The sequence below is a fragment of the Epinephelus lanceolatus genome, chromosome 16, assembly GCF_041903045.1.
Source record: "Epinephelus lanceolatus isolate andai-2023 chromosome 16, ASM4190304v1, whole genome shotgun sequence".
Lineage (NCBI taxonomy): Eukaryota > Metazoa > Chordata > Actinopteri > Perciformes > Serranidae > Epinephelus > Epinephelus lanceolatus.
Window position 1 is genome coordinate 1931012 of NC_135749.1, and position 128222 is coordinate 2059233.

The 128222-nt window shown below is 43.9% G+C and overlaps 3 protein-coding genes across 6 annotated transcripts; 1 reads left to right on the plus strand and 2 right to left on the minus strand.

The window, feature by feature from the left end:
- Positions 1-9917: 9917 nt before the first annotated feature.
- Positions 9918-66835, plus strand: nhsl3 (NHS like 3). 3 transcript variants are annotated; one of them, XM_033637496.2, is made up of 10 exons: positions 9918-10486; positions 11058-11459; positions 56422-56580; positions 58494-58537; positions 58672-58810; positions 59429-59536; positions 59621-59781; positions 59998-60189; positions 61959-65349; positions 66645-66835. In XM_033637496.2, exons 2-10 carry the CDS (start codon positions 11228-11230, stop codon positions 66683-66685), a joined length of 4467 nt encoding a protein of 1488 aa, XP_033493387.2. In that variant the 5' UTR covers positions 9918-10486; positions 11058-11227; the 3' UTR covers positions 66686-66835. The 3 variants fall into 3 exon arrangements, with proteins under 3 accessions (XP_033493387.2, XP_033493388.2, XP_033493390.2); XM_033637497.2 differs by lacking the exons at positions 9918-10486; positions 11058-11459 and adding an exon at positions 27681-27950; XM_033637499.2 differs by lacking the exons at positions 9918-10486; positions 11058-11459 and adding an exon at positions 53819-53970.
- Positions 66836-69109: 2274 nt separating this feature from the next.
- On the minus strand, positions 69110-78914 carry yars1 (tyrosyl-tRNA synthetase 1). Of its 2 annotated transcripts, none has more exons than XM_033636326.2 (14): positions 78787-78914; positions 77239-77308; positions 77003-77149; positions 76741-76916; positions 76503-76632; positions 75401-75481; positions 74533-74625; positions 74317-74452; positions 74137-74222; positions 71347-71482; positions 71093-71211; positions 70788-70981; positions 70561-70702; positions 69110-69836 (listed from the first exon to the last, which is right to left on the minus strand). In XM_033636326.2, the coding sequence occupies exons 2-14, from the start codon at positions 77293-77295 to the stop codon at positions 69726-69728; spliced, it is 1608 nt and encodes a 535-aa protein (XP_033492217.1). In that variant the 5' UTR covers positions 77296-77308; positions 78787-78914; the 3' UTR covers positions 69110-69725. The 2 variants fall into 2 exon arrangements, with proteins under 2 accessions (XP_033492217.1, XP_033492218.1); XM_033636327.2 differs by having other exon boundaries at positions 77239-77305; positions 78787-78883.
- Positions 78915-80793: 1879 nt separating this feature from the next.
- Positions 80794-99485, minus strand: mfsd2ab (MFSD2 lysolipid transporter A, lysophospholipid b). The gene is made up of 14 exons (XM_033636938.2): positions 99260-99485; positions 95618-95743; positions 94303-94427; positions 89999-90122; positions 89508-89586; positions 89250-89425; positions 89011-89101; positions 88218-88336; positions 87259-87342; positions 84770-84853; positions 84492-84604; positions 84248-84391; positions 83224-83400; positions 80794-83138 (listed from the first exon to the last, which is right to left on the minus strand). Exons 1-14 carry the CDS (start codon positions 99347-99349, stop codon positions 83084-83086), a joined length of 1587 nt encoding a protein of 528 aa, XP_033492829.1. The 5' UTR covers positions 99350-99485; the 3' UTR covers positions 80794-83083.
- Between the last annotated feature and the right edge of the window lie 28737 nt (positions 99486-128222).

The following is a 128222-nucleotide window of genomic DNA, read 5'->3' on the forward strand; positions in this document are numbered from 1 at the left end:
GTGGGTCCACAGGGCGGCGGCTCAACGTCATTCATTCGGGCTGAGCCTGACAGGGCCCCATGGACCAAGGCTCGGCCACCAGACGCTCGCTGATGAGCTCCCCCCAGATCTAGCTTGAACTCTGGTGCGGTTGGTTTGTGGTGAGAAGGTGTTCCGACCTGGATGTGAAGCAACTGCAGTCACATGACACATTGTTTGGGTTAAACATGAGCATGTTACAGTCCTGGAGGATTATTAATGTGCACCTCCTCCTGTACTGCCTTAATATGCACATTCAGCACATCCAATGCATCAAAACATTGTTTTCTAGTTGGAGCCACGCCTCGTTTTCAAACTGTATGGTTTGACTAAAATGAACAATGACAGCAATATAGTCCACGATGAGCAGCGCTAAAATCAACCTGCGTAGTTGTCCCTCCATTGTGACATTAGAAAGTGTCACATTTATCTTGCAAGTGTACTCTTCTTCAACGTTTGCTTTACTTCCTGGATTTTTCCCACATGGAAATTCTGACCAATCAAGAGCAGCTTTCTCACACAAGGCATTTGATCTGGTCCTCTTGTAAATGCTGCCGTGAGAACACCAACCAACTCTAGGCAATTATACAACTTTGGAACAACATGAGTCCCTGATTCAGACCAAAGGAGAGTTTAGTCAGTTACAGTTTGATTTAGTCATTGAAGAAAAAACATAACAACTGAAGGTCACAAAGAAAATAGCTCAAAATAAAAAACATCAGACTGAAGGCGACACAAAAACAAAGTTGTTCTTAACCTAAAGTAACTCAATATTTCTGCATGGTTTCTATTTGAGTAAATAGTGTGTATCAGTCTGTGTGTATCTTCATGTGGGTATGCCAGATGGCTCCGTACACAGTCAGTGTGTTTTGGCTCTCAACAGTTGTGGATTCTGAGAAATACTTTACCGTCCACTGTGCAGACAGTTTCACTGTGACCATCGGACACATGTAGCTCTGTGTGTTTGTTCTGACTCCTTTTTATTATTTCATCTTTTAGTACAAACACAAGATGGCGGAGCTGCTCATGGACCATTAACAACATTTATTACCCCCTTTACCTCCTTTGTGTCTGTGTATGTGTGTCCAGGAGGGGTTGTGTCAACTTAAAGCAAGAACCACCAGCAGACCAGCTTCAACATGTCACAACAGAGGCAAACAACGATTGGCTAATAAAATTTGATGGACGGCTGAAGGGTCACAGAGCTGATCTGTGTCGGGGTCACACACACACACACACACACATGGAGATCCCACCCAGCTCCTCCTCTGTAGATGGTATCAAACGGATCCAGGGTCAGCGTTACGTTTCAGTTTCTCCATTAGCTTTAAAGTTAAAAGATCCACAGTTGATAAAAATGTGTTTTGATGCAGTTTCAACGAAGCTGTTGTTCAAGAAGGAATCATTAGTGACAGCAGTGATCACAGTTAACAGCACGACAATGTGTGCTGCATCAGGGCCGCACAGTGTATCCTTAGAGAACAGTTCATACAATATCCTACAAATTTGTGTCTCATGAATGACGTACAGTTACATAATAAACGTAAAGTTACTGTGGTTAGGTTTACAAAAAGAAAGAGTTTCCATCTTGAAACTGTGCTGATTGTATAGATCTGTGTGTGAAGCGTTATGTTTTCACTGACATGGATGGAGACTGTCAGAGACACTGGACTGGTGTGAGTGCTGTAACATAAAGACTCACAGGTCGCAGTGTTTCAGGGATGTTGCTTTGCTTTAGGGTCGAACTAAAGACCAGTCAGGAGATGACCCCTCTTCAGCCTTATTGTCTCTGTCGTCTGGCTGTCAGACACAATTGCTCCCCAGAGGCTCCATAAACAGACGACAGCCGAGTCTTACAGCTTCATCTTCACTGGGTTCAACCCACACTTTCTGTTTCCGGTCCTCCTCATCTCAAACTTACAAAAGAGGATTAGGGACATGTTAAAGAAAAAGGAAATCTTATATTTCGAGACTAAAGTCGTAAATCTACGAGAATAAAGTTGAAATATTACAAGATTAATCTTGTCATTTTCAGGGGAAAAAAGTCATAGATTAAGACCGGAAAGACGGGAACATGTCCCCTGTCCGCTAACCTTCAGGGGATTTATTCTCCGGGGTTGCACTGGCAGAAATGGATCAGTGTGGATGAATGAAAAATTTAAACAATAAACAGTTTTCAGCTGTTGACAGTTATAGTTACATGACCTTGTAATAATATCACTTGAAATCTTGTTGCTAATACACCATATTACTTCGCTTTTTATACCATGTTACCTTCTGGTCTCAATCTGTGACTTTTCTTCTGCTAAAAGTACGAGTTTAATCTCGTAAAATTTCGACTTTATTCTTATAATATTACGACTTTATTTTTTGTAGACTTATGACTTTATTGTCGTAGATTAAAGACTTTATTTTTGTAAAATTACAACTTAATTCCAGCAATATTGTGACTTTATTCTCGTAAATTTACGAGTTTATTCTCATAAATTTAGGACTTTATTCTTGTAATAATACGACTTAATTCTTGTAGATTTACAACTTTATTCTTGTAAACTTAAAACTTTATTCTCATAAATTTACAACTTCATTTCCGTAATATTATGATTTTATTCTTGTAAAATTATAACTTTATTGGTGTAGATTTACAACTTAATTCTCGTAGATATATAACTTTATTTTTATAATATTTATGGCTTTATTCTTGTAATATTATGATTTTATTGTAGTAGATTTACAAGTGTATTCTGGTGGATTTATGACTTTATTCCAGTAAATTTACAATTTTATTCTCATAAAATTATGACTGTGTTCTCACATATTTACAACGTTATTCTCATAATCTAAGATGTTTTTTGTTTTTCTTTAACGTGGCCCTAATCCTCTCTCGTACAAACTGACTAGAGATGACTCGACAGTATTTCCTCTACTTTCTAACGGAGGCAGTGAAACGCCTCCCTGCTGCTCCTACAACTTTATAACCTGGTATTTTTGTGTCTCCATTGATGCAGGTCAGAGGAATGTGGTCGGACACTGAGTGGCTGTTTCACTGAGGGCAGCAACATGTCTGGACAGGGAGAAGTGGAGTCAGTGGGGTCAGAGGATTGTTGTTACCTCCTCCCTTTTCTCTTTCTCTGCACTTTTTTAAACTCTTGAACTACTTTGGTTTATCTTCTTGTTCATTCCCCGTCTTTAAACCAGAGCTCTCTGCCAGCAGAGACTGTGACATCTATTCTCGTCAGAGGCTGCTGAGACAAAGCTGCCTCTGTTGCACACAGGAATCCCCTCTGTGTGTTTCACAGCTGAGTATCAACCTGAAGCCTCTCCCTCTTCTCTCTCAAACTATTATTACATGCCTTGATTCTCTGTCTGTCCTTGTTTCTCTTCCTCTCACCTCTCTTTCCACCCCTCCCATCCTCGCCGTTATAAATAGTCGACTGTGGAATGTAACTTTGGAGAGATTTGTTCTTTTTCAGAGCTTTCACTGACTCTTGGTTCTCACAGATTTATTTCTAGAGCAGAAACATGCGCACACTTGTTAGAGGTAACTGAACAAAACAACAGAGACGTGTGTTTGGGACCCGTTTCTGTGTTTTATTGATGAAGTTTCAGGATTGTGTGCCGTCGTTAGAGAAATGCACAGAGAGAAGCAGTTGGTGCAGAAAGAATGTGTCTGTGGCCGGACAAAGGCCGGTCGGGAATGATAATGCTGGTCCGAGAGAGCTTATCCCAACCGGCAGTATGGATTTCCTGACGGCAGCTCCCTTTCAGTCGCATCCAACACAGTCACAGTCACACACACACACACACACACACACACACACTCAGGTCATTGACAGAAAGTTCATGTTGCTGTCATGATGATGTCTGTTTACTGTGTGATTTTCAGTCTCAAGTCCTCAGAAGTCCCTCAGTGAGGTGCCGACCTGCTCCTGTACACCAAGCTTTAGAGGTTTTATATATTCTCCTTTATGTTTGTTGCAAATATTAAGATGTTACATTGAAAATCTCTTTAACAGGGTCAAGTGGACTTTAGATGGGAACAGCTTTTAGTGCTGACTTTACAACATTATGCGCAACGTCTTTGTCCCTTTGTACCATAAATTAATTACTGCTTACAGTGTGGTGATGTGAGGATACAAATTTGTCAGACCATCTATACTGAAGTTGTTATTCCTGTATTTCAGGTGGTATTAGACCTTGTGAACAGTGTCCCTAAATGTCATCATGTTCATTGATTTTTATCCACAGTAGCAGTGTGACTTAACGTCAGTCGGTTCGTCCAATACTTTGGTCCAAACTAAAATATCTCACGACATCAGATGGGTTGTCTTTACATTTTGTAGAGATGTTCATGGTCCCCAGAGGATGATGTCTACTGACTGTAATGATGCCTCGACTTCTAGTGTCACCATGAGGTTCATGTGGTCTTAAAAAGATAGTTAGGCACAGAGTCCTGCACCAGGTCAGGTAGCCCGCAAAAAGCTGTGTAAAAATATGTATATATTAGAGTTTAGATCGGGCCCGAAAAATCCAGCCCAACCCCACCCGAGCCCGTGCATGTTCTGTCCGAGCCCGGCCCATCCCCGCCCCGACATTTAAGGATACGAACGTGGACATAGACAGCTGACTCTCGTCTTTCTTTCCATGGCTAGCCTTCATCATGTGCCTCTTAAGGTGCGGACACACCAAACCGACATCAACGAACTAGCGGTGATGAAAGCCAACTGTTGCGTCGTCTACGTCACCTCACGTCGCCCTGTGTCAGTTGCATTTGAACACACTACACGGACTACATCCGACGGCCAAGTAGCACGTACGTTCTGCGCCTGCGTGAGAGAGAGCGGAGTGAGAGAGTGGTACATCCTGTCAGCCGAGGGGTTTCCTATCTGTGCAGCCGAGCACCGCAGCACCTCCACGGACTATTACATCCAGACGGTCCCGGTGTTTCCTCCGCAGGCTCCACTTCACTCAGCTGCCCGATAAACCCGCTGCTTCTTCCCACTTTAACCTGAATAACAAACCAGGGCTCGGTGCTCCGGTTGGATCCAAACGGAGAGCCGGGCCTAGCTCAGAGACTAGCGGAGGCTAACTGGCTGTGCTTCCCTCCGGTCATGCTGCGGCTAACGCTCCGCTAGCCGCTCCCAGCTAGCTCCGGTTTGTTATTCAGGTTAAAGTGTGAAGAAGCAGCGGATCTGTGGGGCAGCTGAGTGAAGTGGAGCCTGAGGAGGAAGCACCGGTTAGCCCCGGTTTCACTACAGGCAGATTCACTCGCTACAGGGGCGAGGAAATAAAACCTGAACAGCCAATCAGAGTGATCTCTCTCACCGACAAGCTCCGCCGCTGATTCAACATGCTCAATCGGCCGAAAAGCCGCCGACGCCGAAGTGCCGACAGTGCGGGACACACTGCAAAAACTAGGGCACCAACAGCCGACTGTCGGCTTGGTGTGTCAGGGCCTTTAAGTGTCGAGGTCCCTGTCCCCCACCATCAACAACTCACATGTGCACGGCCAGTGGCACCGTTAAGGGGGGTAGATTTGATTTAGTTGAACTATTAATATTGTAACAGAATCTGAATCTCACTCTGAGTTACTTTTGTTGTTCACAAACTAAAGAAATGAGATTATTTTATTTAGTTTTTACTGAATATTTGAAGCAAACTGTAAAACTAGATCACCCCTATTTCTGAGTCACATTTCAGCCAATGCGTCACACCTCTCTGCACGGACTGTTTACCTGATGTTCAAATGTAATTGGTCAATACTTCTCTGACTACAAACGTAAACCAGCACACTTTTAATAACGGCAACTTTTCCTGTCGCCTACAGATCCTGCACACATATGCAGATATCTGTTTATAGAGATTAAGTTTGATGCACAGAGAAATGCAGGATCACAAGTATTTGCAGTCGTTTTGTTGCCTGAAAACTTATTCCACAACTATTTTAATTGTTTGCATGACCATCTGTCCTCCAAACATAAGCACAACCATGTTCACGATAGATTCAGTTTCATCTTGTGTCTGGCAGCAGTACGTCCTGGAGAGAAACATGGGCGTGCATGTGAGCGCAGCCAGCGAATGAAGCTAACGGTTGATCTAGAGAAGTGTAGATGTTAGAGAAAGGAAACAGAGGAGGGGAGGACTGGTGATACATTCCCCAGTAGGCTCAAAGTGTTCTGGTGGTTAATGGTTTTGAACCTCTCGCTCCAAATGTACAGACGCTCTGCAGCTCCCTCACAGACATACAGAGGGCGGCTGTTTTCCATTGTATCGCCATGGAAACGTTAAAACATTTCAATCTGTTAGGCATGAGTGAACTAAACTATGAGTCATTTTGACCCCTCCCATCACAGCAGAGCACACACACTATGGATTCACCCAGCACACACACACACACACACACACACACACACACAACAGAACCTACACAGAAACATCTTGAATCATCACTGACTGAAAACTGAGCAACAGGTCAGAAGTTTTTTGGGAAATGAAATTATTTTTTACTTATTTTTAACAACATGAATCAGCCACACAATCTTAACTTCCTCTGTATAGTTCTCCATAATGTTTGCAGGAGCTACAGCGAGTGGACGCTGAGCAGCACTGAGAGTGTGTGATCTAGTTGAGGAATGAAGGCCATTAAAGTTGCAGCATATGATACTGACAGTGATCTCCTTCATTCGTGTGCCAGAATTAGCCCAGCGATCCCAGCGGACAGGTAATTTAGCTGCCTCATCACAGAGACTAAATGAAGACAGTGAACCACAGCTCACTGATAACGGATGAAACACGCCTGCAGCTCATTTATCTCACATTATAGAAACACTTGTAGTTGTTTCATGATGGACTCCATGACAACTGAGTCTGGATGCAAATGAAAGTCTTGATGGAAACTATTTCTAACCCATCAATAATCAGTAGTAGACAGTGGCATGAGCGGAGAGGATAGAGAAGCAAACATCTGGAGCAGCTGGGAAACTGATGTGAGCGTAAGAAGTCTTAACCAGCTGCTGCAGGTGTTGTTGAACCAGATGCTCTCTCAGGTATTTATGGCTTTTTATGGTAGCCATGAAACTAAAGAAAGGACAAAGCAGTTTTATGACATTAGTGGATAAATATATATTTACACGGATATATATCAGTGTTGTCAGTTTTGAAATTTTGTCTATGAAAACATGTGGGAGCCCTGTTTAATTAAGTTTTAGTTTGCTTCTCTAATTAAATGTCTGTAGTTAAGTTTCCTCCGTCATGTTGGTTGTTTGTTTCAGCTTCAGGGGACAGGAGATGTCAGGTGGGGTCAGCTGTCATATGCTCTACTGATATATCCATACAAGTGAACATAAGACAGGTATGCTATATCTTGACGTGTCCAGTCTCCTCTTAAAATATTTATATAGCATATTTGAAACAGTTTCAATGCTCATATCCTGCAGTATCCATACACAGCTACCAGCTGGGCCTCCTCACTCTCTCCTCTTAATGTGTACTGCAGTCATTTTGCTGTTCTCTGCTACTGACCCAACCTGGTCTCACTCCTAAGTTATCCGACGCTTGGGCAGTGACATCCGGCGTCAGACTCCGACAAAAAAAGCCGTCCTAAAGTGCCTCTGCTGATTCACACCATCATCTTCTCTTTTTCACGCTGTGTGGTGACGTCCCTACAGGAAATATCAAACAGGCAGGTTGTCGTACACATTGTTCTGTTTCTATTCGTCAAAGTGACGGCTGTGACGGGAAGCCCAGTCTCATTCAGCAGACGTCAAAATGCGCCGCTTGGTCAGTGACTTCCAGCGTCAGACGCCAACTAATTGACCTATGGCTAAGCCACACCCCCTCCACTCACTCGACAAACTATCAACGTTCAGTGAGCGGCGCTATGGCAGGTGTCACAGTACACGGCATTTCACAGGAGGCAACTGATGATTTTTGGAGACATAACGATCAGATGTCATTGAGAAGTAACCAAAAGGGCCTAAACTACGCATTGGAGGGATATATTCATCATTTTATTGTTGAGAAGGTCGATGAAAAGCTTAAATTACAAGCCAAAATTTACAGGTCACAGTGTACGCTTGTGAACCGCATCTGGTTGCCGTCACCATCAAAGACAACAAGTTAAAGTGCCACTGAAGTTAAGGTTTTTGGCTCAGAATATGAGAAAAGGATAACGGCCTTTTTACCATCTTTACCAAGAGTGTCTCTCCGTTAGTTTGGTGCTACAGTATTTACACTGAATCATTCAGCATAACGTTTGCCAACCTTTGTTATCTCTGCCATTACAGATAAGTTAATGAAGCTAAGCTCCAGAAGTTAACGTTAGCTTAACTAGAGCCCTTTGGACAACAGCTAACAATGATGTACGATCACCAAAGTACAAAACTAGAACAAAATAGGCTAATGAACTCCCAGCAAACAAGGTGACATGATGAACAACGCAGCTAGGAGCTAACGTTAGGCTAACTTTAGCTAACGTTAGCTAGAGATGTTAAAGATAACTTTATATTTCTTTCCAGCAAAGTGACAATATGTTGCCTCAAACACAATGTTGACTTACCTTAGAACAGATGTAGACATCATTGTTAATCTTATTCACGTTGAGTTGATGTTGTGGTCTAACGTTACCACACAACTTTATCCAAAGGAGACACTTTTCTCGGTTGAGATGTGGTTTAAAGTGTAAAAATACACCTGGTCGCCCAGCCTCTCAGGATACCTTATGTCAGAGTTGCATGTACCCCATGCACACCGTTTGACCACTGTTTGCGGGGGGTCCAACAACCACTGACTGTCACCCAGGAGGCCGGTGTTTGTGTCCCGTAAGATTCTAAAGCCAAACCCTGTTCTTTATTTCGTAACCACATGCACCTGTTCTTAAAGGAACAAAAACATCAATTTGCAGTGTTGTACCGACGTAGTGCTTTTATTTTGAAAGAGACTGTATGCAAACTGTACATTTCCTGTGAAAACAGAAGTGTATTTTGAAAACAGACAATGCATGTAACAGGCTGAAGTTGACACAGCGTCCCAGAACGTCAACAACCAACACACCCAGGGTACCTTGGACGTCATATGTGGACGTGGAAAGTCCATGACCAAACGTGGACATGTGACGAGGTCTCAGTGAGGATGTGACAATTAACCAAGAGATGAAAAGTGGTCGTTGTTGTCATGTTATAGCCTTGTTATATTTAACTTTTATAAACAATTTTATATTGTATGCCCTAAATGCCAATTTCCTCGTTGTATCGAAAATGAATTCGAGTTTCAATATTTTTCAAGGTATTTTATCAAAGTTAGAAATTTCTTTTCATCAGGGTAGATTAAACCATACGTCGACTGACAGCTCTTGTTGCTACCTGACAGATATGTTGTCGTCTGTCGTCACAGTCTGTGACACCTCCTCCTCCTCCTCCTCCTCCTGCCTCCCCTTCCTCACCCAAGTGGGTTTCCTCCGCATTCAAACCAGATGAGCCAGTCCCATGACACATACACACACATGCACTCCACCCACTTCTGACAAGTGTCAACCCCCCACCCACACACACACACACACACACACACACACACACACACACACAGTGATGTCAGCCTGTCTTGTCCCACCACAGTGCAATCTGAAACTCTTTGAATCCAGTGGCAGAGCTTGTATGTTCAGGTTGAGTAACTGGAGGTTTACAGGTAACTGCCCCCCTCCCCATGACTCGCCTCACCTGTCTGTCTGATTGTGTGTGTCATGCTTAACAGGAGGTGTTGGGTTTCCACCTGGCTGCACGCTGACAGGAAGAAGCCACTCCCTCTTAACTGCAGAAAACCTGCTGAACCTCCTCACCTCCGCCAGGCCACCTCCAACACTGGACTGCTCAGTAGTTCCTCAGTGACCTCTGTCATCAGATCGCCTTTTTAAATATCTTTTTTTTTTTTTTTTTTTTTTTTGCTTCAACAGATCTCATGTTGTCTCTGTGAACGCTACACAAGAGTCACACCAGGGTCTCTGTTTTATATTGTGGTCTATAGAGTGATCTCTCCATGGATACACTGGTTCAAGGTGTGTACTTTTCCTCCTTAGCTGCAGTGATGCTTCCCGACCCAGGGGTCCCCCTCCTGAGGGAGACTGGGCTGACTGCACCTGATCCCCGGAAAGGAGGCTAGGAGGACAGACAGCCAGCAGCAGAGCATGAAACAACCTGACCCGACCTGTGCAGCTGAAACGTCGGACTCTGCTGAAGCTAGAATGCTAAACGTCAGCTGTTTGGAACATGAAGAGACGCAGAGCTGCAGACTCCTCACAGCACTGTGAGAGGTGGGAGGAGAGGCTGGCTCTCACATAGAGGGAGGGACTCAGAGAGCATGGAGCTTCATTCACTCTGCTGAACACACACACACACACACACACACATGCTCCGCAGAGCTGTTCTCAGGCTGAGAGAAACGAGGGGAGCAGAGGAGAGGACTGCACGCTCGCTCAGTAAGTTGTACACACTTATGTTCTGACTGTTTTACAGCACGTATTTTACAGCTTGCTAACGTGACAGCATGAACATGAAGTGCATGTGCTCATGTGTGTTCTATTGGTGTGTATTTATGAAGTTAAAAGTGTCACTGTGTGTTTTTCCACTTCTAGTTTAACTGAACTGAACTTCTTTCTCTTCTCTAACTCACCCATACACACTTTTCTGCTGATGTGAACCACATGTCACACATGCATGCTCACACACACACACACACACACACACACACACGCACGTACGTAGACTGTGCAGAGGTCCAGCTCTGCTCCCTGGGGCTCCTCGTCTACATACACAAAATGAGAGAATAGAAAAATAGGGAGTGGGGGCGGGAGAGTGGAGGGAAAACTTTAGTAGGACAATGTGGGAATGTTCTCGATCCACTGTGAACAGTTCGGCTGCTTCTGGTTTATCTTCTGCTTTTATTTCGTAATAGTCTGTCCCATGTCTCTCTGTCCTCAGTCTGGGTTTTATTTCTACCCTGTTTTTCACCCTCTCCGTCTCATCCTGCTGATCTCACTGTTGTCCCAGGTGGTGACAGACAGGACAAACAGAAACACTGTGAGCGAGGCCAAAGAGGGACGCAGGGGTTCATCTAACCCTGGAGAGCAGGGAGGATTCAGACTTGTTCCCATACAGAGGACACACTGATCTGGGTGGAGGTATCTGGGTGGGCTTAGCTCCCAGGACCAACCTCCAGGATGTCCCGGAGGAGGTCTACAGGCGACCTGGTGCCCAGGGACATCACTGAGATCTTAGCCCGGGAGGCGAGGGCTCAGCGTGGGCAGAAGAAGCCGGGGAGCTCCCTGGGACAGGCCTTCAGCTGGTTGAAGGGGAGCCGGAGGAAGAAGAACCTCGGCAATGGGATGAACCGAACTGGTACTGGTGTGACGGATGCCAAACTGGGACTTCAGAACCATGACCCTGCAAAAGGTGAGTGGACCAAGACGTTCTGTGATTAAATGTGTTCAGTGACGTCCTGGCAAACACAGAGCCTGTTGACATCTGGTGTTACACAGTGACCTGAACAGATGTGACTATCAGTCGTTTCCAGCTTGTCTTCAGATTTCGTTACTACCTGCAGTTATTACGTCCACACTCTCGCTAGCCGCTCGCTAAGTGCTCACTAGCGTGTTAGCAATTCTGTCAGTACAGCTGGAGACATTAATGTCAGCAGAATTTCTGGTCAGTTTCCTTCCAAACTTCATCCAACTGTTGTAAAATAAGTAAGTTATAAAGCGTTAGCCCACTGTCGCCGAAATAACGTCCGACATTGATAATGTAGTCCTTGTCGGGGACGCATCAGAACATTAGCATTTACGCTACAAAAGATAGAGGTTGGTTTTTTAAAACTTGCACCTGCCCAAACATTTTATCAACATTTTTTGACATTTTATTAACTTTTTTGTTGTTGTTGTTTTTGAGATATTTTATCAACATTTTTTCTGACATTTTGTAGATTGTTTTTTGAACATTTATCATTTTTTTCTGACATTTTATAACTAATTTTTGGACATTTTATTAGCGTTTTCTTTTTGGACATTTTTTAAATATATTTCAGACATTTTGGTGCCACTTTTTTCACCACCATCAACCTCCAAGGGATCCTCCTTGGGTGTCTTGAACTCCATATATGCTGCCACCAGTGACCAATGTGACCACAGGGTCAAAGGTTACACTTGTGTCACTGACTTTCAAAATAAAAGGAACTGTCAAAGTATTACACATATACTGCACATCTTTTTACTTTGTTTTATTCTGAAAAATGAAAGAGATTTTTGTTCTCACTTGCTGCCCGCCCGTGTGGAGTTTATTTTTACCTGTGAATTTATATTTTTAACCATTAATCAGCAGCTACCCGATGGGTGTCCGACTGTGCAGGATTCTGATCTGACTCTAAGACTGTAGTCGTGCCCTCCTTTAAATATGCAAAACCTAATGCAAAAATGTAAACGGGTGAGTTATAAAAAAATTCAGCCGCTGTACAGTCGTCATAAATGTTGAAATTAGCTGTCGAGGCCAAACTGTTTTTTGTACCAGGCTGTTTATTTCTACAATGTAACATGGAGGTCTACGTGAACTGACTCGCTCTTGGAGCCAGCCTCTAGTGGACATTAGAGGAACTGCAGTTTTTGGCACTTTGCACATTTGCTTCATTTTTTAGCTTCAGAGGTTGCTGCTTGAAAGAAACTTTAAAAAGCAATTTCATGTAACTGCCAGCAGTTTACAAAGCACAGAATATATTTAGTTTATTAATGAAATAGTCGAGGTTTTTGTTTCTCTGTCAGCTCCGCTGCTCTCACATGGATAGAGACAGATCATCTGCAGAAAATCGGTCTGATATGAGTGAGAATCTTCTGCCTCTAATAAGAGATGCATAGACGTCTCTGTCGGGATGGATCTTACTGGTCAAGGTTGAGTTCAGGTGAGGATCGTTGTTTGGAGCCAGTTTGTCTTGTTTTGTCTGTCCTGGTCCCAGACTGTGTGGTCACAATGTTTCGGGGAAACGTGTTGACGTTTGGATTAAGATGGAGAGGTGTTTGTTATCATCAGGACATCAGTCTGAACATTTATAACTTGGCCAAAGTGACACACACACACACACACACACGCAGACTGACACAGTCTAATCCCCCTCTCTGTTTACTGATGCGTTTGCTTGGTCGGCAGCACAGAGATTACCCACAGTCCCCATTTCCTGTTTTTGTTCCACCTCCAAAGCCATCCCTTTCTCTTCTGTCATTGTGAGTGTGTGTGTGTGTGTGTGTTACTGTAGTAACTATCCAACAACTCGTAGAAATCCTGATTCACGGTCTTCCTGACCTTGTTTGGTCTTTTGTGGTTTCTGAGCTCGTTGTGCCTAAAAAGATCTTCCATGATCCCTCATTACGCCTCACATTGTGGCTGTGTAAGGTCTATGGAGAACCATGGAGCTGGATGGGTAACAGACAGTGACTCCATCCGAAACCAAAGATTAACTAGTTGTAGGGCTAATGATTCCTCAGCAGAGGATGTGGTCAAAGGCTGATGGTAAGAATGTGTGGGAACCGTATTTCTGGCTCGCTGTCTCAGTGATTCTTTGAAGACTTAAAGGGACCAGTGTTGAACATGTCCAAGAAACAGATCGCACATAATCATGAACACGCAGTCAGCCACGAGTTTTCAATAAAGATAGTGTGACTGAGGTTTTTACTTGTTTACTGTGTTCCCTCATTGTTTTACAGCATTTAGGCAGTGTTTACTGCAGAATAATCATTTTAATTATTTAATAACTCTGCTTTACTGTTTCAGTCTCTGATTGTTTATTTTGGAATCAGTAAAAGCAGGAAGCTGAAGGTGTTTTATGTGAGTAGTTGACAGGCAGTCTGAAGCCATTTAACAGACAGATCTGTTCCTTTCTTTAGTGGAACGAACAGCTGGTGCTTCTGTCTCACCTGTGTGTGGGAACTAATTGTCAGGTTTGGATTGTCTTGTTCTGTTTGGTGCTTTGTCTCCTGCACAGAGACTGTTTTCCCACCAGTAAGTAATTGGTGTCACTCTATAGCCCCGTTTTCACTAAGCAGTCTGGTACGGTACGGTTCAGTACGGTTCACTTTTTTTCTGTCTCCACAGTAAAAGTTGTGGATGGTACCAACAGAACCGTTCCTCACTGTCCCCATGTTTGGTCCCCCCTCTGTTGGGGTACCTAGCACACAGATCTGGTACTAAAAGGCATGATGCGGGACGACAAACGCTAAAACTGTCCAATCTGCGAGTTACCTGTCAGTGGGTAGAGCTTCTTGATTACTTCTCTTGGTTCGTTTGCAAAAGTCATTGTGAACAGGAACCAAACCAAAATTCAACAATGCATCATTTTTTCCCTCTGGTGCGACTAAATGAACCAAACTACAGGTGTGACAGGTCAACCTCAGGCTGCTGTCAGCCCTAGAGTCGTCTCCTCTGGTCTGAATCAGGGACTCATGTTGTTCCAAAGTTGTATAATTGCCTAGAGTTGGTTCGTGTTCTCACGGCAGCATTTACAAGAGGACCAGATCAAATGCCTTGTGTGAGAAAGCTGCTCTTGATTGGTCAGAATTTCCATGTGGGAAAAATCCAGGAAGTAAAGCAAACGTTGAAGAAGAGTACACTTGCAAGATAAATGTGACACTTTCTAATGTCACAATGGAGGGACAACTACGCAGGTTGATTTTAGCGCTGCTCATCGTGGACTATATTGCTGTCATTGTTCATTTTAGTCAAACCATACAGTTTGAAAACGAGGCGCGGCTCCAACTAGAAAACAATGTTTTGATGCATTGGATGTGCTGAATGTGCATATTAAGGCAGTACAGGAGGAGGTGCACATTAATAATCCTCCAGGACTGTAACATGCTCATGTTTAACCCAAACAATGTGTCATGTGACTGCAGTTGCTTCACATCCAGGTCGGAACACCTTCTCACCACAAACCAACTGCACCAGAGTTCCTTTGGAACCGGACTGAGACCACCTCTTCAAGAAGGTCTCGGTCCGGTTGTTTTGTTGTGTTCACACCTGCACAAATGAACCGCACTGAGGGGGCAAACACACCTGAGTTTGACTGAACCGAACCAAACAGGGCAGGTGTGACAGCACTAGGGTTGGGTACCGAAACTCGGTACTTTTTGTACTTGGTACCGATTCACTTAAAATGAATCGGTGCCAAATTTCGGTACCAGTGGTGGAGGCGGAGCGAGAGCGCATGACTTGCACCTCAGACTCAGCAACAATGGCGACAAAAAATGTGCAGACAAAAGTTAACGTGCAGCACTGTTCCTAAATGTTCTCAATAAAATATTGAAACTGAGAAGAACGACGCATAGTGCGTCACACCCGTTCTTCTCTGTGGATTTTCTCTGTGACCATGCGTCATAGCAAGAAGCCACACATATCACATGAAAGCGCAGGAGCAGAGCTTTCCAGTGATACCACACACATCATTGTGCTGTCATCCCATCACGCTATAAATCCAGATCAAGTGTCTACAAAATAAAAACCTGACGAATTTCTTTACAACCCATTATACAGATCTTGTTATCAGTCACTTCATATAGTGAGGAATATCGTATCTTACCACGTCTTAGGCTTGCGTGTGTTTCTCCCTGTCTATCCACATTTGTAGTCCGGCTTTCAAGATGCAAATATCTCCATATTGTCCAGTTGACACTCCATCAAACTTTGTATCACAAGACAAGCGCACTTCACCTTTGCGCACCCAGACAACTGCAGCCTAATTATGCATGCTGACAGGGCCGTAGTCACCATATACATTGAGGGGGACATTCAATTCAATTCAATTTTATTTATAAAGCCCAATATCACAAATCACAATTTGCCTCACAGGGCTTTACAGCATACGACATCCCTCTGTCCTTATGACCCTCACAGCTGATCAGGAAAAACTCCCCAAAAAAACCCTTTAACGGGGAAAAAAAAACGTTAGAAACCTCAGTAAGAGCAACTGAGGAGGGATCCCTCTTCCAGGACGGACAGACGTGCAATAGATGTCGTACAGAACAGATCAGCATAATAAATTAACAGTAATCCATATGACACAATGAGAGAGAGAGAGAGAGAGAGAGAGAGAGAGAGAGATGCAGGTAATGACAGTAGCTTACAACAACATTATTGAAAGTAATAATATTATAGTTATAGTTCTGGCTACTGTGGTACAATATGTTGAAAGTATGTATTAATATCTGGCAGTATACATGTGTGACAATAATCATATGTGTATAATAACAGTAGAAGTATGACTAATGACTAATGATGGCAGCAGCAGCAGGAGGCATCTGGCAGGACCACGGCAGCAGCACAACCACACACGTCACGCTGTCCAGGCACCGCTGTGATATGAGTTAATCTGAGAGACAGTGGAGCACAAAGGCTCCGGAGAAGAAGCCGAGTTAGTGACATCCAGAATGGCCGAGTTAGCAAGATGCAGTAATAGGATGAGAGTGAGAGAGAGAGAGAGAGAGAGAGAGAGAGAGAGGGAGCCCGGTGTATTATAGGGGGGTCCTCCGGCAGACTAGGCCTAAGTCAGCCTAACTAGGGGCTGGTACAGGGCAAGCCTGAGCCAGCCCTAACTATAAGCTTTATCAAAGAGGAAAGTCTTAAGTCTAGTCTTAAATGTGGAGACGGTGTCTGCCTCCCGGACCGTAACAGGAAGATGATTCCACAGGAGAGGAGCCTGCTTGCCCCCCCCCCCTTGGAGGACATCATTGCATTGGTTGACTGTTTTTCTATGATCTTAGATGTAAATATTGCATGTTTCTTTCAGATAAAACACATTTTTGACTTGTGAATGAGTCAATGGAATTTCTTGCAATAATGAAAAAATACTGGCAATCATGTCCGCCTGGCACAAACCACATGTTTTGGACAACTGTGAAGTGGCAGAATGTCCCAGCATCATGGTTCTTATATTGCCAGATTCCAGAGAGTCTCCCCTCTTCATATATGGCAGAATATGTCAACTTCCAACTTGCTATGGTGAGATACATGTAAAAATGTAAGAATTTAGTAACACAGATTTGTTTTTTTCATTGATATAAAAATTAATATAAAATACAGGCACATAGAAGGACATGAAATGATGGTTAGCCCACATTGTCCTGAAAAAAACAAGATATAGCATGTGTATGTAGCCTTTATAATGACTGTGATATGAGCTTAAAAGTAAAGGCAGTAAAAATACCCCAAAAACGCCTAGGGCCCATAGGGTTAAAAAGTACCGAAATAAGGTACCATTTGGTACCGGTACCGAATTCCAGATACCGGTACCGGTACCATATCGGTTCAATTATGAACGGTACCCAACCCTAGAAAGCACCCTAACGACTAATGGAGGCAACAGTTTTTTTAAATTGGTCTGATATTGAGAGAGAACGCTGCAGCTGCAGAAGCCAAACAGGTTGTAATCTCTACAGGCAATTGAGCAATTTACGTTGACTAAAGTGTTCCCCTCTATCTCTCTCAATATGAAAGCAATTTCAAAAATTGGCCACTTGGACTCAAAAACACTGGAAAAAAGCGTCCAGGTTAAAAAATAGTGAAGCTTCCCTTTCACTGCTTCTTTCTGTTTCCACCATTTCATCTGAGCGTGTTTCTGTTTGATGTAGTGGCCTCAGTAATTCCCACATGGAGCAAAAGAAATCTATATTTCTTTCGCTCATATAACAGATGTTAATCACAGTGATGCAAACTGATTCATAAGTGTGTCACAGAGGAAGTGTTGCACGTACGAGGAAACTACATGTCAGACACAGAAGATTCATATTTGTTGTAGTGTCCAGACGTTTGACGTGATGTTCCAAACACAGTGACCCTACTCTCTCTCTTGTCTCTGTCGCAGTGACATGTAGCTGTCACCATAATGTGTCTTTGTTGGTGTGTTTCCATTGGCTGTGTCACCCCTGCATGACTGCTCCGATCTGCTCGTCTGTGATCTGCAGCTCTGCAGCCCAGCGCTGACTGCCGGCTATATTTTACAGAGATTCCTCTCCTATAAAAAAAATAACAGTCTTTGATGTGCTGAATTCCTGAGAGCCGTGCATCAGAGCCGCGTGTGTGTGTGTGTGTGTGTGTGTGTGTGTGTGGAGGTCTCTTAGCGTGTATGTGTGGCAGCCTGGATGCCAGATTGGACCTGGAGTTATGCGATGGAGAGGAGAGATTACAAGGAATCACAAAGCCCCATTCAGCCTTGAGAGGACTCTTAGGGAACAGACTCTCAATGCTTTTTTAATTAGAGCGACTTCTCAGCACACACACACACACACACACACACACACACACACACACCTATGTCTCTTTGCCTTTTCATTACAGCATATTACTGTTTTTGATTTGCTTCTGTGATTGGCTAACACCCTCTGCTCAGCGCCGCTGAGGGTGTGTCCGTCTTCACTGCTCCTTATTGTGTAATCAGTGTGTGTTTAAAGTTGTGTGTGGACATCTACAGCGCTGTGTGACGGTGTGTATCAGAGGGTGTCTCTGGGTTTGTGTGTCAGCAGCATATTGCTGGGCTTAGGGCGGCGCCAACCCAGCGCCAGCGCTCATTACATCACCTCCACACACACACACACACACACACACACACAAGCCCCCGCAACTACCTGCTTTGTCCAGCGCGGCCCGTCTTCGGCTGCTGGCTGTTTGAGCAGTGAGGTCATCCTGTCATTGTTTTCTACATGTGTGAAGCTGTGTGTTTGTGTGAGAATAGTTTTTATTGTGTCACAGATGCAGGCTTTGTAAATCTGTTTGTAATGGATCCCATTCTTTTCTTGATGTCCTCGATCTGTGTGTGTGTGTGTGTGTGTGTGTGTGTGTGTGTGTGTGTGGCTGCCACATCACAAAACACAGTCAGGGTGTGTAGATTCACAAACTGTAATGCAGATTACAGAGCTCGCAGAGTAATTGAGGAGCCAACAGCTCATTACACAGAGAAGGTTGTACACAGCCTGAGCTCTATTACAGGCCACAACTCAGGGCCACTTTAATACAGGGTGACAGGATGAAGGCGGCGAGCAGAGGGTAAAGAAAGGCACGCCGCACACAGGGAGCAGTGTGAAAGTTTAATGCAACCTCACAGTGTTCCCTGCGAACATCATTCACCGCTCACACACACACACACACACTTTGATGAGCGAGGTAATTTTACCTGGCTAAGCAGATACCTCCGACCCTCATCCATCACCGCGGACCTAAAGCCGTGCCGGTGAGGTAAACGTCACCCAGGCAACGGCACTGTGTGGCAGCAGGAGGCTCGGTGTTGGAGTGAAACTGCGTTTAATGTGAGAACGTACAGTAGAGCAGCCTGCAGAGACGTGCTGCAGCAGAGTGGGAGAATGAAAAGACGATCATAGAGAGAATGAGAAAGCATGATAAGAATTGAGGTCACACACACACAGCCACCCCCCCCCCCCCCCCCCCAACACACACACACACACACACACACACACACACACTGTTCATGTGTCTGCGTTAATCAGATTTAATTTCAGCCTCATGATGTTACGGCCTATCCGCACAGGCGCAGCAGAGAACACAATTTATAATACAAACCCAATTCCAAAAAAAATGGGGCCACTGTAAATACAAACATGAAGTAATGTGCAAATTCATTTTGACCTATATTCAATTAAATACACACCAAAGACAAAATATTCAATGTTCACACTGATAAACTGTTTTGTCAAAGATTATATTCTGGGCTCTTTTTATTAGATCGGAAAGTGTAGCGTGAAATGTGCAAAGAAAGAGGAGGGATGACATGCAGCAAAGGGCTGGAGTTGGAATCGAACCTGCGGCCACTGGGGCAAGGACACAGCCTTTGTGTATGTGGCACCTGCTCTATTATTATTTTATTTTATTCTATTTTATGTTCTAAAACTGTTGGGACAGGAGCAACAAAAGACTGAGAAAGTTGTGGTGTGTTCAGAAAACACCTGTTTGGAACATTCCTCAGGTGAACAGGATAATTGGTGACAGCTGATCATGACCGGGTATAAATTAGGGACATCCTCGAAAGGCTTTACAGGCGAGGACGGCCTGAGGGTCACCTCTGTGTGAAAAACTGCTTCTGCAAACAGTCCAACAGTTTAAGAAAGTTTCTCAAAGCACCACAGCAAGAAATTTACAGTCGGAGAATCTGGAGAAATCTCTGCCTGTAAGGAACAAGGCTGAAAACAAGTATTAAATGTCTGTGACCTTTGACCCCTCAGACTGCACTGCATTAAAACCAACATGAGTGTATAAAGGATTTTACTACACTTTGGAAAACCGCTGTCAGTAAACGCATCGCTGCATCAACCAATGACAGTTCAGACTCTACCATGCTCCGCCCTGAGCTCATCTGAGACGGACTGACACAAAGTGGTCTGACGAGTCCATCATGGACGTCGTGTCCTCCGGGACCATCCAGACTGTTACCAGCTCAACGTTCAAAGCATCTGTGATGGGATGGAGGTGCATCATGGGTAACTCCACATCTGTGAAGGCTCCATCCATCATCATCCTCACTGTGACCTTGTCACATGTCCACGTTTGGTCATGGACTTTCCACGTCCACATATGACGTCCAAGGTACCCTGGGTGTGTTGGTTGTTGACGTTCTGGGACGCCGTGTCAACTTCAGCCTGTTACATGCATTGTCTGTTTTCAAAATACACTTCTGTTTTCACAGGAAATGTACAGTTTGATACAGTCTCTTTCAAAATAAAAGCACTTCATCAGTACAACACTGCCAACTGACATTTTTTTTCTAACGCACATGGTTAGGTTTATGAGAAAAGAACAGGGTTTGGCTTTTCAATCTTGTGTGAGGCAAACACTGCTCTCTCAGGCGAAAGATGGTGTTTGTTGGACCTGCCCACCCCACTCGGACTTTCGTCGCCTTAACTCTTGTCCTTGTCCCGCCACATTTCCCCCGTCGCCACTGGGGGACGTTAAAATATAACGGCAAGCAGCCGCGTATCATGCCGACGTTAACGGACACCTTTTTTTGTTGGTTTCTGACGCTGCAGGTCACTGTCCAAGCGCTGGATTTCGAAGACTTTGGAGTGAGACCTGGCTCCACCATGAATGCTGAACGGCACATACAGGTTTTGGAGCAACATATGCTGCCATCCAGACGACGTCTTTTTCAGGGATGTCCCGTCTTATTCCAGCGAGACAGTGAGACACGTTGTGACGTGTTCCAACAGCGTGGCTTCGTAGTGACAGAGTGCAGGTACCAGACTGACCTGCCTGCAGTCCACACCTGTCTCCCACTGAACACACGTGGAACATTATGAAACGTCGACCCCTGGAAAAAAAATGTCACTTTCAAAACTTCAACAATTATTGTCCTCAGTTCCCAAAAACTGCCTGAGTGTTGTTAAAAGAAAAGGTGGGAAACGCTCCTGTCCCAACTTTTTCCACAGCGTGTTGCAGCATCAAGGAGAAATAATGAAGTTTATCAGTTTGAACATTTGATACCTTTGTACTGTATTCAGTTGGATAGAGGTCAAACAGGATTTACAGATTATTTCTTTAGAGACTCGTGCACACACACTCCCTGTGACACCTCATGCAGATAACACACTGATACACCACAGGAAGAGGTTTCTAAAACGTACCTATGATCAGCTCCAGAGCTCCTCTGCAGAGGTACAGTGTGTTTATGGAATAAGAGCTAATGGGTTGTTTTATAGGACAGAGAGTGTGTTTGATGTGGCGGAGAGGCAGCTGGAAGACATCAGCGTGGGACAGAGGGAGTGGGAGTGTGTATACACAGGGATATACAACTGATTTACCCTGAAGACTGTGTGTGTGGCTGCTGTTACATAACGTGCTGTAACAGATACACCTGCTGAGCGCTGTTTACCTGATCCAGCTGCAGAGGAGAACAGAGCAGATGATGACAAAGCAGCTGAGGAATCCAGTTGGTCCTGAGTGAAGTGACATCAGCGACCATATACAGTGTGTTCTGAAACATCACCAGGAAGTGACTTTATCACTAACGTGTTTTTTTCTGCTTTAAGCTGCGACGCCACACTTTGATGTATCACCTGACCGGCCTCTTCCCTCTCAAGCCCAAACTCACAGATCTATATTTAGCAACCCGCAGAGAGCTGTTCATTGATTTTAGTCAAGTTCTTCACATACTGTCCCACCAGTAGGTGAGGACAGTAACATCAGCAGGTTAGACCTGCAGGAGACATCTGTACAGACATAACTGCTGCAATATAAAGTTGCTCCACCTGCAAGCAACAAGTATTCCACCTTCTTTCTACCAAAGGTAGTATGTTAGCATGTGAAAACCTGCTAAAATAGACTCCTTCCCCAGGACCAGTGGACCAGAACCATGTACAGGGCTCTGCCGCAGACCAGTACGCCTTTCTGTGTGCGTGATTCTGTATGGTGTGTCACGTTTGACGTCACAGACAGGCCAGACAACAGGTTAGAGGCTGTTGAGCACACAACAATGGGACGACACTTTCAGTGAAGTACTGTGGAGAAAAAGTCAAAATGACATGTTTCCAAATATAGTCGGGTCTAAATTATATTTGAATAGGATCCTGTATTTCTTATGACTAAGCAGAAGGTCTGAGAACTCACAGTGACATTAAGAGTCAAGCATGACGGACACAAACTTTAACGGACCTGGGATTTGTTCCGTGATCTGATTGGAACTGATAAAAAATATATTTACCCAACCCACTTTTACCCGAGACATTACAGACCCAACCTGGTCCATGTCCAAGAGCAGAGAGACCCAAACCCTGTTCTAGGTCTGTTGACCTGTCAAACTTGTAATTAAAACTGACACTAAAAATGCCGTTCTACAGGTAAAAACATTTTTTGTGTTAGATACAACATACGCTGTACGTGACAGTAGAGAAAATTGATTTATTGTGTCAGTTCAACTTATAACAAACTTTAAAAATACATGTAGACATTAATCTGACTGAAATCGTACTAAATCAGATTTCTCAAAGTCAGACGAACACACCCAGATAAAGTGATTGTGAAATTACTCCAGCAGGTCAGGTCTCTGGTCCGATGGTCTGGGTCTACCTATGAAGACTTCCTGATTTAGAGCAGTGTACATTTTGTACTTTTTCCAATCTTCAGCAGAAAATATGCTGCAAGTAACAAAACTCTTTCCATTTTGCAAGTTATTGCCTGAAAAACAAACAGCAGCTGCAACAAAGGAAAAACTGTAGTTGTACCACCCGTTACTCTCCATGCCTGTCCTGCACGGATCCATTTTGAAAACCTGCACCCGCCCATACCCATAAAGCTCAGTACAACATTTTATGAACATTTTTTCAGAAATTTTCATAATATTTTTCGGACATTTATTTTAATATTTTTTTGGGATATTTTCATAATATTTTTCAAACACTTCATTAACTTTATTACATTTTATTAACTATTCAGAAATTTTCATAACATTTTTTAGAAATTTTATTATTATTTTTCAGACAATTCTTTTAATTTTTTTTGGAAATTTTCATATTTTTCAAATATTTCATTAACTTTATTACATTTTATTAACATTTTTTTCAGAAATTTTCATAACATTTTTCGGACATTTCTTTTAGCATTTTTTTCAGAAATTTTCATAATATTTTTCAAACATTTGATCAACTTTTTTACATTTTATTAACTATTCAGAAATTTTCATAACATTTTTTAGAAATTTTATTATTATTTTTCAGACAATTCTTTTAATTTTTTTAGTTAATATTTTTCAAATATTTCATTACCTTTTTTACATTTTATTAACATTTTTTCCAAAAATTTTTATAACATTTTTCGGACATTTTATTTATTTTTTTCCCAACATTTCTTTTCTTTTTTTTTTTTTTTTTGAAATTTGCATAATACTTTTCAAACATTTCATTAACTTTTTTACATTTTATTAACTTTTTTTCCCCCAGAAATTTTCATAACATTTTTCGGACATTTTATTATTTTTCCGACATTTCTTTTAATATTTTTTTCAGAAATTTTCATAATATTTTTCAAACATTTCATTAACTTTTTTTTTTTTTTTTTTTCCCACATTTTATTTTATTTTATTTTTTCGGACATTTCATCAACATTTCGTCAGACGTTTTGTCAAGATGTTTTTGGACATTTTATTCACATTTTTTCCAACATTTATTATAATATTTTTCAAACACTTTATCAGCATTTTTTTCTGACATTTAAATACTATTTTTTACCTTTTTTTGATTAGATGTCAAAATATCAAACATACACTGCACATCTTTTGACTTTATTCTGAAAAATTAAAAATATATCTTTGTTCTCACCTGCTGCCCACCTGCGTATAGTTCTTTTTTTGTGTGTGTGAATTTATACATGTTTTTACCTGTTACACAACTTTCTGAGGGTTACCCATCAGGCACCTGACCTGATGCAGGACTGGCACAGGTTAGACTGAACCTGCAGCTGGATGTTATTGAGTGCTTTGCATCAGTGACTGTGACCTCAGGCGTCTTATTGTGGTGGCAGAGCTTTGCCACTAGATGGGAGTGCTGGGCTGATTCACTGGATGTAGAAATGAAACTGTAAAGAGCTGCATTAAGGAGAATAGATGGCATCAATGTCATATAGGTCAGCCTGTGATGACTGCTCGTATTTTATTTTGCAACGTCTTTTTGAACAAACATTCTACTCCAGGCCCCCCCCCCCCCCTCTCAGCCGGCCCTGCTCTCAGTCACACACTCTCCAATGAAACAGAGTTCACACAGAAACATTTACAAAGGTGCATTTTCTCATCCCGTCTCAAGGCCCTGGTGATGGTCACCCTGACAACCACTGCTCCTGACGACTAGTCCCTAACAAACACATTCCTCCACACAAACGTCCTTTAATGTGAACATGCCTACGTGCACACTCACATGCACTCGGCCTGGCTCGCTGCGCTCTCCTTTGAGTTCCCTGCAGCTGTCGAAGCTGAAGATCTGTGCTGACAATGACACACACTTTGATCACACTCATATTTAAATGTATCTGGGGCATGTTTGGCACGTTGTAGGTGAAGGCAGGGTGCGCACACACACACACACACACACACACACACTCTGAGTGCACTCCCACAGCTCACAGTACTCCACCAGCACAAATGCACTGGGTGTGGTTCTGGTGGAGCTACATTAAGAGGCTGCATCTCTCCTTTATTGCAGATCATTTTACACTCTGCGATGAAGAGCGAGTGATGTCATCCTTTAATCTTTCATCTCTCTGTCACACAGATACATTCGAACACAAGCGTTCATGTTTGGAAATTCACAGAAACTCCTCCTGCTCTTCAGACACCAAATCAATTCTTGTTCCAGATAAACGAGGGATAGTAAATTTTTTGCTCAGTAGTGCGGCACATCTCCTCTTCCTCACGGCTCCCCCACTCAGTAAATCTGCTTTTTATTGGAGGCTTTTTATCTTCCACACAGCAGAGGCGGGGGGGTGGAGAGGAAACGTGATCAGGGTGGCCGTGATGAGGAGGAGGAGTGTGGTTTCACTTTATTCCTCTTCATCATCGTCTTCCCTTCCTCTTGCTCCGTTTCGTTCACGTGATGTGAGCAGCGTGCTACATGCTGAGGGTGTCCGTGTCACTCCTCTTTCTCCATGTTTCTCTCTGACCTCAATCTGGTTGGATGACTGTTATTGATCCTCCAGCTCTGTGAGAGGTGTCACCGGCCTTTATTGATGGTAAAGGTCATGACATCATCACTGTGGGACGTACCCTGCCAAGTCATCATGGTATTCAGGGACTGTTCAACACTGTTAGAGACAGAGAGGCAACAGAATGTAAGGAATGAGGAAGATGATGATGTATTACTGCTGTCTTACGTCCTCCAGACTAGCGGGACATTATCTGACAGAGGACAGGAGACGCTGTCTCACGTTCTCTGAACTAGAGCGGGACATTATCTGACAGAGGACAGGAGACACTGTCTCACGTCCTCCAGACTAGAGCGGGACATTATCTGACAGAGGACAGGAGACACTGTCTCACGTTCTCTGAACTAGAGCGGGACATTATCTGACAGAGGACAGGAGACCCTGTCTCACGTTCTCTGAACTAGAGCGGGACATTATCTGACAGAGGACAGGAGACACTGTCTCACGTTCTCTGAACTAGAGCGGGACATTATCTGACAGAGGACAGGAGACACTGTCTCACGTCCTCTGAACTAGAGCGGGACACCAAAGTCACACTGGAGCAAACACTGCAGACCTCCTGCAGTGTACCTGTAGGTGAAGTTAGGGAATCTGTCCTCTATAGGGCGTTAAATCTGCCCACAGTTCAGTCTGCAGGTGTCTGACAGGTGTTAGGACGGTGTTGGTCAGTCTGTCTGCTCTGTGTCACATTTTGCTGCAATAAAAATGATTAAAGTCGAAGAAAAGACTGAAAACTTTATCGTAAGAGGTCAAACTGAAGTTAATTTGCAGTTGGAAATATCACAGTCATATGGTATCGTGGGTCTTCAGGTGATTCCCTCCCCTAAGTGCTTCCTGTCTATATTTGCTGCCTCATGTTTGCTAAACGTTGCCTCACATCACATCTCACGTGTCGTTGCTCTGTTAAACTGAAGTAACGTTGCTTCTCTGGAATCCATCATCATCATCATCATCATCATCATCATCTCTGTTCCTGTTTCTCACCCGTCTGGCTCAGCATCTGTGTTTCCTCTGAGCAGGAATGTTCTCATCTCAACACAAGCTTTCATCTGTCCGACCGGTTGACTGGCACATATCCTGTTCTCTTTAGTTTTGATCCAACTCTGTGTGTGTGTGTGTGTGTGTGTGTGTGTGTGTTGTGAGGAATTTCAAAAGGTGCCAGACAGCAGAGCAGCACCTGTGAAGATCGCTTGAATTATTGAGCATCCCTGCTCTGTTTTTAGTTTCACTCTTCCCTTTATCTCAGTATTTATTACCTGCTTTTGTCGCTCATTGGTACATAAACACCACTGATCTGTGTGTGTGTGTGTGTGTGTGTGTGTGTGTGTGTGTGTGTGTGTGGAGGACTCTGTGTTTTCTCCATCTCCACGTTGTGTTGACAGAATCTGTTAGCGTTGCTTATAATGGTTTAAAATAAAGACGACTGCTCACTCACAGAGGAGATCACACACACACACACACACACACACACACACACGCTGAGAGGAAGGTGTGTGTGTGTGTGTGTGTGTGTGTGTGAATCATTACAGGATCTATGTTACACAGATCAGTGTGTGTATGTGTGTGTTTGTGTTTTCTCCTCCTCTCCTCCAACACTGAAACCGCTCAGCTCGGCAGCTCAGCGATCACAGAGGCAGAGTGGGAGGGGCACTTACACACTAACACAGCTACACACACAGTCACACACACACTTGGTGGATGCTGCCGTAGCTTCAGCAGCTGGATGTTCAGGCTGGGAGTGTGTCGGCTCAGAGAACACGACTGATTTGAGTGTTTTTGCGTGCTGGATCTGTGTGACATCATCAGAGCTGTTTGTTTTACAGGAATGGTGTCAGTGGGTCTGTAGCACACGTACACTACACCGAGTGTGTGTGTGTGTGTGTGTGTGTGTGTGTGTGTGTAGCAGGACTGAATCAGCAGGAATTACTTGACCAGAGGGATCGAGGAGCGCATTACTGACTCTGACTCAGGGTGTGTTTCCACGCAGAGGAGCGAGGGGCTGCAGGGACGTAAGAGAAGGAGTACAGATGTAATGTCACAGGACGGCAGGATGACAGACCCTCTGTAGGGGCTGCAGACGCCCCACCATGGGGAACAGCCTCCAGAAGAAGAAGAAGGTCCAGGCAGAGGGAAACTTCTCTGCACCTCCGTCTCCGTCCCCGAGCCTCAGCAGGGACAAGCCGAAAGGTTTCTGGCTGTTTGGACACAGAGACAAAGTGAAGACAGGTAAGACGAGCGCAGGACGTCTCGTTGACTGACTTCACTTGGATTTTTAAATTCAGTCATGTTTGGAATGTGAGCGGTCGGAGAAGTGCTGCTGGGTGTGTGCGTGCTCGAGTGCATGTGAAGTCCTCCACAGTGCTTTTCAGATGCAGATCGACACTATTCCCGTGCTGACTTCACCTTCGTCAGCGTCAAGGCTTCCTGCTTATTGCACAGTGTGCAGAGGAGGGGTGTGTGTGGGCACGAGTGTGTGTTTGTCTCTCTGTTTGTTCCGGTGGATTGTTTGTCCTGCTGACAGATGAGGAGTCACTGAGGGTTTTAATTGAGGACAGACTCTGAGTTTGCCCCAACCTCCACAGTACCACAGTGTGTGTGTGTGTGTGTGTGTGTGTGTGTGTGTGTGTGTGTGTGTGTGTGACCCTGAGCCTGAGAGTGTGTATTATTGTATGATCCTGTGACTTGTTATTGCCAGACCATAATACCTGCAGAGGGAAACAGCTGATCCTGTCCCACGCTGATCTCTGTCTCTGTTAACAGTCCTCAAAGCAACAGAAACTCCAGACAAACAGGTTTCACACACACACATGTCACACTGGCACACACTGATTGTCAGATTAATCTTCAGAGGATGACGCTGACATTCTGTGTCTCAGGTGTTGCTTTCTGTTTCAGGTTTTCTGTGTCTCAGGACTATTTTTAGTTGACCTGCATTTCTCACATAGTTCTGTTTGTCTCTCTTCTGCCTCTTTTATTACTGACAAAATGAGCTTTTGGACACAAAACACTTGTAGCAACGTTACAGCTGTAATAATAATAATACTAAGGATGCATTTTATTTATAGGCGCCTTTCAAAGCACTCAAGGACACCTTAAAAGACACAGTTTAAAAAAAACAGCAGTAATGTATCCACAGATCATAAAGTCAAATAATTCAGTAATATTCAAAAACAAGTTAATAAAACATCTAGACAAGAAATCAGGTTAAACATGGCAGCTTGACAGTTTCAGACAGGATTTGAAAGAGACGTATTTCAGCCACCCAGAGGAAGTCCCACTCAGGAAGGTGCACTTCATCATCAGTATTTTCATTGCCTCAATAATCCATATTTTATTTTTAACAATGGATCCAATTATTATGTGTAACTTGAAAGCGGTTGCTCATTATGACAAACCCACAGAGAATTATCACTGGACCCAACAACTCTGCTCTGCTCTCACCAACCTCATTTCCACTCTCAGCAGGCAGCTGTTTTCAGTAATAAAACCAACTGTACGCTACCTGCTCGGCACCAATCAGCAGATAAATTTAAGGACTAGCTGGTTAACAAAGTGGAGCATTTAGCAACTACAGAGAGCGATGTTTCTCCTTGCGCAGTTAAGCTGGATTTCCACTGGATGTGTGTCCGTTGCGGAACGGCAGCGCTGGTTATCCGCTGCGTGCTCTGCCGGACAGCAGGAGTCACGAGGACCCACGAGATCTCACGAATTCACGCATAATCACGTGATGTAACAAGATGTAGTTTCTATAAACAGAACCACAAAACCAGAGGAGTAGTAGGAAGACATCTGGGTGCACCTCCATGATTAACATCTCCTCGTCCATGGTGTTCACGGAGTGAAATGACGTCTGAAAACCTCTGACCTGTTGACTTCAGGCCTGCCTCTGCCCATTATGACGTTTTCAAGGTGTAGTGCAGGGAAATATGATCCACCGTGAACACTGTGTATTTTATTTTGAAAATTAGTCGGATTTTTTATTGTGTTTCTGTGCACGACTTCCTGCCCCGCACGATCTGCTCTGTGCTGAATTGCTGCGTTGTGCTCCGGCGTCCGGCAAAAATAGAAGTCCTGTGTATCTGTTGCGGAGGGCTCCGGAGCGCCGACACAACCAACACGCATCTGGTGGAATTTGGGGGTTAGAATTTATCAGTTTTTAGGTTGTACAATCATTTTGATTAGTGTTCGGCTTGTTACTCTAAAAATGTAATATTACTCATTACTTGTTCTCAAAAGTAATAACACCACTTTACTTATTATGCCCTGCCAACATATGTCATATGTGTCTCTGTGTGAATGTCAGGCTGATCACCGCTAAGTGTAGCTAAGGTTTGATAGCTTCTATTTACCTGGAGGTCTTCTGTTACCTGTGAGCGGTATCTTCCCAACGCTCTGCCCAAAAGACGGAGAGTCACTCATGCAGCAACATTTCATCCACCACATATCCAACCACAAGCTCCATCACCTCTCTGTGTCTGCAGCTGTCCACCATCAAAATCCAGTTTTGGTTGTTCAGCCAGTGCAGAGCTGCAGCTGAGGAGGACTCACCTTTGGTGGGGTGTATTTCTTGGAGCTTCATGTTGTTGTGCTGACGGTCATATAGTAGCTGAGGTGTTTCAGACTGGAGGTTTGAGGACGTGTTTTTGGCAGCAATGGAAAGAGTTTTAGTCTGACTACGTGCAGCAGCAGAGTTCCTGTCATCTTTCCTCTGACAAGTGATGAGAATATTTCATTTAAAGATGCCCAGATGTTTCTGTCTCTTTTATTTCTACAGTTGCTTTGGTGCGTTCTCCATCACCTTGGCAAAGACTGTCACCTGTGTCACCAGCATACACCTGTGACTAACCATCTTTAAGGCATAAATGAAGCTGACGTTGGCCTACACACAATTTCATTTCATTTTCTAACAGTCAGCTTGGCTCTAGGCGAGCTAAACCATGTGGCAAAGTTTTAAGAAAACACGTCCACTGTTGCAGCACTGTTTGCATCAAGCTGACATTTTAAGTCACTTGTGATAAAGTGTTGATGGACAGATGCTGATGGAGCACTTTGTCCACCACAAACTCTCCACACATCTGTGTTGCCTCTTTCATTAGACAGCTGTCATAGTTATCTGGCCATTTGTTGGACGTGTCCATCTGATTGTGTCATTAGACAGCATGAAATATGACGACATTAGCTGGAACCAAACAGCAATAACAATCAGAGCGAGACTCATCAGTCCATTTTTCTTGTGGGTGTGTTTTCTGTTGCAGTTTGATTTCCAGATTAGAGAAACACAACAGTTTGATGCTGCAGCCTGTTGTTGAAGGCGCAGATGTTTCCAGTCAGTTCTGTCAGCTCAGACAAAGTTGTGCTAAAGTTTTGGACAGTGATGGCGTATGGCTAAAACCTGACCACATGAACAAGCAGGACCATCTCTGTGTCCATCTCTATATCGGAGGAGGCGTTGGGGGAAGCATGGAGAAATGAAACATCGGTTGTGATCCCAGCAGCTAGCAGGATCTTCTTTGCAGAGCATCTTGCCAGCTATTTTACATTTGTTAGATAATAAACTTGACGACCTCCATGCCCACATCAGTTTCGCTATATCAGGAACTGTAATGTCCTTTGTTTCACCTAAACCTGGCTAAATGCTGGAATACCGAACAGCGCCAATCAACCAGGTGACTCTTTTTCCATATACAGATCTGACAGAGCAGGAATATTGAGACACTGTCCCATTCCTGCTCATCCACTCGAAAACGGCTACAGTGGGGAGTTGCTGCCTGCGTGAGCCTGGATGAGCGACCATGCAGCCAGTGATGTCATGGATGGAGCCGGTCAGAAGCTGCACCACAGTCCTGCATGGGTCCATTTCTGAAAACCTGCACCTGCCCATACCAACCTGTTACCTGTCATTATGTCTCAGTCAAAGCCACACCCCTGATCAAACCCCCCCAGGCTCCAGTCCCTCACATGAAGCTGGTTCTCCATCTCTTTGACTGGATGGTGAAAACATTCAATCACTGCCAGGTTAGGAAACATGTTAGCATGCTCCTTCCACCACCATCAAACCTCCAAAGGATCCCAACTCCATGTAGGCTGCCACCTCATCCTCGGGCTGCAAAGTTTCATGGCTGGAGTCCTCCACGTCGGTGACCAATGTGACCACGGGGTCAAAGGTCACACAGTGATGCTCTGCCTTGTTTTAATTCATGTGGCAAATGGTTGATGTTGCAACAGCAGGTTCATTTATAATGGTCTTGACGGTTCAGTTCAGCCTTCGGTGCATCTTGTGTTTCACCAACATGGCTGAGATGGCTCCATGATGCTGCTGGTTTCCATGGTAACAGCTGACCCTACTGAACCCTGCGTGTTAATGGTATGAAGATGTGTCGACTTTCAATAAAACAAGACTGAGCATTCAAAGTCTCTCCAAACATAAAGACTGTGAGTGTGTGTGCAGAGAGACAGATTTCATTCCCTGTCAGGGTGGTCGATGTCTGTGTTTGTGTGTGTGTGTGTGTGTGTGTGTGTGCTTCTGTTCCCCAGTAGTGGCCGCCTCATTCACCAGCAGTTTATTCAGAAACTTGGGGTGTGAATGCATTCCTACATTCCAGCCCGTTTTCATACGCATGAGCGCCCATCCAGCACACAAACACACGACATCTTGAAACGAGGCTCGGCTCCAGTTTTTTTAGGTGATTGCAGCTGCTTTTTGTTACACAATACCCCAAAATGAAGGCAGATTGAGCAAGAGGAAGAGGAAGGAGTGGATTGTGTTACATGTCAGTGCTCACATGTTCATGTGCAGCTGTGTTGATGTGATTCTCTTCGGGCTGGGTGATAAAACAATAACGATAATTACCTTGATCAAATTTTCCTCCAGTGAAATAAAATACATGTTCAAGAAATCCTCCATGTTATTAAACCAGCCATTCGCCCATACAGGGGGTGGTGATGTACTTAAAACACCAGTTTCCATGAAGGGTGGGAATCACGATACGATATCATCATGATACTGAAGTCAGGACGTAGTGTTAAGAAGGCCGACTTTTTGTCCCAGTCCCCCGCTGGATGTTGAGCTCACACTGTTTGAGGTTTGAGGTCAAATCTCTTTTGTTTCAAAGAGGATTTTTACACATCCCAGATTTGGACACATTGACACCTCCCTTTAAGATGAGCCTGTCAGTGACTGAGGAAAAGCCAGCTGGAAACATGAGAAAACAAAACCACCTTGGATGACCTTGACCAAACATACAGTCAGAGTCAGGCGTTCAACGTGTGACGTCCAGTCGTTTGCCAGCCTGTGAAGTGTTGTGATCTCCGACATAAACAACCTCTCAGGTGTGTGAAGGACACAGGCGGGGCGTCTGCTTTGGATCATGACCAAAACCACAGACGTGACATATTTTGGGAGCACATGGTGAGGATCTATCCACTGACAGCATCTTATGCATGTTCATGAGCCTGCTGCACCCTGAGCTGAGTGACTGCAGCACAGAGACCGTGTAGTGTGAAGCTGCTGCGTCTGCTGCACCTTTATTTGTTGCATGTATTATTGTATGAAAGGTTTAGTCACGTTACCTTTGGTCACGTTATGTCTTATTGCTCTGTTGAATGTTAGTCACGTTAACTGAAAGTCGAACTTCTATATTCGGCACATTGGTAGCTGTGTTGAAATTCTGACTGAACATTAACTCCGGAGTGAAGAAAAATGAGCCTGATGAGATTTATGTTTGAGGCACTTTTATGGACAAAAAAAACAAATTCCAGGTCTGCCGTTAATATCTGTTTCATCTAATAAGATATATATCATGATATATATATATATACAGTACAGGCCAAAAGTTTGGACACACCTCATTCAATGCGTTTTCTTTATTTTCATGACTATTTACATTGTAGATTCTCACTGAAGGCATCAAAACTATGAATGAACACATGTGGAGTTATGTACTTAACAAAAAAAGGTGAAATAACTGAAAACATGTTTTATATTCTAGTTTCTTCAAAATAGCCACCCTTTGCTCTGATTACTGCTTTGCACACTCTTGGCATTCTCTCCATGAGCTTCAAGAGGTAGTCACCTGAAATGGTTTCCACTTCACAGGTGTGCCTTATCAGGGTTAATTAGTGGAATTTCTTGCTTTATCAATGGGGTTGGGACCATCAGTTGTGTTGTGCAGAAGTCAGGTTAATACACAGCCGACAGCCCTATTGGACAACTGTTAAAATTCATATTATGGCAAGAACCAATCAGCTAACTAAAGAAAAACCAGTGGCCATCATTACTTTAAGAAATGAAGCTCAGTCAGTCCGGAAAATTGCAAAAACTTTAAATGCGTCCCCAAGTGGAGTCGCAAAAACCATCAAGCGCTACAACGAAACTGGCACACATGAGGACCGACCCAGGAAAGGAAGACCAAGAGTCACCTCTGCTTCTGAGGATAAGTTCATCCGAGTCACCAGCCTCAGAAATGGCAAGTTAACAGCAGCTCAGATCAGAGACCAGATGAATGCCACACAGAGTTCTAGCAGCAGACCCATCTCTAGAACAACTGTTAAGAGGAGACTGCGCCAATCAGGCCTTCATGGTCAAATAGCTGCTAGGAAACCACTGCTAAGGAGAGGCAACAAGCAGAAGAGATTTGTTTGGGCCAAGAAACACAAGGAATGGACATTAGACCAGTGGAAATCTGTGCTTTGGTCTGATGAGTCCAAATTTGAGATCTTTGGTTCCAACCGCCGTGTCTTTGTGAGACGCAGAAAAGGTGAACGGATGGATTCCACATGCCTGGTTCCCACTGTGAAGCATGGAGGAGGAGGTGTGATGGTGTGGGGGTGTTTTGCTGGTGACACTGTTGGGGATTTATTCAAAATTGAAGGCACACTGAACCAGCATGGCTACCACAGCATCCTGCAGCGACATGCCATCCCATCCGGTTTGCGTTTAGTTGGACGATCATTTATTTTTCAACAGGACAATGACCCCAAACACACCTCCAGGCTGTGTAAGGGCTATTTGACCAAGAAGGAGAGTGATGGAGTGCTGCGGCAGATGACCTGGCCTCCACAGTCACCGGACCTGAACCCAATCCAGATGGTTTGGGGTGAGCTGGACCGCAGAGTGAAGGCAAAGGGGCCAACAAGTGCTAAACACCTCTGGGAACTCCTTCAAGACTGTTGGAAAACCATTTCAGGTGACTACCTCTTGAAGCTCATGGAGAGAATGCCAAGAGTGTGCAAAGCAGTAATCAGAGCAAAGGGTGGCTATTTTGAAGAAACTAGAATATAAAACATGTTTTCAGTTATTTCACCTTTTTTTGTTAAGTACATAACTCCACATGTGTTCATTCATAGTTTTGATGCCTTCAGTGAGAATCTACAATGTAAATAGTCATGAAAATAAAGAAAACGCATTGAATGAGAAGGTGTGTCCAAACTTTTGGCCTGTACTGTATATGTATATATATATATATATATATATATGTATATCCCACACCACCACACTTTAAGCAGGATTTATACTTGTGCAGCAGACCCTACGCCATTGTGAGCATTTATACTTGTGTGGTGGTGTGTCTGTGTCACTCTGCAGTTACACCTCCAAAACACTAGTTGGCGGTGGAGGTTTCTGTGAAGTGCTGTAAAGTTTAGTTGATTCAAAACACATTAAACACACATAAACACATTAAACACACATTAAACACACATTAAACACAAATTAAACACACATAAACACATTAAACACACATTAAACACACATTAAACACAAATTAAACACATTAAACACAAATTAAACACACATAAACACATTAAACACACATTAAACACACATTAAACACAAATTAAACACATTAAACACAAATTAAACACACATTAAACACACATTAAACACAAATTAAACACACATTAAACACACATTAAACACAAATTAAACACAAATTAAACACACATTAAACACAAATTAAACACACATTAAACACACATTAAACACACAGTAAACACACATTAAACACATTAAACACACATTAAACACACATTAAACACACATTAAACATGGCTTAATAGAGACAATTTCAAACACAAATCAGCTTCACTATAACTCGCAGCATTCACAGACAAACACTTGTCTTTATCTGGACACATTTTCCCCACAAATACAACCTGCTAACGTTATTAGCACAAGTCTATGGCATTTTACATTGTATAAATTAGCCTCAACAATCATAAAGAGACAAAAGGAGGAGACAAAGTGACAAAACCACAGAGGGAAGGCTACAAGAACAGCAAACCAAAGAGGCTAAATAACTATAAAGTCTGTGTGTCTTGCTTCTGTAGGAGAGGTGGAGGCGTCTTTTGATTACCCGTGCCCGGGGGCCACTGTCTCATAACCCGCCCCTGACTTTATAAATCGTCTCTGAAAAAAGGGAAAATGTTTTTCTAGTTGACAAAGACAAAATTAGGACTTTTTAAACTGGACTCTGCACAGTTCCACTATCAGCTCATCAATACAAGCTTTAGTAATCAATGACTGTGTGTGTGTGTGTGTGTGTGTGTGTGTGTGTGTGTGTCAGCACACAAAGTGTTAAACAGTGTTGGGAGTGGAGACGTTGCCAGCTGAGCTCCAGAGTCACAAAGACGCCCGTTCATGTGGTGATGTGAGTGTGAGGACGGAGGCTGCAGCCGATAAGATTAGCTCACTGTGAGCTCACTCTGCTGCATCCACAGGTGCTCAGTGACACAGAGGGAGACACACACACACACACACACATCTGTACAGACACACTGACTCTCTCTGCACTGTCATCCTTTCATTCTGCTGATGGGTCTCCAGATGTTTTATATTACCTTTTCATGACTGTCCACTGTGGAGGGAGAACCTCAGCTGGCTTTCATCAGACTGTCTCAATGATCCATCTAATAAACTGCCGTCACTGACCACGTTTACACGCACAAAATATTCTGTTTTATTCCCTTATTCTGAAAGAGACAATATTTAAAAAAAAAAAAATTAAAAAAAAGCTATTCACAAGCCTCGTCTCCACCAAACCCTTTCAGTCCAGTCCCTTTGGAACCAGCAGTAAGCCTTCAGACATGGTACCTAGACCCTCGGTGTGTTCAGACAGTCCTCTTAAATGTGGGCGGGGTTGTTGTCACTCACTGCTCCGTCCAGCACTCGCTGTATTTCCTCATCAGCGGTGACACAGATGGAAGTCTGCACCTGGTTTATCGTCCACAGAACGAGGCTGCACGCCCACATTTTCACAACAAAATAGAACAGGCTGCAGTGAGAGTCTCTCTCCATGGGATATTTAAAAATAGCAGCTTTGTGCATTTAGTCCTTCTCAGGCAAGCTCAGGGGTTTAGTGTTGCTGTAGCCCACAGGAAGTGAGGATTAGAATATATGACCTTCACATAATCCGCTCCAAATTCATCTATATTTTTAAAGTCATTACTAAAAGTGTGTGTCATATAAAAACTAAAGTGATGGTCAAAGTTGTCACAGTGAAATTTAAGGTGTGCTGATGGATTCACGTCATCAACTCATGCATTGAGTAACATTACAAGTTAACGTTCCACCTTAAAAGTTGCCGGCAGTCGGCCCAGTGAATGAAGTGATTTTTTCTCAGACTCCAGCTGCTGTGAGAGGCAGCAAAACATCCATCCTGCCCCATTCTGACATTTGCTGCCTTAACTTTCATCTTTGTCCCGTCATGTTTCCTCCTGACGCCACCGAGCACTGTTAAACTATAACGGCAACTCAGCCACATATCATGCCGACATTAAAGCACACCTTATTTCATTGGTTTCTGACGCCCCAAGTGCAGAAGTGCTCTTTACATGACCTGTCAGAAATTCAGAATATTGTCATGTTCAGATTAATAATGGTGTACCAGTGTGCATGTAAACGTTGTCACTGTAAACTGAAGTATTGTGACATATTGTTAAAATCACAGACCTTCACACTCCCCTCTGCTTCCTCTCCTTCCTTCTTGACCTTGGATCGCCAGCTGGTTATTTATCTTTCTATCTGCACATATACACAGTCACATTCACACTGACCTGATGCCTTTGACTCTGCACAAAGCAAAGACTGTAACTTTAGGGACGATGAAGGACTGAGAGGTGAAGTAAAGTGATGACAGAATGAGGGAGTGAGAGCAGAGAGAAGGTGACTCTGGTCTAGAGAATATAAAGGGGATGTAGAATCAGAGGGGAACACGTTGTATAGGACTGTGTGTAATTCGAGAACAAAGCCAGCAGCAGATCTCCCCACCATGTTCATTACGACTGTCTTGCGCGGGTTGTGATATTCCATATTCCTTTATCCTGCTGCCGGGTAAGGCTCGCCCTAAGCCTTTTGATTTCTGTAAGCTGGGCTAAGACGCTCTCCTCTTGGTCCTCCTTTGAAGATCCCATTTACTGTGAGCCACTGTCAGAGCCATGGACTCCCTGCAGAGGGCTTAGGCAACACACAGTTGGATAAAGGGAGGATGACTTTTTGTCTGCGCTATCTGTCCCTCCTATGCCTCGCCCCATCTCGTCTTCCAGCCCTCATCTTTCATGTTCTGTCGCTGTTTCTCTCCGTGCATCTCGCCGCTCTGCTCTGCTTGTCATGTGGGTGAGAAATACCTGCACACACAGGTGTGTCTCGACTGCATTTAACCTGCATTCCCCTCATTTCTTTTCTACTCTTTTTAAAGCTTTATTTCTGAGAGGAGACAAAACAATAGGAGGAATGACGGAGTTGTTCTTTAACCAACCTCTGTCTTCTCCACACAGCTCCCTGATCTGTCTGTGCTTTAACTGAAAACCTCTCAGTTCTGTTTCTGTTTTGTCGTCATTAATTCTCCACCTGTACCATCAAGTTGTTGCCCGTTGCACCAACGTGTTGCCAGAGTGTTCTTTAGAGATGAAGGGTGATGGTTACCTCCGTCCTCTGTCCTGTCCTCTCGTGCCCTTTAGCTGCAGGAACTTTTGTTTTCTTCCTCTAAATGAAAGGACACTTTGTGCAGCATGCAATTGTGGTTCGTCTGCATACTCTGGTCCTAAATGTAGCATGGGAATTTTTTAGCTATTGGATGGCATCTCTGGGTCTCTTTACACTTTAGTAAGGTTAACCCTTTAACAGGATCCACAACTCGTTAGTTAGTTTCATGCATGCAACGAGAAAGTGTACGTGGAGTAACCCTGAGTTTACTATGTGAAGACTGGAGCCCACAGACTGAATAAAATAATGGACGTAGCTACAGTCATTGGTTTGTGGACTGTCACCATCTTGTATGTTTGGAGCCAGAATTAATCCTATTTTAATGAGAGGGTGGAGTTGTGGTGCAGTGAGTCCAGCCTGTTCTCATTCTCAGCTTGTCAAATACCACCGCTTTGTCAGTGATTTCGGTTTCAGACATCAACGCAAAAAGGCACCTTTCACTGCAGTATGATACGCCGCACGCAGCAATGTGATATAAGCCCTGTTTCCACCGAGCAGTTCAGTTCAAATTGTTTCTGTTCCCACAGTGAAAAGTTGTGGATGGTACCAACAGAACTGTTCCGTACTGTCCCCGTGTTTGGTCCCACCTCTGTTGGGGTACCTAGCACACAGATCTGGTACTAAAAGGTGGAGCTGTGAACACTGCAGTCTGATTTATTTTGTTGTGAAAATGTGGGCGTGCAGCCTCGTTCTGTGGACGATAAACCAGGTGCAGACTTCCATCTGTGTCACCGCTGATGAGGAAATACAGCGAGTGCTGGACGGAGCAGTGAGTGACAACAACCCCGCCCACATTTAAGAGGACTGTCTGAACACACCGAGGGTCTAGGTACCATGTCTGAAGGCTTACTGCTGGTTCCAAAGGGACTGGACTGAAAGGGTTTGGTGGAGACGGGGCTTTAAAATGACCCAAAGTTCACACGGGTTCGAACACACTACTCCAGGTGAGTGTCAGTTTTTTGTGACCCAACCTGCCTCCTTCCAAGTGCTCGGGACTGCTTCCTTGTTCACTGCCTTCTGCACGCTGGTCACATGATCGCAGCCTTTCAAAATACGTGGGATATGTACGAATGTGGGAACAGTTCAGTCAATTAACGCAACTTTAAGTTTAACAAATAAAATGATATGTAGATGATGTGACAGAAAAAACATCGACTACATTTTTCTTTGTTGAAGATGTGAGTTTGTATTTGAGTTACACTTGTGACCATGTGTGAGCCATGTTGCTGCTGAAGTTGCTACTCTTGTTGCTGCTCAAGTTGCTGCTCATGTTGCTGCTTATGTTGCTGTTGAAGCTGCAGTGAATCAGAGACATCTCTCTGTCTCCAGTATAAAAGGACTCAGTGTTGGGAATGCTCTGTAATGGGGCTCAGTCCAGTGGCTTCCAGCATCAGCACCTAAATTGAATTAAAGCATCAGACCTTACCATTAAACAGTGCACACACACACACACACACACACACACAGTGACCTGTGTGTGACCTCTCCATTCAGAGGTCATTATTTGAACTCTGGCCATGTCTTTGATTTGATGGTTGTCATCCTGAAACGGGAACAAACTCGCCTTTTATTGCTGACGTTAGCTTCAGTTTCCAACATCACTGTGTCCAATCTGTAATCTGAAACTTGTGACTGTGTCTGCTGAGAATGTCCCGCCCTGCTGAAGGAAGAAAAAGCGGCATCAAACCTAAGATTAGACCTCGCTGAAATTAAGTTATCCATCAATTAGGACGGCTTTCACTGCTCAAAGTGCTTATTTACGCTTCTGACTGTGATCAGAATCAGTCTGATTTTCTACGCTGAGCTGAGCGGATCACATCAGTTCAGGATGAGGTTAAAACCAACACTCAAAACACCAAAACTCAGCCAGCTGTTCAGGTACACCACAAACATGTCACTTTTATCAGCATGATAGTTTTCGTAGATGACCTTTTTCCACAATGCAAAACGAGACGATGACGAGCTAAAATAGATCTTGATGACAAAAACTGAAACTAAAATCTGTGTTTCATTTTCATCAACGAGACGTGACGAACATGTTGGTGGTGGACTGTCGGACATTGAAAGCAGAGAACAGCCGTGCTTGTAATTGTCTTCAAACACTGCATGAGTGACAGGCTGTAAACTCCAGTAAAGTTTAGTTGATTCAAAACACACATTAAACACACATTGAACACACATTAAACATGGCTTCATAGAGACAGTTTCAAACACAAATCAGCTTCACTATAACTCGCAGCATTCACAGACAAACACTCGTCTTTATCTGGACACATTTTCCCCACAAATACAACATGCTAACGTTATTAGCACAAGCCTATGGCATTTTACATTGTATAAATTAGCCTAGCAGCTAGCAGAGATTTCCTCTGCTCATATGAAGCCAGGATAAATCACACACAAGACTTAAAATGCTATTTTAGTGGAGGCTTTATTGTCTTCACAATTTATTGTTTCTTATCTGTGAAATTAAAGTAAATCAAAGCTTTGTTTCCACTGAGGGAAATGGTTTCAGCTCACAGAGACAGACAGGAGGTCTGCGTCACTGTGACACTGTGGGGTTACATTTCTGGGGAGGTGCACGTCAGGCTGCAGTGTCAATTCAATGCAGAAGTATTAATCCTGCATTAGAGTAAGTGTTGGAGTTAGGCATTTTGTTGTGATGGTTAAGGTTAGGGTAAGGGGCTAGGGAACGTGTGTGTGTGTGTGTGTGTGTGAGAAGAGAGACTATAGTTAACTGTAACCAAGCTCTTCATTTTTTAAAAATAATGCAAAAAAGGCAACTATTTTTGAAATTTCATTGCAAAAAGAAAACCATCTAAAAACGTCACGACATGCATCACGATTTTTAGGAAAAGCTGCTGTGAAATCAGACATTTTAGGCCGCAGTAATTCAAAACCAGCCGGTGAGATCCTGCAGTGACGGATGGTTTTATTTAATACACTGTTTATATGCTGTGTCAATCGACAGCAGCTTTAATTAACCTCAACAACTTCAGTTATGTCATCTTACTGGTGTCAGGAGACCCTGTTGGCACAGAGCTCCCACTGGGGAGTTGTGTGTGTGTGTGTGTGTGTGTGTGCCAAGCAGATGGTGTGCAGCCAGCGCCAACCTCGACCACTCCAACACTTGGCAGCAGGTTTCCTCAAACACACGATCGTCTTTTCACTTCACGCAGATTTACAAGTGTTTTCAGAGCGATTCAGTCAAAATGGTTTCGACTTGTTTACCAAAGAGAGCTCAGCTCATTGGCCGTGGGTAATGGGATTTCTCTGAGGAAGAGTGAGGAGGAGGAGGAGTGTGTTTCTGCGACTTTAATGAAGGCTCAGAATGAGATGTTGTTTTCTGTGGGCAGGAGAAACACACACACACACGTTCTCTGCATATCTGACACACACACACACACACACACACACATACACACACACACGGTGGCACTTATGTTGCTGATGAACACACTGGTACTTTCTCTGCATTTATGTGTGTTAGACGTGTGCGGCGCTGAAAACAGGCGGCGTCTGTTCAAGCCTAATGTGTCGAGTGTGATTCAAATAATCTGAAAGTCACTTGTACGTCGCAGCTCAGCGATGAGGACGTCAGCAGATGTTTTTCCATCCAAACTCTGCTCCTCACTCATTAGCTCACTGATACTGATGTAAAGCATCAACATGTGGTGACAGAGGAAGCTCATAGTTTTATATTTTCCATCGTTAAACAGTGTCTATAATCCACTCCTCCGAGTTTCAGCAGCTGAATCACATGAGACTAATCCGTGATGGACGGAGCACATGTACAGGAAACAACAAAAGATGATTGTCTCAGAAATGTCCTTGTCTGTGAATCTTTACAGTCTCAGTGACCTCCACAGGAGCACGAGAACATGAGATGCTGTAAATGACATTTTGGTTAAAAGTCAAATGCAGACATACGTTCTGATTCACTAATGAGACGAAGCAGACTGTGACATTTGGATTTTGTATCATTACAGTGATTAAGAAAAGGTCAAGGAGGTGGGGAGTTTGAACAGCTGCTAAATGTGCAACAACCTCTCCCTGTAAGATGCAAATCTTTATCTCTGTGGATGTTTCATGGTGATAATTCAGGCGAGATACACTATCGTTTGGTTTGGCTTCCATCAGAGTGAGTCTCCTGTCAGTCCTCTAAAATAGATTTTTTGATAACAGGAGAGATGAGTCAATCTATGAAACCTCTGACTGTACAGTAAGTTTGAGTAAGTGTTGTAAATGATGGCATGGTTGAACTCAGGTGAAGAAAGATGACAGAGTGGAAGAGTTTTTGAAAAGCCCCACAAAAAATTAACGACACGCTTAGACAACAATTGTGTCTGAGGTCATGTTTACATGAAAACGAAAACGGAAACATTTTTCTGATTTTTGTTGTAGAAAAAGTTTTGCGTTCAGACCACAACGTTTTTATAGCCATTGCTGTGCACACTGATCCACAAAAATGACCCAAACTGCTGCAGTATACATGCCAGGCCAGTAGTTGGCGGTGTGACTTTGTAATGAAACAACACGCGCCTGCACACATGCGCCTCCTTCTGCAGAGCGGCGATGTATAAACAATCAAAATAGCAACCGCACAAACATTTGTCTGGACAGACGACGAGGTGGAGTTGCTACAGTAAATCTACACTTTGCTGGAGAAGCGTTTTCAGAGGAACTGTGTATTGTAAGTTTACATGACAACAGAGACGGTGCTGTTTCCAAAACCCGTTTTCAAAACGCCGCTGTCGTGTAAACAATCAGCCAAAACGCATCTAAAGTTTACCGTTTTCGGTTAAAATCCTTGTCATATAAACAGAACCTAAAAATCTTTGTTTTGCCAAATTTAAAGCGCAGGTCTGCCAGCGAGGTCACTCGATACTCAAAAAAACATATTCCTGACTTACCGAAAGGGATTTAAAGGTCTACTTAATGTTCCACCTCAACAAGAAAGGAGCAACCGGCGAATTAAACATTATGAGCGATAGCGCCAGGCTACAGTTCCAGCCCCTTCCACACACATCTGGGCGTGAAGCTCGACAGAACACTGTCATTTAAACATCACCTGGTCAGTGTCCAGGCAAAGACAACCACACGTGCCACTCTGATACGCCGTCTAGCTGGTACCACATGCAGAGCCCCGATGAAGACATGGAGGCCTTGGTGTCTTCAGAAGCCGAGTGCGGTGCTCCAGCCTGGTGCCGTAGCCCCCATGTCAGGAAGCTGGACACTGCACTCAACAGGCCTTACGGACTGCAGTCTGCTTCAGTTGACAGCAGCCGATCGCGTCCTCACACTTCACTGAAGAGGGATTTTAGGTCCAACAAAGGAGTCAGACTTGAAAGCATCGGGCTCGTCCTGTCTTGTCCGGCTCGGAGATGAGTCTCTGCGGAAGCTAAAGGTCTCTCATTAACTCATCAATCATGCTAAATGAGTCCATTCACCATCAGGGAGGCAGCCCTCCAATAACCTGCAGCACCTGTGCTGTTGTTCTCTCTCTGTGCCTGGGTGGTTTATTAAACTGACTGTTTATGCAAGTTCATTTAGAGGTGGAGTTTTCACAGGTTCTTGCTTTGTGTCGAGGGAACATCTGTCTCCGTAGACACTTTTACGCAGACTTCTCAAGGTGGTAATTTCACTCTGTGATGACGTGTCATTGTTCTGTGTGAAAGGCACAATGGTGGAATGAAGGGACAGAGTTGTCTCGCCTTTAGGTAGCAACAGCCCTGAAAAAAAGGTCTGTATAAAAGGGCCAGCCAGGAAGATGGAATCATGGGCCACACAGACGTGACGTTCTGACGATATGTTGTGTGTGTGACCCACCATGGGAGATTTAAAATGTAGCTGTTAGCAGTTAGCGGCTAACTCAAAGAAGAACAGCAGCTGAAAATGTCCACAAACTGGGAAAACAGTGAGGTCGAGGAGCTCCTTACCCTCTGAGCCGCCATATAACAGGGACAATAAATGATTGTTATTGATATGTGATGCTGTTGTTACTGTTGATTAAGCGCTGCCGATGCGTATGTTTTGTGTCACACTAGAGGCTGACACTGTTGTGTTACATGTTTCACCCATCGTACCTCTTTTCACTTCAGTTCAATCCAATATCACAAACCACATTTAGCCTCAGAGGCTTTACAGCACAGTTTTTTTCCAACAGTGTCTGACATCAGAAGTCACTGACCAAACACGGTTTGTTGATGACTTCAGAGTGAGACCAGGTTAATTATACACTAATTAAAACATAGTTATGAATATTTTATTCCCTGTCTCCCCATATTTGCTCCTAAACCCTACAGACTGGACCTTTAGGACAGAGTCTCTGTCAGTTGTCTCTGTGGGTGGTTTGTCTTGAGGCCTTTGTGTCTCTGTACCCTCTAATTTCCCAGGGTCGGCCTGAGGACTCGTACGCTCACTCCCACAGCAGCTGGCAACAAACTGATTTATTATCTGGTTGTAAGACTGTAGATGAACGTGGAGAACACTGGATCAACTGTGTCTCTGCTGTGAGGCGTCGGTATCTGTGTTTACAGAGCTCTCAGTTCGGCCCGAAAAAAACCTTTTAAGTTGGAACGACAAGAAGCAAAAACAGCTCATCCTCCACGAGGGAAAATACCCACAATCCCCTTATCAGGAGGACGGAGGAAGAAGAGGAGGGAGAGGATGAGAGAGGAGTAATTGCACAAAGAGAGACAGTTACTATTTTAAAGCTCAGTGATGCTGCAGCGTCGTAGTTTGGCTCCGTGTTTGTGTCCTGAGGTGAAATCAGTCACCTCAACACAGGTGTTAACTGCTACAGGTCGGGATTAAAACCTGATGTAGCTCCATTAATGCTGAGACGTGTCTGATGTGTGGTTTGGTTTTTGTATGCTGCTTGATTTATCCAAAGCTGGAAGCTGAGGAGGAATCTGTGAAATGTTAAATGACACCCAGCAAAAATAGATAAACAATATTCTTATTTAGACGTGTGCTCATCTTAGGCTGTGAGTGAAATATAGTTTTTTAGGGACTTTATTAAAACTGAAGGAATTATTATTTTTCTCCGAATCATTCACACTGAGGGGCTTAAGGAGCCGAAAACTCATGGAACTTTGCACACACATCAGAACTGGTGAAAATTTACATCTGATATTAAAGTCATGATCAGGTGTGAAGAAATGTCAGCCCCCGAAGCTAGTTTCAGGCCATGCTCTAAACCCAACAGGAAGTCAGCCATTTTATGTGGAATTGTTGTACCTTTTTGACCATTTACAGAGGTCATAGTTTAACAAACTCCTTGTAGAGCTTTCACTTGATTGACTTCAAATTTGGGCTGTACCATCTAAAGACCTTAGACATGAAAAGTTACTCAAAGCTTGAGCTTTTGTCGAACCGTGTCTCCGTGGCGAGGCGTCAAATTTCCATGTTTCTTCATTAAACAGGAAGTGGTTTGTAGCTCCACTGTACATGGCTCAATGTGCCCCTAAATTCACATGTTTGATGACAGCCCCGCCCTGAACACATCTACATGCCAATAATCAGTTGTAGCGCCACCTAATGGCAACAGGAAATGACATGTTTTATGCTTTGAAATACTCCTCCCAACAGGTCGCCCAGAGCCACGTCACATTTGCTTAGAAATGTCTCAAGACCTTGACGATGCCATCTAATGAAAATTGTGAGTTTTCATCAAATTGTGTTACCGTAGCATGGCAGCCATTTTGTACGTTTCCTCGTACATAAGGAAAGTGTAACTTGAGCAGGCATGGTCCAAACTGCCCAAAATTTGGCATGCTTTAGAAGCGCCTCGTGACATGTACATGCCAAAATTAAGATATAGCCATGGCACCACCTACTGGCAACAGGAAATGACATGTTTCATACTATGGCATACTCCTCCCAGATGAATGACCAGATCCACCTAAAATTTGCTCAGCGTACTTGCAAGACCTTGATGATGCTTACTTTTACGCCTTATTCGCCATGAACCAGGAAGTTGCTGTAACTTACAGGTACCTCGTCCATTTTGCCCCAAATTTCACTTGTTTCATTAGACTGAAGATATCGACGTGCAGATTAGGTGTCTTGGTGACTGGGCCACCTACTGGCAACAGGAAGTGAGACTTGTCAGACAATTATCTCTTGATTTACATGTTGCTGTCAACAACTGGTTTACAGCAACATGACACATAATTAGAGTGTTCTCCAGCACCACATAGTGGACACAGGAAGTAAGGGTAAAACAGGTCATTTCAGTGCTCACGCTCTAGAAGGATATACCATCTCACTCCTGCATACAGGGTCTGACTTTAACAGAAATTAAAAGCTGCAACAGCCAGCGTCCTGCCAGCGTCCCTGACGGGCACGAAGGTGCAAAGGCCTGACCATCGCCGCTCACAGCTTTAATCTAACAGTGTTTCTTCACCATAACCAAATTCTTGTTCAGATCAGAGCTCATGTTTTGCTCTAATTCAACAGTAACTCGTTTTCCTCTCCTTCTTCCTTTGCCCTCTTCGTCCTCCTCACCATTTCTATTCAACCCACTCTTCCTCTCTTGTTCCCTCTTTATCTCACTCCCTCCGTGACCCACCCACAGGAAATCAGAAATGCAGAGCCTCATGCGTAGTGACAGTTACTGTACTCACTGATTTATGTCCTCCCTCTCCCCCGTACCTTCCCTCCTTCCTCATCTCTCAGCCCTTCTGTCCTCCCGTCATCTCACATTCCTGTTTTACAAGTTTTACATTGTGTATGTTGTGTTTTAACGCCCCCCTCTACCGCTGTTAGCTTTCATCAGATAGATACCGTCAGGTATGAGTCGAATCTCACGGTTCATATTTCAGACGGTGTCGGATATTATTATAAGAAGATACATGAAATATTCCACGGTATGTGTGTATGAAGGAAGAAGAAGAAGGTTGGCTGCCTCTGTCTCGTCCTGGTTAATACTACACCACTCAGTGGAGGAGAGCTCATAACTCAAGTCGACCACAACGGCCATAGAATACAAATCAGCTGAATAGTGACACCTGTGTGTGTGTGTGTGTGTGTGTGTGTGTGTGTTGGGGCGAGGTTTATTGCTGGTCACATTTTAACCCTGTGCTCTGACAGTTTCATTACCTCTGTCTAAAGGGAGGGAGGGAGCGACTGGGAGAGAAAGTCAGGCGGTGTGCTGATCACTGTGGTCAGCTGACAGAGGGCCTGTTTACACCTGCTGTTGACAGGTCTCATGTAGTCAGACCTGTATCTCTGAGGTGCTGTGTCAGCGCTGGAGAAAGATCTGGAGTCACAGATTATCTTTCTGCTGTAAGGGAAAGCAACGCTGTGGCTTGTTTTTGTTTCTTTGAACCAGTCACAGTCGTATTTGGCGGCACTACAGCGAGGATACAGCGACGGTGCTTTTGCAAAATAGTGTCAGAGGTGAACCTGTGATGGAAGAGAGAACACTGTGGCCCTGCAAAACAAAATGGCAGAAACAGTCACACACCAGTGTGTGATTAAACTTTTAGTGATAAAAAAGAAAGTATGATTTTTTTAATCAGTGATGACAGACACTTTTAGTAATGAGTGGATCTTCAAGCATTGAAAAATATAGATTTATTTCACCCGGGTGAACTGCATATATCCTAATCCTAAAAAAAGCCTGGCTTGTAAGTACAGGTTTGAACACACACATGGCGGCTGTTTTCAGGCCCAGTGTGAGATGTGATCGCTCAGCCCACATTCAGAGATAGTCTGGGCCACAGTCTTTCAGCACTGTGTGCACTAATGTGTCCTGGGCCACATTAAAGGAGCCTACTCAGCTGACGTCCTCGCTTATCCGACTGTTGTTGCCATCACCATCACACAGGTTAGACACAGTGCTGACAGACTGTCCCGCTGTCATTCCAACAAATGTTCAGTTTAACATCCGCCTGGTTAGAACGAGCTAACACAGCAGCAGCTGCTAAACAATCCCCACAAACTCACGCTGACACATAAACGACTCAACTCTGTCGTTAAACCTGTTAATAACCATTAAGTACAGTTAGCTGTGTGATGCTAACAGTTAGCCCTGTCACTGTGCGCTTGTGGGCAGACTCTCACCAACTGTTCCTGACACGGAGCTCACGGAGCTCTTGTGACAGTCGTCTCCTGATGAAATGATATCTGTAATTATAGTTTTTTTGTCAGTCCTACAGACACCATGCTGCTGCTGTCATTACTCACTGGAGCACAAAATCTGTATCCATACGCAGCTGGAAATAGTCCCCAACAAATGCATTTAATTTAGTTGAGTTGAGTTACATTTGCTAAAAGTTATTGTCCAGCTGTTTTAGTCTGTTGTCTTCTTTATTTTTTTTTAAAGTTTAAGTTAAGTTAACAAGAGCCTGTTGTCCTCCTGCGTTCCCCAGCTGTGACACTGGCTCTGCAGGTGTGATGGTGGCTCTGCAGGTGTGATGGTGGCTCTGCAGGTGTGACACTGGCTCTGCAGGTGTGACACTGGCTCTGCAGGTGTGACGGTGGCTCTGCAGGTGTGATGGTGGCTCTGCAGGTGTGATGGTGGCTCTGCAGGTGTGACACTGGCTCTGCAGGTGTGATGGTGGCTCTGCAGGTGTGATGGTGGCTCTGCAGCTGTGACACTGGCTCTGCAGGTGTGATGGTGGCTCTGCAGGTGTGATGGTGGCTCTGCAGGTGTGACACTGGCTCTGCAGGTGTGACGGTGGCTCTGCAGGTGTGATGGTGGCTCTGCAGGTGTGATGGTGGCTCTGCAGGTGTGATGGTGGCTCTGCAGGTGTGACACTGGCTCTGCAGGTGTGATGGTGGCTCTGCAGGTGTGATGGTGGCTCTGCAGGTGTGATGGTGGCTCTGCAGGTGTGATGGTGGCTCTGCAGGTGTGATGGTGGCTCTGCAGGTGTGATGGTGGCTCTGCAGGTGTGACACTGGCTCTGCAGGTGTGACACTGGCTCTGCAGGTGTGATGGTGGCTCTGCAGGTGTGATGGTGGCTCTGCAGGTGTGATGGTGGCTCTGCAGGTGTGACACTGGCTCTGCAGGTGTGATGGTGGCTCTGCAGGTGTGATGGTGGCTCTGCAGGTGTGACACTGGCTCTGCAGGTGTGATGGTGGCTCTGCAGGTGTGATGGTGGCTCTGCAGCTGTGACACTGGCTCTGCAGGTGTGATGGTGGCTCTGCAGGTGTGATGGTGGCTCTGCAGGTGTGACACTGGCTCTGCAGGTGTGACGGTGGCTCTGCAGGTGTGATGGTGGCTCTGCAGGTGTGACACTGGCTCTGCAGGTGTGACGGTGGCTCTGCAGGTGTGACGGTGGCTCTGCAGGTGTGACGGTGGCTCTGCAGGTGTGATGGTGGCTCTGCAGGTGTGACACCGGCTCTGCAGGTGTGACACCGGCTCTGCAGGTGCGCCTCAGACCTGCTCTAAAACACTGATGATCACTGTGTTAGCTGTGTCGTTCACTGTCATATTTGTCTTCACATCTCTGTCCCTGCTTTCACCCACTTTTATTCTAATGAACCCTGCAGGTGCTGAGGCACTGAACCACAGTCCACTTAACACACACACACACACACACACACACACACACATGGCGGCTGTTTTCAGGCCCAGTCGGGCATGAAGTGGAAAGCCTGCTGCTCCTCATGGCCCAGCGGCCTGAACGCTCACCTGATACTGACGCCGAGTTTATGACAAAACAAGAAGAGCTTTCTCTCTCTGTGCGTCTCTGTTTACATCCTCCCTCCTGTGTGCAGCCAATGAGAGGTTGAGCTGAGGACATGAGGTGAGCTAATGCTCACCATGTGGTCACGGCATTACATTTTCCAAAAAGTGTGTGTGTGTGTGTGTGTTAGCGTCAGAGTTTGGGCTTGGTCAGTCCACTGGGACTCATATTTTACATTTAGCTGCGTGTTCATCAGCACTAACAGGCCCTGTGTATCTCCACTAAATGTTGTCATCACAGGAGTCTCATACTCTCAGAGACAGAGTTGAGCTCTCTCTAGTGGACGAAGACGTTACTCCAGTTAGTTCCAGCTGAACTGGTTGTGATATAAATCAGAAGAAGAGAATGACCTGTCAAATCATGATCCTGGTTTTGAGTGTATTAATGAGGTGTGTGTCTTTTAACCTTTGACATTTTAACACGCCTGTTTTGTCGGCTGACCTCCTCCGACAGGAAGTTTGACCTGCTGACAGGTCCAGCAGTTGATTTATAGTATTATCTGTACAGCAGTGTGTGAGCAGCCTTTAAAAAGAAACAGCACTTGATTTAAAATTGTTGAAAAGTATTTGGCAGTCCAGAGTTAGATATTTTTTCTAATCTGAAATGTGAAGGGTCAGGAGCTCTTCATCAGCGTGACGTCAGCAGTAACTTTCCTCTCTTGTTCCCTCTGCAGAGGAACGCTGTGTTGTGTGTGTGTGTGTGTGTGTGTGTGTGTGAGCTGAATCAGAGGCATTTGAAGCCCCTCTCTCCCCCAAAGACCAGATGGTGTCTCTTTAGGCCCTCTAATGAATATTGATATGAGGGGTCTCAGTTAACAACAGGGGGGTACGCAGGCTGGGCCAGAGACCCCCAGAACTGGCACTTAGTAAAGGTCTGCGTTGAGGGGACGGGGTGTGGAGGGGATTTATTCCTCAAGAAAAGGAGTGTTTGGAACATCACTGCAAAACAAAGCGGTTTTCTTGTGCACATAAGCTCCCACATGTCGCACACTGCTGAACTGTCTGCACAAATTAATATGGATTAGAAGCTAATGAGCGTCAACAAGACGCCCGAGTGACATCATCACTGAGGACACGCCGGCTAAAAGTAAAACAAAAGGAGTGAAAATGTGAAATGATAGAGAGAGTTTTCTGAAGGCTGTGAAGTGCTGACAGACAAACAAATGTCAGGAGTGAGGTGAGGCGAGGAGATGGACAGGTTAAGTCTGTGGCAGAGTTAATCCTCTGGCATGGCTCCCGTGTCTAAAGCTGCTCTCCTGAAGGCCGCAGCTTATTCCAGCCCGAGGTTGAGCCACCGCCAGCACCCCAGGCTGGCCAGTCTGACCCTGGACTCTGGGCTGCAGGTTTCTCCACTATCCCCAGCCCAGCATGAGGAGGCTGGTGGGTGTATGGACGAAGGTAATTGTGTTAGGAGGACCCTCCAGCTGGCGCGGGTGTATGGGCCAGCTGTAGCCCCCCTGCCACGCCACTTTATTGGGAATAAACATCCATTCAGAGAGCAAGTGGATCGAGCTCTGGCTCTGTAGCGGGGAAACAACCCTGCAGCTCAGCAGCCGTCGTCTGTTTGGCACAAAATCTGCCTTTTTAGTTTTGGTTATTTCCCCCATGGCCGTGTTGTATTTCATCCCCTCTGCAGTTTGTCAGGAAACATCAGTAGGCGCCAACGAGAGTCGCGATGATGAACCGAGGCTGTGTCAGCTATTTATAACCCAAACTAGACCTCTGTGGCTGTGAGGCGAAGGGACAGAGAGGAAGAGGAGGACAGGGAATCAGAGGGATGTGAAGGAGCAGAGATTGGCAGAGACAGAGGGAGGAAACGGGGCACTGGAGAAAGTGATGCAGTGAAGAGAGCATGACATCACAGTGCATCGAATATGTTGTTTAGCTTTTCACTGCGAGGACGCAACCTCTACTGTCACATGTCCCCCTGTAGCCCTCAGATAATGAGACAGAGCGTCAGACACATGCTGAAGGCTTTCATTAGGGACAGGACAAAGACAAATAGAAGTATAACCTTAAAATAAGCTTTAAATTAGGGCTGGGCATCACCAGAGGACCCACCATATCATATCACTGCGATACAATGAATTGTGATTTTTCCAACTGCTAATTATTTCCCCAGAGGAAAGTTTGTCAACGTCACTTTCACCTCCTACGATAAAGTTTTTAGTCTGTTTTTATTGCAGCTAAATGTGACACAGAGCAGACTGACTGAGCAACACCTGTCAGAATGACTGTGTACACCTGACAGACTCAACTGTGGGCAGATTTAACGCCCTCTTTGAGGACAGATTCTCTTACATCACCTGCAGGCGGACTGCAGTGTTTGCTCCGCTGTGACTTTGGTGTACGGCTCTAGTTTGGAGAACGTGAGACAGCAGTCTAACAAAAGCTTTGGTTTCCAACAGATCTGCACAGGAAGTAGGTGATGGACTGTGTTATTGTCTGATGGTAGTTGTGTCGAGCTCAGTGTGTCCAGTGATGGTTGATTTTTCGTCAATTAGCCGCTGACGGCCAAGCTAACCCTACCTCTGGATGGTGGCCTGTGAGGTGAGCTGTCATGTTCGTAGTATTCCCAGAGTATTTTATTCTCGTGTCATATCCAAGTCCTTCTGTGTTCAAAAATCCAAAATAAGTCCAGACGTTTGATTTAAACACTGACGGCACATTCCTGATTTCTTGGTGCCTCCATCTTGGTTTTGATGAACTTCCTGCCAAATGTCGCTGACTGAGACCTCTGCTGAGGAAATAAAAACATCAGCACCATCTAGTGTAGCGAAAAAGCAACTGATTTTATTATTCCCATAGGCTAGCTAAATTTTTATTAGTTTTATTTCTCATATTAATATTTTATAGAATAAAAAATCGATACGTAGCACAGTGTGATTATATCATATTGCCACACCAAAATTTTGCAATGCTATGCTGTATTATTTTCCCCCACCGCAACAAGATCATGTGATGATTTCGTCCGATTTTCCCCAAAATATAATTTTGTTTTATGTCTCCAGGCTCTGGGCTTTCACATGCACGGTGTGTGCACATACACAATCGCACGTGTCGCTCTATATTGAGTGAGGTGGGGGTGGATGGGTGGATGGCTGCTGAAAGCCAAACTTTGACAGCCGTTTTGCCGGTGGGGGTGGAGGGGAGGTTCTGCATTTGACAATAGAGAGGGAATAGCAATGGAGAGAAGCAGTGTGAGCGACGGAGAGAGCGCAGAGGGGGGAGGGAGGGAGGAGGGTATCAGACTCTGGGATAAGGCAGCTGGGACAGGCTGCTCGGCTGGAAGCAGATCTCATTGTGTACTCGTCCTTCCCAAGTCACTCAGACAGTGTGCTGAGGGAGGAGAGAGCGTCTCGCTCTGACAGCACGCCAACAGTTTCACTGTGGATCTTCTTAGGGAAACAAACTCATTCTCCTCGCCACCGACAGGAAGTGGACTTGTTGGACTTTGCTTTGCTTCTCCACAGTATTGTGATTCTGTGTGTGCTATGGCGCTGGTGTAGGCATGGTGATCTACTTGAGGAAGAGCCTCCACTCTCTGCTGTCTGTCTTCAAGAAGAAGGGTGAGTGCTGCTGACTCACGTGGAGGAGTTTGGCGGGCTGTGGCTGCAGCTTCAGGCCGCTGACACGAGTGCACGCTGGTTTATACGACAGTAATACTCTTGAACTGTGCTGTGATGGAGGTTTGTGGAGTTACGCTGGCATAAAAAGTTTGTGTTGCGCAGTCGAGGTTGTGAGTTGATGGATTAGCAGCATGTTTTAGCTTCAGTGAAAGGACTTGATGAGAACTGCTGATTTGTGCTCATCGTCTCTCTGTCTCACACACAGACACAGTGACACACAAGAGTTAGTGCTGGAGGCAATTTGGGGTCCTCTCTAATGAGATAAAGTGCTTAACTGACTTTTTGGGCGATCGTCTTAATCGACCAGAAGCCCTAAACCTCCTGTGGGGGTCTCATGGAGGGCTGCTACTCCAGTTAATCACAACTGGTAGTTTGAGCACAGCAGGTTAATGTGAGCACTCTGCACTCTGCTGTGTTTTGTACCGACGTTTGTCTCTGTTCCTTGGATTGCATCAGTCCCAGGTTCACAATGACCCAAGGTTTCCCACAGCCACACACAGGGGAGGGCATTGTGTCTGCGAGTGTCTGTTTCCTTACACACACTGGCGTGTACAGTATGTACATCCACACTCACACAGTGTTACCTTACCAGGTGAGACTGAGAGCTGCAGTGTTGAGAGTGACAAAGGAGGGAAAGTGGACACCTGGCGTTGACCTTCGATTAGCTAATAACAGACAGCTTATATAACTTAGTCTGCAGAGCCATAAGCAAACAACTCATGCTACAAATAACAGACAGAAATTAATAATAATAATAAAAATAGTTTTGCATCATTACTCTAGACCGACCCAGACCCAGTGCTGAAAGACCCAGACACACCGAACTGACTTTAAAGGACTAACAGCAACGAAAGCTGTTGTGTCTCAGCCAAAAAGTTGCACATGAACACACTGCAAAGACTTCAGCCGACAACTCTCCACACCAGCAGTCATCTGTATCCTATGGAACGCTGAAGGTCTCTAAATGTCTATTTCAACATTCCAACTCATCCTCACTGTGACCTCGTCACATGTCCACGTTTGGTCATGGACTTTCCACGTCCACATATGACGTCCAAGGTACCCTGGGTGTGTTGGTTGTTGACGTTCTGGGATGCCGTGTCAACTTCAGCCTGTTACATGCATTGTCTGTTTTCAATCAGACAAGGAAGTCCAATAGCATTAAATGTGTAAGAGAAGAAGAAGCCGGTAACAACATGGAGAAATCTACATCCAGAGCCGTGACTTTTTGGACGCACCAAATGTACAGAGCTGTAAAGTTGTCCACCATGGTAGCAGTTAGCTGCTAGCTAACCGTAGCTAACTTGTTTGTCCATTGTTTGGTCTGTGACGTAATAGGTCAACAGGAAAAAGGTCCAATACTAACAAGCTGAAAGGGGGCATATCTCCACCTATCGTAGAGGAGTCGCACATACTTGGCTCAATAAATGGATTCCCCTCCCGTGCTTGTATACTGGGACAAGGACAGTAGGCCAGTTAGATGTCCTCGTCCAGCTGGGACTGGAGACGTAGGCCCTGCTGACTTTTCATTTATTGACTGCTGTACTACTAGAGTTTATGTCTTTCCAATTCTTATTGATATGTTGAGTGTGTCTGCGGCTGTCCTTTGACACTGAGTAAAGCCATTCTGAGGAGAGAGCCTGGTCCAGTTCCCACGCAGGAGGTCTCCCAGCAGGGGGTCCAGCAGCATCTTTACATGACGACAATCCAGATTATCTAATCCTCCATGGACTAGTGAGGAGGACAGATACTGCAGGAGATTAGCCGGGCAGTAGTTTACTGCTGAGAGCGCGTCAGGCTGGGACGTCTGCCCACCAAACTGCTCTGCTGAGGAGATTTGAAGAGTGTGCTGCGTCAAAGGTGCACAGATAAACACGCTCGTGCCAGGTGGAGGTGCAGAGGATTCCCTGTAAAGCTGATAAATGTTTTGGCAAACAGACACCTGTTGAGTCAGGTGTTGGTGTTTGTATCCTGAAGGATGAGGACACACCTGTGGAAAGACCTCTCAGTGAGAAGCTGAATATTTTGAGTTGAAGACAAATTTCAGTGCACTGCAGCTGTAAAATGAAGAAGCCGCTCCAGCTGGTGGGCAGCGCTTCGTTTGGCTCGGCTGTTTTCAACATGGCGACTAGATCAGCAGCTTTCTTATTTTGCAGCTAAACAGACACTAAAATATGTCTCAGAAAACATTTGAGGTGAGAAACAGGGAATACAGTGACAAGACAAGACAGAGACTCCTCGGCTCTGATCAGGAGGAGGAACATGACTATCTGTCTCATGTCACACTGTGTGGATACAGTGAAAGTTTTTCAGCCTGTTTACAATAAAATGACAATTGAAAAGAGTTTATCACAATCACATTTGTCGTCTTCTCTGTTTTTTTCCCATCAGCCGGCCCAAAAGGGAGCGAAGAGCAGAAGAGGTTGGCCGTCCACTACAGGACCTCTCAGCACTACCAGGAGAATGTCTTCATCGAGGGCAGCAGGCCTCAGTACCTGGAGGACCTGCACACTGAGGCCCAGGAGGGGCTCAAGATCCTGCAGCAGGAAGGTCAGCACAGCTCTGTTAAATCATGTTGACTCCGCCCACCAGTCCACCCTGTGGTTGTATGACTCCGCCCACCAGTCCACCCTGTGGTTGTATGACTCCGCCCACCAGTCCACTGTGGTTGTATGACTCCGCCCACCAGTCCAGTGTCTCTGACAGTCTCCATCCATGTCAGTGAAAACATGGATGCTTCACACACAGAAGATCTATACAATCAGCACAGTTTCAAGATTAGAGTCACCAATTCAGTATCTGACCAAATGTCTCCCCTTCTGTTCCTGAGATATGACGTTAAAACATGATGATGTCACAGTCAAGCTGACCTTTGACCTTTTGACCTTCATTATTTTATCCTGTTAGACATTTGTGTCAAGTTTGGTCAGAATTAGTGAATGAATTCTTCAGTTATGGACAAGAACATGTTTTGTAAGGTCACACTGACCTTTGACCTTCGACCACCGAATTCTAATCAGTTTGTTCCTTGATTCAGATCTAAACTTCAAGTCCCACGTTAACAAGGTGACGACAACATCATTTTTCCACCCCAGAAACAGAAGCATCACTAACATGTGACCATTTCTAAATGAAAAGATGCAGAGAAATTGATTCATGCCTTTATTTATTTTAAAACTCTGCAGCTCAGCTATGAATCAGAACCAAGAGGAGAGAGCACATCAGACCAGTCTGAGCTGCTCATTTAACATTTGATTTTAAGCTCCTCCTCCTTGTATACAAAGCCCTACATGGGCTGGGACCAAACTACATCACTAACTCCCTTGTTAGCTATTTGCCTCCAAGAACACTGTGATCATCTGCTGCTGGGTTATTGGAAGAAGATCGAGGGTGCAGCCCCAAAGCTACTGAACACACAGCCTACAGATATCAGAGAAGCTGCTCGCTAAATATTTTTAACAGAAAGCTAAAAACGTATCTGTTCACTTTAGATTTTAACTCACTCTGACGTCCTCATACAGCTCTGACACTCTCTTTATGCTTCATGTTGCTGCAACTCTTTTAAAATATTACTTGATTTTATGATTTATAGTTTTACAGTTCGATGATTTTATGAATCAGTTGATTCATGTTTTAAACTGTTTTAAATGTCCTTCATATTCAATCGCCTCGTTTGTCTGTTTTATGTCCATTATGTCTGTTTTCATGTGAAGCACTCAGAGCAGTTATTGTAAAACACTTTGTGCTGCATTTCTTGTATGGAAGGAGCTGAATACATGAAGTTTATTATATCGTGTTAACAAGAATGAGACAGATGCAAGGTCACAGTGACCTTAACCTTTGAACACCCCAAAGTAATCAGTTCATCACTGAGTCCAAGTGAATGGTTTTGCCAAGTTTAGAGAAATTATTTCGAGGCGTTCTTGAGATAACGCGTTCATGAGAATGAGACGGACAGGTCACACTGACCTTGACCTTTGACCTGTGTCCACAGCTACACCACAGCTATTGCTGATGTGGAGGCATAAAAAAATACATTAACTGTCAATTAATCTGTTGATTATTTTCTCAATTAATCGTTTAGTTGTTTGGTCTGTATTGTGTATGACAAGAGTGAAAAATTGTCGATGAGTGTTTCCAAACCCCAAAATCATGTCGTCATGTGTCGTGTTTTGTCCACATTCAGTTTACAGTTGCAGAGGATCAAAGAAACAGGAACATATTCACATTTAAGAAGTTTGATCAGAGAATTTTCCTCAAAAAAATTACTCAAACTTATTAATTATCAAATTAGTCGGCACCGATTTATGTCTTATCTGTGTTGATTTTCTAAACGAAGGTCACCAGCTGAAGGTCAGAGTCTAACAACCTTTTTATCTATGATGACATCGCTGATTATAGACACTGTAAACATGATTAAAGATGGAGTCTGAGTGTCTGATCTTTGTTGATCTGTTTCACAGAACACACGAACGGAGTGAACTTTCGTGACGATGAGAGCGTTGCTGTAAGTGCTCCCCAAAACTCTGTGGATCATCATTTTTCACTTCCTGCACACGAAGAATGCCGCATACTGAAAACTGCTCTGTGTATGTGTGTGTGTGTGTGTGTGTGTGTGTGTGTGTGTGTGTACCCCTGCAGTCCACAGACACTCTGCGTCCAGAGCAGGATGTCAGCTCCAAGGACAGAGGTGGCTCTCCGGAGTCGAGATCCACCACGGGGAGTACTGATACCACAGTAACCTCTGCTGTGTCAACTCGGCCTGTGCTCACCCGCCAAGGTAAACCACAGCTGTGTGTGTGCGTACGTGTGTTCCTGTGCATGTGTGTGTGAGTTCAGAGAGAGACTTTGAAAGGAAGCATCCATATCTCTTTCATCTGAGGGAAATAGGAGCTAATCACAGTGCTTGTGCTCGTGAAAGCAGTCTGAGCTTTGTTCTTGGGTTTACTGCTTTATGGTGAGTCATAAGTGTGTACGTATTTAGCATGCACGTCTCATTCCCAGCTGCTCGGTGCCTCTGCAGTTATAGTGTGAAATCAAAGGAAAAGGAACTCACACACACACACACACACACACACACAGCTGAAGCTTTTTTTGGTTGCTCAAAAGTTCTAAACATCTGAAGACAGCGCTGCGTCTGCCTCGGCGTATCACAGCTGTGAGGCAAAGTACGCCGCACTCTGTGTGTGTGTGTGCGTGCACGGGAAGTTCAATTGGTATTCTGGTCCATATTTCAAACCCCCTCTTTAAAATCCTGTAAAAGGAAAGCCAGTTCCCAATATACTTTACTGAGCTTGGATGCATTATAGTTCACAGCTCCCACTTTTCCTCCCTGAGAAAATAACCCGTCAACTTCTCGACTTGAGTCGCTGTGACGAGACGATTCTTCTGTCTCCAGGTTCGACGTTCAAGCCTCTGAATCCAGTGAAAAGATTAGATAAGGGCAGGAAGAGGAGCAGGAGGACCACCATCATGGGTATTCCCAACCAGGTCCAGAAGGAGCTCGGTATGTCCGCACTGTCATCCTTACTGAGCCAGTAGAAATCATGTGTCCTTGGTTGTTACTGACAGTTATGTGCTCTCTTCACAGCTCTGCACAGAAGCTCAACCTTCCAACAGCTTGTTTCTACCCACAATCATGACGGGAAGCTCAGCAACAGCCAATCAGGGGTCGTTATCATTCCTACGGTTGATGGAGGGACTCCAGTGGCGAATAAGGAGGGAGCGAGGGTGCACCTTTCAGAGCTGGAGGTAAAGGGTTCTTCTTAATAGCTGTAACACAGTGGTTCCCTCCTGGTCCCACCGCAGGGTCCAGATTTCAAGTTCAAGGTCCACAGTTTAATACATTCATACTGTTTGACCAGTTAGCTGTCTCTGTGAAGGACCTGTCCATCAGTCACTCACTCTACAGCAGGAGTTCCCTGGTGTGTTTTGGCTTTAAGAATTGTCCTCTCCTCTCCTGAGCAGGCATCCAGGGGTGAGCAGCTGCTGACGAAGCACCTCCAGGCGATGTACCAAGACGAGCAGCCCTTCATCCACCAGGGCTTTGGCACCTATCTCGGTCCCACCTCAAACCTTAGACCAAAGTCCCTCGCAGTACCTGGCATGACCACTTCCTCCTCTGCTTCAGTGATGTTTAGCTTCCTCCAGGAACCCCAGGTGAGAATCAAATCAGTTAATTAAGGATGTGACTTTCAAATTAAATTTTTTTTGAAGCCTCAGTTTTTAATATATACAGTACAGGCCAAAAGTTTGGACACACCTTCTCATTCAATGCGTTTTCTTTATTTTCATGACTATTTACATTGTAGATTCTCACTGAAGGCATCAAAACTATGAATGAACACATGTGGAGTTATGTACTTAACAAAAAAAGGTGAAATAACTGAAAACATGTTTTATATTCTAGTTTCTTCAAAATAGCCACCCTTTGCTCTGATTACTGCTTTGCACACTCTTGGCATTCTCTCCATGAGCTTCAAGAGGTAGTCACCTGAAATGGTTTTCCAACAGTCTTGAAGGAGTTCCCAGAGGTGTTTAGCACTTGTTGGCCCCTTTGCCTTCACTCTGCGGTCCAGCTCACCCCAAACCATCTGGATTGGGTTCAGGTCCGGTGACTGTGGAGGCCAGGTCATCTGCCGCAGCACTCCATCACTCTCCTTCTTGGTCAAATAGCCCTTACACAGCCTGGAGGTGTGTTTGGGGTCATTGTCCTGTTGAAAAATAAATGATGGTCCAACTAAACGCAAACCGGATGGGATGGCATGTCGCTGCAGGATGCTGTGGTAGCCATGCTGGTTCAGTGTGCCTTCAATTTTGAATAAATCCCCAACAGTGTCACCAGCAAAACACCCCCACACCATCACACCTCCTCCTCCATGCTTCACAGTGGGAACCAGGCATGTGGAATCCATCCGTTCACCTTTTCTGCGTCTCACAAAGACACGGCGGTTGGAACCAAAGATCTCAAATTTGGACTCATCAGACCAAAGCACAGATTTCCACTGGTCTAATGTCCATTCCTTGTGTTTCTTGGCCCAAACAAATCTCTTCTGCTTGTTGCCTCTCCTTAGCAGTGGTTTCCTAGCAGCTATTTGACCATGAAGGCCTGATTGGCGCAGTCTCCTCTTAACAGTTGTTCTAGAGATGGGTCTGCTGCTAGAACTCTGTGTGGCATTCATCTGGTCTCTGATCTGAGCTGCTGTTAACTTGCCATTTCTGAGGCTGGTGACTCGGATGAACTTATCCTCAGAAGCAGAGGTGACTCTTGGTCTTCCTTTCCTGGGTCGGTCCTCATGTGTGCCAGTTTCGTTGTAGCGCTTGATGGTTTTTGCGACTCCACTTGGGGACACATTTAAAGTTTTTGCAATTTTCCGGACTGACTGACCTTCATTTCTTAAAGTAATGATGGCCACTGGTTTTTCTTTAGTTAGCTGATTGGTTCTTGCCATAATATGAATTTTAACAGTTGTCCAATAGGGCTGTCGGCTGTGTATTAACCTGACTTCTGCACAACACAACTGATGGTCCCAACCCCATTGATAAAGCAAGAAATTCCACTAATTAACCCTGATAAGGCACACCTGTGAAGTGGAAACCATTTCAGGTGACTACCTCTTGAAGCTCATGGAGAGAATGCCAAGAGTGTGCAAAGCAGTAATCAGAGCAAAGGGTGGCTATTTTGAAGAAACTAGAATATAAAACATGTTTTCAGTTATTTCACCTTTTTTTGTTAAGTACATAACTCCACATGTGTTCATTCATAGTTTTGATGCCTTAGGTGAGAATCTACAATGTAAATAGTCATGAAAATAAAGAAAACGCATTGAATGAGAAGGTGTGTCCAAACTTTTGGCCTGTACTGTACCTGATCCTCTTCTGACCATTCGTGACATTTCAGTCCATGTTTCTGGTTTTTTTTTTTCTAGGGACCAGTTATGTCCATATCTCCTCAGGCCACTTACTTGTCTACAATCATCCCCAATGCTGTCTTACCAGCCTCGATTGAAGTCATAGAGATCGACCGCAGCAGCAGCCGGATGCGTGGCAGCAGTGTAAACCATGGTGGCAGCGTCCGCACTGTGAGCAAGAGCAGCTTAGCATCTGGGGACTTATCAGTCAGCCCCTCATTGCCCAGACGATCAGATGGTGATGGTTCCCAGACTGACAGTTCCCACAATGACGCCACACTGATGCCCACGTCGGCTTCAGGTTCGAACTGGAGCGAGTCCCAGTCTTCAAAGACCATTATTTCAAACTCCTCCCCAGTGTCCTCGAAGGGGAGCACGCACAGCGGTAACTCACAGAGAGCTGGTCTGAATGGGAAGGAAAGCCAGACGGAGCACTCTAGCATGGACCAAGACCTCATCAGTGTCCGCAGCTCAGTGAGCGTGATGAGCAGCTTCAGCAGTAAAAGGGAAAATGTTGAGTCTGATGTTTCAGGGTCAGTGGCTGCCGGGGACGATGCAAAAACCAGACAGAATTTCACTCGTAGTCTGTCAGTTATGAAGACCAAGCAACCCCCGGCCCCTCCAAGGAGGACGAACTCTCTGCATAGTAATAAGATCCGGAGCAACTCCAGGGTTCTGGTGGATCTCAGTGACTCTGCAGAGGCGGCAAATGCCACAGAAGATATTGTGGCAAAGGACGAGATCAAATCAGTTGTTACGGAAACCAGTAAGATCCCCACCCCTGGATCAAACCCCACTGGGTCCAGCTGTCCAGATGCTTCCTCCAGTCCTTTGAGCCCCACACAGGCCTCTTCCACCGAGGCAGGAGGAGCAACACAGCCTCCAGAATCCAGCAGCTCCTCCCCGCAGAAAACTCCCTCAGAAGGAGGTAAATTTGAACGGACCATGTCCCCCTCCAGCGGCTACTCCAGTCAGAGCGGCACTCCAACACTCTCCCCAAAAGGGATCTCCCCAACCTCCCCTGAGAAACAGAAGAAACCCGTCAAACCAGAGAGATCAGTGTCTCGCGCCTCATCCTCAGCAGCTTCTCCTTCCTCCTCTCTTACCTCTCTATCGTCTGGTACGTCTGAGCCCGTCAATCCAGAGGTGTCCGCATGTAGCTCCACTCTGCCTCCACAGGGATCTCCAAAAGACCTCACTTCAAATCACAGCTCTTCAAATCTGGGACGTGAAGTCAGGGAGCTGTTGAACATCCCACCACCTCCCAAAGTCAAAGCGCCATGTCCTCCTCCTCCTGAGACATGGGTGCACAACAGACGCACCTTTCAGCTTCTGTGTGGGCCGTACCCTAATGTCAGCAGAGTGCCCCAGAAACCAGCACAGATACAAGACAGTACTGTTAAACAAGCGGCAACTCAGACTGAAGGCAGCACGGAGATGCAAGTTTCAGATCAAAAACAGTCAGACAAATCTGTCCCACAGCTGTCAGAGGTCAAAGAAAAGCCAGAGAGTTTGTTAGCAACGGGACCCAAAGGTGTTCACAAGGAGGTGGAGAGCAGGGAGTGTCCAGGTACTGAACAGGAGAGGGTGGAAGTAAGTGCAGACGCTCAGAAACAAGAGCAGAGTAGTAGCCCTGTGGTGATGGACCCCGAGAGTCCAAAGAAAGAGCCTCCTCCTGTCATGAAGAAACCCACGACAGTGCTGCTCAGAGAGGAAGAAAAGATGAGCGGTGATGCCACGACGGAGAACCGTTCAACCTCCTCACAGCCAGAGGTTATGATTTTAGTTGATAAGAGCGATAATGAGACGGACAAAAGTGAGGTCACATCCATGCAGATGCTTTCTGTCGAGGTCCCCAAAGTTAGTAAAACCTCACCACCACCTACTCCTCCCCCGGCATACCACCCCACACCTCCTCCATCAAGAAAGACACCTCCTTCATCTGTGTCTACGCCACCAGATGAATTACAGAAGGTACAGGAGGAGATCCAGGTTGTGGAGTCCTGCTGGCCACCTCCTCCACCTCCTATGGAAGGGGACTCAGTCTTTGATGGTGGAGATGAGGTTGACTTCCCTCCACCTCCTCCACCCCTTGTGACAGACAGCGTGCCAAATGTTATGGACAGTTGTATCACAGAGCTGGACGTCTTAGAACGACCCACAGAGGAAGTTGAAGAGACAACTGAGGAGTCGAGTGAAGCTGGGACATCTGGACATGGACAGACACCAGATTTGTCCCCTGCTGCTCCAGAAACAGTAACTGACACCAAACCAGAGGTTGTTTTGCAACTTTCAAAAGCGAACAATGCTGATGAGACTTCTTGCAGGCCAGTGCAGAGTTTATCTGAATCAGACAGTGTCCCACCTCCATCAGTGGAAGCACCCCCTTCGCCACCCATTACAAGAGCAGAGAGCCCAGTATCAGCCTCCGCTTCAGCTCCTCCCAGCAGCTTCCTGAAACGAGACTCCATGAAAATCGAAGATCCCTCCGAGCATCCCGTCAATGCCCAACCTCCAATCACTGTCCCAGTAGCACCCCCTTTACCAGCAGAGAATCTAACCCATGGGGTTAATTTCAGAAGGCAGCCCAGCGTACAAAACCGAGACGCCAGGAGCAAGGAGCTCCTCTCTCGCCACAAAAATGCACCCATTCCCAAAGAGGATGCCAACATACCTCTAGTCACCCCCTCCCTGCTTCAGATGGTTCGTCTCAGATCAGTCAACATGACTGAAGAACAAGTCAAAGCTCCATCGGAGGACAAGCCAACAAACCAGGGCGCTGCAGTTCAGGAGAACTGCCCAGTCTCAATCCCAGGGTCTCAAAACATTCCGCAGAAGCCCATCCGCAAGTCTCTGTCACTAAAATCTCCCCCTCAGACAGCGAAGACGTCCTCTGTGGTGCTAAACACCCCCTCCATGCGCTTACAGGAAGCCATACGTATGAAAACTGCAGCCATGTCTTCAAGAGACGGTCTTCCATCCCGACTGGGTGTGAGGTCGTCTGCTTACAGCTCTGTCGGTGAACAAGGGGCTCTGTCCCTGAAGTCACCTGAGGCGTGTGACATGCACAAGTCCCCGGCCTCTACCGCCAGCTTTATCTTCTCTCGGAGCACAAAAAAGGTCGTCATAGAGACTACAGCTGCCTCCTCCCCCGACGCTCAGGCAACTCTGAAGCAAAGCTTGGCAGCCGAGCTCATGCAGGTGTCAGACCAATCAAAGGCCAACGCTTTGTCCAATGGCGGGGTGAAGTCGGACAAAGTTCCTCCACCAGTAGCAAAGAAACCATCGCATGGGAGCAGCAGTCCGTCACAGAATCTTCCTGCTTGTTCAGCAAAGACAGACTTCAGTGTTGAAGGAAACGGAGCGCCAGGGGTCCAACCTACGAGTGGAGTAACACTTCCTGATACAAGTAAGAGCGGCAACGTTTTCTGTCATTTGCTTAAGTCATAAACACTGCTGTTATATATATATGTAGCAAGGCAGAGTCCTGCACTGGGTCCATTTTGAAAACCCCATTTCCCACCCATACCTGTAAAGCTCAGCACCAGAACCGAACTGTTACCATTCCAAATTCCAAATCCAGCGGAGGAGACGTCTCTTTCACTGGATGGTGAAAACATTCAATCACTGCCAACTTGTTGCAGGTTACCCGACCTGGTGCAGGACTCTGCTTCAGAAAAGCGGGGATAACGTTTTATGTTACTTTATTGTGGCCGCTAGAGCCGCCCCCTGAGAGTCGACCAAACGTTAGTCGACCAGAAAGGTCATTAGTCAGCAAGATTTAGCTTAGCTTAGTCATAGAAAAAACAAACAAACATGAAACTCTATCAGGAGCAAAATAAATCCAAACCTATATGAGTGGACCATGTGTGACTTTACTTTGAAAGGACAGACACAGGAAGTGTCCACGCTCAGCAGTCAGACAGGAGTCAGGTTAATCTCCAGGGCTGGTACCTGCGGTTATTCCACAGGCTAGTTAATAACATGTCGGGCAGGAAATCCAAAGTGTGGGATCATTTTGAGAAGGTGAAGGACGAACCCAAGGTGATATGTAAACTCATCTTCATTGGTCGACTACAAACATGACGTATCATCTGAAACATGGAAGTAGCTACATGCCCATTAGCCCACAGTAGCCATAGTGGGTGCACAATTTCAGGACACACACTGTAGTACTTCTATCTTTTCTTCTCCTCAACTCTTAAACAGCAGTGACACAGCGCCACCTGTTGGTCAGGAACAGGATAAGCTTTCAGAACAGCTGCCTTCGTCGATGTGCTGCTGCTGAGTGTGTAAACTCATTACAGCTGATTCAGTGCTGCATAAATCAATATCTGACTCCTGTCATGAAAAAGCAGAATGCTAATTCCAGCATTACCGTGATGTGGAACACCTAAGCAGTTTCACGTCGCCTGAAAGACGATATTTCCTGTTCCCCATACCAACAAAAGAAAACTGCACACACAGGCCCCGTCTCACACACACACACACACACACACACACACACACACACACACAGTACGAACTGCTGACTTGCCTTCAGCATTCCCCACTCAGATATTCAGTCAGCTCTAACCTGCAGCTCATGATCATGTCTCAGTGACTGAATTAGATTAGGACAGAATACTCTTCATCACGTGTGTTCCTGTAACTGTATTATATCGATGCCATCATATCTAACCTCCCCTCGTCTGCCCCCCTCAGCGACCAGAGTGACAGCGGACACGATTGAAACACTGTTCTGAAACAGCGTTGGACCAGAGGACCGAGCGAGGACAGCTCCCAGCGAGGACGGACATTACCGAGACGTGTGACTCCACCATCAGAGTGTTGTGTGTGTTCTCCAAAAGCCTTAGCCTGTAACGGCCTTCCTACATGTTTATGCAAAAAAATAATGTTGCTCCCAGTTTCCTATGATAGCTTTATTCTGGAGTATTTTTCTAAGCTATAGTTTATCTCTTATTAGGCCCCTCAGGATGAAACATTGGCTGAACTGTAAATATTTGGCTTGTGTGAGATCGCCTCCCAGAGGCAGGTAGTGGTCACTGCAGCTCAGAGAGAAGGATTTCTGTACAGGTTTACTGTCTGTTAGGTCTCTTTTCCCTGTTGTAATATAACACGAGTTTCACGGTGATTGAAGCGTCGTCAGAGACAAGCTGATCGACGACAGGACGACTCAGCATTTATCACTTTCTTTGCTTAAAGATCAGAGTAAGAACAAATAGTCACTTAGTTTCAGTCTGTTTTTCACTGTCTGGAATAGTGTTTAAGGAAAAGGGATGCTGCACTCACAACAAGAGGAAGATATTTTGTTAACCTCATCACGTCATGATAAACCATTCAGACTGAACGCAGTGAAGCATCTGAGTACAGCAACTGATGCTTCTGCACAACTTTCTCAAAGCCCAACACACTCTGAGAAATCTCCTGGACAGCAGTAACACGAGCATCCTATTTATTTATGTGTGGTTGTTTCCACTTGTAGCACTGTCAGTCACCTTTTCCTACCAAATATGAAATATTTAAGACTCTGTTTCATCTGATGAACCACTCTGAGGGCTGTGCACGTGACCGGCCCTGGATGATTGATACACTGGAGCAGACTTTGTGTGGAGTCGGTGTTTTTTATTAACGATTCTGTATCGAAAACTTTGGCCCGACGCCTTTTTTTTTTGGTGGAAAATCCAGCTCATCACTATTTGCACAAAATGCTTTCCCCCAGCAAAAATCATTGGTGAGTGAATTATTATTCTGACTCTTAGTAATGAGTCAAAAATCGACGTCTCGGTGATTTAAAGAATTCTGTACAGTTATTACTTCTATAAATAAAATTTAAGTGTATTAAAAATGCAGTTCTCTGTTTTCTTTTTTAAAGATGTGGTGCAGATGCCTGAATATTTACCAACACAGTCTCATTTAACACACACACTTCATTTTATTATGTACACCTGTTCAACAGCCAATCAGATGGCAGCAACTCAGTGCATTCAGCATGCAGACGTGGTGAAAATGACCTGCTGAAGTTCAAACGAAGACTCAGAATGATTAAGAAAGGTAATTTAAGTGACTTTGAATGTGGCATGGTTGTTGGTGCCAGATCAAATATCACGGAAAAAAGTCATAGTATAGCACGTCGTCCAAAATCATGAAAAAACGTCATAGTATAGCATGTCGTCCAAAATCATGTAAAAAAGTCATAGTATAGCATGTCGTCCAAAATCACGTAAAAAAGTCATAGTATAGTATGTCGTCCAAAATCACTTAAAAAAGTCATAGTATAGCAAGTCGTCAAAAATCATGGAAAAAAGTCATAGTATAGCAAGTCGTCAAAAATCATGGAAAAAAGTCATAGTATAGCATGTCGTCCAAAATCACGTAAAAACGTCACAGTATAGCATGTCGTCCAAAATCACGTAAAAACATCACAGTATAGCATGACGTCCAAAATCATGAAAAAACATAATCGTCCAAAATCACGAAAAACATCATGGTATAGTATGTCATCCAAAATCACGTAAAAACATCACAGTATAGCATGTCGTCAAAAATCATGGAAAAAAGTCATAGTATAGTATGTCGTCCAAAATTATGAAAAGAAGTCATAGTATAGTATTGTAAAAAATCACGTAAAAAAGTCATAGTATAGTATGTCGTCCAGAATCACGTAAAAAAGTCATAGTACAGCATGTCATTTGGAATCACGTAAAAAAGTCATAGTATAGCATGTCATTTGGAATCACGTTAAAAAGGTCATAGTATAGCATGTCATTTGGAATCACGTTAAAAAAGTCATAGTATAGCATGTCATTTGGAATCACGTAAAAAAGTCATAGTATAGCATGTCATTTGGAATCACGTTAAAAAGTTCATAGTATAGCATGTCGTCCAAAATCATTAAAAAACTCATAGTATAGTATGTCGTCCAAAATCACTTAAAAAAGTCATAGTATAGCATGTCGTCCAAAATCACGTAAAAAAAAGTCATAGTATAGCATGTCGTCCAAAATCACGTAAAAAAAAGTCATAGTATAACATGTCGTATGTCCTTGTTGAATCTATGGCAAAGAATTAGAAAGGCTTTCAACCCAGTACCAACAAGGTGTACCTAATAAAGTGGTCGATGAGTGTAAACATATTTGATGTCTGCAGACCAGAGAATTCAGCCAGCGTTTATTTCATGTTCAAGATGATGCATGATTTTATTATATGACCGTTATTATCAGATATACATTCCTGTACCCCCAATTCAACCGTCCTGTGTCTTACATTACATGGCATATTGATTATTTTCATATGTTATATCTGAACACATAAAACAGTTCTGTGTTAATAAGGTGACAGACTGACCGCTGCTGTAACATTTAGTATGAAGGCATTTCAACACAGTCCCTTTTTAAACACCTGAGATTCTTCATCAGCTGCGTCCAGGAACAAACAAACAGTTCTGCAACATTCAATCAAGTTCATTATCTGAGGAGCAGTTTGTCTCTCTGTGTTTAAGTGTGTCAGAAACGACATACAATCCCAGGTATAAAATAAAACACAGTGATGAATCACAGATTGATTAAAGTTTCAGAATTACAGATAGTTTCCTAATAAAGTCAAAGCAAGGTGGGAGAATTTGTTACAGCCGCTCCAAGAATCTGAGGCTTTCAGCGTCGACGTCCCATCACTCTCTGTGAAAACATCCAGACGAAGTTTGACCGTTGTTGCCATGGTGATTTGTTGATGAAAGTACTCTTGTTGTGATGTGGCCAGCAGCGGCGGCGGCGGCGGCGAGTGTTTCTAACTGATGTTTCCTCCTTTGAGAGTCTTACATGTGATCTGTCCCAGTTTAGTCATCAGCTGCTTGTCTTTCCACTGAGCTACACACTCGTCTGAGATCTTCAGGTCGGCCTGGAGACAAAAAATAATACAAACACATTTTAGTCAAATATGCTGTTACTCCATCACAGAGCTAGAATCACTGCCTCATGGTTTTTTGCCTCTGTGCACCACTTATGTTTCTCTGACAGTTTACATCCAAGAAGATCACGAAAACACCTCATAGTATAGCATGTCGTCCAAAATCATGTAAAAATGTCATAGTATAGCATGTCGTCCAAAATCACGTAAAAACATCATAGTATAGCATGTCGTAAAAAGTTACGTAAAAACATCACAGTATAGCATGTCGTCCAAAATCACGTAAAAACGTCACAGTATAGCATGACGTCCAAAATCACGAAAAAACATAATCGTCCAAAATCACGTAAAAACGTCACAGTATAGCATGTCGTCCAAAATCACGTAAGAACATCACAGTATAGCATGACGTCCAAAATCATGAAAAAACATAATCGTCCAAAATCACGAAAAACATCATGGTATAGTATGTCATCCAAAATCACGTAAAAACGTCACAGTATAGCATGTCGTCAAAAATCACGTAAAAACGTCATAGTATAGCATGTCATCCAAAATCCCATTTCACTTTTTACGTTACGCTCTAACACCCTAGAGCAGGGCGTACCATTGGTCTATTCAGAAAAAGCTTTTGGCGCAGGATCTATGGGTGCAGTACCACAAGTGTCCACTGGGAGACGTTTGCTGTGAGGCTGAGCGGCGTTCCTGAACGTACCTGAACTTTCTCCCACACCTTCTTCTTTGGGTTGAGTCTGTCGTCTGGTTTGCCCGTCTCATATCCCTCCACAAAGACCCGTTCTCCAGGCGACGACCCCTCAGGGGGGTCCAGAGGCTCCACCCTCCTGGGCTCCCCTTCACTAGAAACCAACCAATCAGAGTGAGCAGAGGAATACTGTTTAATAAGAGGCTGAGGGATGTGTGGTGTGTTTGTGTGACACTCACATGGAGGCACACAGCAGCATGGCCTGAGACTCAATCCCTCGCATCTTCTGGGGTTTCAGGTTGCACAGCACCAGCACCATCCGGTCCTGGAGCTCCTCCTGGGACACGTAAGCCACCAGACCGCTGACTACGGTCCTTGGCTCCGCCTCCCCCACGTCAATCTTCTCCAGGTACAGTGAGTCGGCATCTGGATGCTGGAAGACAGGAAACAGACAAACAGATGTGAACACAGAGGAGACGGACGGATGGGTCGCAGCCACATTGATCACATGATCACACATCAGGTGATGATGTCAGCGTCTCACCTTCTCCACACTGATGATCTTTCCCACCCTGATGTCCACTCTGGACGGGACCAGCTCATCATCCTCACCTCCTCCTCCTCCTCCTCCACCACCTGCCTTGGCACCTTTTCCTGCTCCTTCTGATCTCACACACACACACACACACACACACACACACACACAACACCAGGTGACATCAGAGTTCATGTCAAACTCGTCACCACGCTCTGTTTGGACTAAAAAGGATGTGAGAGGATGATGGGTAAAATACTGACTTGTCTTTGAGGGGTCGGGGTAGGCGTTGTTTGTAAGTTTGCGGAGCTCTGGCGTCTCAAACTTCTTTCTGATTGGCTCCAGCAGTTGGTTCAGCACGACTTCCACCGAGGCCTTCAGGTCTCCTGGATGGATCAGCTAATGATGTCACAGAGCGCCAACGGTCAGATCAGAGCGTTTTAACAGAGATACACTTCAACAGAAGCTTTTAGGGGACGTTCACGTGCTGCGGTTTGTTGCACTTTCAAATTGATCTTTTCACGGTAGAGGCACGGCAGGCTATTTAAACGCCAGAGCGGCGCATATGCGTACCCAAGCACCTGTTCCTATTCCACGCCCTTGAAAGTTGGCACAGAGTAGGGGTGTGTGATATGGCCCTAAAATAATATCATAACATTAAAGGGTATTTTTACGATAATATTCTTGACGATATGACAAATTATTAAAAAAAGAAAAAAATATTATTAACTAAATAAGTGATCTAGTTTCACAGTTTGCTTCAAATGTTCAGTAAAAACTCAAGAAAAATTATCTCTCATGTCTTTAGTTTGTGAACAACAGTAACTCAGAGTGAGATTCAGATTCTGTTGCAATATTAATAGTTCAACTAAATAATAAAAAAAAGTCATAGTATAGTATGTCATCCAAAATCACGTAAAAAAAGTCATAGTATTGTACGTCTTCCAAAATCACATAAAAAAAGTCATAGTATAGCATGTCGTCCAAAATCACGTAAAAAAAAGTCACTGTATAGTATGTCGTCCAAAATCACGTAAAAAAAGTCATAGTATAGCACGTCATCCGAAATCACGTAAAAAAAAGTCATAGTACAACACGTCTTCCAAAATCACGTAAAAAGTCATAGTATAGCATGTTGTCCAAAATCACATAAAAAAGTCACTGTATAGTATGTCGTCCAAAATCACGTAAAAAAAGTCATAGTATAGCATGTCGTCCAAAATCATGTAAAAAAAGTCATAGTATAGCATGTCGTCCGAAATCATGAAAAAAAGTTATAGTATAGTATGTTGTCCAAAATCACGTAAAAAAGTCACTGTATAGTATGTCATCCAAAATCACGTAAAAAAAGTCATAGTATAGCACGTTGTCTGAAATCACGTAAAAAAAAGTCATAGTATAGCATGTCGTCCGAAATCACATAAAAAAAAGTCATAGTATAGCATGTTGTCCGAAATCACGTAAAAAAAAGTCATAGTATAGCATGTTGTCCGAAATCACGTAAAAAAAGTCATAGTACAGCACGTCTTCCAAAATCACGTAAAAAAAAGTCATAGTACAGCACGTCTTCCGAAATCTCGTAAAAAAGTCATAGTATAGCACGTCATCCGAAATCACGTAAAAAAAGTCACTGTATAGTATGTCGTCCAAAATCACGTAAAAAAAGTCATAGTATAGCATGTCGTCCAAAAACACATAAAAAAAGTCATGGTATAGTATGTCGTCCCAAAACACGTAAAAAAAAGTCATAGTATAGCATGTCGTTCAAAATCACGTAAAAAAAAGTCATAGTATAGCATGTCGTTCAAAATCACGTAAAAAAAGTCATAGTATAGCATGTCGTCCGAAATCATGGAAAAAAGTTATAGTATAGTATGTTGTCCAAAATCACGTAAAAAAAGTCATAGTAAAGCATGTCGTCCAAAAACATGTAAAAAAAAGTCATAGTATAGTGTGTCGTCCAAAAACACGTAAAAAAAGTCATAGTATAGCATGTCGTCCAAAATCACGTAAAAGAAGTCATAGTAAAGCATGTCGTCCAAAAACACGTAAAAAAAGTCATAGTATAGCATGTCGTCCAAAAACACGTAAAAAAAGTCATAGTATAGCATGTCGTCCAAAAACATGTAAAAAAAAGTCATAGTATAGTGTGTCGTCCAAAAACACGTAAAAAAAGTCATAGTATAGCATGTCGTCCAAAATCACGTAAAAAAAGTCATAGTAAAGCATGTCGTCCAAAAACACGTAAAAAAAGTCACTGTATAGTATGTCGTCCAAAATCACGTAAAAAAAGTCATAGTATAGCATGTCGTCCAAAAACACATAAAAAAAGTCATAGTATAGTATGTCGTCCAAAATCACGTAAAAAAAAGTCATGGTATAGTATGTCGTCCCAAAACACGTAAAAAAAAGTCATAGTATAGCATGTCGTTCAAAATCACGTAAAAAAAAGTCATAGTATAGCATGTCATTCAAAATCACGTAAAAAAAGTCATAGTATAGCATGTCGTCCGAAATCATGGAAAAAAGTTATAGTATAGTATGTTGTCCAAAATCACGTAAAAAAAGTCATAGTAAAGCATGTCGTCCAAAAACATGTAAAAAAAAATCATAGTATAGTATGTCGTCCAAAAACACGTAAAAAAAGTCATAGTATAGCATGTCGTCCAAAATCACGTAAAAAAAGTCATAGTAAAGCATGTCGTCCAAAAACACGTAAAAAAAGTCATAGTATAGCATGTCGTCCAAAAACACGTAAAAAAAAGTCATAGTATAGTGTCGAACCACCACGGAGTCGCCAATAATTTCAATTTCAGCCATGTCTGTTGTTGCTGTGGGTAACAGTATGACGTCAATATGTCAACAAGTAGAAATATCACGAGTATCACGATATGAATTTTTCATATATTAAAAACGATACCAGTATTATTGTTAACGAGATGATATGACACAGTCCTAGCACACAGTAGGCACATGAGTAGAGCTCAGCAGACGTTAAACACGCAGCATGTGTACGACACCTTCGTCTTCTTCATACTGTGTCCACACTCTACCTCCTCAGCGAAGTCTTTCTCCACCTCTTCAAACACACTGTAGATTTTGTCTCCACCAAACTTCGGGTCTCTTTTGATGCAGAACTCTGAAACACAACGATCCAGTTATCACCTCGTTTTATTCTCTTTAACCGAGTGGAGAAAAGTCTGACGCTGAGACATCAGACAAAGAGCTTTTACCTCCGCGCAGAGGGAAGAGGACGTGTTTGACAAAGGAGAGGACGCCATTGTTCTGGATGTTTCCCGGCTCACAGAACGCCTTCTTCAGCTTCTTCTTCACGTCTGCAGCAGAGTCCAGCAGATCGATCTTTGACTCCTGAAACAGAGACGACAGTGTCACCAACAGCAGGACATGTTCACATAGATCTGGACTCATTTTATTTCAGGGTGACGTACTTCCTCTGAGGAGCTCATCTTGGTTCCAGTCAGTCCGGGGACCATTGGGTTCATCAGGTGGGAGCGTTTGGCGTAGCCCAGAGACGGCAGGTACTGCAGACAGATGAGACACAGTCACAGTTATGTTTTACAGAATCTTATTCTGAAAACTGTTTCAGGCGATCAACCTGATTTCACATTTAGAGTTCAGCGTTTCTATCAGTGATCTTCTGTTTTCATAGGCGGGTGCAGCTAATGTCACCTACTGAATCCCTGTCCAGCATCAACTCAGACATTCATAATATCAGTGCCGTACAGGCCGTCATGGTACCATGACCGCTGTAAAAAATTAATACAGCAGAGGTTACGTATCCACAGAAGATGCACTGAACTCAGGCAAAGAGGAACCTTACTTTAAAGTCTTACTTTGATGCAAAGATTGTTTTAATTAGCAGGAACGTAGCACAACATGGAAGTATGTTCTTTTTGTTTTTGCATTTTTATGGTTCACTGATATATAAACATACGTTTTGATTTTTCTTTGTAATAATCTCATTTGGTGTTTCATATTGCCTGTTGTAGTTATGTCCATTTTTTATTTTTGTCGTCTATGTTGTCTGTCTGTAACTTATGTTGCTGCCTGTCTCAGCCAGGACACTTTTGAAAAAGATTTTTAATGTCAAGAGGTTTTTCTGGTAAAAATAAAGGCAACATAAAATAAAATAAAACAAATTAAAAAAATAAAATAATAAAATAAAATAATAAAATAAATAAAACAAGACAGAATAATAATAATAATAAATAAAATCAAACAAAAGAAAACAAAAGAAAACAAGCAGCTCTGACTGAAGGACTGACAGAAATGAGGGAAGATGGAGGCAGGTGGTACCTTCTCTGCCAGAGTGAAAATCTTCCTCTGGTCCACTCCTCCGAACTGAGCGTCCACCTTCAGGTACTCTTCATCCAGAGCCTGAGGGAGAACAGAAAACACATTTACTACACCTGTCATTCATAATTGCACATGATGATGTTGTATTTACTGTAATAATTTTATCAATGGGGTCATAAAAAGAGACGATTTACGAGCTTAAACCGGTTTCATTTTGTGAAAACCAGTTAAACTGGCGTTTCTCATAACGACACATTCCAGCAATCGAAAAGTCTAGTCTTGGCGTCCTGTGCCGACAGCATCAGAGCACCTAATGTGCTGTAGTAGAAATAATCAATATCTGACAGGGAGGTGACATGGAGGAGATCGTATTACAGTTGAGGTGAGAGGGAGAGGATCGCTGCACTTTGTGTTTGTTTACTAGAAAGGTGATGTGTTTTTTGGGGTGCTGAGGAGACAGAGTTAGCCTCTAAAGAAAACTAAAACTGCACCAGTGTGGCAACATTTTAGATTTCAAGCCAACGAAAAACATGTCCTAAATGACCACAAGCAACACGGTGTGCGTTTTGAGCTAAACTTTTGTCGGACGTTTCTATTTATTCCTGTCAATCACTTTGAAAGCGCCGCAGTGGACGACGAGTGACTGTTTCATTGAGTTGAAGTAAGGAATTCTCCATGTGACACCTTCTATTTTACCAAAATACAGTGTCAGCTGACTGAAGGGAGCCCATTCAGATGAAGCTTCTGATAAACCACCATCACTACTAACAAGCCAGGCTCCTCTCTGTTGGCTGTACTCTATGGGGCCACACACACGCTGCGTCTTTAAGCACCTGGAAAATGCGAGGTCAGTCACTGAGCACTACTCCTGTGCCGACTTTAAAGGGCTGGGAGGCAGGTTGCATCTGAGGTTGCTAAGCAACCATAACCAGCACCGTATCACAGCCTATTTACAATTAACTCGGCTGCTGAGTCACATGCAACACTCAGGTAAAATTCGGTTTACAGGTCCAGTGTTTTGCTGAACATAAAACATTTTTACAGCAGCCTACTGAGCAGCAGTGAGATGAATCCACCGCCCCCTGCTGGACGGAGTTATTACCTGCAGTCCAGGGTAGAGCAGACCGCTCAGCAGGGGATGCTCCACCTGTTTGACGACCTCAGCTCCAGCCTTCTTAGCATCATGCTCCGTCACCATGGAGGACAGACGGTACACGTCCAGAGTGTACTCTCTGTCAAACATAAACACACAGATCTTAAGCATCGGTGTGAGACGGCAGCTGACGAGTCTGTGTCTGATCATGTGAAGTTAAATAAATGCACATGAAGGCACCACCGACCTGCTGAGCTGGTAGTCCGTCCCCTTGATAAACTTGAGTTTATCCAGCGGCACGCCGATGCTCTCCAACATGGCCTTGATGACCTGCTCGTAGTACTTCACCCTGAGCTCCAGCAGCTCCCAGGGAGCCTTCATGTTGTCTAGGTAGGCGTGTAAGTCTGCGAAGAGAATCGTGACCTGAGGAGACGAAGAGGAAACAAGCTCTGATTTAGCAGGAAGTGCAGACTGAATCAGATCCTTCAACAACAGACAGACGTCCTCACCTCACATCCTGCCTTCAGGAAGTCTGCGATCTTGGACATGGGGACAAAGTACGCTACGTGAGGTTTGCCGGTGGTCGCTGTGCCCCAGTACACCTTCAGCTCTCGCTCCTGGAGAACCTGCTTCACCTTCTCCTCTCCCAGGACCTCCTGCAACACACACACATGTTTAAGACATGTTTAATGACACCGAGCTGCTGCGACACTTGAGTCACTGTGTGTCTGTCTGCACGTCCCACCTGAAGGTTCCTGGTGATGAGGTGGAACTTCTCATCCGGACTCAGCTGATCTGCCATGACGCAGAGCCTTCTGATGAGGAAGAGATGAGGCACTGTTATCAATCAGAGGCAGTGGCTTCGTTTCATTTTGTCCATACAGTATATATATTTAGTTATTCCATTAAATATGTGGTGAAAAATATGATATCAGTATAATTTTTCACCATTTCTAAGATGTTTCCAAAACACTGATGGTAAATATCTAGAATACTTATGTGGAAATACCACTAATACCATGGTAAGAAATGGATATATGTTGGTATACTGTCACAATAGGGTTACAGCAATATGAAATTTTCATAGTATCACAGTATTACAGACTTTATATTATCATCAGTGCTGCTACCCTGAATCATATACCTAACATTATAACAGAGTGTGGTTTGAAACGTAGATTTTTTTTCTTCCTGTTTTACAAATATCATGACGCGTCGACTCAACTGTTTGATAGAGGCCTTATGTTATGTGTTTAAAAATGAGGTCTGTTGATATTTGGTATTATTGTCCAGAGAAAATAAAAAATGTGAAGAGTAAAAATGTCCATTGATGTTTTCTTAGTGTGGATTTGGGTTGCAGCGATACACCTGTTTAAAGGTGCAGTTATGACGTTGAATAATAGCCAGAAGTGTTTTTGCAGAACATTATGATGTCACAGTGAATCTGACCTTTGACCTTTTGGTCAACATGTTATCCTGTTAGACACAGGGCTGCATTGTATATTAGCTGAAGGTTATGATACTGTGTACATTTGCTTATCTATGATATTGAAACGGTCAGATAATTAAACTTTATTTAGTTATTTTATAAAAGATTAAACTTTATACACAAAATGGTTTCAAGTTTCAGTTAGAGCAAGAAAATGTCTGTTCAACTAAAAACAACTCTTCTGTTTTCACTCTTTTACGGCTCACTGATAATAACATAAATTCTATCATATCGTGAAACCGCGATATTTTCTGAGACGATTATCGCACTGTGAAAGTCTCACTGTTGCATCATTAATGTGACATTAAAGGGCCATCAGTGAGGATGTGTCCTGAACTTTGACACTTTCTGAAAGTTAATAAAAGCCTAATTCACCATGAGACCGCACGTCAGTGAAAAGCTTTACACACTTCTATCAGAGAGAGTTGAGCGTTAGCCACTGAGACACGAAACGTAGCTAGACATGAAACTGACTCGGAGCTCAGCGTTAAAGCTACCGGCTAACGTTTGCTCTGTTTAACTACTATAAACCCTCAGTTTCCTCTCCGTGTCAGACACGAGTCACTCGGTCATCTGTAAGGTAACACGCTCGTGAGCTCACCGGCTGACTCTCCGGTAACGTCACGGTGATAATGAATGAACGAGCCAGCTAGCAACACAACCATGTGCAGCTAACGTCAGCTAGCTCCGCTAATGTCTCGGGTTAAAACTACAACCATTGTAGTTCCTACCGTGACATATGAAGTTTATCTAACAGCAGAAACAGTCTGCCGTTAAACCGTACAGTATACGGTGCTGACTCACCTGTAAAGCTGTCTTGTTACACAGAGCTGTGAGACAGTGGAGCCGGCTGAGAGGAGCTGTCAGTGTGTTGCATCAGCGCTAACTGCTGCTCTGAGATCGACTCACATCACACTCACAGGGGAAACTAGCAGAGAGCAGAGCGCACCGATCACTTCTTCTTCCCTCAGTTTAATGGCGGCTGGCCAACCTGCTTTCAGGTGCATTAGCGCCACCTACCGGACTGGAGTGAAGAGCAGTATTATAATAATAATAATAATAATAATAATAATAATAATAATAATAAAATAAATACAAAATAATAATATATCAATGAATATATATAATATGACATACGGGGCAGTAAGGGGGAGACAGGACAAATAATTTTATTAAACATCGAGGAGGTACTTATGTTTTTTTAATTTGGCTCAGGGGCGGGACATACACGTTTAAATGGTTGTATTTTGTATTTATTTTACCACCAACTTAAAAAAAAAAAAATCTCCAAAACAGAAAACAACAATGGATTTTTTTCTGCATATTTTTTTATATATATTTTTGGGGCAATAATACCAAAAATTAATGATTTTTTTTCATGATGTTTTACACAAGTATTTCACCCTCACCTATGATGTCACTGCCTGTTATCCTCGGCTCTGTCTGCTTTTTTTCTTTTTGTAAAAAATGATAAAATAAAAATGAAACAATTATAATTATAATTATTATTATTATCAATTTTATTTATAAAGCACATTTCAAAACAGAGTAACAAAGTACTTTACATGGTTGATCCTGGATTTAAAACAATGAGGATTTACGCAAATAAAATGAGGCATTTTTTTAAGAAATACAAAAAACAAAAACAAAATAGAAATAAACAAACATAAATTAAAATTAAATTAAATTGAATTAAAAAATAAAAATAAAATACCACCACTGAAGCAGATAAGAAGCAGCTAACTGCCCTGTGGACTGCACTGAGGGAAATAAAATGAAACTATTATAATAATACAAAAATAAACGAATACAACAGATGACAATATGCCATAATAACAACAATAATAATAATAATAATAAAATAGGACATATATAAAATAACCAGTGTTCTAAAATTAATAAAGTCTTTTTACTGTGAGTTCCTCAAGCAGAAACCTTTTTTATGAATTCAGAACCAAACTCAGACACTAGGTGGCGATAGGTTTCCATAAATGATGCTCAGTGTGTAAATGTAACTGGAGCTGTGGTAGGAGTCTGACTGAGGAGCTACTGAAAGATTGTAATCTCTGTAAAAATCAAAATACTCAGTTAATAATTTCTCCACATCATACAATGTTTGATTGGTAAATACAGGGACATAAATGACTCATTTATTCCGTCATGATTTTGCACAGTTTTGAAGAAGAAGAAGAAGAAGAAGAAGATACACTTGATTAATCTCTGAGGGGAAATTCAGTTGTTTCCCTCAGTTCTCACACACATAGGCCCGAAACAATGCGAATAATTCAGAACTCAGAACTACACCTGTGTTCAAAGAAGAATTCACATGACATTAGAGATGGTGCCATTAACTACAGGCCATATGCAATCAAATGAAAACCTGTGTCTGTTGTGATTTCCTTTCCTTTCCTTAGGATACAGTCACTAGTTTAGACTCAAAGTCTGTCAGACTGACGAGCTGAGCACATCTCAAGTCTCAGGGAGGAGTCGTGACTCTAAATATAAAAGCAGCATTAAGAACAAGAGAGAAACAGAAAGGAGGAAAAAGTACCAAAACTTCCTCTGGGTATTTTATAAACATTTTCCAGAGGTGTGTGTGTGTGTGTGTGTGTGTGTGTGTGTGCGCCTTTATAACTAGTGACTAGGGTGCACTGGGGTCCATGGTAAGTACCTTACACCACTGATTGTCATTATCTTTTCAGTGACTCTCTTCACACTGTGATGACGTTAAAATGTCTTCATGTCAGCTGCTGTTCAAACTGACTCAGTCTGTGTCACAGCTGTTTGATGTAAAGAAATGTCGACACCTCGTTCACAGTACACTTATCAATTAGTATTTATTAACAATATCTTTTTTCAATCTCAACATCTCTTCTTAAATAACTACAGTACAGTGTACACAGGTTCATTTCACAGCCACAAATATCAAAGATTTACAGCTTTACATACAATATTTACACATATGCACAGGAGGCGTGGTCACAAGGCGTCTGTGTGTCCCCGCGGGGTTAAAGCTCACACATCTGGATACAGCCCCAAGAGTCATGAGGGAGGGTCACTGACACGTGACGAAATAAAACAGGGCGGGGTTTAAAGGATGTACAGTTATTACAGGGTTAGTGGGTGAAGATGGCACCGAGTGGGCACGTGCAGAAAATCCTCTGCTCAGATACACGGGAAGAAAAAACACACAAAATATAAAGCGAAAGAAATATGAACATTTTGACATCAGCAACACGGCTGTGAGAAACGACACGTTGAAGATGCAACAGTATGTATAACATATGAAACTGTATGTACACATTTCCATATCAACAGATATGAAATCTGTCAATCCACACGTTCATGTCGAAGATTGAGATGTTTACAAATCATTCTTCCTTCAATAAACAAACATATATACAATATTCAATACACACATGCAGGAGGTCACAACATGTTCACTCCTCTGACTTCCAATCTTGTTTTTTTTCACAATTATGTGCTTCCCTTTTCCAATGCATATGGCAGAGACAGTCGCTATGGCAACATGCATTAAAAGGCCTGTAAATGTTTTTTGTTTTTTTTTTTAAATAAAATATGACTGACATTTTTTCAGGTTTTGAAACTTTTCCAATTTGGTACGAACCTCGCAGGCCTCACACACCCGTTTAAACACTGCGAGGAGCACGACTGCAGCAAACATGAATTCATAAACAGTAAAATCAAAACTAATAAATATTTAAATATCACTAAGTCTGTACCGGCTGAAGTCACCGCTTTGCTCAGTTTTTAGGAAGTGGAAAAAAATGCTGTCTCTGTCTTCAGTAGCTGTCCTATAAATACGATAATGTAAAGGCCAAAACACACCGGCGGCGAACGCCATGCATCGAAAAGCACACCCCTATTATTTTCACTGAACAACCCCTCACACTCTGCTCCTGTGGCAGCTCGACTCCTCTCCTCACCATGCATGTATAAAGAAAACTTTGGTCTCGTCTCGTCTCATATGCGACAAAGACCTGATGAGGAGAGAAATATCTCGAGCTAAAAGACCCACGATCCCGTCATGACAAAGACAGTGGCCAAAAAGATACTTCCTGGCGAGTCACAGCTCTGGAGATCGGATCTTCAGGTGAGAAATTAAGTTTAATTAGCGGCTGTCCACGCGTGATTTTAAGCTAACGCAGAGGTGGAGGAAGTACAGATCTTGCGTTACATGGTCGTCTGTTGCCGAGCTGCAGCACGACGCATCCATGGTGTGCTATGGGCGGCACTTCATGTGCGTCACGTCACGCCGTGGCGGTGCCGGTGTGTTTTCAGGTTAAGTCACGTAATAGCAAACGAAGTGCGTTTACGGTTGTAGTGGTTTCAGTTCGATGGCGTTGATGCTCTTCATCACATTATGAAGGCTTCTTTAACAAAACAAAGCCAGTGGGAATGAGATGGAAACTAACTGGCTAACTGGTGAACGTAAACAATGAGGATTAATTGTAAAAATTACAAAACACATTTTAACACGTTCAAAAATAAACATTAAGTCGATCAAGAGCAAGCGACTGACACGAGGGTTAGTTTGTCAGTTAATCATGTCTGACCCCAGAGTGGGGCGAGTTAAGGCGTCGTCACCGATTGTTCAAGTTTCTCTCGATGTTCAGGACTAAAGCGTTGTCGTTAATGCTCCAAGTTCAAGGACTGTTCGGCTCCAGCGAGTAGCACCGATAATGGAAGCACTGACAAAACGTGCTCCATCACATTTCAGAGTTTTGAGCAATTTCAACTGAGAACAAGGCCAGCCCTTAAAAAAAGATTTATCCGCAGCACTCAAAAGATGTGTTTCATACAAAAAGTAAGGCTTTGAGATCGGACTGGACGAAAGAGGAGAGTGAACGTCATGCTGGGAAAATGTCACAACTACAGAGGGAGGATGTTTTATTTATAGTAAGGCCTCAGCTTGGCTGAAGCGTTGACACTTTTGAGTCTTGTAGACTTGGATCAGCAGCATTGTGATTGGACGAGGCAGTGTCTGTACAGTATGATCCAACAGGCCCAGGTAAGTTGGTCCCGCCCAGTGCAAAATGCCAGTCCATCACCTGATTGGTCCGTGGCTCTCTAACAGGTGCTACACCATGTTGGACAGTTCTGTTGAGTCTGTTTCTGAATCAACCTCGTTGTCCCTGCAAGAAAATAAAACGTGTCTTCAGTTGGAGTTTTGTTTCAGTGACACGAACACGTGAAAGACTTTCGGAAGCGAAGCCTCACCTCTGTTCCTGCAGCAGTTTGCGGTTGCCTTGCCTCCTCTCCTCATTGATCGGGTACGAGTACAGGATGACCAGGCCGATTATGATGAGAGCTACGGGGGCGGCGGAGACCAGCACTTTCAAGGTTATATCCACTTCCTGTGGTTGAGTGCAGCCTCGACTGATGTAGCCTGCAAAACTATGAAGAAGACACATCGTTATGAGACTGAGACGTGTTCATGTGGAGTCAGTCGTCAAGTGAAGTCAAGGTCTTGATGTGAGGACAACATTCCCACCAGATCGCTGATCAAAGGCCACACTCTGCTGTCGAGTCATGTGGCGCGCACACACACACACACACACACACACACACACACACACACACACACACACACTACAGCCTTACTGTACTTGACTTAGTGAGAGCTAAAGGAATTTGTTGCTTTGATGTGGGATTTAAGTTCTGGGAGATTTGGCTTAGCCTCATTTAGGCTTTTCAATTGTGTCTCAGTGCATCAGATAAAAACCATGAAACACCAACAATCAGGGTTTGAATCAGAGTCCTGCAGCGGGTCAGGTACCTGCGGGTCTCCCACTAAAAGCTAAGTAATGGGTAAAATATGAATTCAGTTGTTAGACGAGAACATTAATATGCAAAGAGTGCATGAGACTTGTGTCTGCGCCGCAAAGCAACACAACTATATCTCCTGCTAATCTGCAGTGTGATGAACGATGAAGGCCATGAGGAATAATGCTGCTAACATCACCTCACTGAATACCCGTCCTTGTCCACCGCCAACTCAAACACTCATATTATCACCGCGATACAGGCCGTCAAGGTGCCGTGCACCAGCTTAATGTGAGGCACTGGAGCCTGTGAAGGTTTAATCACGGGCGCGGCTGTGACTTAATGATGGGTAACAGGTCGGTTCTTGCACTGAGCTTTACAGGTATGGGCGGGTGCTGATTTTCAAACAGGCACCTGTGCAGGACTCTGGTTTTAATAACCTACATTATAGCTTGTGTGTGTTTAAGCCAATACTTACTCTAAACTGAGGGTGGAGATGCCGAGGGAGACTCCAGAGGCAAACTTGGTGAAGAAGACGTAGAAGGAGTAGAAGAGAGCTTCGTGGCCGGTGGACTCGGGGTTCTGCACTTGGAAATCGTCGACAACGTCAGGCAGCATGGACCTGAAGAACACAGACAGTTACGGTCACAGTCAGTTACATACAGTCCATGTGTATTCCAAATCAAAATAAAAACATGGTAAAGAGTCAGCAGGAGTTTTACCAGGGCAGCAGGAAGGCTGAAGCCACGCCGACTCCGGCAGCGAAGGAGCAAATGTAGGTGACGATCAGGTTACTCTTTATACACACCACCAGGATCATGAAGGGGACCACAGACTGGAAAGAAGACAAACACATCAGACCACTGAAGCTGTCACTCATTCACTTCCTAAAACAAGTCTCTTAATGGCACCAGAGATGTTTTCCTGAAACTCCTAGAATATCACTTAGTTGCTGTCAGTCTGACAAGAGGTGGTGTTTGGACGTGACTGTGGGCCTTACCAAGCTGCCAGTGAAAACCGCCGTCTTCTTCCCGAAGCGAGTCAGAAACCACTGCCAGAAGGGGATGGCCAGAGTGGCGGAGAGCTGAGGGGGGAAAAACATTCAAAGTCTGGTTAACCAGGTGTTTTTGTTTTGACTCACACGCCGACAAACTCGCCAGTAAATTCCACACAGGGCCCTCTATTACAGGTTCAAATGGTTGTGCAGAAGTAGGAAGGGGAAGACCCTCTGCGCCACATCACAGTCAAGAAGTGTGACATTAGAAACATTCTCAAAATGTTTCAGTTTCGAAGTGCGGTGATGCAGAAGCACTTTTGACCTCTCATACCTGCCAAACACAACAGTGGAGACAGAAGACAATATGGCTTCTATGACTCTTCCCAAACACATTAAAGCTCAATGTGATGCAGAATTCCAGAGTTTATCCATTGACTCTGCAGGAGGGGGCGCTCAGATCACTTTGACCTCTGACCCCTCCATGTTTGACTAAGGGAAAGATAACAGTGGTGTTTTGCTATGAGTCAAACAGCCTCCCACAGTAACTCCTCACAGTCTCGCTGCTCACTCATGTGTCACATACATTGTTCTGTGGTTTTAAAGATGTTTCATGTGGTTTCTGACCACAAGTCAATGCTTTCATTTCACTTCATCTCCTTCTGCAGATATGATCGTCTGATAGGTTTCATCAGCAGAATGTGAGTCTGAACTTCCATCTTCGAAGCCGCCAGCCTCTCCTCTACGAGCCTTATCAGCCTCTCCCTCAGTATTCAAACATAATTATCAGTTAATAGGTTTTATCTTCTGAACAGAGCTCATAAAGCACCTTTTACACAACTGACCTAGCACAACACAGCTACTCCTCCGACCTAAAACACTGTCCAGGCCTTAGAATAACTTCATTTGTGGTGGTTTGTTGCAGTTAATGAACTCCTCACTGCTCTCACACGTATCGTTATATCTGACCTTTAAGATTCAAAAATATATTTTAATACCAAGCGACAGCAAACGTTTACTGTGATCAAAGCAAATGAGCCAATCAAATTGATTGTTTAGAGGAAGAGAGTCACGATACAGATTGCTCTAATGTAATTAAAGTTGTTTCAGAATACAGAATGTTAAAAGTGAACGCACAGACTGATATCTGTTCATTCTTCAGCAACCAAAACCAAACTTCTCTGTCTCATATGTTGTGATGTTGAGCGTCACCTCGACACCAAACACAGGTCCTCTGAGGCAACATATCCGCAGAAGTCTGTAGTGAGAGTGCGCCAAATAACCAAGCTGATAGCCCAGTATGACAGATCTACCCGACTCCTCACACCTTCATTTACAGCTTGACAATGTGCAAATTAATGTTCACTGAAGACTGAATGGACTTTGGGGCGACATAAAAACATTCAGTGACAGGACAGGTGTGAGGGAGCGCCAAGACTTGAGGGTAGACAAAAATCAAGCAAATCCTAATGTCAGCTACCACAACCAGAAAATAAGAAATACAACCAGTCACAGTGCTAGCTATAGGACTCATTTTATCTATGGGACAGACAACTATTTGTTTTCCTTGTTAAAAGTATCAAAGTAGTATAAATGTGTGGGCTTGATTTATTTGACAGACACAGGGGGAGACTACTGGATGCACTTTAGACATCATGAGGTTCGGACCTGTGCTGGGAGGAAGTTTCAGTAGCTGGACCTCTTTGAATTTTAGTTACATACCCCTGGTCTCCAGTAAAATACACATCAGGAGATGGGCATCTCTTCCCCACTCTAATGCCTGTTAGTTTGATTTGTTAAACTCATCTCTTTAGTATTAAGATCTGAAGCTTCTGAGGTCAGTGTGACGTCTCATCAAAGTCCTGCAGGTGAGGATTAGGATCACTTAGTGCTGCTTACGGAGCGGTTCCTCTCTAGAAAGGTATTTCACTAAATAAAGGTACTGTAACATCCCCTCCCTGCCTCGCCTCTGTAATCCTCTCCATAAAGTAAAGGATCAAAGTGTGTAATCTCTTCAACCTCAGCGGCCAGTTCACTTCTGCTGAGCTGCTACACAAAGTAAATCTATGGATTAATTGGCTTTAATACCAGGATGAGGATCTGAAGTGATTCTTTGATAGGGGAGAGCTTTTTATCCTCTGAGGTCAGGACAGAGGAATGAAAGCAGAATCAAGCGTGGCTCCTGAACTGTCTGTGGGAATGGGATGGCATTCAGGCAGAGCGGTCAGAGTGGACACTCATCAGGAGACACTGCTGTCTAACTGAGGACAGACCAGCTTTGGAACTGAGGACAATTTATGTGTTTGTGCTCCGAGGGAAGCTTTTGTCTGCGCTCTGAAACTGATGGCTCACCTTCTTCATGTGCTGATGGAAATGCGGTCGTTGCTATGGGAACAGTGTGGCTATCTGCCCTAATGTCTGAAAATGCCACCTAAGTGAGTGTAGTTGTGTGTGTGTGTGTGTGTGTGTGTGTGTGTGTGTGTGTGTGTACTCACCATGATGACCAGCAGTATATTCTGGAAGTCGTTCCTGAAGCCCAGTGTGGAGCTGCAGAACAGAGCAAAGTTTCCCTCCAGGAGCTGCAAGAAGAAGCACAGAGACTCACTCAGTCATGTTCTACTGACTAATGTGTTAATGTGTTAATGTGTTAATGCGCAAAACAATACAATTTGTGTGAGTGAATTACACGTTAAGTCAATGTTAAGACATGAGGAGACGCAAATGACGTGAAATACATTAAGTGAGCAGCGTGATTTTGCGTCATATGCTTATTTACCAGAGTTGAAAAATTTGTACTTCAGCAACCAATTTGCGCCACAATAGCCAATCAGCATTGAGATCCTCTGGGGGCATATGATGCTGAGGACGCTCCGGCGGAAGTTTATTCATCGATTCAGCAATTTCACGTGTCAACACAAAATATTCTAGCATTCAAACTTGCGTGAGTAACGCAACGCAAAAAATTTGCAGCATGTTTAATCTGCACATGATATAATACGGGTGGGGGAAAAAACGTTACAGCAAAGTACTGCGATACTTTTGTGTGGCAATATTGTATCGTTACACAGACACCAAGTATCGATTTTTTTGTATTATCTAAATTATTAATATTATACAAATAATATATAATACAAATACAAATTAAACTTTAGGTAGCCGACTAGATAATATCATCAGATGCTTTTTCAGTTTAAAAGATACATTTTGCTGCAATAAAAAAGACTGAAGTGAGACAGACTAGCTATTTTCTTTTATTCAATAAAACTGTTGACAAAGTTTCCTTCACAGATTAAATTTGCCACTGAAATAAGGTAATTAATTGCACATATCGTATCGCAATTCTCAGCATATCGCAAAATTGCAATAATACAGTGTCATGATAAGATTGCATTGCACATACACTAACTAAGCTCATAGAAAAACTGTATGTATGTGTGTGTGTCTCCATACGTACCATGAAACCCAGCGAGGTAAAGAGGAAGACCGTGACCAGTTTGGCGTACGGTCCATGTCCCATCACCAGCTTGATGCCCTGGAAGAAGCCCATTGGCTCCGACCTGGGACGACTCGACTCTGGACAGAGGAAAAAAAACAGGAAAGAATTACATCAACTTGAAAACATTTTCCGACCATGATCTTAACAGTTCATCTTTGACAAGAAGCGACCAGTCAGGCTCGTCCTTTACTGGATTTCTATTTATCCCGTCGCTGATCACGACGCTTTCCATTTACAGATTTGTCTCAGTGTTTAAAGGTGAACTGCAGGATTGTTGGTTACTGTCTAAAAAACGCTCCCCAACCCAACCAGCCTGCTGCTGTTAAACGTCATCACGAAGGGCAAGCTGTCAGAGTTAAAGACAAATCCCTGCCGCGCTGGGCTGACGGCCCAAACCAAACCAAGCCAGGCCAACACATGACAGCCTGTGTGCTCTCACACAGCGTGTCAGGCCACAGTCACACCACAGTAAACTGCGACAATAGTCAGCTTCATTGGACTAGAGTGGAGAACTGCTCTGTCTCATTAGAGACCTCTGTTCATCCAATCAGGAGGTCATAGTTTAATGGTGAAAAAGTTTCAACAGTTGTTATTCAAACCCAAAACACAACTGGCTTGTTATGTGTAGAGCGACATAAACAACAACAGTTTCTCTCCTCATTTTGGCTTCGTGTCAAACTCAAATTAAGGCTGTTAAACGAGTAGATAACTGCATCTCAGTTAAAATGACGGAGCCAGTTTGATGTCTTACCTTTAAGCTCTTTCACACCGAAGAAAAGAACGATGGCACACAGGACATACATGATGCAGATGACACCTGAAGCTATCATGTAGGCTGCTTTCTGTGAGGAAGGAACCAGACGACAGTTAGCAAAGTTAGCACACCTCCATTTAGTCCCATATTAGACATTAGCCTTCCTCATCAGTTCTTGCTGTTTGCACAGTGAGCTCATTATTAGCCTGGACTCTCTATCAGCTTCGTTTGTTTACCGTGTGTTCCAGGGAAATGACATGCACTGAGTCATTGAGTCCAGCAGACAGAGAGGAGTTGCTCAGGTCTGCCATGATATCACCAGGTCCTGGGAGGCAGGGAGCGTTGGCCATGCCCACGATCTGCCCCTGTATAGCTGTACCAAGAACAGTGCCCAGAACCTCCACCGTCATCCCTGATCAGAGGAAACATTTAGTCAGTGAGGAGTTTACACAGCAGACTTGTCTTATAGAGAGTCATTTGAGTGTGATACTCACTGTAGGCTGTGGCTGAGTCTCTTTCCTTCTGCTCCGAGCTGATGAACATGGTGAGTGCGGAGTACGGCACATGGAAGCACTGATTTGCAAAGAAAAAAAAACAGGATGAGAAAAATGGACGCAGAGGATTGACACAACTCTCAGAGTCTTTGCAAAATAAGGAAGTACGTGTATTTCCTAAATTGTCTAACTGTTCCTCTACGTGAATAACTTTAGCTTATTGTGCAATCAGAGGATTTCTTCACAAAATTTTACGGATATTTATGTATTTTGGAAAATTTGCTTCACACAGCAAAGTTCAAATCAGTTTGGAAATTAAAAACAACCATGACTGGCAGTAACTGTTATTTCACATTGACCCCACAATAACCTTTGATTTCCCAATAAGGGGCTGAGTGTGAATCTTATTGGGAAATCAAACTCGTATTGCACATATGAGACAACAGAGTGGTCCCTGGGAGCGTCTGTGGAGGCGAGACCATGGCACTCACTGTTTGCAGGGTCTGGAAGATGCAGTAGAAGAAGAGGTACCAGATGACTTTGCCGTCGTCGAAGGGAGGCACGTACCAGATGAGGAAATAGGAAAGCACAGCCAGAGGGGTCGAGAGCAGGATCCTTCATGTGGACAAAGGATTGGAGGAGAGCAGAGACGACAACAACAACAACATCAGTGGACGAAACGTGATCTTACTCGAGCGTGAAACACGCTCACTCTGTAAACAATTATCAGCCTTTATGAGGAGAGGGGACACTCGTTACATAACTAACTGTGGCCAATTAAGCGTGACTCTCATTCAGTTTGTGCCAGCTTCCCTCAGCTCTGTTTGGTGTTTCATGCTGATTATCAGTGTTCACATGCACGGTGCAGGTGGAGCTGGTTATGTGATGGTGTGACAGTGATGCTGAACAAAACTCAGCTTGCATGTGTTTCTTCACGTACAAACGACAGGAGACCCTCTGGTACGTGATCTCATGAGGCAACATGTTTGTGAAAACTGCTGCAGATAAGATCATATCATTTTGGTTTTGTAAACACATCCGAGCCATCTTTCACTCCTCCTCCTAACATCCCGTAAATGCCCACTATGAGGTCATGATGAGAGGGAAAAGCTGCAGGAGTATTATTCCTTTAGTCACTTCCTTCCCCCTGTTTGTGTCTTCCTATGGTCAGATCCACACTCTCCAATCAGATGCGAGATGAGTGAGATCAGCCACACCTCTGGAAACAGGAGTCTGGCTTGTGGAACAGGAAGCAGCAGCCCGGCCATCCTGCTTGTGAGTCTAGTTTCTATGGGAGTCATTTTTAAAACAGGTGATTCATCCTCACCAGACAGGAAATGAAGTCACAAAGGCATCACTACAGACTCCAAGGAACGGCATGTCATTGTGATGATACAGAAAAACTGACGCAATTTCTTGCCATGTCTCCGGCTAATATCCGATCAATGTGCTCCATTCACAGCCAAACTTTGACGATCAATATGTGTTTTAAAGAGAGAGTAAAGTCAGGAGCATTCAGCTGACTCTCATGTGCATGGGATGTGATTGTGAACTGTGCACTCGTGCGAAGTCGCTGAGGGAGCGTGCAGGAGTGGTCTGCAAGTTACAGCAGATATTTTATCTGGAGATGACAGAGTACTTAGGAATGCTTTTCTCAAAGCTTGTTTCCTCCGTGCCAAACGACACAACACCCACCAGATTAGGCATGGTACATGATTTAACTCAAGTGTGTCTATCAGAGAGAATGGAAGCAAAAGCATAAAGACTGAATCTCCTTTTTCCCTGTGTGGTGCCCAAAAACATTGTCCAGAGCTGAGCCAAGACGTGCACTGTGCTTGCAGAAGTGCAGTGACACAGTGCACCATATAAGTCCTGGAATCAGATTTAAACCTCCTCTGAAATAGCTGTGCTGAGTACAGAGGGTGATTTCAGCTCTGCAAGTTAACTTAGCAGGTGACAGCTTTTAGTCTGGTGCGTATTAACTGGGGAAAACTTTTTATGGGCTGACAGCAAAATCCAAATTCATTCTTTTGGCAGCCATCACTGGGCTGGGTGGATAACCAGCTGGAGTGAAGCAGGCTGATTTTCTGTTCATGTTTCATGCTGTGACTCCAACTTAGAAAATCAAAATATATCATGTTTAATGTGAAATTTATGCAATGAAAAGCTCGTTGTAATCTCCAGTAGGAAACACAGTCAGTATGTGTTGAAGGAGTGACATAAACTCTGGACACCTAACAGCCAGCGTCCAAATACAGTAATTGAAATGGATGTTTAGGGAACAGCAGGAAACCTGCAGTCTGTCACTGTGAGTCCAGCCGCTCTGCAGCGACAATGCGTCTTATTCTATCACCGCTCCACGACTTGAACTCTAGTAAACTCCTGGATTCCTCAGCCACTCTTCAAAAAATCCTACTAGAGCCATTCATAGCTGAAAGCTGAGCCCTCATTGGCTCATATGTGTGGTGTGTTGTGGGCTGGACCAATGAGAGGCCAGTCTGACTCGTCTCCCCTCCCCCACTCCTACGCACAGGGCTTTTAAGGCTGGAGCTGTTCAGGCTGCTCTCAGGCACCGCACCCTTCCTCCTCACATCTTTATGGCTGAGCTGACCGTGATGTGACTGAACGTGCCGATCATTCCTCCATCCTTTCTTTCTCCTGCATCACTCACCCCACCCCACCCCCACCCCGTCTACGCCCCATCTCTGACAATACCACCGTGTGAATCTCACTTTGCACAGGCAGCATCAAGCATGACCCACTTATGAGATTCAAACATCAGCATCTTGATGTTGGCTGCACATACAGTAATAATCTTACTCCTCGTGTACATATTAACTCAGTTCAGCTCAACAGATGTGTATGTGCATCAACATCAAGTCTAACCAAAGCAAAGCTATGTTTTTTAGTCACGTTTCCAAAGTCTGCATGAATTGAGATGTGTTTTGGATTATAGAGGCCATTTGAATGAAAAACTACGTTCCATAACTGCAAACATGTCCATGTTTAAACAGAATGTTCACAGTGATGACTGCAGTATTTGGACATTCATAACTTTCACCAGTAACTGTTGCAAAAGCTGTCGTTCATTATTTTTGTCTGACGGTGAATTCCTTTACAGCAGCACAGTAGTTTTCAGAGGGTTACATTTGGTTAGAAAACCTCTGTCACAACTCTTTCCGCAGAAGATGTGTAACTGCCACCGCTCGATTCCATTTCACAAAGGAGGAACATTTCTGACACTTCTCAGAAAGTGCCAACCGACAGCTCGACAGGACGATCACTTTCTAAATTAATCATGCAGGTGTTCTCCATGTTCGCACACCTGAGGGAACGTTAGCACAGGAGACCTTCATCTCCCAGTTGTGCCCCTTCTTCCACCAGGTGCAAACATTTCATTACCAACCAGGGAGATTATGTTTCTAATCAAGCAGGCGAGGGAGTAAATAGGCATCAGCGCTGCATCTCCCTGTGGCACTCATTATAAAGCTGCAGACACCCTCTGACATTTACCTCACCTTGTGTCGCCTTTTAGCCTAATCGCACTGTGGGCGTACTGCATGCTCCGAAACATAGAAGGGACAGTAGCTCTAAAATATCTTGTGTTGACAGGAGACTGGCTGACACTTCTGTAACTGGCAGAGACCGCTGACACCCCCATACCGCACTTCTCTTATGTAACACTTTGAATTCAACCCTTCTGACATGGGTCAAGAGTTCCTGCAGTTTTTGACAATGCAGAGACCACAGTCGTACAATCCTCATGAACAGACTAATAACTCCAGTGAGAGAAACTCTCGTAGGCGGCTCAGAGACTGAGAGGTGGAGGTGTGGGGGAGGAGATGTAGCAGCTGAACAGAAAAGGGTCAGCAACCTCGCTGTGAGAAAGCCCTGAAGCACCACAGACCTCCCACTCCTTCAGGCTGGCCGCCACACACAGGCAGAGAGGACGCAGGGTAACGTTTTAACTTTAATTTGCTCTTCACACGGGGACTTCACAGACAGAGGCCAAAGTGATTTAACCTGACAGAAACAACCAAATACTTGGCGTCTTCTTTTATGTCTAATTTCAAAAATCTCAAGGGTCAATCTGTACAAATGAGAGTGTTATCAAAATGAAAATTAGCTCTCGATTAAAATACACAGAGATCTGAACTGTCTCAGTCCTCTGGGGAAATTCTTTGTGTGCTTGCTTTAAGAAGCCGAGTCTTTAGCAGGCAGGAGTTATATTTGTCAATGACATGCCAGAGGCCATGCTGTGGGAAATGTGCGCCTGCAAGAACTCTATATTTGCTTAGTAAAAACAACAACAACAAAGACGTAGTGCCTTTGTGTTTAGGCTTCTTCAGTAGTCCAGCCTCGACCAGTACATTATCTTATAGGCTGTGTGCGCAGCACCAGTTGTGTGTGAGCGCGAGGACAGAGAAGAGAGGGGAGGAGATGAGGCTTGACTTGACACGGTTGCATGTGAGGGCAATGCGGAAGTGGCAGCAGTTATTTCATCAGCATGACCTGTAAATACCCCTCCTGGAAGATGACCTCACAAAGCCCCGCCCCCAAACAGTGACACATTTAACGTGCATGTTTGGAAAACTTCCACTCGCAGCTCTGACTCACCACACCCCCCCGTCAGGCATTTCCAGCAGGAAGTACGTGATAAGTGCTTTAGTGACACACAACTAGGCTTCATCATTAACAGAGAGACTCAGAGCTGATGCTAATGATCTACTAAAGAGCTCTACGATATAGATGAAGCTGCCACGTCCAACAGTGTCAGACTGTAGCTGGGACTCACCAAGGCAGCATGCGTCCAAAACGCGTCCACGGGCTCCGGGAGACCAGGAAGCCCACGGTGGGGTCAGTTATGGCGTCCCATGCACGACCCACGAACAAGATAATGGAGGCATAGAAGGGATCCAGCTGCCAAAGGAGAAGACAAAGATTAGTGTGATATTAAAAGTACAAACAGCTGCAAATTCAACTCTTTGCTGCCATAAAATATTACTCCAGGCACTGAGCGTGTACACCAGCACGCCATCCACACTAGACTGACACCACGTCATGAGGAAGCTGACTGAGCACACACAGCCTGTGTTTGAGGAGTTTAACCGATAAGCTGTCTCAAGGAGCAGTAACTCAACAACATGACATTAAACTTGGCGCGACAGTGAGTAGTGTTTAGTTGGCAGTTTCCTTAGTCAAGAGGCAGCACTTAGACGGAGTCAAGTCAAACAGTGAAGCTGCCACTTGGCTGCTCAGCCCGTCTGCTGCTCATTGTACAGACGAGCCTGACTGGAGGCCAGGCAGCGGGATGAATGCTCCACTCCTGACTGTACAATCTGCACCATGCTGTGTCACCCAATAGACTCTTAATCAACAACCCTGGTAGCTGGACAAAGCTAAACCCTGGGAAGCGGCTGACTTACACGCTATTTTGGCCTCAACCATCAGATTAATGTCGGAGCCCATTAAAGCGAGCCCCTCCTCACCGCGCTGCCGTCACTCCCCTGCCCAGCATTTTTCAGAACAAGCCCCTGTGATCCTTTTGATACGGCCGAGCCACATCATGGAGTCAATAATGGAAACTTTTTCCACCTCTTCATTTTTCCAGGATAATCGCCTCCTTTGTTGGTGAGCTTTGGGCGGTCACAATGTCCTGTATGTGCCCCTGTGAGAGAGGTGAGCTGAGGGCACATACAAGATCACGTACAACTCTGTAAATGCCACCACACATCGAGCTGCGGTGGCTCAGGAGGTCCACTAATCTGAAGATCGGTGGTTCGATCCTCGGCTCCTCCTCCAGTCTCCAAATTATACTTGGGCAAGATATGAACCCTAAATTAAGTGTGTGAGTGTGTGTGATAATTTAAAACTGAGTAGCACCTTGTACCTTATCATTCACCAGTGAATGAATGTGTGTGAACGGGTTAAGTAAGTGGTTGCAAGACTCCTACAGTGGCAGCATAGAAAGGACAGTACAGCATGCACAGTATGCTCCTGTTCCCAGTGAGGTGGGCCTTTAAGGGCAGCAGGGAGCTATATTAAGGCCTGTGTCATGAGAGTTTCACAGCTGAGGTCGTGGAGTTTTGTAATAATCTCAACCAACTCACCTGAGCTACGTCCAGCAGATAGATCTGCAGGAAAAATCCCAGGGCACACCCCGTGATCTGGTAGGGCGCCCCGCCGATGGCATAGCATATCTTGCTGCAGACTGACAACCTGTTACTGCGATCATGCTGAGGAAAAAGAACAAGGAAAGAGCAGAAAAATCACAGTTAATGAAGTTAAATTAGCATCTGTATCAGCCATAAAACTGAAGCGGGGATTAAGAAGTTTTACACAAGTGCAGACAAACAGCAGACATGACATCTGTCTGTCTACCAACAAGATAAAGCCAAACAAATACCTGACTTTAGGCATATTACTCATTCAGCCTGCTCTGAAGAAAGTGTCCTAAAGGCTCAGTATTTGCAGCTGCCCACGAACCTTTTCAGGCTTTGGCAGGGCCGAGCCCTCGTAATTATAGGAGGGGTCAATTCTGCAGAGTTGACTTGCAGCAGCTTAATCCTAACAGGGTGACAGCAGCACAGCAGTTACACCCCTGAGTTCCTGAATAGGTAACTTTCTCAATTCCTGTCTGAACAATTTAATCTTCTGTGTCGCTAATTTCTTATTAGTCCGATTAAGACAATCACAACTTTTTTTGCAGAGCCTCTGAAGGAATGTGGCCTAAATTCTTAATCACCAGAGAGTCTGCGAGTGGCGAGTTCAGCTGGCTGAAAGCGAAGCATCGCGTAGCGTGTTTGGCAGGAGTCAGGGACAGCCACTGGGAAACAAGAAACCCTTGGTGTTTCAACAAGTGGTCATTCTTCTCCATTTTCTCCACTGTAGATGTAATAATTTCCCCAGCAGACAGAGTCTAAACAACTCCTGTAACAGCGACACAAATCTCTGCAGATACGTGCCAGGGCATGACAACACCATGGTGTCACACACACTCAGAAAGCCAGGGTGACAGCACCTTGGCAGCAGCCTGAGCTGGATAAGTACACAACAGGTTTCCTGCCAGTTTGACCAGTGCCCTGATCACTCATGCCCACAGCGGGATAAAAACCCACCCTCCTCTCTGACCAATGAGGTTGTGAGTGTGATCGGGGCTGATTTCAGCCAGTCAAAGGAAAGGTCTTAGACAAACAATCGAACCTGTATCAAGAGGAAACGACCTTGAACTCCAGGCAAGTTTCACTGATCTGGACGTCAACACAACACCAACACAAAACATGACCGTGGTTGTGATTAAATGTCCCAGCCTGTGTTGATACACCCAACCTGGCCTTTGTTTAGGTGACAAAAAAAACTCTGTGGCTGAAATCAGAAACCAAGGCCATCAAAACAGACAGTTATTCAAACTTTAGTAACTGAACACAACAGCTGGCATGTCATCAGGTCGACTACCTGGTGATTCATGTCACGTCTCCACGGTTGTGTACATGGAAGTTATGAGGATCAAAACTGACGCTGGCATGTGATGCAACTGTCTATGACCAAGATAAATTTTGCAATCCAAAGTCTATTTCACAATATATAATGCTCAGACACCTTTTCTACCAGAATACAAGTATGCAAATGATACACATTTTGTCCCTCCTAGTGTTAACATGACATCGCGGTGAGTAAACCCACAGCGTCATATATCTATAATAGGAATGTATTACTGTAACTCTCCTCACATGGCTGTGAAGCAATCCACTTAAAACACTCCTCTCTGCATCCTGATTCACTGACAGTAAAGAGGAATGTGTCTCCTGATGTCTATGACTCACACAGTGTCTGTATATACAGCTTATTCGCTTTTTAGATTTCAGTTCATTACAGAAACAAATCCAGTCAGTGTTAAGGGGAAAATAAAGTCAGAAAAATATAAAATACATAAGCAACCAGTACATCTGCAGCATAAAAACATCAGAAAAGGGTGAACATGTGGGCTAACTTATCTCTGTGTACACTGACACACATTCACCCACAGAAATACCTGCATATGTACACATACTATTCATACACCTGTGCGCATATCTGTATGTACCTACATACACTTACTACTATATACACGCATGCACCAGTGCACCTGTCTACTCCTGCACACATGCATCAACATGCAAATGGATCTGTCTATATCTTTGCATTCGTATTAAAGCTCTCACTGTGCGTGTGCGTGTGCCACCCAAGTTAGTTACAAGGAAACACACGGAGTGTCTAATCTCTACTGTAAATCTTCCCTCCTACTACTACTACCTTAGAGGCTCCTGTGTAATCAGTGCTACCAGTAATGATATGTTATCAGAGGTGAGGTCAAAGACACATCATCAAACAGGTGGGGCTTTTTTTAACAAGGTAGCAATGCTGTTTTTAATTACAGATGTTAATAAGCTCTAAATAGTTCATGTAGGAACAGACTGGGACGTTCAGGGCCCTAATTGTGGATGGGCTTTTAGGGAAATGATCCCCTGCGCGCTCCGTCTGTCTGACACGTCGCCTTGGAGGGTGCTGCCTGTTGCATTCACAACCATCGGAAATATGCACTCGAACATACAACATTTTGATATTTTATTACGATATTTTTAAAGTTATTTGACAACCAAGGAGACTTTTGAAGTGGGAATAGATCAAATAAATAACTAAAACAGTGAAAATATATTTTTCATAACAACCAGTCACTCTGTTGTGGATCAGTGGATCAGTGAATCAACACGCTGGTGTAAATGTTCTCCTTCTTTAACTACTACTATGCAAAGAATTGTGTCACATTCTTCCTGAAGCAGGAGGACACATACTGATCTTATTTCAACTCCATTTTTTCTCGACTTAAAAGTGCCAACAAGTGTTAACCCCACAGAGACCTGAGTCCTTTCTCTAAGATATTAGGGTGTCCAGAGGAGCCCCTGAAAGCAGCACCACAACAACCCCACTGAATGCCACATAAACGAATCTGACGTTGATTTAATTAAATTAAATTAAACTTTTATTGTTATAAGTCGACAAGAGCGACACATTTCCAGTGTGACTTCAATTTATCATTTAAACAATTTTAATTAATCAATCAGACCGTTATCCTGATTAGAAATTCCAGTATAAATAGCTAATTTTTTAAGCTAACTTTAAGCTAACGTACGTTACGTCGATATAAAACATTTAAAAGCAGCCGTTAGCAGAGGAGAGAGTAGGTTAGCATTTTAAGGGTTTATATTTAGCTCTCTGTGGCTACTGGGATAATGAGTTCACCTCTCTTATTACAGTCTACACACTAAAATTATGTTTAATTAGCTGCTAAGCTAATACAATTTAACCGTCCAACGGCTGTAGTTTATGATTTAACGGATTTTAAACGGTCTCGTGACGCTCAATGGAGGGTGAAGGCGCTTGGTGGCGGGTAGAAGCTGACTGAAATTAGTGATTTTCGTTTAGGTTTTTGATTCTTATTGATCATTTAATTCATTTAACAAATGAAAGAGACATATTTGGGTGGAGTGTAGTGTAGAGAGGTTTCACTGAGCGCCGTGCTGAGCTAACTTAACGTAATGACTCACACTGTGGAAATGTCACTTTCCCGGTGAGCTCCATTCATTCAAATCCTCAACACACACTCCGGTTAAAGGCAGCCTCTCCCTCTCTCTCGTCCGCAGCTCCATGTTGAGATGATTTACACAATAAGCCGCTGAATTTGTTTTCTTTTTAATCTAATAAAATGATCTTACCTTCCTCGCGAGCTTGATTCCACCCGGGCTGACAGGTTTATTCAGTAAGCTGGCGTTAGAGTACTGTTCACCTCCTTCTCCTTTGGCCATATCAGAGCAGCTGCTGCTTCTATTGGATCAAAACTGAGTAAATAAAAAATGTAGAAATATCAAACAGCAGATGAGGTCTGAGGAAACGCGTCTAAATGAATCGTCGTGGCACTACAATAACGTGAACACTGTGAGATGTGGAGGCAGGCAGGGTGGATGTAGTAATATTTGGAGCTCCCCGCCCCCTCCAACGTGCCTGTTCACCCCATGTTTGACCCCGCCCCTCGGAGGGCGGGTCACAGGCAGGAGGAGCTGCTGGCGCTGCTGCTGCTCCTTATCATGATGTATGGATGGTATCCTCCTGCACAGCATCAAGCAGCAGCCGCTGCAGGCACAGATAACACATCCAGCTCTCACTGAAAACACGTCAGAGGAAATTTGAGCTTTATCAAAGTTTGTTTGAGGCTCAGAGAGCAGCCTGTATCACCCTCTGCAGTGAAATGTCACATGCTGCATAATATCTACAAACAAACATACTGTTCCAATATCCATATAATGTGTAACTAACTAAGTGGCTACCACAGGGGACACTGAGGTCATGTCCTTAAGGTGCATATGGAGGGGTGTTTCCTGTGACGCTCACGGACTGGGGTGAATTAAGGGGAAGTGGGACATGATGTCAGATGGGACAGGGTTTATTTTCTCACCCAGTGATTTAGAAGAAAACCTTTCTACTGAGCCACAGCTGTGAAACCACATAATCAAAATAACACGGCCTCACAGTTGTGATATGACATAAGTGGGTGGGGCAAGATTCAAAGAGGAAGAAGATATACTTTATGTTATCATACCCACACAAGCCTGAAATACACACACATGCACAAACAGGATATATACATGCATTAAATGGAAAGATGTCAGAGCGAGGGGCCTGCCCTTGGACAGGTGCCCCAAACAGCTGGAGGTTCAGTGACTTGCTCAGGGGAGCCATGGCAGTGCCCAGGAGGCAAACATGAGCCAGGCACTCTCTGGTTCCCAAGTAGCTATGGACTGAGCTACTGGAGCTACATCCAAGGATGTGGTAGCTATTTCTCAGGCTCCCTCTCCGGAATTGAACCATGATTCTTGGCTTCCCGTGGTCACCATGGTAGGCACAGAAAGTACCATCGAAAGTTGGGAAAACTGGAATGAGATGTTGGCGAACTGGCACCTCTCCAGCTACCAGTCCACACTCCATATTTGGACGGGGGACTTGAGCCTCCAGTTCCTCCTTCCCAACCCAAGTAGTTATGGACTGAGCTACTGGAGCTGTGCCTGCTGACTTCCTTGGATGTGGTAGCCATTTCTTGGGCTCCGCAATCGAACCCTTATAGCCGTGGTCACCATGGTAGGCATAGAAGGTACCATCGAAAGTTGATAGGGCAGACATCCGTCAATGAACTTGCACCTCCCCAGCTACCAGTCCAGAGTTCATACTTGGTTCAGACATGGACTTAAGCCTGTGACCCTCCAGTTCGCAGCCCAAGTAGCTATGGACTGAGCTACTTCCCCAACAGGAAGTCAACCCTGCTATGCATCAGGCAAGGAAAATGACATGAGCAAGTTTTAATAATAAGGTCATAAAATTGTCATGGTTAATAGATTGTAATATTAAGTATTGTAATTACACAGAATTTGTTTCAGTTGTTATAACGTGACCCTCGCAGGCCTCCATAGTCAATATGTGGAACGTTTAATTCTCAGTCTCTGTATCCCTACGTTCACCTCTGGCTGTACCCCACCTATAAAGGGGCGTCTCCTGTTATTTTTACTAACATTTCAATTTTCATTCATTCATTTATTCTTGAACTGTGAAAATTCATAGCCTACACACCGACTTAAAAAAATGTTTTAACATTTCAACAACTAAAATGTGCGTCAGACGTCTGTGGCCTCGCACCTTTTCCTTTAGAAGCATCACTAGTGATGGCTTCAGTAGCCTTAAGTCTTCCTAACGAGGTTAGCTGTGGATGCCAAATCCAAAAAGGGGAAAAGTCTCAGTGGAAAATAAAATATTTAAGAGTGTGTGGACAAATTTGTTTTGTTTGTTTTTGCTTTCATCTGCAATGCTGCAAATTTAAAGTACCAAATAATCATAAGTAGTCCACCGCAGATCAGCTACCTGGCGCTAAAACATATTAATGAATGCTCATTTAGATGTTATAGAAATGTCGATTTAAAAGGCCGTGTTACCTTTATTATGAGGCTCAAACATGTTTTGTGGCTCCAGACGGATTTTTTTTAATTTTTTTTATCTTGGCCGAAAATGTCTCTTCTGATAGTGAAGGTTGCCGACCCCTGGTCTACAGGAATATCATCACCTGTGCGATAAAGATACTGCAAAACCAACACTGCTCACAGCTGACACATTGGTCCCCATTAGGAATATAAACTAATCAGTAGAGAGAATAATCTCTGACTCAGAGATACGTTTATATAAATATGGCCCAAGATATATTTTTATGAGTTGCTTAATCATATTTTGAAAATACATTAACATTTACGACTTGACCTGCTGGTGTGTGTAACTCAGATACTCAACATTATCTACACATACAAACACTTGTTTTGTATAACTTGCGGTGTGTGTGTGTGTGTGTGTGTGTGTGTGTGTGTGTACCTGTTATCTCTGGTCAGTCATGCTCTAGTTTCACTGCTCTGGACTCAAAGTGACCACCTTCCTCTGTACTGACCATCAATGAAGACAGTTCAGAGCAACCGTTTTAACATCCTGGACACACATATAGCGCAGCAGCTAACTGGGAGCACACACAGGACTCCTCATGTGTGGCAAAACAAACAACAACTTTTCACATGCGGCCTGAGGTCGCCTGCTCGCTGCCTGAGGAGTTTCTCAAACCCTCTGACTCAGGTCTGTATTTGCAAAGCGTCTTCTGCTCCGGCCAGTGGCTGAGCATGGACACGTTCCCGTTTTAGCTGAGCACACATTCCTGCAGTACATATATACAGTACACACACCACCGCTGGGTTCAATACCAATCTTTGTGTCCAGGAGGAACCTCTGGATTGCAGGAGACATATAGATATAGCTTGATGTTTACTCATGGCTGTGGGTGGACACAGTCTTTCCACCCTCGCACACACTTCAACAGGCCTCACACAGCTACGAGTGCACACACACACACACACACACACACACACACACACACACACACACACACACACACACACCTGCCCCCAGATCAAACACGTTTACAATGCAGCTTTATCTCTGTAAGGTTGCACACCTATTTGTTTACACTCACACCTCTGACAGGGACTCTTCCAGCTGCATTACTAGGATGTGATAAGTGAACTCTGACCTCGCCAACTGTGCAGTCAAGTTCAGATCATATGCACACGTGGTGTACGGACAAATCAATGTGTGTCAACATGCTGCAGATTAGATAAGATGTTATGTCCCACTAAAGTTGTGCTGGTAAATTCAGGTGACAGTAACCCTGAACGCTGACATAAACAGTGATACAAACTAAAACATGTCAAGCACGTAACCAGTGGTCACTCATGGGGCGTGTTCAGGTCTGACCCTCCAGTGGTGGCTCAGGGGCGGCAGTAGCTCAGCCTATGGAGACCTGGGTTGGGAACCAAAGGGTCACCAGCTCAAGTACCCATCCAGACCAAATATGAAGCGTGGGCTGGTGGCTGGTTCACCTCCTGGGTGCTGCCAAGGTGCCCTGAAACACCAACTCCTCGGGGCACCTGTCCGAGGCAGCCCCCCCCCCCCATCACTCTAATACCTATCCATTCACTGTAAAATATTTTGCTGTACATTTACAGTAAACTACTGGCTACTAGTTGCATCACTTTCAAAGTCAGTTACTGCATCATTTTTACAGTGAATTGTTTTTAAATGACAGCTGTGTACTGTGATCTGACAGTAGCTATACCTGCATATTACTGTGATTCAGCAGCATGCTCCTGTAAAATTATTATATCTAACTGTAACCTCACAGTTTACACAGTGTAGATCCTGTTTGTGCACGTGTGTGTATTTCAGGTCTGTGTGTATGACAAAAAAAGGGATTTCCCCTCAGGGATTAATAAAGCTTATCCTCTTCTTCTTCCTCTGTGCTCTGTGGATTACACAAATATTTGATTGGTATCTAAAAGCTGTCTAGCTACTTCAGACCTAAAAACTCACCACTGTTTGGATGTCTGCACACTCTGGAGTCATCTGCGTACCTTTGAGCTCATTTCAGTATTTTGACAGGATTTGTTGTAATGCCTCTGGAGGAAAGAGTTACTGGCACTGTGTCGTGTGCATGTTGAAATATCTGCCAATAGCAAAACTGTCTGTCTGTGTGGTTAATTTCACTCAGGAGGAAGGAAGGCTGTTGCAAGACGGACCGATGGAGGTTAACGGCGATCTCTAGGAGGGAAAGAAGACACATAACTGATGCAATCATAACATCATTTGGACGAATAAATGGACTAATGTTATTAAAGGTCACACCAGCTGTTCCTGCTGATACAGACGTGACTTTTAAAAGAAGAAATATTTCTTTTACTGATGAAAAGTTCAATTCATCAGCAATGAAACATGCTTTTAAATCCCATTCAAGACAGCAGAGGGCTAAACCAACGTTAGCCGTTAAGCTAGCAAAGTGTCTAGCAGAGTCTGCACCGGGCCCGTTTTTGAAAACCCATACCTGCCTTTAACTGTAAAGCTCAGCACCAGAACCAACCCGTTACCCGTCATCATGTCTCAGTCAAAGCTGCACCCCTGATCAAACCCCCCCAGGCTCCAGTCCCTCACATGAAGCTGGGTCTCCGTTCTTGAATTGGACGTCTCTTTGACTGGATGGTGGAAACATTCAATCACTGCCAGGTTAGGAAACATGTTAGCATGCTCCTTCCACCACCATCAAACCTCCAAAGGATCCCAACTCCATGTAGGCTGCCACCTCATCCTCGGGCTGCAAAGTGTCATGGCTGGAGTCCTCCACGTCGGTGACCAATGTGACCACGGGGTCAAAGGTTACACTGGTGTCACTGGCTTTCAAAATAAAAGGAGCTGCAACTTGATAATAGTGATTTACATGTTGAGATGTTACACATATACTGCACAGCTTTGGTTCACTCTGAAAAATGAAAAATAGATTTTTGTTCTCACCTGCTGCCTCAACACATCCTCACTGTGACCTCGTCACGTGTCCACGTTTGGTCATGGACTTTCCACGTCCACATATGACGTCCAAGGTACCCTGGGTGTGTTGGTTGTTGACGTTCTGGGACGCCGTGTCAACTTCAGCCTGTTACATGCATCGTCTGTTTTCAAAATACACTTCTGTTTTCACAGGAAATGTACAGTTTGCATACAGTCTCTTTCAAAATAAAAGCACTACGTTGCTACAACAACAACATACACACATGGTTGGGTTTTGAAAAAAAGAACAGGGTTTGGCTTTACAGTTTTTGGGGAAGTGAATACTGGCCTCCTGGGTATAGGTGGTGATTGTTGGACCCATCCACCCTACTGGGACTTCCAACATCTTAAATCTCGTTGTTGTCCTGCTGCATTTCCCTCTAACACCACCAGGCATCATTGCAGAATAACAGCGACCGGCTGTGTATCATGCCAACGTTAAAGGACGGCTTTTTTGTCGGTGTCTGACGCCAGAAGTCACTGACCAAACGCCAGTTTTTCAATGACTTCGATGAATTTATATATACACACACTTTTACCTGTTGCACATCTTTTTGTGGGTTACCTGCTACCCAACCCGTTGCAGGACTCTGGACTCTGGTCTCTTGTGTGCTTGCTCTACGGGCCCCATGATGCGGAAGACCAGGATAATTTCACACTGCAGAAATTGAGCTCTTTCGGCTTCATGCAGCACTGATCAGTTCTCTGTATACATCCATGACTCTGTCTCATGTACTTCTTGCAATACTGAGTTAGATTTTTGGGCATCTTTGGGACAGGCACCTTATTAACTGTAAGTAAATACACCTGGCGTGCTAACAGCTAATGAATGTGCCGTTCTTTACAAAACTCATCCAAACCAAAGGGGACTTGTCCTAACTGACCAGAAACCAAACCTGTGCATTTTATTGCAACAAGACAAAGGCCATACACAGCACTGTGCACCCTCAGAGACCTAACCCTGATCCAAGAAGCTTCTTTCCCATGGATCACCTTACCTGTCCCATTTCTTCAGTCGCCTTGCTGCTGAAAAAGCACCAGAAACTGTTGCTGTGTATCCTCAGAGCAGCTGCTGTGGCTCTGGGTGTAACTTGGAAGACATATTTAATTTGATAAAACAATGTTGGACTGGAAGAGCTTGATTCAGGAGTTTTCTATTCATGTGTGTTTATGTGTGTATGTGTGTACTCTGTGCTGTTAAAGTCACACATCTTGTTGACAGATATCACATTGGCACTTGTGACGACTGTACTGAGGACCAAGGGAATGTATTTATTGCATATGTGTGTGTGTGTGTGTGTGTGTGTGTGTGTGTGTGTGTGTGTGTGTAGCGGAACCCCATGACTGTGTGTATTTGTTGCCAAACACAGTGTGTGTGTGTGTGTGTGTGTGTGTGTGTGTGTGTGAAAGTCTGAGAGAGCTGTGCCATGCAGTGAATGCAGAGGCCGTCCAATAAGTTGAGCTGCGGGGTATACATAGCTACAGGTGGGATGGAAACTCAGGAGGGAGGGTACACACACACACACACACACACACACACACACACACACACTCACACACAGAGTTCTGGGTAAAGGGGGAGTTGTCATGTGCCTTGTGTCCAGGTATTTTCCCATGAAGTATGTTTCAGAGAAGACGTTCAGTGAGCTGGGATCAGTCGCTCCCTGTTTGGCTCACGTGTTTAATAAGTTTGACCCAGCTGATAATATTTGTAATATCTGAGAGACAAAGCTGCTGCATTCAGAGCCACAGGTGACCTAGCTATACGGATCCCGTGGACCTGAGCCAGCTTAGCGTGGCCGCATGCGGCTGTGATCACGGTGGAATTAACCCTTCAGGGCATCAAAGTCTCATTTTTAATTCTTCACTCTACCTGTTGTGACCTGAATCAAAAGCTGCTCCCTTTCACATGCCTCCACCCACACATTCATGCTTGTGTGAGTTTGTGTTTTGACGGCTTGCAGCTGAATTAACACTCGTATCAGAGGTACAGTGATGCAGGGATTAACATATCGCTATATCTGAACTCATACAGATAACTGGCTGAATGAATGTGCATGTAAAGTTAACTGATGGAGGGTGGAGTTCATTTCCCTCCGTACGTGCAGAAAGCAGGCTGTATTTATTACAGGCTGCATACTGAGGGCTTAAATCCTCAAACTGCATGTTGAATGCACGAGAGGAAGAGAATTCAAGAGTTTTGGGGCCAACCTCGTCCCTGTAACTCTTAGACCTGGGTCTCAGGACAGACAGAAGTCTCTGGACAGACTTTCTCAGCTCTCTCACAGCATTACACAGGAAGAGGAGCTCTATGATGTCAGAGGGGGCGAGGTTGTTTAACACTTTGATGAACATCAGAATCTTGAAATGTATTCTGTACCTAACAGGCAGCCAGTGTAGGGAGGATGGGTGAAATGTGCTCCTACTTTTTTTACCTTGTTAAAACTCTTGCTGCTGCACTGAAGACAGGGAAACACTCTAAACCAGGGCTGTCAAACATACGGCCTGGGGGCCAGAAGTGGCCTGCCAAAGGGTCCAACCCAACCCACTGGATGACTTTGTGCAACCAATAGTGATGCACATGAAGGCATTGAATCAGCGCTGTAGCCTGAAGTGCACCTCCCCAGATATGTAACTCCACAGTGTCACAGACCTCCTGTCTGTCTCTGTGAGCTGAAACCATTTCCCTCAGTGGAAACAAAGCTTTGATTTACTTTAATTTCACAGATAAGAAACAATAAATTGTGAAGACAATAAAGCCTCCACTAAAATAGCATTTTAAGTCTTGTGTGTGATTTATCCTGGCTTCATATGAGCAGAGGAAATCTCTGCTAGCTGTTAGGCTAATTTATACAATGTAAAATGCCATAGGCTTGTGCTAATAACGTTAGCATGTTGCATTTGTTTGGAAAACGTGTTTAGTATAAGACAGTTGTTTTGTCAGTGAACCTTGTGAGCTGTAATGGAGCTGAAGTTTGTAACGTTACCTTTGTTAAATGTTGCTGTTGTCCCTGGTTTCATATGAGCAGAGGAAAAGATCGCTAGCTGCTAGGCTAATTTAAACAATGTAAAATGCCATAAGCGTGTGCTAATAATGTTAGCATGTTGTATTTTTGGGGAAAATGTGTCCAGATGTCCAGTATGAGATTATAAAGGTAAAGGCGATTGCATGGTATCAAGGAATTTATCTTATGACCAGTCAGACTGAGTGTTAAAGAGTTATTGTTGGTCGAACAAATGTGATATTACAATAAGAAACTGAAACCATTTTGTTCATGGAAGTTTGTGTAAAAAGTCTCCACCTTGAAAATAACTAAATTAAAAGAGAGATTCTCTGTTCAGTTGCATTTCCAACATCATAGATGTACACAGTATGAAAACTGGTATATTGCTGCAACTCCAGCTATAGTCATGTTGCTTTTGCTCCCGTATCTTATTACTTTGTTTTCTACATATTACAGCGCACTCTATATGAACAAGTTAGTGACAGTTTTCAAGTTATTATTGTGTAAAACCAGATTTTATTTTCCATGAATCTTTTAAAAGTAGCATCAGTCTGTCCTTACAGCATCTATGAGAGCCTGACAGAATTTTCCACCCTGCTTATCTGCATGTTTAGGGAAATACAAGTCTTATTTTTATTTGTATTTATTTTTTTAATTTAAATAAGCTTACAGCCATGCAGACAGACCTAAATTTAGCCTCCCACAAACATGTTTCTTTTCTATGTGTATTATTGCAGGGCTTGTTCTTATATTTTCTCTTGTTGTTACTTTCCCATCAGAACCCTTTAATTTAAATTCAAAAATTAAATTGACATTTTTAAATTCAATCCGCTGCCTTAGAATCTGTAAACAATGAAGTTCTGTATGGGAGAAAACTGCACTAATTTTTATAATTAGCTTCTAAATATGCTTTAAATATTCTGAAGGAATCCCAGAGAACAGATACGTGCAGCAGCTGCTCCTCCGCACTCCTCCTCTCCTCCTCCTGCGCTCATGTTCCTGCAGCACCAAACCACATGTCAGATTTCTTTAAATGAATTATCAGAGCAGCGATGAGGGAGATGCAAACATTATTTCAAGTTAGGTTTTGGTTTATAAATACACATGGAAGTGGGAAACAGCTCGGCATCTGTCTCTGCTCACATCGGGCAGCTGGTGAACCAGAATCAGCCAGAGAGATGGAAGGAGACTGTGATTTTACCCTTAACTAGCTTACTTGTTGTTCAGCTTAATAGTGGGTTGTTGCCTCAGTCAGTCTGGCTCTAGTGAGATGTTTTTATAATGGTTTAATTTCACAACAGTGACAAACAGTTCTGAGACTTTGGACAAACACTATGTCACCTGTTTGTCCATGAAGGCAGGGCACAGGGAGACGTAACGCTGCTCGACAGGACGCTCAATACGTGTCCGTTAACTGTGGTGGCTGTGTAAAAAACAAGGGAGGTCTGAGAGGGAGGGGCAGGATGCTTTCAATTCAGAACTGACGCCATGGACCAAACTTAAAAACAACGCTTTGCAAAGAGGGCACTTATCCAGACAGAGGTCAAAGGGACACGTGCTTGAGCTTTACCTGAGGTCGATCTGTGGACGTGCCTGCTGCGGCACATGATCAGCTACACTTAGTGAAACACACACTGCACATAAAAGCAATAAAAGGGAAATTAGATTAAAATAAAGAGAGATATACAGGCCTTACCAGTGACTTCCATACACATTCAAGGATATGAAGCAGCAATATGTTGCTTCAGGGAAATTTATTTCCGACAGTAACCCACAGCAGATGACAGAACTCTGCAGCCACAAACACACTGTGTTTTCATTGAAGGGCTGGACTGGAAAACTTATTTTGTCACTGTCGTCATGTTCCTCTCAAACTAATGAGACCCACAGAGAGGAATGTGTGACAGCTGACACCATGTTGAGGAAGCTGGGCTGATTGTTCCAAAGTTCATGTTTTCTTGATCATGTGGCTCAAAGTGACACAACATTGAACCTGGCTGTTATCAGGGGGAACTGACCTTGTTGGCGCTGAGACATTTCACCCAGACTGGTGATGTCACTGTGTTTTTGTTGGCTGTCTGTCTGCTCTCATCTCTCCAGGTCGAACTGCACAGGCCGCAGGTGAAGCTGGTCGCAAGACTCGCAGAGAGCAGCGCTCGGTGCATTCACACATTCAAATGAGTTTGTCTCTTGGAGCCAATCAGGAGTGGTGAATAAGGATCTTACGAGCTGGGAAAGAGACACTGTTGGGCCCCACATATTCAGCTTTAAATGCAAACTGTCTGAGCCTCATAAAAAATCAGAGAAAACTTAAGGTGGAGTCCAAAGGTCAAGACACAGTTTGAGTCTCATCTCATTACAGCAGCAGGGAGCTGTGATCTGAGAGTTCATATCTTTTCAAGTGTGATCTCTGCACAGCGAAGAACATACAGAGGAAAGAGGAAAAGATCAAGATGTTATAAATGCATATAGAGTCAAAATAAAAACCTCACACTGAGCGATATCTACAACCCAAGGTATGCGTGCTAATGTCAACAGCGCTGCGTGTCTACACGCGGTATCTTGATGAGACGACGCAGATATCAGAGAAGCTCCAGGGACTTTCAGGAACCTCTGCGGGAGAAGGAATGAGAACAGGAGATTTGTGGGAAAGAAAAGACAAACAGAAAAAGCTCCGCAGTTGGCTTGGTGATAGAAACTGGAATAAAACACAAGCAGCACAAATATGCAAGTAAACACATGTGCACAATAAGTGTCAATATACCCAGCTCAAACCAGTTTGATGATTAACTTTAAGCACAAATCTCAGGTCACTGCACCCCAGCCTTCTCACCTCATGTTACCTGAGGTCAATGACAGGAACAACTTCAAGTTTGTCTGGTTGAAGGCGCGAACAGGACTACAGTTGGTAACTGCTTGTACAGGTTGGATCAGTTATGTCAGAAAGATCTGTAAAGGAGATCTGCATTTTTCAACCTGGAGCCTATTTCCCCGGGTAAACTGGTCAAAGAGACCGATGAACAACAAGTTTTGAAAGTGGTCCAGTATCGAGAGAGTGGGCAGCAGCCAGCAGCCACGGGACGGGCTGCAATGAAACCACGTGGGGCAACTGAACACCGTCAGTGTGTGCCCATTACAAGTGGTTATTTTCAACACATTCTCAGTCTGACCTTGTCACGTATCGAGATATCGCCAGAGGAAAAGTAAGGGATTCACCAAAGTCATCAGGATACATCCTCTGGGGGCAGACAGTGTTGTGCCAGTCCATCAAGTAGATGTTGATATTTGATTGGAGGGGGATCGTCAAGGTGCAAATTCATGCTCTGAGTACAAGATGGTGTATTTCAGTGGGGACAAACACGCTGGGCCGACCAGCTGACTGACAGGCTGATATTTTTTTTTAAGCATTTGTAATTTTCGGAATATCCTATAAAACTATCATATTCTCTGTTTTACAAATAGGCATAGAAAAAACAATCCCAATAAAAGACAAAAACAGAGACAGACCAAACCAAAACTCAACCTGAACAACCAAAGTTCAGAGTTCCAGTTCCAGACCAGGTAAATTGTTCACATAAGTTATTAGAGGGTCCCAGGTTTTGTGGAATCTGTTGATGGAACCGTTGAGGGTACATCTGATCTTTTCCAGCTTTACGTTCTGCATAACGTCCATAATCCAGTGGTGGTGTGATGGAGGAGCAACAGCCTTCCATTTAAATAAAATCAAACATCTAGCTAACAAGGAGGAAAAGGCAATGACCCTTTGTAAATGAGCGGCGGGAACAGATGCCGTCAGTTCAGAAAACCAACCAAAAACAGCAACCAAGGGAGAAGGTGAAATGTTATAAGCATGAGCATTAGAGATGACTTCAACAAAGGATGACCAGAAAGGGACAAGTTTCGGACAAGACCAGAACATGTGAGAGGAGGTAGCCGGGGTGTGTTTACATCTGTCGCATGATGGGTCTACATTCGGAAATATTCTTGCTAGTTTAGCTTTCGAGAAGTGTAACTGATGCAACACTTAAAACTGTATTAAAGCATGTCTGGAACACATGGAAGAAAAGTGGACTCTTCTTCCACTGGAGAGGTTACAGCTATCCATGATATGGGAGTAAATAAATGATGTTCTACTCTTATTCAGCATATTGACCCTTAATAGAGAATCCAAACAGGAAGGAGAGGGAAGGGTTGGAAAATTAGCAAACTTTTTGCGAGTAAAATCCCTAATTTGCAAGTATCAAAAAAAAAAAGATTATTGGTCAGACCGAATTTTCTGGATAATTGTTCAAAGCTAGCAAAAGTATCACTAACATAGAGGTCTTCAATACTACAAATGCCTTTGTCATGACAGGCCGATATTTCAACACATTCTCACTCCGACCTTGTATCCACGTTTGGTTGAGGACTGTCCACGTCAGCAAGGTACCCTGTTGGTTGTTGACGCTCCTGCCCGCCCTACTTGACTTCCACCACCTTAATTTTCGTTGTTCTCCTGCCACGTTTCTCCCTGACACCACTGGGTGCCGTTAAACGATAATGTCAACAATGCCTACATGGAAGGACGTTTTTTTCATTGGTGTCTGACGCTGGAAGTCACTGACCAAGGGCCAGTTATTGCCTCATTAAGGAGAAAACTTGCTCTGAAATATGACAAGATGTCACCTGTGGCAGGAACACAACAGTGGAAACGTGTGTGAGATCTGGAGAGAGTATTTACTTATTTATCTTATGTATTTATTTGGATCCCCATTTGTCACCACCAAGGTAGCAGCTACTCTTCCAGGGGTCCATACAAGCAAACATTACATCATAGAGAAAAGCAAATATATAATATGGTATAATAACCAGAGTACTTTACATTAACCATAGTTTACTGTTAACTAAAAGATATTCAACATCATGACTGACACATCTTAAACGTCCTCCTCCGTTCACTCTTTTGCTATTTGTACCACAAAGACAGCCCAAATCAATCGCTCAAGATTTTGGGTTATGTCAAGAGACACAAGCTCAAAACTCAATACAAGGCCAGACTAGACCCTCAGGAACACAGTGATGACCCCTCAGAGGCCAACCCTGTCACCTACAGCAATCAGCTGCAGACTGAATGGATCAATAACATACTGTATGTTCTTACATATGGAACAGTGTGGCCGATCCACGTAGACAGCAGCAGGTAATGTGGAAAGTCAGAGTAAAGGGCAACTAATACACACACACACACACACACACACACACACACGCACTGTCATACTTTTATCAGTGTTCACATTTTTAACCCAGCAGGAGAAACCAATGCAACCTCACACACACATTCCTGTACTTCTATCTTTGTGAGGACCATCACTGACATAATGCATTAGCCCCTTATGCTAACCTTAAAAATCAGATTCAGGAGTGGGAATCACCAGAGGATCGACTACACGATATTACCACGATATTTAAGTCATGATATGATATTATTCCGATTTTAAATATGTTGCGATATGCTGAGTATTGTGATAAAATATATTTTGATTTGTTTACTTTTTTAAACTGTAAAATTTGTCCCGTTTAATTTAATAAGATAAACTTCAGACATTGTTTTACAGCAACAAAATGTTTCTAGTGGACTGAAAGAGCAATTGATTAAATTATTCTAGTAACCTACCTAAAGTTTAATTTGTATTTGTAATATTAAGAATTGATATAATTTAAAAAAAATCTAAACTTGGCAATGTGCAATGATACAATATTGCCACACAAAAATATTGCGATACTACGCTCTATTGATTTTATCCACTACCCCTAATAAACAGATGAGTGATAAATAAAAATTAAAAATATGCTAAGGAGTTTAGTGGAATAAAGGAATCTGTAAATAATAATTAAAAATGTTAATGGAGTGAATATCAATAAAAGAGATAAGAGAAACACAAAAAAATATTTATTAATATTAATAATTTTTTATTAATAAATATATTAATTAAATATTAAAGGTAGGATCTGGAGGATTTTCAAACAAAACAAAATATAGACATGAAATCCTGCTTAATCATCACCTATGGGCTTCTACTCATGTGTGGTGGTGACTCTGTTTGCAGAGCTCCTGCCCTTTAACTGTATTTTGATGTTTTTGTGAGCTCGGGCCGCTTCTGGGCGGAGATTTCCCCAGCCAATGAGAGAGCGCAGGTGCCGTGCCCGAGCATGTCCGAGCGTGCACCAGCGCGAGCCTTGCCTGAACCTCTTCTGTGAAGCCTTCTTCCGTACCTCCGGGCTCCGTACACCCGGGAAAGTTGAGCCTGATAGGAGGGGCTAAATTTGAATGTGTGTTTACAAACAGCAACTGGAAAATCCTCCAGACCCTACCTTTAATATATCTATTTATTGCAGAGGGAATACTGGTTAGTTCTACAAGCAGGTAAAATGTAACGACACCCTGACGGCAACAGAGAAAATTCGCCTGCGAGCACATGTTGTCCAGAAGAAGCTAAAATACAAGTTCCTTTGTGTCACTCCTGTGATCTTAAAACAGATTTTAACACTGCTACTTATTCTATCTTTCAGTGTGAGGCTGTGAAAGCAGCAGATAAATGAAAAACACAGTAGGCTTTCAATAAAAGACTGAAATAAACAGCAGAGGATGACGGGACTGACAGGAAAGAAGTTTAGTTTAAGAAGAGGGTGAATTCTCTGTTGCCCTCACATCATAATATCTGCAGTGTTTACATCAAATTTAAGCTGCTCATAAAAAAAGTACTTCAATATTTATATGAGGCGACCCTTTCCAACAGCACAACTAAGTGCCTAACCCAGGGGCCAGAAACCTTTACTATCAATCAGCCAAAATAAAAAAGTTTAAAAAATCTGTCTGGAGCTGCAAAACATATGTGTGCCTGACAGTGACAGCAAGATGGCACAGTTCAATGGTGTTCATTATGTCTTTAGTTTCTTTTGTCTCAGACATGTTAGGATGTTACATACCTTGACATGTTTTGACGGAAACATTTTCGCCTTCCTCAGAAGTCTCACTTGGTGGTGGCTGTGACGCGTCTTTATCAGCTGATCTGTCAATTAGCTGATATTAGGGAGAAAACCACACAGCAGGAGAAAAAGAAGCACACAAACAAAACAGAATACAGAGGAGTGGTGACGCTACCGTACATCAGAGGGGTCAGGAAACACAACACACCGGTTAAATCACACACAAAACTACTGCAAATTCTGGTACACCCAAAAGACAAGATCGAACAAAACAATAAATGCAACGCCATATACGAGATACCATGCCAATCATGCAATAAAACATACATCGGGGAGACAGGGAGAAGCTTCAGCACACGTAAAAAAGAACATAAAAAGGAATGCGAGAAGGAGACGAAAACAAGACAAACAAGATCAATAAAAGAAAAGGCACAACAAGAAATCTACAAATCAGCCACAACAGAAAACTGCAAAAGGGAAAATCATCTTATGGACTGGGACAGGGCCAGAGTCATACGCACTGAGGACAACAAATACCGGCGCTGGATCAGGGAGGCCACTGAAATAAGGAAGCGGGGCCCAGGGACAATGAACAAGGACGAGGAGGCATACATGCTCTCCCACTTCTGGAGCAGCATCCTGGAGAGGCGGCGGACGGACATCAGGATGGCCACGCCTCCCTGATATCAGCTGATTGACAGATCAGCTGATAAAGATGCTTCACAGCCACCACCAAGTGAGACTTCTGAGGAAGGCGGAAGTTTCCGGCGAAACATGTCAAGGTATGTAACATCTTAACATGTCTGAGATAAAAGAACTAAAGTCATTAGCAAAATGGCATATTTAATCTACATTATCCTATAAACATTCCTAATAGGTCTAAATGAGCTTTCATTAATATGTGGTACAACAAAGTAGATACTGTGCAGCGGGCTATTTGTGAAGCATTGGTGGTGAAAGCAACCAATTCTGTCCATTCATTATGAAATTCTCTGTTTTGCCCCATTTTGGGATTCATTTTCGACGTTTTCTTTCTCAGAATTTTTGGGTATCAATAGCTAGCCTCACTAAGGAGACTCATGAGTAGCCATCACTATTGAGATTCGAAAGATTTTAGAAAAAGACGTCTGGCCGTAGATGTATCATGCACATGGTTGAAAAGATGTTAAAACCTTGTTTTTTTTAAATCAGCATCTAGGCTATGCATTATACAATTGGAAAATGTAAGAATCAATTTAGACCTACAACAATAATAGATGAAAATGATATGGTAAAAAATAACTGTTATCCATTTCCATACAATTTTTGTTGACACCACAGGGAGCTGCTGGAGAGGGGCTAAAGAGCTGCAGGTTGCCTACCCCTAACCCTAACCCTAAACTAAACCTAATTTTAACCTGAGCCTTAGAAACAAGTCTTAACCCTCAAACAGGCCTTTAAAGAGAGGCCAACATGTCCTCACATTCTGGAATGTCCTCACTCTGTTGGTAAAATGTATTGGTCTTCCCTATGTAGCAATTACAAGTACACACACAAATACATCATAAAAGCACAAAGTCCAGGTGTCTGATGGAGAATTCCACTCTGGCTTCCTCCTAAAATCCAGTGTATACACTGAGCAAAGGCCATTTTATTACAGTCAGAACATGCAATAAAATGAAGCCTTTACAACACCCATAAACATCTTGATAAACGCTCTCCACGTGACACCTTAATTATATTTCAGACCAAACTCTCTATTATGTCCCGGCTGCCCTGTCTTCAGAGTGGATCATGTGCTCAGTGACGTGGGGGAGGCCATGGTGGCGTGACTGTGTAATGATTTAGCTGGGATGGCCTCAGTATGCTGAAGGTCATTTGGACTCTAAAATAGGCCCACAGGTCAGTCAGGTCAAATATAGTCCTGCTGTATTGGTCAGTAGCTTAAGACACATTCAGGCTACATGAGTGAGTAGCTTGTATTGTTCCTGGTGATCCGTCAGATGTTGTGCTGATATCAAACAGTTGACATGTGACGCCGCAGAGAGCAGCTGAGGTGTCATAATAGACTTCATACAGATGACTGATGCTCTCAGGAGGGTTCGTTTATGTTTAGAATGGAAACTGCGACGTGTGCTGAGTGTTTCTCTCCTGCACCCACCCACCCACCAGCATGCCGGCCTCGGCCCCTTGGGAGAAAATAGACAAGGACAGTCAAAGGAAAGTGAGTTTACAAGTTCACAGCCAGCCTGTTGTTATGTGTGCGTCCTCTCTGCTGCTCCTGCTGTGCCTCTATTTTTCATGTCAACAGTCTCATTTCTCCCGATTTACAACGTCTCAGGATTTACAGCAACATGAGCGGAACAGTCAGTCCATGTTTATCTGTGGAAACAGGCCAAACAGACAAGTTCAAATCAAGACACTCACTGATGAAATAACCATCTCTAAGAGAAAACCATTACCTAGCATCATTAGCCATTATCTTTATTAGCCCTGCGGAGATACTCCAGTAAACGTTTCCTGCTCTCTGACCTCTCATATATCCTCTCAATTAGTGCCTCTGACGAGAGCATCTTTGAAGTGTAGGATATCCATTGTGGGATGGTTTAAAAAGTCTCTACAAAATGGCACAGTGTTGTTTGATTTATTTTAACTCTTGTTTCTGTCCCTCCTTAAAGGCTGGGGCTGCATCATAAATGTGGAGCAGATAGTATGGAGGCAGCAGAGTGATTTTATGAGCTTATATTCAGTTTTACAGCCATTCAAATAGAGCTCATCTGAATGTGATAGCAGCGAGGAGCTGCCTGAGGCTGTCAGCTACTGTTTCAAATCAGCTAAATGTTGAGCTCAGGTCAGATCTTTATTGGTCCACACGAGGAAATTACTTTTCCCAACAATTCAGTGTGAAGGTAAGGACCGATTCTGTGGTGGATCTGCAGAAAATACAGCTTTTATTGTCCCTTCAGTGTTTCTTATCAGCATATGTCCCAAGATGAAGCTCTCTATATGATAGGACGATATGATGATATGTCTTTATCTTGTTCTTTAACAGCGCTCTGGGAAGAAGGACGTGATGTCCTCTGGTAGTCAATAACTTTACACCACCACCAGACAATAACCATCAACCACAGAACAATACACAGTGTGGGGTGACTGTGTAACTTTACACTGGAATTACTTGTTATGACTCCACATTTTGTAACTTTGCTGCCACCTATTGGAAAATGTGTAGAATTACAGTAGCTGTGTTAAACTGAGGACACTGCACAAGAAAACAAAACCACATAATAATAATAATAATAATAATAATGATACTACTACTACTACTACAGTTGATAATGTGCATTTCTCAATAATAAGTCCAACTATTTTACAGCATTCTGAATCAATGATCTCAGATCAGGGGTTCTCAAAGTTTTACTGACTGAGTAGTATTTTAGGGAGCCAGTTTACGACCCACAGACAGACCCCAGGTGGTGTTAAAGCACCTGTCCTTTGCCCTCTGATTAGATATGTGCCCTTTTTGTTAAACTTTTTTTTCCCAATAACTTCATCATCAATCATTTCATATTTTAGTTTTTGAATTTGGCTCATTGCACCTATTCTCAATTTAAAGTGTGTTGTATCTTTGACATCTGCATCTGAGTCGAGTCCCTGTCCCTCCCTCTGCAACTTCCCTTTTGGCAGCCGCACACAAATCAAGCGCCCTGTTTTCTTTGTTATTGTCTGCTATGCTAGGTGTGTATAATACAGATATTTAGACACCTAATATGTAAGTTCCAAAGACACCTCCCTGCTTATGACTGTACTCAGATGTACTGAATGTATATTTAGGCCTCAAGGTGCTGTCAGATAGAAACCTCCAGGCAGGGTGCATATGCATTGTTTGTTTTTGCACTATCACCTCATGCAAGCAAAAGAAAGGGTGCCCTTTTTTCCACTGGAGCACCTGCCCTGCAAACTGTGCACGGCACTGATGCAAGTAAACATACTGACTAACAGGCTTCTTCTCCGGAGCCAGGTTCAATCGAATCGTGGCTACGACTGGATTGTGGGTCGTGGTTGTGCTCCTGTCGTGGTCCAGCCTGATGCCGACTACAGCTGCTATTATTATTAGTTATACTTTACTGTTATTACACACGTGTGATTACTACTGTCACTGACATATATTAATATATAAATATATCATATATGCTTTCATTAAACATTATTATTCATTGTTCTCACTGTGCATCTCTCTCTGTCCCCTATTGGGCTTTATAAATGAAACTGAATTGAATTGAATGTTTACATGCTGATATGTATCCATATAAGAATATTATATAAAATTACGAAACACTTCACTGCAATATTCTGACACATCCACATAAAAATGAAATGAAAAGAAAACCAAAAGAATGTTTTTACCTTTTGGAGGTTGGAAAGTTTGTAACCTCTGTCCACGTGGTCTCTGCTGGACGTCTGCACAGTTAGGCAGGAATTAAATATACTGCTACTGTTACTATTAAATAACAACAATCATACCTCAAAATAAAAATATAAAGAAAGGCATTGCATACCTGAACAAGAGGTAGAGACGAAAAAGTCAAACAAAAATGGTAGAAATTTACCAAGAAAAAAAAAGTTTTAAAAAAGTAAATTATAAAGACGTTGATCCTGAGAGTTGCATAAAGTGCTAAACTGTAGATTTTGGATGTGTAACTGTAACTGCGCTGAGCTGCATGTTGTTGCTGCAACAACAAAAACACAACAACACTAAATGTATCTGTCGGCCGAGGGGACGGGGAGAATTAACCCTGTGTGCATGGAGACTACGTGTCCAGCAGGGGGCGGTAGAAGTCAGCAGTGAGCAGGGTTGGGCTTCTTCATGTGCACTGCAGTTATTCCAGGAAATGTTTTTTTTTTTCTCAGACTGAACATGCTGTAAATGTTTGTGCATATCTGACTGACATGACTGAGCAGGTCCAACAGAGTCCCTGATCTTTACAGTAGAAACATAACATACGTACACCAGGCCATTAGGACACACTCAGGAGCAGAAGACACTGAATAGCTGTTCAAGTCAGTAATAATAATGCTCACACTCTCTCTGTGTACACTGACAGCACACATCTTTTCAAAAGACCTCACAGTGTTCAGGGTCACAGAGCAAGTTGGAGTGAACGGAGCTCGTTACTGTGGTCTGAATGAGATGTGTAATATAATATCTGAATGTGGTCATTCGTAGATATGGTATAGATATTCTTGGTTTGATATGTGAGGCGTTGGCGTCAACATACAGCCAATCAATCAATGTAATGAAGAGGAGGCCAAAAGAAAAGAAATGTTCCAATGACTCTCGATCATCCGATGATTAATGAGCCATGACCTTCCAAGACATGCAAGTAAAATCTTAAAATCTTTATCTTAATAAAGTTTTGTAATAATGTGAACTCCACCTAATGTTGCATGTTTAGCCCCGTCTCCACCAAACCCTTTGAGTCCAGTACCTTTGGAACCAGCAGTAAGCCTTCAGACATGGTACCTAGACCCTCGGTGTGTTCAGACAGTCCTCTTAAATGTGGGCGGGGTTGTTGTCACTCACTGCTCCGTCCAGCACTCGCTGTATTTCCTCATCAGCGGTGACACAGATGGAAGTCTGCACCTGGTTTACCGTCCACAGAACGAGGCTGCACGCCCACATTTTCACAACAAAATAGAACAGGCTGCAGTGAGAGTCTCTCTCCATGGGATATTTAAAAATAGCAGCTTTGTGCATTTAGTCCTTCTAAGGCAAGCTCAGGGGTTTAGTGTTGCTGTAGCCCACAGGAAGTGAGGATTAGAATATATGACCTTCACATAATCCGCTCCAAATTCATCTATATTTTTAAAGTCATTACTAAAAGTGTGTGTCATATAAAAACTAAAGTGATGGTCAAAGTTGTCACAGTGAAATTTAAGGTGTGCTGATGGATTCACGTCATCAACTCATGCATTGAGTAACATTACAAGTTAACGTTCCACCTTAAAAGTTGCCGGCAGTCGGCCCAGTGAATGAAGTGATTTTTTCTCAGACTCCAGCTGCTGTGAGAGGCAGCAAAACATCCTTTCATTTTATAGTTACAGTTTACTAATAAAACTCTCCACAGTATGAACAGTGGTTACATGAGCCTCAAAACCTCCCTGTCTACATATCAACACTAAAAACAGTCTCCAAACATCTTTGCCCTGGACGGAGTTTTACAAAAGATAAGTGACCTAAAACCCAGTTTGTGGACAAAAGGTCAAAACAAAAAGAAAAATATATATTAACATATATTTTCAAATCTATCTGCACATGTGTGAACGAGGCCAGAGACAATACAAATATGGTGACTGCTGGGGGACACAGTGACTACAAATTCTTAGTGTGTCTCTTTAAGTGGGGGGGGGGGGGGGGGGGGGTGTATTGGATGATGTCACCGCTACCTGTCTGACTGACTGAGTGATTAATCACCAGGGGGCTCGGAGTGGGAGGAGAGGGCGAGGGGGATCGGATTGGAATGAGGAGGGGAGGGGCAGGAGACTGATCAATCACAATGATTTACAGGCCTGATCCCAGGATCAGCATCCCTGGAGGATACTACACACACACACACACACACTCACAGTCACAAGTTAAACACACGTGCATGCACATAGACACACAAACATGTATCATCAGAAATATGTGCATATACATGCAAAAATACACAAACATGTGCACACAACGTGCCATCAAAGCCCCGCCCACCCGTGGGTGCTGCCTGTCTCCACCATCCACCTGATGAAGGTGTCAGTATGGGAGAAATACACCCAGATACAGGTTAGATAATAACAGCTGAGTACAGATGGATTTACTGCCACGGTTGGCGCACACACACACACACACACACACACACACACACACACACATGCACGCATGCACTGTAATTGTCACCATGTATTCATGCCAGCAACATGTTCTCATCATGGTCACTGCATCTTGTAAGACGGAGAGCAGAGGAGAGAGAGCACATTCACTACAGTCAGTGCGTGCACGACATCAGAGAAAATGGATTTATTGTGTCGGTCCGACTAAAACTGGACTTACATGTAAAATACATGTAAACATGTTAAGGTGGATTTATAGTTATGTGTCAGCTCTATGCAGAGTCTGTGTGGTGGTGTGTCTGTGTCACTCTGCAGTTACACCTCCAAAACACTAGTTGGCGGCAGGGTTTCTGTGAAGTGCTGTAAAGTTTAGTTGATTCAAAACACACATTAAACACACATTAAACACACATTAAACATGGTTTAATAGAGACAGTTTCAAACACAAATCAGCTTCACTATAACTCGCAGCATTCACAGACAAACACTTGTCTTTATCTGGACACATTTTCCCCACAAATACAACATGCTAACGTTATTAGCACAAGCCTATGGCATTTTACATTGTATAAATTAGCCTAGCAGCTAGCAGAGATTTCCTCTGCTCATATGAAGCCAGGATAAATCACACACAGTGTGTGGAGGCTTTATTGTCTTCATGATTTATTGTTTCTTATCTGTGAAATTAAAGTAAATTAAAAGTATTTCTGGGGAGGTGCACGTCAGGCTACGGCGTTGATTCAACGCAGAAGTGTAAATCCTTCTTTAGTCCAACTGAAATGGTCCTAAAGTGAATTTGTCACAGTGGGACTAACACACCCAGATCATGTGACTCCTGCATGTATACAGTCAATCAGACCCTAATCTCTCAAGACAGATTCTGCAATTTACATTGTAGAATCTGTCGGCAGCCCTGTGTGAAAGACGACTAGAGAGGGGGGGAGGGCGGGGCTTTGAGTTTGAACGATGCTGCGCTTTAGCCAATCACAATGCAGGTGTCCCAAGGAAATATGTACCTACAGAAACAACAAGCTCCGCGTCCATAGCGAGCGCTCCACCCAAAACGCCGTCTCGTCAACGTGAAAAAAAAAAAAAAATTTCCAGCAGATGTCTGAGTTACAACATGATTGAGCTAACTGGAGTAGTTTGATGTCGTATCCAACAACGGGAGGCTTTTAACAGATGACGTCCTGATGTTAGCTTAGCTGCTTAGTGTTAGCTGTCCCTGTCAGCTGCAGCCACTGATGTTTTCTAGACATCGTGATTTCCCAAAACTGAATAAATACCACACATAGCAACACAAAACTGCTTTGCTAGCTCAATCATGTTGTAACTAAGATATCCGCTGGAAAAGATATTTTATTCACGGACCGTTTATTGAGTTATTACCTTGTTTGTATACAGTCTATGGTTATTACAGACAACGCTAACGGCTAACGTTAACAGCTAACGGTTAGCCCAGCTAATTGTAATTAGTAAAAAGTAAAAGTTAAAGTTAAGAGCACATTGCACCTGGTGTAAAAGTTACAATCACCTCTCACTCATCAATCAGCTCTGATCTGATCAGCTCTGATCTGATCGACTGAACAATTAACCTCCAAAAAGCTGTGTAACAGGTTCAAAAATATATATAAACTGACAAAAATGAACTGCATGTGGGCCGGCAGCAGTTGAGAACAAAAATCTATTTTTATTTTTCAGAATAAAACGCAATAAAAAGATGTGCAGTATATGTGTGATAAGCCCTTTTTAGACAGGAGTTGTGCAAATTTGCAGGAAAGCCCAATCAGTCTTTTTTCAGCATTGGCAGTATAAAAACAAAATCGGGGAGTGCAGCAAAATGCTGCCTGCCTACTTTTGTTTATACAGAATGCTCCTTTTTCGGGGCAATGGGGGGCGTGAGCAAGTAACAAAACGTGTAGCTCAGCGTGTGACGTAAACAGTGACGTGGGAGGGAAGCCGCTGCTGGTCAGTCCTTCGGTGATTCTCTCATAAGTTGGCCCGTCCTTCACCGTCCCCGTCATCAACAGCCCCTCCTGTGGCAGAAGGCCGCCTCGTTCTTTTTAAACTAAAAGGGTTCCACCAATATGTCTACCCTACGAGGCGGAAAATTGGGCACCTCGGATCAGCTCGCCAATCCGGCTCTGTGTGTCTAAACGCTCGCAACATTCGCGGAAAATCTGTCAGTGTGAAAGGGGCTATATTCTAACATCTAAATCACAAGCTGCAGTTGCTTTTATTTTGAAAGTCAGTGACACCAGTGTAACCTTTGACCCCGTGGTCACATTGGTCACCGACGTGGAGGACTCCAGCCATGACATTTTGCAGCCCGAGGATGAGGTGGCAGCCTACATGGAGTTGGGATCCTTTGGAGGTTTGATGGTGGTGGAAGGAGCATGCTAACATGTTTCCTAACCTGGCAGCGGATAAAACACGAGCAAAAAGCTTCATTCTCATTGGAAACTATTACAAAAATGACCTCCAGCTGCTAAAGTGCTAAAGTTCACAAAGGTTGAACATGGTGTAAATTGATGATTGAGCTGACTGAAGTACTTTTCTGAAGATGACACAACCCAGAGAGAAGTGAAAGTGGAGACGCGCTGTTATAAAGGAAGATCAGGCTCCATGTTAATGATTAGGTGGAGACGGGAGGTGATAGACTTTTCCAGTCTCTTGTGTGGTGGAATGAGCGGGAAAATCCCATTTTCTTTTCATGTCATGGCAGGTGATCATGGTTTATGTCTGCCAGACACAATAACAGTGCTGAATGATAAAGTTTCCACAGTCATGTGCAGAAGGAGAGAACAATGTGATGTTGAAATATACAGAGACTTTTGCCTAAAATGTAACTGAACCGTCAGTGATGCTCCTGAAGCATTGTGGGTGTTCCTCGTCATTGTCCGGCCTTTGACGTAAGGTGTCTTCCAAGTGACACATTGTGAACGTTCAGCGCCGGCACACAATCTGCTGCAGGAGACCATATATTCATTGGGTCCTCACCTCGCTACAAAGACTTTCCTCCCTCCTGTCACTCCTCACAAACTCCTCTCCTCCCCCTCCACAACCACAGAGACACCCAGCAGTTGTCTCTCACCATCCCCGCTGAGGAAGACACAATGGTTAACTGGAACAATACCTCCTCCAGCTCCTCTTCAGATGTAGCCAAACCAAGGCAGCCACCGTGTGTGTGTGAATGTGTGTGAATGTGTGTGTATTTCCTCCTGATTGTGTGTGGAGCATATGACCTTCTGACATCGCAGCCAGAAGGTCACAGTCTGAAGGAATGCAAGTCATTCTGGGAATCTCTCTGCCTCCCTTACTCTTTAACTAACTTAGTTATGAGGCACTCATGCTCACACACAAGCTTTGATTCATGACTTGTTTGATACACGTCAAGCACTCGATGGCGGGATGGTGACAACGTTCAATCACTGCCAGGTTAGGAAACATGTTAGCATGCTCCTTCCACCACCATCAAACCTCCAAAGGATCCCAACTCCATGTAGGCTGCCACCTCATCCTCGGGCTGCAAAGTGTCATGGCTGGAGTCCTCCACGTCAGCAAACAGTTCGATGGCGTGCAACAGTCACGTGAGGGAGCAGGCAGAAGGCGATGTCTGACAAGCAGGGAGTCCAAAACCAGGAATACTCACAGGAGAAGCTGCCACACCGGTGTGAGGCCGATTATAGACAGAGAGGGACTCGTCAGTGGTGATGAGTAGAATGTGCAGCCACACAGCGAAGCAATCCACAGTACAAAAGTCCACAGGCAGATGAGCAGGTAAACTCAATATGGAGAGATGGGTGACCAGAAAGGCGGAAGCACAACTCTTGATCGGGAACAGACGGCTGAGTGGTTTACCGGGGAGCAGGCGAAACAGGAGAGTCAGGGGCAGGTGGGGTCAGCAACAAGGTAACAGTCTGGGAATTAAGGCTGGAAAGTGTTGCACAGGAATGGCGAAGAACACTCTGACAAGGAGAGTCTGTGACTGTCTTTACAGTGGCAGAAGGTAATGATCCACAGGTGAGAGGTGTTGGCTTGATGAGGTGGGTGTGGTGGACTGGCTGGATGCGGGAAATGTGTGGACAGGTGATAGGCTGTCAGGTAGGTGTGGCGGCGAGCTGAGAAGATAGCAGGTAAAAAGTGCACACTGTGACTTAGTTGTAAAATATTACACATATACTGCACATCTTTCACTTTGTTTTATTATAAAAAATAAAACATAGATTTTTGTTTTTTCTCGCTGCCTGCCTGCATGTAGTTCATTTTTATCCGTGACTTTATATATATATATACATACTTTTACCTGTCACCGACCCGCTGCAGGACTCTGTGCCAAACACTGAGCGTGAAACTGCTTAATTCAGTTTTTGCCAGTTTAAATCACCTGGTCTTTCAACTCATCCTCACTGTGACCTCGTCACATGTCCACGTTTGGTCATGGACTTTCCACGTCCACATATGACGTCCAAGGTACCCTGGGTGTGTTGGTTGTTGACGTTCTGGGACGCCGTGTCAACTTCAGCCTGTTACATGCATTGTCTGTTTTCAAAATACACTTCTGTTTTCACAGGAAATGTACAGTTTGATACAGTCTCTTTCAAAATAAAAGCACTACGTTGTTACAACACTGTAAATTGACGTTTCTTTCCTTCAACAACAGTTGCACATGGTTGGGTTTAGGGAAAAAGAACAGGGTTTGGCTTTACAATCTTACGGGACGTGAACACCACTCTCTTGGGTCAAAGTTTGTTGGACCCATCCACCACCCCAACGTCTGTCCCAGATGGACTTTTGCTGTCTGAACTTTTGTCCTTGTCCCGCCAAGTTTCCCCCTGACACCACCGGGCCCCATTAAACTATACCGACAACAAACTGCGTATCATGCCGACGTTAAAGGACGCCTTTTTTGTTGGTTTCTGATGCCGCAAGTCACTGCCCAAGTGCCGGATTTCGATGACTTCGGCATGAGGCCGTGCTCAGCCTGTTTCTTTTTGAGAGGAAGAGACCTCTACAGACAATTCTGCTCCCAGTAAAAACCCTGAACAGTTAACATGAATTTTAACTGGGAAAGTTTCAGCTGGTTTTAATCTGCAGTCCTCACCACTAGATGGCACTAAATCCCCCTAAATCTCACACACTGGACCTTTAAGTTTACTTTGAATATAATACTTGTCTCAATCACTCGATTCAGATTTAAATACAAGAGTCTTTTTTAACATTGTGATACTTCAGCTGATCCACAAACCTCTCCGTACCTTAACACTACATGGTAAAAGCAAATAAAACATCTTGATGACACTGTGATACAGTTCAGATCTCCAATCAGATGATTACACTGGTTTCCCAGTAAAGTAAAAAAAAAGGAAAACTTCCCTCACATGCTAACAGTGGTTTAGGAGCGATCGGAGTGATGCTGACATATTGTCTTTGTTCCTTTGTTCCCTTTTTATTGACCATATGTAAATGAGCAAAAGGTTTTCAAAGGAACAAAGAAACCTTATCTTCTGTACAAAAACACACCAAACCACCATCTCCGGACTGTTTGTGTCGTGGTATGTATTGTGTATTCTGCGCACCATTGCATCCCTTATACACACACACACACACACCCACACACACAGATGTAATCAGAAGCAGATATCAATGAGGAGCATCTTGTTACATCTTAACTGTGGGGAGGGGGCAACACACTGAATGATACACACTACCCCTATTGTGATGCTCCTACCTTGGGGGAAGGGGTGAGGGGTAAAAGGTGGGGGTGGGATGAAGATGGAGAAATGCAAATGTTTCTATAATCTTGTCCCATTGTATGCTGAAGAATGATAGAAAGAAGGGAGTGAAGAGACGACAAAGAGACGAAGAAAACGCAGGGAAAGAGAAGACGTAGATCGAGATGAGGGTTAAATATGGTGGTGGGTTAGGGTGAAGACATGGTGTGGGTGAGGAGGTGGTGTGGGTGGGGTGATGAGACCCCAGGGGAGAGGCTCTGATGGTGGGCTGTGATCACTCAGGTGGCTGCCTTTCACCTCGGGGGCTCTCCATGTGTCGGCTCTGGCTCGTGACAGATGTCCCTCTGAAACAGCAATAATTCTCCAGCAATCAGCAGATGATACTGTAACAGAGGAAGAGGAGGAGGAGGAGGAGGAGGGGTTGAAGAGAGGAGTCAGAGAGGAGGGGGGGTAGAGGTTGTGAATACTATTGACTTTCCCTGAAATGATGTGATGCAGGACTTTTTCTGTGCACTGCTCTTCTGAGTATCTGTGCACGTGTTTGCACGTAGCTTCATTAAATCTAACACTCAGTACATTTCGCACTACAGTTCCAGCTGGACGAGGACATTTAACTGGTCTACTGTCCTTGTCCCAGTATACAAGCACGGGAGACTGAAGTATGTCTGACTCGTCTATGATAGGTGGAGATTCTGTGTTTTCCTCCCATCCGTGTATTTTAAAACATTTAATGCAACTCTCTCAGCTGACACAGCATGAACTGTCTCCTCGTCCGTCCAAAAAGTCACGGCTCTGGATGTAGATTTCTCCATGTTGTTACCAGCTTCTTCTTCTCTTACACATTTAATGCTATTGCAAAGCCTGGGGCGGAAACTGTGGAGCATGCTCAGAGCGCCTCGGCCAGTTTGGGTCTGATCAATCTGGAAATTCATTGGTAAAAAAAAGAAAAAAGAAAAAGAAAAAAGTTTTTCCTTCCTTTTCCTCTGGAGGCACAGCCCGGAGTTTTTCGACTAACGGAAGTGCAGGGGCCTCGGCGATTGATCACGCCCTTCACTTGCGGCGGTGCCCCCAGGGAATCGCCGTGTTTTTTACAAATACTTCGGGTAGAAAACCAGCAGAGTTTAGCTATATCACATTTTTCACATCACTATATCACCGTGTAGACTAATCTA

Coding starts and splice junctions, on each gene's coding strand:
- mfsd2ab (XM_033636938.2), bottom strand. CDS start 99,349: ATGGCCAAAGGAGAAGGAGGTGAACAGTACTCTAACGCCAGCTTACTG. Junction 89,426..89,507: donor AGACTCAGCCACAGCCTACA/GTGAGTATCACA, acceptor TCCTCTGATCAG/GGATGACGGTGGAGGTTCTG. Junction 89,102..89,249: donor TCATTTCCCTGGAACACACG/GTAAACAAACGA, acceptor CCTTCCTCACAG/AAAGCAGCCTACATGATAGC.
- yars1 (XM_033636326.2), bottom strand. CDS start 77,295: ATGGCAGATCAGCTGAGTCCGGATGAGAAGTTCCACCTCATCACCAGG. Junction 77,150..77,238: donor TCATCACCAGGAACCTTCAG/GTGGGACGTGCA, acceptor TGTGTGTTGCAG/GAGGTCCTGGGAGAGGAGAA. Junction 70,703..70,787: donor ATGCTGCTGTGTGCCTCCAT/GTGAGTGTCACA, acceptor GTTGGTTTCTAG/TGAAGGGGAGCCCAGGAGGG.
- nhsl3 (XM_033637496.2), top strand. CDS start 11,228: ATGTCCCGGAGGAGGTCTACAGGCGACCTGGTGCCCAGGGACATCACT. Junction 60,190..61,958: donor GCTTCCTCCAGGAACCCCAG/GTGAGAATCAAA, acceptor TTTTTTTTCTAG/GGACCAGTTATGTCCATATC. Junction 65,350..66,644: donor AGTAACACTTCCTGATACAA/GTAAGAGCGGCA, acceptor TGCCCCCCTCAG/CGACCAGAGTGACAGCGGAC.